Source organism: Plectropomus leopardus, chromosome 11, assembly GCF_008729295.1.
Source record: "Plectropomus leopardus isolate mb chromosome 11, YSFRI_Pleo_2.0, whole genome shotgun sequence".
Lineage (NCBI taxonomy): Eukaryota > Metazoa > Chordata > Actinopteri > Perciformes > Serranidae > Plectropomus > Plectropomus leopardus.
In genome coordinates, this window is record NC_056473.1 from 10,201,996 (window position 1) to 10,323,891 (window position 121,896).

Genomic DNA, 121,896 nt, shown 5'->3' on the forward strand with positions numbered 1-121,896 from the left:
TCACAATCAGACGGGAAGCAAAAACTGGACGCCCACATGAAAGTCCTGTCTGCCTTATAGCAGCCACTGTAATTCTTATATTATGCAGTTACTGGCAGCGTTACAAGCTGTCCTGCTGCGTTTCATGCAGAAGCAACAGGTTTCTTCTGGCCGCATTCTCAAGTTTCTAGCATGGTATTTTACTGAGCAACCAATCGCTGAAAAGATAATCTGCTTCCTGTTGTCAGTGGCATGCACATAACCAGTGTACCTGAATGGTCATGTGACTGATGTGTTTTCAGGCATTTTAGTATGGAGGGAAACTATTTCTGAAATAGTGCTAATATACTTATGTGGACGGAGATTGCTATCATTTTAGAATGCCATTTTAAAATGAAAACGTAAGTGTGGACACGGATAGATATTTTATCAAGACTAACCAACAAGAAGGAACTTACCCCCATGGACTACACTGACAATAACCATGAGATTAAAACATGCAGTCAGGGATCTACAAATCACTAACACATGCACAGTCTGTAGAATACACAGAAAACAGGCATATAAATATTCTTCCTCAGTATGAATACAATACATGCAAAGATGCTGCGCAGCAACTCAGAGATTTGAGCATTACTTGAGTGAATCGCAGGGTCAGCAAGTGCGTGTGAAATAAGGCTCTGTGTGGCGCCTTCAATGCTACATGCCAACACAGCAGAAATACCTTGTTTTAAAATAGCCAGTCTCATCCCAGAAGAGACTTCCAACACAGAACACCTCCCTTCTCTCCTTGGGCTTGATGGGGCCCAGTGAAGGAGCCCCCAGAATGCTGATAACTCCCCCCCCCCACCATTCACCGACACTCTGGTTCATATTTTTGTAGAGGTCCATTGACTTTCTCCTTTTCAGTCTCCCTTTAATCCCTGGGTCTGTGTCCTCAGTGGCTCTCTACAGAGGGGCTATTATTCAGGGCCTTATTACTGCGCCCCTCGCGGCTTATCTCCTTCCTGGTGACAGTCTTTTCAAGCCTCTCCCTAATGACCTGGGGAAGCTCACATGCTCAACTTCCCAGGGCTGCGGGGCCCCGCTGATGTCAGAGGGGGTGGCCCCCACGCAGGGGCTCCTGGTCCTGCCAAAGAAAAGGAGAGAGGCACGGAAAGGTCCTGCCACAGCCACCGACGCATCACACATTCACAGTTTCCATGCTTCTGCTGCCTCCTCCTTGTGCAGGTAGCAAAGCCAAGCCCAGCGTGCAGGAGAACCCCTCAGAGGGACTTGGCCCATTTTGATTGATTGATTTTCATTTTTGATTGATTGATTTTTTTTTGCCATACTGACAAAATAAAATCAGAGCTTGTGCTGCATCAAGGTGATGTCCCCAGAGTTTTTTAAGGTGTGAATCAGCAAACTTTACATCAAGTGAAAAAAATCTAGTGATGCAGTTTCATGATATTCCAAAGTGGTCTGCTGGCACACGCTGTTATACATTCAGTATTCTCAAGCCTTGATTATAAGTCTGCTACAGCCAACCAGTCATCTTTGTCAAGACAAGTGAGGGGATTGAACTCCATTTCTATGAAAGAAAGCTTTTCTTTCTACTTACATGGAATTTCTTGTCTCAGTAAATCAAAAGAATGGATCACCAGAAGGGTCCTCTGTTTCTATTCAATCATCCTAGATTGCCTCCAACATGTCCCAAACATTGCATTACAACAAATGCACAGAAAACTCCAGCTGCTTGCAGCCCAGCTTGCTCATTCACATGCAACTTTAAATCACATGAATGCTATAGCAATCACTGAGGAGGAATGAACTCTCTTTAAGGTGATTGTCAGTGAACACAGCATCCTACTGGTGCACTTTCTAATCACCATCCCCATGTCCCTGCTAAACCCTGCAGTGTCTTTGGAGAGGTTCAAAAAGGACATGGCTGTCCATTATACTTTCATCTCAGACTGCACCCCCAGGATACAATAAGCTGAGTACAATTCAGTCATCAGAGCAGGCATGCTGCTGTATACAGAGATCACGAGAAATGTGACACAGGTGTCTTCCTGCTTCTCCACATGGCATGCAGGCCTGTCGCCCTGAGGCTGGGGGGAAACGACAGTCCTTAGTGTTTGTGTCTCTGAATCATAAACTACTTAAGACTTTGAGAAAACATGTTGAGCTGGTCCAATTAAGAAAGTAATGACTTTAGTGAGGCTATATACAGCACAAAAGCCTGAGACATGCAGTGCCAGCCCTGGAGGAAGTAATGTAGCCTTCTGCTTTGCCTGCACTCGTTCGCCTCTCTCTTCCCTCATATATTACCATCTGGTCCATCTTTAGAGCTGAGAAAATCTATGAAAAGAATGTAGTATTAGACCTTTAATGTAAAGGAATAAAGGTAAATACTGGTTTCATTAACTTGGGTGCTGTTTGTTGTTTAACCATCGATTCAACAGGGCAAATCATGTAAAAAGTCCAATGATTAATTTAAAACGAATCCCTGGGTTTATCAAGAAAAGCTAAATATCAAGAGCCAAACTTTCTGTTGCAAACATCAAACAGTTTACGGTTTGACCTCCTGGTTCAACTTTGACCTATTTTACTTTCCTTAGCTGTTGCATGCACTTTTTCCAGTGTGATAATAGATTATCACTGACAATTTGGGGGCACTAAGGCTGCATTGGAATCGGGGAGACAGTAGAGGGAAACTCGGATATCATTTTAGTGGATGAGACATTAGTTTCTTTTCACCGTGCCATCCAGAGGGTGTTTTCCGTCTGCCATCTACCTTCTTCCTGATGCAATGTGAAAGCAGCATAACTCTCTTTTGTCACCAAATAAAGTGTTTTAAATAATTTCTGCAACGCTGGTATGTTTACAACCTGTCTGACTATTTGACTGATAATAACTTGACTTCAATGCAGCGATGTTGCCTTGTGCCCACATCTTAGCAGTTACTTTGAAACATAATCACAACCTGCAGAAATGATGGCCAAAATTACATAAATCACACCCAATCTGCAGTTAATAATTCATCATTATCTGCAAAATGCCCACCTTCTCACAAACTATCTTTTCACCCAATAAAAGGTTTCTATCGGCAGAACTTGTGGAATTAAAGCCTTTTGGATGCGGAGTCACTGATGCCCTTTAACCCTTTGCTTTGTGTTTTCATTGGTACTTTTAACCATGCCTAAACCAACTTTTAATTGCCCCCAAAACACTATCCCTCCTGCCTCAAGGTCACTCAGGGGACAGAAGAATGTGAAGGTAATGCAGCCAATGCACCAAGATCTGTTCAGTAAAAAAAAAAAACCAGCCCAGAAGTTAAAACCTAATCAACAACAGCTCAAACCAACCACACACCCAAAACAACAAAGCATCTCTGCAAAAGAGGGATTATGCTGAGTGCTAAACAGGCCATCAAATTTGGAGGAAATCCATTTACTGCTAAAGTCATTGCAGTCATGCACAAAAAAGTGTCCCATTTCTAAATGCTATTACTTCAGCTCTGTGAGTCAGGGATTGCATTAGTGAAATACACAACAAAGTGCAAAGTCAGTGACTTATTTCTCAGTTCCATTTTCCAGCATTTACAATGACAGTTACACTGTGACACAAATCCCCTACAAATAAAGTAAGGGTGCTGCAGGAATGAGTCCCAAATCCTGGAAGACTTAGCAGCATATGGTCAACACAAGCTTAAGAGACTTTTACATTTTGTTCAACAACATAAAATACGTTGTGCCCAAACTTTGAATTTTGATTGTTTGTGTATCTTTTAAAAGCCGGTTGCTAAAAAGTGGCTAATTGAGACTACTAAGCATCATCACACTGAACACAGCTTTACAGCACCGTTATGGTGGCGTTTATGTCATTCGACCATAGTGTAGTTTGTTAAGAGTCTAATGTTAATTTTTCACTTCTGATGTTTGCATTTATGATTCAAAGAAATCATAAAATCAGTCTATAGTTTTACAAAGAAAATAATCAAAGAGGCAGTCTAATTAAAGCATGTGCACATAAAGTGGCATTTGTCTTCTGCTTTGGTCCCATAACTTTATATTCACCCTTTCAACCCTTTTCCAGCTGGTAAACAGGTTTTTTGAGGGGGGTTTAAATACAAGTCAGCCTGCTAAGAATAGTTGATAGACTTCTGTTGTGGGATTTTTTAAAAATTTTTTTTGGTGTGTCACGTTCAACGTCACAGTCAGGCCAGAAAACAGGTTAGTACATTGTACAGAGCAGCATAGATAGAGGCCTGTGAAAACTTTACAGGGGTTACTTCTTTTTATATGTCTCTTACTTATTAGGTCTCTCTTTCAAACTTGGAGCAGTTATTTGAATCGATGTTTGAGCATTGCTTGCATGGAGATAATGGTATTTTGTGACTATGGGGATTTCATTTAAAGTAAGAAAACATCCTCAGCAAATATTTTTCAATTTATTTATAACTTGTTTTGTTAATATGAAAAGCCTGATCTGTTTTCTGTAAACAGACAGCACATCTTAAGACTGGTCATAAACGAAAGCTAGATATAGTACTGTGTTGTCTTAATCCTGACAAGTCCGCACAACATCCTGAGATCAGACAAACAGTCGTTCTGTCCTCTGGGACTCTTGTGGTTATAGATCCTGACAACTCAGTTGAGCTAAAAAAGACCCTGGGACTGTGTTCCTGCACGGTAACAACTGGCATCAAAGGAAAAAGGGGAGAGAAGCTCTGATAATAATGGAAAGTGTTTTGACATCCAGGTTTAAGTAATTATTGGATTTAGATAAGAGGGGAATTCCATCCGATGTGAGGTAAAATAAACAAAACAGGAGATTGCAAATTATTCCACCAACAGCAGAAGTCCCACTGTAGCCTTAGGGTGGGTGTAGTACACTGACATTACATCATGGATGTAATCACACATGGAACAATGGAAAAATGCATGTTGGTACAGTGCTGTAGAGCCTTGTTGCCTCCCTGCAGGGTCACCATCAGGGCAGAAGGATTTTCCTGCACAGGAAAAAGACTATAGTTCTTAATTTTTTAAAAAGAAATTAAGTGAAAAAGACTGAGTCCATAAAGTATTTTTTTAAAGTGAGTAAACTAATGTATTGTAACTGAATAAATATGTAGTAATAAAATGCTGTGTTCTTGACACCAAACCAACTGTGACTCAACTTGTTCCACATCCTCTGCATCGGTGTGTTCTCTAATTAGAAATGTTACAACAAAATGTAACATGTAATCATGGCCTGGAAGGCACTGGTCTTTTTTTCCAGATGCAGGTGGAGACAAATACAAATTCTATTAAAGTAACCACTGGGTTCAAACAAGCACATGCACAGACTGCATACAATAGCAGATTGTGCGAATAACTGCTGAGCTGCTGATATAAGATTGTCTGAACTGTGTGTGTTTGGCTTTACATGTAATCTGTCTGAGACCAAATACAGACCAATTAGTCCTTTACATGTTAACTTGATGGGATTCTTAAACAAGCTGTTTTCTGTTCTTTTCTGCTAATAATATCTAAACGTCTTTTTCCAGTCACTAATCTATCTTTCTTCTCCTCCAAAAGCATATCAGCCTGTTCCTCCAGTCTGTCACAGAGGGACACAAAGTGCACTCCCTGCCCTTTGACCTGGTGCTTATTGTCTCAAAGGACATTTGAGGTAATGACACCTCTTCAGACATCACAAGAAATAAATGCTCTGTTACCCACAGACATTAGTCCTCACATACCAAGCAGCCTTCAAACTCACCCCCCTGCTTTACCAAGAGAAACACTGTGTGTGCAAACGTGCAAACGCCCTCTCTCCATCACACTTAAAATATATGACCCATAAAAACCCTGGTGAGTATCTCCCTCCATCTTGAAACACCTCAATTTGTCTTCCTTGTCCCTGAGGACCTGTGTGGTAGTCATGTGTTTATGAAGATAATTTAGCTTTACAACTGACAGCGAGCATTCCCGGGACCAATGAAGTGTATCAGTCGATTTTCCAAATTTGTGGTGCGGCCGTTGCTGTTCTCCTGACAGGGCTGGAGATTCTGGTGAGATATTCTCTCTACAACAACACTTGTCTTAATTGACAGTTTGCTAAGCCCCTCTGTTGAAAAGCAATCAGAGCTTCGCAACCGGAGCTCGGCACGGCAAGACTGTCAAGCTTTGGATTTCAACACATGCTAAAGTGATGTGTGTGGGGCTGCAGTACAGGGGCCACTCTGCATCTAAAGACTGTGGAGGGTGCTTTCTTTTGTCATAGCTTGGTATGATGCATTCACTGTGTAGCATTCCCTCACTGCATAGGAGCAGGCCCAGGATGCTACTTTACATTTGCAATAGTATTAGTTAGTCTTTATCCTCAAAGCATTGAGCGCAAATCTGTGGTTGTTGCAAGTTAAGCTTCCAAATGGTTATAATCAATTATGATTTTGCATTTTTCTTATCATACTGCTCTATACACTCACTACACCTGATTCTACAAAGGCTAACTAGCTCTTATTTTACATTGCAATACAAGAATCATGCCGCTCCTTTTTTTTCACATCTTCTAAATGGATCAACAACTGGTGAGGATGTTGACTGTATTCCCTGAAATGTGTGGCTAGCACGTGCATATTTAAGACCTTTATTTCACTGGTGTCATTTTAAAGCGGAATAGGAAAACTCAGTGACTGAGCGGGGCGGGGCTTGAGAGACGTTCAGTTATCCAGGAGGTCTGCTAGAAAGAGGAGCTCAATCTGAGCTTCCTCTCTCTTTTGCTCCTCTTCCAGCTGTAGTAGCTGCAGAAAAAAGTACGTGCCCCACAGAGAGCAAACAGTGTTCTCCAGCCTCCTCCAGACCTGGCGGCATGCGCCCCTGATAGCATCAGTACTCTATCAATGACAGACAGGGTGCGGTACGGCACATTCAAGAGTTTAGGAGTTTGTGTATGTTGTGATGGATGTGAGGTAGTTTGTGGTGGAACGTAGGGGGGCCTGCTGGACAAATACTCAAGGTGATCTGTCAGGAATGAAATGGGCCCTAACCTGAGTTCACCTATACTTTTGTAAATGGTACCAGTGTCGACCAGTGTCCCTGTCTAATGTATACAAAGAAATTGCTAAACCCTCACACCATAACACTGCTTCAAAGAATTTTCAGTGTTAGACAAGCATTTAAGGACAATAACCTTTAACGTCTAGTGATAACACATAATAAAACATATACACTTTGTACAAATTGTACATATTCTATTGTAAATTATATTAGGTCTATTTTGTGGGTTTTCAAGAATTCCAATCAGGTTTGTAGAATTAAATAATTTTTTCTTTTGAACTTTTTTCTTTTATTTGGAGATGAAACAGATATCAAGGAGCACGTAGTCTCAATTCAAATTTTAGATAAAGAACAGCAGATTAAAGGGAACATTTGTAGAAAACATACAAAAAAGGATTAATATGAACTAGAATTACTGCAGTACATCTGTATATGTTGTGAAACAGCCAAGTTGCACCCACATTTCACATCCATGTCTGTGAAAACTCGGATGCTTCACACACATCAGCAGCAAAGAAGATCTCTACAATCAGAACAGTTTCAAGGTGAACACCCAAGATTAGTGCCACCAATGCAGTATCTGACCAATGTCTCTCCTTCTTGAGTTATGATGTTGTATAATGGCCAAGTGTTTTTGCAGAATATTATGATGCAAGTTGACCTTTGACCCTTTGGACATAAAATGCATCACTTCATCATTATGGCCTATTAAATACCTGTGTGTAGGGCTGCACTAATATATTTTTTAATAGATTAATCTATCGATTATTTTTTCAATTAATGGATTAATCTATCCATTATTATTTATTACACTAACTATTGTTTTTTTATTACTCGATTAATATAACAACAAATTTACTGAAAATAACATTTTAAAACTTGTCATACACTGCAGGGCATTACTCCCCAACAAAAAATAGCCCAGTCTTAACTGGTAATCTGTGTTTTACAGTCTGATATAAAGTCTCTCCAAAATATGATTAATGCAAGAGCTTGTTCCACTCAAGTAAAAGGAATGTAGAGCAATCTACATTTAGCAATCCAACAGCAAAATAAATAAAACAATGTAAAATTCAAGTCACTTCACAAAACAGTTACTCTTTGTTACAGTAACAAACCTCAAATCTAGCAGTCCAACAAAACATCTTACAGTAAAATTAGCGCAATTTGAATAACAGTTTAAATTTTCTACAACAGAAATAATTATAACTAGTGCATTCTTTCTGCATCAAAATAGTAATTTTTATATTTATAAGCACATATTACACTCATTTATGAAGTTATACAAGCTCCTGCACAGCTGACAACCCCCGTCCAATACATTTTTCAAAATAAAATGCATTGTATCAGCAACTTATGGCATTCTGTCCACAAAGACACAGTCAGAGGGCTTTTGTTTTGAAAGGGAAGCAAGGAAGTTGAGGTAAAACAAACATTTTTGTATTTCCTCACCTCTGTGACAGAGAGAGACTTTAAACTGCAGTGTAAAGTGGTATAGAGTCAACAAACGCAAGCGTCACGAGTAAAAAAAACGGCGAACCACCATTTCTCTAGATGTGCTGCAGCTAACATACAGCTCAGATGTGCCTGACAAGCGCTACTCGGGCGAGCAGTGTGTACGCTCTAACTTGATAACATGAGTGCCGAAAAAAACCCCAACACAATCAGCGCTGCTCACGCTCTCATGACACACGCTGTGTGAAACGGTGCGAAACGGTGTGACACGTCGACACACATTACGTGAATCGACATATTTACGTGATGGATTACGTCAATGCGTCACCCTAGCCCTACTTGTGTGGAAGTTTGTCCTAATTAACTTGTGAATTCTCATAATATTGCATCACAAGAATGAAAGGGAATGCAAGGTCACAGTGACCTTGACCTTTGACCTATGACCACCGACGTCAAATCAGTTCATAGTTAAATTCAAGTGGACGTTTGTGCCAACTTTATAGACATATATATTTATAGAATTTATAGAGGTGTTCTTGAGATATTTGTTCACAAGCGTTCACGAGAATGGGATGTACAGATGTGCGGACAAACTGAAAACATAATGCCTCCAGCCACAAACTTCTGCCAATAGTTCTTGCACTTACTTCAATAATAGATTATTAACTCTCATCTCAGTTGTCATGCAAATGTAATCACTACAGTATTACCAGCACACCCCATCCAACCTAATCATATAGTCAAACCTTTGTATTGTTAAAATCATTTCCAAATCAGTCTACTCTGGGTACGATTTGCTTCTCACCCAGCGACTGTCATAATGATAATCCCAGGCCTGTAATCTATAGGACTCAGTTTCCCAACAGTACCACAGTCTGTACTTGCAGCTCACTCCGTGTACTCTGACACTCGTCTCCAGCGAGCACTTCTGCCTCTGCTTTTGATCTACTCTTCAATTACACCATGTAGCAATCATCTCCACATCCCAAAGATGGTGATTGAAGTTAAAAGGATTCACACTGATAATTTACCAACACACTCTGCTATGTTAGGCAGCCCCATTTCAGAAAGCCGAGTTTTAAGGGAGTTTACAACTTTGTTATTTTCGATCCTTTAAGCTATAATTGTGGATATTTATTTTTTCCGGTTAATTTCCATGCCCTACAGTAGTACCTCTACTGGGCTACATACTGAAACATGCAGCGCTGAAGACAGCACTATGTGTTTGGGTTTTTGATGACACCCTCAGATTTACATGACAGCTAAGTGCTCGGAAATGGGGCCCCTGCTCTGAACATCCACAAGCCTTCCTTTACGTGACAGGTTTTTCCAAAGGTGCAAAAGGTGAAGCGTGAGTGACTTGAAATCTATTGGAAAAGTCAGGCCTGTTCTTGATGGAAACACTAGAGGGGTTAACATACAGACAACTGATAACAGGATTAGCACCCTTGTAGGTACTAGGAAAAAAGCTTTTTTCTTACAACATAGGTCTTAGTTTTGGTTTACAACAACAGTTTATTTAAAGCTTTATTGCTGAGATAGGTAGGTAGGTATAGATAGCGATTTTTTTGAAAACATTCAATGGGATCCACAGGACAGGCTTTCTACAGATCCAGTAAAACCAAATTATCTGAAGCAAATCCGGATCTGAAAACACAGTTGATCTTTAAAAAATGGCAACCCTACTGTCGTCTGTTAACATATTCTGCATCCCAGTTCGGGTTTACACTTTTCAAAGTCTGTGTTTCAAAACTGAATATGTCAAAATAAAATGCCAAAGGCTTTGAGAAATATGGCCTTCTTTTGACAGAGTACATTTATCCCTTGAATCTTTCAGTGTCACATAATCCATTGTGGGCTGTGCGTATCGTCATAGAGTGTTTCGTATAGCTTATGGATTAGTGTCCCTACTGGTTAGGTTAAGGAAAACAGTCATGGCTGAGTGTCACATACTCAACAAGACATGACTTTCATACGCAGCTTAAAATCACTCACCATTGACTTTTGGTTTTACACAAGACACAAACTCCTGCGTCAAAGAGCTATTTGTTTGATCGATCCTTACCACCTTCCTAAGTCGACTGTGTACCACGTCGCCTAACTTTCTCCTTTACTCCTGTCCCCAGATGAAGAACAGCATGCCGCCCATAAGTCACAGCATCTGGGCTAACCATTACGTGGGTCAAACACAAATTATAGTGCATTACTTTTAGTGAGTTTTAGGTAGAACATCGATCACAGGGCTAACACACAAAGAGACAGACAACCATTTACACACACGGGCAAGTCACGAGTCAACCTAACTTGCATGCCTTTGGATTGTGGGAGGAGGCCGGAGAACCAGGGAAAAACTCACGCTGACACTGGGGGGAAAGTGCAAACTCCACACAGAAGGGCTCCAGAAACATGAAAACGCTTGCTGTGAGGTAACAGTGCCAACCACTGCACCACCGTCACACCAGGAAATTTAATGTGACAACATTTTTACCAGATATTTCTCTGGTAAAAACATAACATGATCTGGACCAATTGAAAAGGAACTGCAGGGTGTACATAACAGAATCCATACTAATCCAGTGTACGTGTAGTACAGTTAGTGACTGAAGTTCATAACTTAGGTTGTGATGACATTGACAAAGAAGGCAATGAGATACTTACAACAAAGAAAATCTGAAAATCTAAAAGAATAAAAGAGCCATTTACTTCCTCACCTCTCACACACATGATCATCCTGTCCACCATTGTTGTGCTGTTTAATCCACAGACTAAGCCTGCGGTGGATGTGCTCAATCCTCCATATCATCCACAGCCACCATTATTGTGAGCTGTTCTTATTTATAGTCCACTTCATTCAGCCACCAACAGTTTTCACTGTGGAGAAATATAAATCCACAGGATTAGGATGACTCGGCATTATGAGTGTACTTTATAAGGGCTTGCTGGGTGTTAACCTCAAGTGTAATCAATGCACAAAACGGCCTTAGTTTTGGAGATTGAGAGGGATGAATCGCATAATAATCACTCACAATGTGTGTTGTAATGAATGGCATCTCAATGATTGTACTTCTGAGGGGTGATTATGAGATTTATTATTTGACCACAAAGAAAACACAGTCCTGAGCTGCCAAGGTGCTGTGACTTGGATACTAATATTTTCCTTTGTACATCTGTTGTTTATTATAATGGATTAAGCGAGTTTTAACATTGAGTGTAATTGAAAGGCAGCTTTGAGGGTGATTCCATGAACAACAACTGATTTAACTATTAAGAATAAACCTAAAAAGATCTAGATTTCTATGAAAGGAACTCTGTGTTTTTATGTATGTGCTGATAGCAAGTGGACCAAGTGCATTTCCATGTAAATCATTTAAGTATTGTATGCCTTATTTGTGTGACATATTATTCTAACTATTGAAGAGCAAACAGGCAAATCTTAGCAAAAAGGTTACAGTGTATGTCAGTGTGTTAACCCCTTTATTTCTCTTCTTTACTCTTTCCTTGGTGTAGCCCTTAACCTCATCCATCAACGTGTCGCAACAGGTTTTCAAGAAAAAGTGACGAACAAATAAGGTGGAGCATTGTTTTATAGTTTGAAGAATAAACCACCTGTGGCAGTCTTTTGTCATTTGTGCGCTGAGAATATTCTCAAGGCCTCAAAGCTGAGGTCTAGACCTGCTTTGAAGTCTCAGCGCAGCTTATTCATTGTGAGAGATGGGAACAACCACCCCAATCCACCTCAGGTTATTTATCCAACTAAAGACTGGTATTTTCTGGAGTATTACAGGATGACAATACAAGGGAAAAACCAAGAAAAGAGAGATCAGAAAACCTTCAACAAATTAGGAATTTGTAAACCATTAAAAAAAAACTGCTTTTGTGCACAGAGGCTCAGGCAGATTAGTGTCCCAGCCCACCTGGGATTGAAACTCTTCACATCTCAAAGAAAGTTCCTCTCGAGTGTTTTGGCATTTCTCATGGAAAATTGCATGGCACAAGTGAGAATGAAAAGGGGGAGAGACCAACTCAGATGTCACTGGCTTGACCCTTGACTCCTTGCTGGCCACAGCCAATCAGAGTCTGCCATTGTCAAAGAGGAAACCTATAATTTTTCCTTGCAGATTTAAAAGAAGAATGAACTAGCAACCCTATTTGTTCTCCTCCATTCATCTGTATATTAAAGGTCATACCTGGTTGTTAATGTCAGGGGAATGTTAGCAATTGCAACACGCAATTGTGTTGCTGGTCTCTTTGAGGCTGTGAAGATCTGGATTAGCACTGACGAGCGTTGGATTACAGGGTCCCTGCTGGGATGTCAAAGGGCCACGCTGGCTCCTTTCACCTCCGCCCTCAGTGGAGCAAAGCATCAGTGGCAGAGGTTACCTACCATCAATGATTTGCTTCAAGAAGATAAGAAGGCCTTTTCAGAATTCAGGGTCACTGCTGACCTGCAGCAGCCCCCCCATCACATGAATTACGCCCCAGTTATACCTTGGTGAGCCCGCACAAAAGGATCCCCCATAGAAATCTTGATCCAAACAATGGAGGTTATAGGCTCAATGAGAAGCACTGTGCAGTTAAGAGCTTTGACCACAGGGAAGTGAGGCATTGTGTACATACATAAACAAAGTGGCAGCTCTCATTAGAAAACAGGTACGTTTGTAGCAGAAAAACTAAAATGTATCAAAGACGTAAACTACAAAAAATAAAAATAATAATCGATAAAAGTAAACAAAAAAAAAAGATCTTGTTTGAAAGTGCTAAATTTGATTAAAAGCTACATAATGTGTGTGCTGAAAGGAAAACCACCAATTGATCAAAAGTCAGCGTTTGGATGGTTACTTTTAAATATATGCCATTGCAGATTACCCTAAAAATACATATACATACCCTAAAAAGTGTCATTTGTAATGTACTGTATTAGATTAACCAAACTAAGACACATATTCAAAATACTTTGGATTACTTTTAGAATACTCCAAAATAATCGTATTGAGCTCATTTGTACTAGTCATACAATTTCACAGCAAAAACACATAACAGAGTCCCAGCTCCAGTCCTCTCTGCCACTATCATGCAGAAGGGACACTGCATATACTTTTTTAGAAATCTGTTTATAGGGTTGCGGATCTCATACTAGTTTTTTTTTTATAATAATAGTAATTAATAGTAAGTGAGAATCATGCTCTCCAGGCTGAATATGTTAAAAATTCATCTCTATTGAATCATGTATGCAAAGCAGGTAAGCTACCTATCAGCTATGAAATTGATTGGAGACTTACTGATCACAACAAGGCAGATTGACAGCACACAAATGTAACATAAAGCTTCCATACTTTAAATGAAGAAATGGTTCCTCTGAAAGTAAACAGTACAAAAGCAAGTATGAATTGCCAACAAAATTAAAAAATATATGCCTGTGAACACACTTTTTAACAGTTGCATTAGTTTATTTGTATGTAAAGTTAGTAAGGCTAGACACTACAACTAGCACATCACTGCCTTTCCGCTTTAAGACTGAATTGGGCCTATAAATGAAAATTCTGTTTACTTGTCAAAACGTTCAAACTGACTGGGCAGATAGCAAATCATAATCAGAAACTCAGTGGGTTTGCATTCAGTTAAGACATGTTAGAGAAAATAAAACAAGAACAAATGAAGTAAACCCTTCAAGGAAATTTGTTTTAAAGACACTGTTTTGAGATTACCACCAATTTTAACTGTATCTGTAACAGCATACACTCACTGATATTTTGTCTTTTATATGCATAACAGCATTACTTGTATTCAGTTACTCCTTAATACAGTGAAATTTATTATAACATTCAGTTTGACTAATGACTAAGCAAGCATCAAGCCAGGACAGCTCCGTGGAAATCCAGACCAAAACGTTGAAAGATGACAAATTCAACATTAGAAATAGTTTAAATGAGAATGCTCAACAAGCTAATGCTAGCCACCTTAACGTGTGCATCCTAAAGATAGTTGGATCCTGCCAACACAGGATCATTTACAAAGTTTTACACCAACCCAGACGGTGCTGTGATACATCAAAGTGACCACACAATTCAACAGATGGAAACATAGCTTAATAAGATGAAAACCAGACTAATTAAATTGGAAACCACACCCACGACAACCGACAAAACCAAGCGCACAAACTTAAGTCCTCATACACAATGGCCATGCCAACTTTCATATTTTATATAAATCCAAACTTAGGTACATTGTCATTGCAAATTAATAGCGTCTGTTAATTTCAACAGCATATATGAAAGCAAAAACAAATTGCTCAAAGCCTTCAGCTGTGAATTTTGGGAAATGTTATATACATATTAAATGCTCATCCAAGTGCAACCCCTAGCTGTGGAATAGCTGTTTTAATTCGATTGTGTTTTGCACGTCTTTGTTAAGACCAGCATTTAGTATTTCAAATCAAATGTATACTTTCAACTCTATTTTCATCAACTCAGTTTTATTATCAAATATATGAAATCAAGACACACACTATATATATATACAGTATACATATCTAACAGTTTGTGATCATGTGTCTTGCTGTGTTAAATTCAGGTGCTTGCGTGCATGGCTTTGCATTGCATGACAAGTGGCTTTTTGCCAGATGTCCCAGAATACACCCAACTAACAAGTAGCTTTCGAGCCGCGGAGATGTCAGGGGAGGCTTTTTTTTCCCATGCTGGTGCGCTCGGCTGGACAGATAATTTTGGGATTGTGGCCAGAGATTTTTGAGGGAATATGAGAGGGCAACCTCCTGCAATCAGGCAGTGTCGGTGACCACTCGAGTGCAACGCAATGGCGAGCTGCCACTCAAGATGCCGCCAGATCATTCTTCAGAAGTAGACTCCTGATGAGCTGTTGATATGTGTGTGAGTTTGCATATGTGTGTGCGTGTGCGTGTGCGTGTGCGTGTGCATGTGTCACAGGTTCGGGGAAAGGGCTGGTTGAGCGAACAGCTGCTACAGATATTTTCTGAATGTGCTACAACCCACAGAAGAGAAATAGGGAGGCCATTACAACTTGCTGTTCATAAGTTTTACATTTAAACACCAAAATGACTTTAATTTGGTCAACTTGAGTCATGTTGCCTCACATCACACGAAACACAGTCATTTGAAAGCTCTGCACAGAATATCAATATTTCATTTTTTATGTGATTTCATGTTTGATCCATATCCTGTGTTCTGCATGTCTAAGCATGTGTTGTTGACCACATTGGTCAGTTATAAGGAGTTGTAAGCCACTACTGCCCTCTATGTGTTGCAAAGGTAACTACAGTCCCCTCATTTGGACAAAATCAGCAAATCAAACACATGGTAGGGCTCTTTCTGTAAACACAGCTATAAATGTTCTGATATCATAGCAATAACCCCCACCCCAAAAACAAAAGCTGATCAAATTCTTTACACTCGCAGAGATTTTCATACATTAAACTGGCTGAACAGTGTTCCGGTTTGAGAGGAGACTCCCTGTAGTGAACTCTGAATGTCCATCAGTGGCACACTGCTAAAAGCCTTGTATGGACAGGCAGTGGGCTTACAAACATACATTGAAGCTCCTCTATTCGAGCCTGATGCTGTGCCCATACCCCCTGTTGCTCCTCTCTGTCTCCCAAAGCGGGTCCTCCCATTCAATTGGCTCATTTGAATTCCAACATGGGAGACCTCTGATGAGCCGGGTGAACTGTTACACTACACGACAAGACTGCTAATTAATCACAGCGACTGTACACACTGCCTCTGCGGTGTTGACTTGTGAACATAAATCTGCCAGTTTCAGTCTAATGAGCTGGATGCACCTGTCTGAAGCCGGTAATTACTCAAAGCCACGCTTGTAGACATACATCAGAGGGCATTTTGCTATGCTGTCTTATTTTAGGTGTTAAACACTTAATTACTCAGTAGCCTTTGTGTTCAGCCTGAGAAGTGGTATGAGACAATAATAAACACAAACTGGGTTTATGCAAGGACAGCTGTGCTTTTGTATTATCACTGCAGTCGAGACAGAGCTAAGCATCTTTCGCATTATATCTTGCTTGATTAGTTTTACTATATTCTGATGTATTCTAATGTTCATTTCAGTGTCCTGTATTATTTTTTTAAGATCTTCATCTATTATTTCTAAGATCTTGAAGTAAAGGTTGCATTTTTCTATCGACAATTTTTCAAGAATCCAGTGAATTGTTCTACAATACTAATTACACTTTTTAAAAGGAACAGTGTTTAAGACATAAGTGGATTTAGTAGCATCTAGCGCTGACGATTTAAGATTGCAACCAGCGGAAACTTCTCTAGGATGGGATTCCTCAAGTCTACATTGTTCAAGAGGTTTTTAGCAGGAGCCAAACTATCTGCAGATCAGGTTTTTTAATACTTTCATGGCAGAGGGGGCCGCAATCTGGCCAACATGAAAACACGGCTTGGTTTGTCCATTCTGGGCTACTGTAGAAACATAGCAATGAAACAAAGTGGAAAAAAAATCATCTCACTCTAATAACAAAAACACAACAATTCTTATTTTCAGGTAATAATGCACTAAAGAAAACACACTTACTATACTATCTTCCATTTCTGCCAATACAACCCCCTAAATCACACACACTGGACCTTTAAGGTATTTCCAAAATCCTAAACAACTTGCAAAAAGATCAAAAAAGATTTTTAGCTTCAATTGTATGATGTACCAACAGTTAAACGGTTAAATATGAGGATTGTGCATTTAAATTTATGTTAATTTCCATTTTCACAGATTACATATTTATATTTTTTTTATTGTTGAAACTGGGTAAGATTTGTCACTTTTGGCAATCATTTTTGAATAAACATTGTAGTCTGAGCTTGAAAAAAGTGCACCAAACAGATTATTTGGGGGTCCATATAAGCAGGGTTAGCGGTTAACGGTAAGGAATTTAAGGATTCTGGTACGTTTTATACCCTATAACCTGGGTTTTAAAAAACTACCAGAAAAACAGACTGCTCTGTAACAAAGAGGTAATGATAACAGATGAGAGTCACAAATCTGGGACGCACAGCCTTCCTATCTCTCCTACTGCATCGAGTACAAGCTCTCATCTCATGTGTCCTCGTTTACCCTGGAGGTTTCCTTGACATCATATGACTTCCTCTGATCACTTCCTCCACCTGCTGATTCTCTCCCTGGTGATTTAAGCCACTCTGGCACTTCTCCCGCCTTTGCCCTTGTTCCCAAACTGCGGGAGACCTCCCTTTCTGCTCTCCCTCGTAACTTTCCTCCCTCTTTCACCCCTCTTTAGATCCTCTCATCCTCCTACTCTCCCCCTCTCTATTATAGTTATTGTGTAGCCTTTTTCTGTTAGCTTTCCCTTTTTACATTTTTCTGTTTTTGTTCCTTCACCTCGCTCACCGTTACACTCTTTTCCTCTCTTGCTTTTTTCCTTTACTCATACACTCCTCCCTCCCTCCACCACATCAGCTCACTCCATCTCCCAGCTCACCACAGGAGAGCCCAGAGTTTGGCCTTGCTCCCTGTCTCTGCGTGCGAACTGTGTGTGTGCAGTGTTGGGATCCTGCCACTAAGGTTAGAGGAGGCATGCAGGAGACGATTGGGTACTTCAAAGAAGCTCTTGTGCACAGGTGTGAGGGCTATCCCACACCGGCAGATGCAATGACACACACAGCATTCATCTGAGAGCTCAGCGGTTTGTGGTCTCATCAAACATGGGGCTCCTTTGAAGGTCGCTCAGGCACCCAGCAATAGCTTTACGTTACAAATATTACACCCAACTGCTCACCCCCTCTGGCTTGTGTTTACACCCCGATGTAAAACACACACAGACACACACACACAGACGGCAGGCACATAGAACAGAAGTGCCGATACACACAACTGCAGCCACATACATACACATACATAAAAAAATATGTTTCATGACAAACAACCACTGATGAACTCCCATTAAGCTCATAAATTCAAAATTACGTGTTTGTGAAAGCCTGCATCAAACATCAGGAATAAAGACGATACACACTCTTGGCCACCACAATGGCAGTAATGGCTCTCATTATGCTGCTCCATACAAAAATAACTTAATTGCAGTTTGTTTACACATGTGGTTTAGTCTGCTTTTCATGTAATTCAGACCATGTGCATCCATTGTCAGAAGATGTAAAAAGTCCATTAGGGAAAAAATGTAGTCTCTCTTAGTTTATGAGTAACAAGAAAGCTTTTACTATGAAGAGTGTCACGCTTGGTATCATCCACCTTGCCTAAAAACATGATAAACAGGCCTGCATGTGAGAGTGAACTGTTTTGATCATCATATTGTTTGCATGAGGATAAACTTAAATGCTGCTCAGCTGTTAAAAATCGCATAAAAGTCTCTTCTCGTCACTGGGACTCGTCAAGATTTTCCTAAAAATCAAACATGACATAAAAAGATTGATTTTGCGTGTGTTGTTGGTGACATCTGTTGCTGCTGCATCAAACGGACATATGCTTTGGGTCAGTGTTTCCACTAACTTCATACTGGTTTCCAAAGAGACAATCACACATACCAATATTATTAAAAATATCATGGGTTTTTAATTAAATTTTGAAATTCTGACTCTGTTTATCGCCACATAGTTTCCAGATGACTTGAGGTCATTTTTTGCGTTTTTCAGTATGCTTTTGTACATTTTTTCTTTAACATTTCCTTACACAAGGAAATTGCAATAATCGCATTCAACCTTCAGAGGAACAAGCGCTAGATTCCATAAAATACTGTATCTTCAAACAGTGTGAAGGTTAACCATTGTGACCCATTCATGACAATGAATATGACTGTATAGCATCCCAAATGTGTTGTATCATTTTTAGCCATGCTGGCAGTGTGAATCTATGGAGGACAATGATGGTCGCTCTACCGCTTTGACTAAAACATCTCAACAACTATTGGTGCATACATACATACACGTAGAAGTTATACTATGACGTTCTAGGCACCTCTCCTGCAATGGTTTTGGACGTTCAGGGATGGCATCTTAATTTACACTCATTACATACATTGTGTCTTTTCAAAATAAAGTCCCATTTTCACAAGGCTGCAACCTCCAAGACTTAAAAATAAAGCCAATGCAGAACTGCCAAAAACTGTAGTTCATTGCACGGTCTCCATAGCTAACTTCAACATTCAACTGAAACCTGTACAGGGGTACATTATTTTATAACTCACCCATATACATTTTATTTAGGCCTAAAGTTATGAATATTTAAGGGCAGGCAGCCAGAGTGACAGGCTTTCTCACTCATCATTTCTGACTCCAAAAAACTGCGATGACCAGACTGCCAAACTCAAAGCTTCAAAACAGTAATCCACAAACCAATCGGTGACATCATGGTAGCTACATCTATTATTTATACAGTCTGTGGTTTTCTTAGGAAATGTACAGTAAAAAATGTTTTCAGATTCACTTCCTTATGTTTAGGCAACAAAAGCATGTTGATTATTGATTATTATCAAAATAACTGCGTTCTTACTAACGTAATGTGACATCACGTGACATACATTAAATACATCATGTGACATGTCACTACTTTAGCATACCACACATACTAGCATAATACACAGTTATTAAATTAACTTTCACTGGTTTCACACAGGAAATGAACAGCATTCTTGGGGGTCAAAGTCCAGTTTGTTTGACCCATCCACCTTGCGCGGACTTTCTCACTCTTTACACTACGACAGCTGCTCAAAATGTCAAAAAATATCGCTGCTCAGTGCATCTCTTACCACAAGGGGGCCTCTGTGCCACGGCATGGTGTGATCAGTCATTACTTCACCTAAGTGTGGCTAAAATGAAGGACTTGATTTTTGATCCCATGGAGTCATCGTTTAGCCACACTTTAACTGTCATAAAAGGTTTTGATATAGAACTGGTGAACAGCTACAAATATTGTGGCACATCTGAAACATCTTAAGCTATCATCCGTTGTTTCTGCACTTCATAAATTATTGCCTCCCGCCTCACAATAGAACTGGTGGAAAGTTCTTTTAAACAGATCTGATTTGCATTGTTGTGTCGTTGTGGACTGCTTGGTTTATCACGGCTGCAGACAAAATAAAAATGAACCAACATTTCAGTTTAGTTCAGGAGCAAATACTTACAAAAGTATGAAATTTCCGTCAGTCTCAGCTGGAGTTAGTGTTTAGTGCTGATTGGCAAATGTTGGTATGCTAATACACCAAATTAAGATGGTGAAAATGGCAAAATTATACCTACTAACTTTCGCCATGTTAGCACTGTAACTGCACTGTCATGAGCATTTTAATATCCAAACATACCATTTTGCTGAAAAGCACAACTGCGCATAGACACAATCTCACAAGAGCTGCTAGCATGGCTGTAAATGTGTTTCATGCCTCTGCTTGCTTTAAGTGTTTGATTACAGTTGTGATTTCACTCAAATAAAACTGTTTCATATGCATGGTTTTAACATCTAATATTGCACACACCTCCCAAATCACTACCCCACCCATCCAGCTAGACAGCCAGGCCCTCTTGTCCACATGGAACTGATCACAATTCAGTGTAAATAGCAACTAACACACCATAAACAGATCAAGCATTGCTGCTACACATTGAAAAAAAGTTACTCAGAGCACTTCTGAGCAAATGTTTCCATTTGTTTGCCAATATGCCGATTGGTGTTTGACACAAGTTGGGTTTGATGAGGTTGTTTGTTTTGCACCGCATGAAGATTTGGCAGAGGAAAATAACTCTGAGAAGTTTTTCTCTTGTCATGTGTCTGGTGTTCCTTGCCAGAATGACAAGTAGTTTCAGCTGACCTGATCAGCAAGTACATGTACAGTTTTGCCCAGCCCAAGATCAATCCACTGCCGATCCTTTTGGGTTTACTCAGGTTCCAAAAGATGTCTCCAAAGATGCTAGATTAGGCTAGATGATGTTTGAGACCAGGCCCTGGCTGGGCCACTGCAGGACATCCAAAGAGTTGTCTCCAAACATTGGTGTGGTCTTGGCTGTGTGCTTAGAGTCATTGTCCTGTTGGTCTTGAGCGATCTGGATCAGGTTTTCATTGCTAATATCTTTGCTCCATTTATCCATCCCTCCATTCTGACCAGACCCTCACTCTCTGCTGCTGAAAACTCCCACAGCATGATGCTGCCACCATCACGCTTCTTCTTTGGGATGGTACTGCACAGCTGATGAGCGCTGCTTGGTTGCCTCTATGTACTATTGAAAACAGTTCGATCTCGGTTCAATCAAACCAGAGAATCATGTGGCTGAATGTCCTTTAGGTTTTCTTTTTTTTAAACTCTAAACTTTCGTGTGTCTTTCTCTGGGGAGATGCCTCCATCTGGTCACTCAAACTAAACCCAAACTGATAAGTCTGTCTGGTCACCTCACAAAAATATTTTTAGCCACATAAATAAATGCTAACCAGCCTTAGCATTGGAAACAGGCTAACAGTAGCTCCACACCAACATCACAGTAACACAAAATACAGCCTACAGTGCATTAATTCAAAACATAATTTGACTGTAAAGCAGAAATGAGGCTAACTCACCGTCGTTTGGAGTCCTTTCAGCTCCCATTAGCTGTCGCCACCTCGGAAAAGCAGCTCCGGTGTTCAGCATCCTTTTATCTCGGGCTCGGTTGAATTCTTTACTTTTAGCTCGCTTCCGCCTTCGGTTTCTTCTGCGACTCTGTCCTCGCCGCTGCTGACGCTGCTGTGAGTAGAGGAATAATCAGTGTTTTCATTGCTGGAGGTTGTTTTTCAGCCATTGCATCCGTAATTTCCTCCTGAGGCGCGCGCTGATGGTAGTGAGCTTAACCGAGCGTGCGCGAGGGAGGGACTGCGTAGCATGTGCGCGAGCTGTAATTGACGCTGCAGAGCCTCCCTGGCTCTGATTGGTTGAGCTCTGCCGGGCGTGGTGGATTTCTGCAAATTCCAATAATAGCACCAGGAGGAGTCAGAGGGACCTGTTTTGTTTTTTTCGTAGATCACCTGTCTCACTCCTATCTGAATATTTTGATAGTTTCAAAGAATATGAGGAAAAACTTATTTTGGCAAAAGTTACAAAGTACATCTTTAAGCTCAGATCAGTGGAGTGTTGCAGTGAAAGTCCTCCCTTCCAAAGTTTCTCCCCATCCTCACACATCTCTGCAACTCAGCCAGAGTGACCATCAGATTATTGCTCATCTCTCTTAACAAGGCCCTTCTTGGTAGCCAGCTCTAGAAGACTCCTGGTTGTTCCAAACCTCTTCAATTTAAGATTAACAGAGGCCAAAGTGCTTTTGGGAACCTTCAATGCAGAAAGTTTAGCCCTCTACCAATCTGTGCCTTGACACAATCCTGTCTCTGAGCTCTGCAGGAAGTTCCCTCCACCTCATGGCTTTGTTTTGGCTCTGATATGCATTACCAGCTGTGAGACCTTGTTAAGACAGGTGTCTGCCTTTCCAGATCATGTCCAATCAGTTTAAATTAACCACAGGTGCACTCCAATCAAGGCGTATAAATGTCTGACACAGACGGTCAAGTAAAATGCATGAGGCACCTGAGCTAAATTTTAGGTGACATATCAAAGGATCAGTACTCATGTTATTGTTATATATATATATATATATTGTTATTGATGCTGGGTTTTTCTGTACAAATTTGCAGAAATAAAAAAAGAAACACCAATAATAGTAATAATAATAATAACACTCATCATCATTATAAACATCATCATCATACGTCTTGTTTTCTCTTTGTTATTATAGGGTATTGGGTGTAGCTTGATGATAACAAACATGAAATTAAACAATAAGGCTACAACATAACAAGATATGAAAAAAGCGAAAGGGTCGGACTACTTTCTGAATTAACATTATCTAAATACAGGTTTAAAGTGGTCTTAAATAACTAAAATACATTTACTCTAGCAACAGACAGTTTTTAGATACTTTTGTATCTAATGTAGATACTACATTTATCTAACAGCTGTAGTTACTAGTTACACATCAAGATTTACACCCAAAAATTTGATTAGATTATAAAATACAACACATTGTTATAGAGTAATGCATCAATATTAATAATCCAGTCATGTAAAATACATAATAATATAATGCCCTCAATCGGGCCATTCTGCATACTGAGTGCAGTAACATTTCACATAATTTGTTGCTGTTTATCATTCTTGACAGACATCACTGCTTGTCATTTGTTTTTATGGACTCTTTCGTCATTTTATTGCAGTTGCTGTCATATATCCATCTAGCCCCAATGACTGGGAATTCAGGGTATTGCTATAAAAGAGCTTCTTTATTAAGCAGCCTTTTTAAAGAAGTGTTATCATTTTAATTTGCTGGAAGATCTGAATACTTCCCCCATCACTGCAGTTATGTTGAACAAAAAACACAAAATTTCACAGGTAGATAGTGTGGTTGCCCTCCTGTGATTTCTGTTCTCAAACAAAACGTTTCCCACTTATCTACTTCCTGCTCCTTCAGTAAACACAATATAGAAATTATTTCTATTCCAGACAATACCATTCTTGAATATCAAACATTTGTTATTCCAAATGCAACGTTTTTACTCACACACAGAAATTCTCAAAGTCACCTCCTATTTTTTTATCTTTTCTCCAAGGATTAGAGGATCTACTCAAATCACTCAGTTCATTAAAAGTGTCAAGTCTTTGGAAAATTTTGCATTTTTTCCTGTGAATCTCCTGACGGAACATTTTTTTTAAAAAATCTGTATGCATGTACTCCTGCTTATCTTTTTAAAATGTATTTACTTATGGTATGCACATATTAATTTTCTCAATAAAAAGAGAAGGGGAGGTAGTTTACATGAATCTCTGTGTGGTAGCCTGTACATTCTGTTTATTGTCCACCAGAGGTCACTGTCACACTACAAGCATGAAGGCAAGAACAACATCTCTGTCTGTCTTTTTGTTTCTCCTGAGTGTTTCTGTGATAGTTTCAAGCAAAATAAATAAATGAATAAATCAAAAATAAATAACAAAAAAATGAAAGCAGAACAAAACACACTACAGAGTGAACAAACGGGGCTTTTGACAGCATCCAGAGGGCTCACGCAGCACAGCACCGTTTATCCTGTCACTGCTTGTATTTCCGCATTGAAGGTGGAGACTTGAGAGTGGGACAGGCCTGCTGTGTTACGTTTAGGGAAGTTGCTCAACAACGGAAAGACACATTTTACTCCACTATGAGCTAAATGACAGCTTGCTAATGTTCTTCTTTAACGGGTGCACCCAATGGCGGATAATTTACACACGTCCTGTTAGCTGCTACGCCATGTCATTATAACGGTCAGTTAAAACATAACCTCTGGTTGTGTCGTAGAAAGAGAAACACGTAGATTTAGTTTAGTCGTAGAATGAATAATTCGGTAACTTCCGCTACTTACATCCGCCACCTTAGTTACAGTTTACTTCGTAAGTTGTCCGACTTTCTGGACCCTCAAGACAGGTGGAGGGATGTTATTGTCTCCATACGGAAGCCGGGAGGGGGGCTCAGGTACTCGCAGCAGCATGTCAGGTGGGTGGTATGCGGACACGCTCCTGTATGTACCGTTTTAATTTAGGTCGAGAATACTAATATGTATTTATCCACCTGTCTATCAACTGTGTGTGACTCAGGAGGTTTGAAGGGCTTGTTGCACAGGGTAAAAGTCCCACAGTGGAGCTGCTGGCTGACTGGGGGACCACCAACAGCACAGTGGGGGAACTGGTGGACATTTTGAAGAGTCACAAGTTACTGGCTGCTGCCAGTCTCCTGCTGCCTGGTATGACTGAAAAATACCTTTAACCCTATATACAGTCAATGGACACAATAACACCCACATCATCTTCATTTAAACAGTTTTACAATGTCCCATTTTTATATATTTTTTCATGTTGGTCAGAAAATTAGATACATTTGTCTGGTATGTTGAGCAAGAGAGCACAGTAACTCATTGAGCGTTTATGAAATATTAAGTTTTAGTACAAAAAAAGATTAATGTCATACAAAGGAAAGAGAAGCTTAGTTCATACCAGATTTTAACGTTTCACATCTGTGGTCTACTGGGAAGTAGACACATTCGCTGTTGTAGGCTTATATGTGCAGGCCAGGGTTAGGTACTAGCAGATTTCATTTAATTGGGATTATGTAATAGAATTTCAAAAAAATGAGAAATTATTATACATTTACATATACCATTATTATTACCCTTTTTATTGTAACTAATGTTCTATGGAGTCATGAATCATGCATATGATAGATAAGGTTTCTTTTACAATTGTCCTACTTTGTTGCTATTTTATGTCATTTATTTATTCAGAAGGTGTGATATTTCCGATGCTTGATTTTGGCTTAATCCTAAAGTAATCAGATTAGATTGATTTGTTTTTATAATTCAACGGATTGTATTACCCACCAACGAATTACAAAAATGTCATTGAATTTGTGTTCAATAATTTCAAATTAATCTGACCCATCCCTGAATATGGACCACACTACTTTAAAACTCGAGTGATCCCTGGGAAATGAGATGCAAAACTACAACAGCATGGGGTACTTAATACCAAATGGATTTGTCAAACTTTACTGGTACTAATTTTTGTAGCTTTAATAACTGACCGCAGAAAAACAGTGAAAAATTCTCAGATGCAGAACATCAACATTTACCAAAGGGAACAGACTTATTTTTGTGTCATGAAATTATCTGTTTTATATAGGACTATGATGGCATACGATGATACCACACAGAAAAAAAAAGACTTGCAGTAGTTGACAGTCAAGATTAAAACAAAAATCAAGTAATTTCCATACAACCCAAAAGAGGGAAAAATAAACTACTGCACATGTACACAGAAATCTACTGCATGCTTCCTATGAAACACATTATTTCTTTGTGTCTGTGCATTACAATCTGATAATGCACAAATGTCAAACTCAGAATCATATCATTATATTATAAAATAACTTAACTAGATATTTTTTCTTTGTTCCACTCACAGATGAAGAAGCTGTCTTACCAGAACCACAGCATGTCTCTGCAGCTGTTGAGACAAACAGCGCCCTTCCCACTAGACTACTGGAAGAGATGGAAACACGGCCGCCACCTGACAGTCCTGAGCTACAGCCACAGATTCTACTGGAGAGCAGTGAAACAAGCTACACAGGTGGTTTCACTTTCTTTTTCTTTTTTTTTTAAACTGAGTTAAACCACATTTTAATACGATTTTTTTATGAGTTCAGTTAACGCAGTAACCTGTAGAGAAGGTAGTATACTATGACTTTTATCATGCATATAGTCCTTTGTATTGATCTGTGTTAGAGAGGAAATTGTAAATCATAAGGCAATAAACAAAATGTTATTTTGAGCTGAAAACCTTAACTTTTGTTTTGATAACCGAATGTGCATGTTTGGACTACTACTGAAATATAAATAGTAGCTGTAAAAGAAATATAAAGAAGTTAAAAAAAATACAGTATTTCCCTCTGAATTGTTGTGAAGTAGAGCTATAAAGCAGAATAAACTGGAAATAATCAGAAGTACTCATAGATTTTAACTGTAAATGTATATTGTTAATGTAGACATTTCACCAGTATGAAGTACCTGGCATCTTGATTTCTGCTGAAGGAAAAAGGAAATAATGCTGCCTCTATGAAATGTTGTGATTTTACAAAATTGACCAGCAGATGGCAGCAAATGGGCCTTGACCACTCAAGTAAATATGATTTTTCTGTGTGACCCTCACTAGGTTTCTCCAGTTTCTTGTACAATGAGCTCATGAGGATAACAGGCAACTTCGATGACCGTCCCATATCAGACGGCGGCAGCAGAATCGGAGAGGGAGGCTTTGGCACTGTGTACAGAGGTCTCCTCAATGACAAAGCTGTTGCAGTGAAAAAGCTCACTCCTGTAAGTGAACACATTTTCATGCCAAGTCACATACTTTTGCAGATAAATCACAACGCGAAATATTGTCTCATTTAGATGGATGATGTCTCCCTGGACGAGCTGCAAGTTCAGTTCAACCAAGAGATCCAAACTCTGCAAGCGTATGTTCAGTCTTCTTTCTATGTCCTTCTTCATCGGGTTGGTTTTGAGTGACTCACAGGCATCTCATAATCTGCATGTATTATTAGCTAGAGTAGACAAGCTGTTTCTGAAGCAGACATCTTAATCAAAGTAATGGAACTTGAGAGAGCGAAAGCATTAAAGATGCAGTATGGATTTCTGGGGAAGGATTGATTGATATTCCCAGCTCGTCAAACATTGACGCTTTGGGATGGTAGTTGGACCGAACCACCAATTCAAAGCACGAATAATTATTAATGGGAATGAGAACGGTCATTATTTGATAACCTGCTAATGGGATTCAACAGTCGACCATCTTTGTCCAGAATTACATACTGCACCTTTAAACGTGTTTTTGGAAAAACTGCCTGTAGTAACCTGGGGATCAACAAATACCTTCAGATTTAATAGTTACTTTCACTCAGTAATTGTAATCTCTGATTGGAGGATGAATGTATTTGGTTGATGCAGATCTGGGTCAAACCATCAACGTAAATACTTCATTGTAACTTCTTCTTGTGCATTTGTTTCTGTCAGCAAGCAAGCAAACAAGGGTATTCCCCAGCATGTCAAAGAATTTCTTTAAGCCCAACATAGATTGATCTATTTGCAAATACAGGTCTGGTTTGATTTGACTGTTTGTTCCGCAGGTTGAAACATGAGAACCTGGTTGACATGGTTGGATTTTCCTGTGATGGACAGCACCCATGTTTGGTGTATGCCCTAATGGCCAATGGTTCTTTGCTTGATCGACTAGCTTGCTTGGTAAGCACCAACTATACTAAGGGGAAAAATGACTTAAGTATCAATAATAATAATAATAATGATAATAATAATGAAAAAACAAATAAATTAAATAAATAGAAAAATACAAGAAAAAATAAATGCAATATATAAAAATAGTGAAGCTGATATTGGATATTAATAAATATTTAACATGTATGTCTACATTGATGTACAATTACATTTCTACATCTCAGTTTTTATTTAAGAATACATTTATCTTTTTTGATATATATTTATTCATGTTTATTTTGTTACTGTTATTTATTTGATAATATTTAAGTCATTTTTCATCCTCCATACATATACACATCAACAGGTAGAGACAAAGTGTTTTGCCACTGTTAGCTGCTGTAGATAACATTTGCTGCAATGCGGTAGCACAAAATGGATTGGTTTTAAAACTGAAAAGTGATTTGGGAGACAACCCTGCGGCAGTAAAAGCTTGAAAACGTGGTTTAAAAATGTGACTCTGAATGCATTAAAGTGAGATTCATGATAGTGTGTTAAATGTGGTGAAATCCTGTCAAATGAGGCACCAGAGCCTTCAAAGCTCCGGAGAAACTAAAACACAAAGCGCACGGATGAATATTTCTGAAGAGAAAGGCACAGACTCAGGCACAACAGAAAGTTATCACAACATTAACAGCTGACAGTGGCATAACACATGTTTATTCTGAGTCTATTAATTCTCCTTTTTTGTCATGTTGTGTTTGTTTTTTCTTTATCATTTATTTGGGAAGGTGGTCATTGGCATTTTTTAACAATCAAAAGTGGGCCTTAATCTGTACAAGGTTGTGCTTTTACACAGATAATGTGATGAATGCTTTTTGTCCTTTCAGGGGGGAAGCCCCCCACTCTCTTGGCGACAGAGATGCTTGATAGCTGAGGGGACAGCAAAAGGTTTGGAATATCTGCACAGCAACCATCATGTCCACAGAGATGTTAAAAGGTACATAAAGAGCTGTCTTTCCTCATTATCAATGCCCTCAGAGTTATCTTTTTTTAAATAGGTTGTTCAACTTCTGAGGAAATACACTTGTTCATGTTTTTGCAGAGAGTTAGATGCGTTGACTAATAGCTCTTTTAGACCCCATTCTCACAGAATTAGTACTACCAGAGGACCTCTACTTGTGGAGGTCATCTCCAGTCTTAATCCTGTCCTATCTGTAATGTTTTAAGTTCAAATTCCAAATTACTTTGCATAACTCTTTGGTCGTGTGATATTAGTAGTCCTGTGTGAATCTGCATCTAGTTGATTAAGGGCCGTACTTAGATTTTTTTTTCTTTCTTTGCTTGTTGATGCCTCTCCCAATCAAAAATTACGGCGGCTGCGTTGACAATTATAAATGAAAGTCTGGCAAGCAATCAGGATGCAGGAGGCTCATGTTGCTACATAGCCTGGAGACACGTTCACATAAAAAGCAAGCTTAAATTTATTAGAAGAATAAAAAAAAAGATGGTGAGATGGATAGATAACCACTAACAGTGCTGTGTAGGGTTTCTGTGTTGCCTAGAGTGGAATTACAAATGCCTGTGCACATCTTGTGCTTGGGATGATATCCCAAGCACAAGTAAACAAATAACAAATGTAAACAAATAAGACCAAACATGATTTTTTTTCTATTAGAATGACACGGAATATAAAGGAAAAGATTTCCCCTTCAAATATGAGGTGAGCTTAGTAGTTTGCCTAATATTAATCAGCAGACCAGTGGATGTGGCGACATTTTGATCGTCAGTAAATTCTAGTAAAATACAAACTCTGCTTATTCCTTGTAAAACACACAAAACACAGACAGGTTATAGTAGTCCGATGTGAATTTACACTCAGTCTTCATGAGATGTACTTGATGAATAACAGTGCCCACTTCTCTTGTCTGTTGTTAGTGCAAATATCCTGTTGGATGAAAATTTTGTGACAAAGATCTCAGACTTTGGGCTGACAAGAGCATCGGCCAAGCGGACGTCTACAACCATGATGACGGAGAGGGTTGTGGGTACCCGTGCATACATGGCACCTGAGGCGCTGAGGGGAGAGATCACACCAAAATCGGATGTTTTCAGCTTTGGAGTGGTAGGCACGCACACACAGATGGGGATTTTATGTCAGGAAAGGAGAAACCGTTATGTAAAATATAAAACGCTACTCAGCAGTTGACTCGAGTGCACAGTTCTCCCACTCTCTCTGTACTGACACGTACATAATTGCAGGGCATAAACATTACAGTATACATTTCTTCCCATTTGTAAAAATAGAGCACTGTTTTATGTATCATCTGTCATTATTTCCTACTAAAAATACAGCATCAGTTAAGGGCCACAGCTGTACTGTATTAGTGGCTTCAAATGTCAAACATATTATCCTTTGTATGACATCAGTTGATTGATTTATTGGATCAGCAGTGTGTGAAACCGCCTGACCTTCCATATAGTGCAGTATATGCAGCTTATATTTCTTATTGGGACAGCTGTGGAAACACTACAGTGTCTGTAAAGCTACCTGGCACACGGAGGAGTAATAAAGGTTTTCTGTCGTCCAGAGCCATGTGATTAACCCCATCTCTCTGCCATCTACAGGTGTTGTTAGAAATATTGTCTGGACTCCGGCCAGCTGATGACAACCGCGAGCCTCAGTTCTTGGTGAGCAGCACAAAAGATGCTTTCACTGTCTATCCATCAGGCTACAGTTTACGATTACAGCTCATTAAAGACTTTGCATTTAATTAGTAAGGGCCTGTTATCCGTTAGAAGTCATTAAAGAAAGGAGAAGAAAAGATTTGAACCAGTTTCATCTGTGCTGATCATGTTCTGCAACTTCAACTGCTGTTAAAATACAGCATGATAAAGTCAGTAATACAAATATGACAACTAAGCAATATTTTCCTCAAATCATCACTGTCTTCAGTCACCTGTACTGTGATTTTTACCCCCGCTCAATCTCCCAGATGGAGGTGAGGTATGACATAGATGATGAAGACGAGGAGCTGACTCTTGAGGACTTCCTGGACAAAAAGATGACAGACTGGGAGCTGAGTCAGGTGGAGAGCATCTACTCTTTGGCCTGTAACTGCCTCCATGACAGGAAGAACAGACGACCGGTCATCAAGCAGGTACAGTTTAAGCCATTGTGGTTTTGCATTTGCATTACTCTCTGTGAGTCACCTTGAGCTGAATTATGACCTCCGGGAGCACTTATACATCAGGTGAAGGAAGTCCTTACAAATCCCAAGAACCAACCAAAACCATAATTGGATTCTGTGTTCCAATATTAATATTTTTTTGACTTCCCCAGCCTTTCTGTGGCTATCAGCCCCATGCTAGCAGAGTTATATTGCAATGGCTGGTAATATTTTCACCTCCTGAGTCTGTGTGTGTGTCATCATGCCTAAATGTAGTCCTGGTGACACCAATAGTATTGAAACTACCACAGAAGCTTTTTTGAGTATTTTAGTATGATAGCTGATATATCTGTCTGTCTGTGGACAGATTTTGTCACAACTGTGCAAGAGGCAGTCACAAGATCACAATTAAGGCTGAGTTTGAAGATTGGTGTGGTCTAAGCAGGAAGACGGGAAGTAGGGAAGGGACCATTGCCTCTTCACTTTACGACCCTGCCCTGCATACATTTTAAGATGCAGACAGCTGTTTCATGGCTGGAAAGATCCCACTTATGTGGGTATGTATAGCAAATCTATCAGCTGTAGATTTGCTATACATGTATGTATACATGTTCGCATGACTGTGTTTGATGGATCAATGTGAAATAAACTACAGTGACCTTGTTCATCGCGTAATATAAGAAAATGTAACCCAGAGTAACAATGTGGTTCATCCGTCTTAATCGTTTTTGGAAAACAATGGAGGAGTAATCCAGATCAGGCTTTGGAAACACAGAGTAAACCTGTTAGTGGGCTCAACATCTTTTCATGGGAGATGTTGATGAAAAATAGAACATCATCAGATTTAAGGGACTAAGCAACTGTATTTTTGAAGAAATACATACAGCTGCAGTCCTCCAGTCTCTTCAATAAGCGACAGAGCAAAAAATATTTTTTTCCATTGAATATCTCGCTATTGCTACCATTTAGCCTTAATTAAGCGAAGGTAGATTGTTAAGTAGGCTTCACTGACCGAGGTCAGGACACAAAGAATCCTAAAACTCTGATTTGAATCCAACTGTGAAGAATTGGAGGAAGACAAATTTTCTCAGATTTGAATTGTTCCTGGATCTGATGGAAAGTTTTAGTCTTTATGTGAAAATGCCAATAAGCAAAAGTTAATGTCATTTTCTCTTTAGACCGTGTATTATAGTTATTGACATTAATATCTGTTTTAATAGGTCCTGCTGGAGCTCAAAGGAGTTGTCAAAAGTATTTCACTGGCTGTTGAGGCACAGGAGTGAAATGTAGCATCCCGGGAAGGACACAAGATGTCGACACTTCCTCCAGCGACGGTGCACACACTGACAAATGCATACCCTTCTCAAGTTTTACAGAAATTAATGTTACTTGTTGGCTGTGTCTGGCAAAAAAAGTATATTTTTGTATTACATTTTTCCTGTAATGATAAACTGCAAATGTTTTTAATGGCATTGTAAAATATTCTTTATGTATAATTTTCAGATCCTGAAAAAATGCTATAGCTTATTTTTTCTACAGCATTCTGTGATATTTGAAAGCAATAGTTTTGGCCACAGTGTTTTTATCATGTTTTTTATTGTGAAGGAATAAAATGAATAAAAGAGAAAGTGTGATTTAAATATTTTATTTTTCTTCTTTAAAAGAAAGATTTGTAAGAAAACAAATAAGACCAAACATGATTTTTTTTTCTATTAGAATGACACGGAATATAAAGGAAAAGATTTCCCCTTCAAATATGAGGTGAGCTTAGTAGTTTGCCTAATATTAATCAGCAGACCAGTGGATGTGGCGACATTTTGATCAAGGTACTAATCATATTCCCTTTCCCATCCATAAGCTTGGCTGCCCTCTTGTATGGTAACCAGCAGAGTTTGAATAGCTTCCTCTTAGTGAAATCTGAGATGTATTGATGTAATATTTCTGGAAGCCCGTTCTTTCCACTGTGATCCTCACCGACACAGACAATCACCAGAACAGACCAATCATAGAGCATCACACAGCTACAATATGTACATTTACAGCACTTGCATAGAAAAATAAGTTTCTCAGCAGATGATTTTTCATGTAAACCACAGTTATATCAAAAAAGAAGTCAATTTTCCAATATAAAATGCACTGTTAAAATGAATCAATAGACACAAAGTGGGATAATTATATCGTTTCTGCTTTGGAGCACCTCATTGTGCAAACAGTAGGAGACAAATGTACAACACATTAGACACGGACACATTAATTGACACAGACTTAAGGAATGCAAGTTAAGAATTCGAGAATGTGAACTCAAAGTGGGGGGATTTTATCATATTGGCGCAAGTTCACATTAGTCACACTGGCATTTTTAAAGTCTCAGAGCTGGCAACAATGTAAAAAGCTTGACTTTATTTGGGCTTCTTTGAATCATTGTTAGTTAATTGTTGTGACTGTACTAACATATATGAAAATGCTTCCATTTGGCAAGCTACAAATGGAAATTCTGATGTGTGTCATTGCTCAGTTGTCCTTGGCGTGCATAGTTGGGTCTCTGGGGGAACTCGGGGGGGAATTTGAAGGTGTTGTCTTATTCTTTTAAATAAGCGTGTCAAATATGATTTCCCCCAAATGCAGGAATGTTCCACTGTGGAACGTGCTCGGGGTGGAGGTGGTGGTCGGGTGCTGAGGTCTGTTTAATCTTCCTCCTCTTCGTCTACGGGTCTGCGGGTGATGCGGCGGCCACCCCTATTCCCAGCAGGGCCTTTAGGTTTAGCGAAGGCCTGCTTGTGCGCATACTGCTTGGGATGCACCTCATCGTACAGGTAATCACTGGTCAAGTCATCCCCATTATCGATCTCCAGCTGGGAAACAGACAAAAAAAAATGAGCACATAAACTCTGCAGAATCAAAGAGCTGAGTGTAGAATTTAGTGGCATCTAGCTATAAGGACTAGACTGCAACCAGCTGAAATTCTCATGTGCCAAGCATGAACATCCAGATAATATTCCTTCAGTTTTCATTGTTCAGGAGGCTTTTACAGGGAGCCAAAATATCTGCAGCGGTCTCGTCTTCTTAAACCAGTAAGAACACTACTTAAAGCACTTTAACCAGTTTAACCTGGCTCTATATAATACCGATGTTTGGTATGTCCGTTCTGGGCTGTACAAAATGGCGATCTCCATGAACAAGGACCCGCTTCCTGTGTGAAAATAAATGACTCATTCTAAGATAATGAAAACATAACAATTCGCATTTTTAGGTAATTGTACATCATTTTGTGTTGCTTTGTAGTCATTTGGTTTCTCCTTGTTGTTATTTTGTATCTTTGTAGTTGTTTTGTGTCTCTTTGCAGTAACTTTGCTTGTCTTTGTGGTCCTTCAGTGTCTCTTTGAGGTCCTTTGGTGTTTCTTTCTAGTCAGTTCATCTGAGTAACAAATTAGGGCCAGTGCAGTAATCCATTCATGGCACTTAGTCCTGATGTAAATCTCTTAATAAATGATGAATTATGTTATTTCTGAATTTTAACTTGCCTATTTATTCATTAATATTCTATATTTTGGATAAATACATTTTAGGAATACGTTTTCAGGGGCTTAAAGGTTGTGACAAAAATGATCACGATTTCGTTTGCTGTTGACAGTCTTTTATCATGATAGATAGTTTCTCACCTTTTTCTCAATCAGGAAATTTTTTTCCACCATGTCGACAAAGTTATTTTTGCAGCTGGAATACATCATCCTGTCTCGGATGCTACAATTGTACCCGGGCATAGAATAAATGAAGACTGTAAATTTAAAAAAAGGACAATTAGAAGAGCAGACAAAAGCAGACAAAAGCAATATTCAGACCAGCATAAAAAAAACATAGCTGTATAGAAATAAGTGAGGTTTGTTAACTGTTCTATTCACCTGTGGACTCTAAGTAGTCGCCTTCGTGGGAATGTTTGTAGCGGAAAAGGTGGTAGCGTGGAGCATCTTTTGGGATTCTCATTGGCAAGTCTTTCACCTCTGTTGGCTCAGTGCTGCACAACCGGATTATCTCCTGATCAGAGTCTATTTCCTGTGGACATTGGAAATAAAGAAAAAAAAGGTTACTCTCAAGCTTAGAATTCCATCTCCCCTCCCTCTCAAAGGTGTCTGTAACATCTAATATCCCACTATTATTCCAAATACAGTATGAAAATATTACAAACTCTATACAGGTCACGTGAACGGCGTTTGCGTATTCCAACTTAGGTCTTATTCCAAATGTAGCATTTTCTGATTAAGACATGTATGTAATGAGGGATATGCTGATATTTCTTGGGTTTAATAGCATTCTATGGATATGTATAGAGTGCATTCCATATATGCGTCACAATTGGGGCTTTTACTGCAATTTGCAACAGTCTGTAAGAATGGAGCAGAAATGAATGCCCAAAAAAAGCCCACATTTCTGGATTTGATGCAAAGAAGCATAATGGCACAAGCATGATAAACAACATGTTTGGACAGCTGGAGCATGCACTGCTGCATGTAAACAGCTTAGCAGGAATATTTTCCTTTTTGGAATAAGGTTTATGTGCATGTAAATGTAGTCAGTTACTGGTGTTCTGCTCAGCAGTCAACCTTCACTGGATAAATAGAACAAAACATACTGGTGTCTTGAAAAGTTTTTAGGATAACAGACAAAAAGCCAAACTGAGACAAAGCAGCAAAAGTGATACAATTATTCCTTTGTACTTTGCACTGATGTGATCTTGTGACATGAACCCTTTGAATTTCAATGAGGGAAACAAAGGCTTTTTGGCATCAATGAGTAACTCATTGTTTCAGCCTGTAAACAACTCCTGACCAAAAAACATCTCTATCGCTCCTAACAAAGTAGAATGAAAGACCAAAAATTGATTTGCTTATTGGAATTATTGATCAAGTAAAGGTCACCTACTTACTAATGACTTGCTCTTAAGGACTCACCAGTTGTACATAGTGGAGTCTTTTGTCCCTATAACCTTCAAGTGCTGCAACAGCATCTTCGTGAATAGGGAAGTTCACTCCCTGCAGAGTCTGCAGCTTGGTGTCCACACTGATGTCTGTCTGCACCTAAACACAACACAAACACAGACACACAAAAACCAAAGGTACTTTAGCTTTCTATTATCCCATCATTGTCACTATGATGAGGTCATTCACAAGGCTGATAAAAAATGTTTCATTTGCCTTTACATAACACATGGGTGGTATTTATGCGAGTGCATTCAAAAAGGTTGGGAGTGAGTTACCGCCCCAAGTGAAGTATCTCAGGGTCTTGTATATGGAGCGCACGGTGTCAGCAGAGATGTGGGCGCTACGACAGACCGTTGAGGTGAAGAGGGAACTAAGCTGCAAGGCCGAGTTCTTGATCTTGATCCATCTACATTCAACCCTCACCTATGGTCATGAGCTTTGGGTAGAGACCAAAGAATGAGATCATGGATACAAGCGGCCAGCATGAGTTTCCTCTGTAGGGTGGCTGGGCTCAGCCTTAGAGACAGGGTGAGGAGCTCAGAGATTTGGAGGGAGCTCCTTCTCACCAAAAGGGGCTGGTTTTGGTGGTTCAGGCGTGTAATCAGGATGTCTCCTGAGGCTTCGTCTTCACATCCTCAATGTCCTACTGGTAGGGGACCCCAGGGTAGACCCAGAGCACGCTGGAGAGTTTATTTTTTAACTCATCTGGGCTTCTGAACCCCAAGAGGAGCTGGAAAACGTTGCTGGGGAGAGGGACATTTGGAATACCTTGCTTAGCCTGATGTCCCAACGAACTTCGGATAAGCAGATGAAAATGGATGGATGGGCTTTCAAAAATGTTTTTTTTAATTTATTTTTTATTAATAGTCATATTTTATACAGAAACATGCTCCAAACCATAATGTATTACTGAATTAATTAAGAGCACCTGTAGTACACAGTCAGTTTGTGGTTTCTAACGTGTTTGTGTTCACAAGAATGTGCCTACAAACATAAACACATGCATCCAGATGCCACATGGCCACATTATATCATCATGCCGGTGACATTATGTCATCATGCCGACTATCACAAGTTATGAGCGGTAAAAATATTCCTCCTGGAATCAGCTCGGGTCTTTAAATTCAATCATGAGAGGGGACAAATCAATGTTCTTTCAGGTTCCTACTCACGTTGATGACTTGTTGGAGTGAAATAACAAATATTCTTCATTTTAGTCACCGCAAAGTCAAAAGGTTTAAAAGAGCAACAAGCAGTTGGAGCGCTGGAGCATGATGATTACATGAGGTGCTTGTATCGGCAGTGACAAGGCGCCTCCACGAAATCACACAGAAAACTGGAAATGCTGGGGGGGATTACACTGATGGATTGCATCTATTTTTAGAGCCTTGTTCCCACAAAATGAAATGCCGTGCAAACATGATTGAGCCTCCGATGTAGCTACCTCGCATACCAAAAAGGATTGCGGGTCTTTTATCCATCTGCTTAGTAAAAGTCAGGCAGTCTCCAAGGCACAGCAATGATAAATATTTCAAAGCCTCTTTTTCATCTAGGCGGTACAGATTAATGGTATATTATCTTCCTTCAACAGCTGGTCAAGAGGGACGAGCACAAACCTCACTTCCTATTTGCTCTGCTGCTTTTAATTGACCATACTTTGAAGAGGGAGTGTGCGGCTCAAAGCACTCCCATATATGGTAAGAAAGACAGTTCTTGTTTATGTGGCAGGCTGGGAGAGCAGCAATTGGAATAGGTAGTTTCTCCAAAAAAGAAGAGCAGTTCATTTGGGTTCATTTACAGAAACGGTCCAACAAAGTCTTAAAAGTGAAACTTCAGAGGCTGTTTTTCGACTTTCTGTCTGCTGAAGTCCATCTGGAATAGCCCTAAAGCCCTTCACATCGGCAGAGTAAACACTGCTGGCGTCATTAGCAGCGAGCAGTGGATATCGTATTACGGTATTTCTTTATCTTATCACAAAGGCACAGCACAATGACACTGCTCACCTTTGCTTCTGCAGAATCACTGCAAAGTACTCACGAGCATCCACATTTGCATGTACCTCTCTTAACATGGAAATAATAGATGTGAACTCCCATAAAGAGCTCTTCTTTAACCACTTTGTTGCACAGGCTGAATCACGTTTATGACTGTAAACAGGATTTTTTTTGGAGCAATGTGCTGTGTGCTGTACAAGCCTAATAGATTCATCTCTGCCAACATCCTGCTGTTCTAATGCATCAGCATCTTTGCACTGTGTTGATACTGCCGGGCAAGCATATGCACACTTGCACTGCTGCTGACCTTGTGCTGTTTGGAAGGATGCATCGCTAGCCTTCATTGATACTCCACACTGTTTCTGGCGGGATTTACATCTCACACACACAGGAGATGTGATCAGGAGGAACACTCCTGTGGGCTGAGGTAAGCTATTTTTCCCCAGACTGAAGCCTCGAGTGTAAGGATGACGTAGTGTCATCCCATTTCAGAAGTGAAACAGAGAACAAGGCTAATCCACACCCAATTCAGAACAGATTCAAGCCATACAACTTGTCAACAGGCAGTGGACTCTGTGTACACAAGCACAGTGAAGTACATTATTTCCCCTTAGACGATCAAATGAAATCCAAAAGACTTGTCTGTGTTTGTGTGCTTGTGTGTGTGCTTGTGTGTGTGTGTGTGTGTGTGTGTGTGTGTGTGTGTGTGTGTGTGTGTGTCTGCACCTCATTTAGTTTGATCTGTCTCAGTTCCTGCTCTGCAACAGTGAGGGGCTGGGGAGCAGCCTGCGAGATGAGATATTTCTTGTATCCACTGAGACTCATTTCATCCTGAGGGGCAAAAATCAGCACATTCACACGTCACATATCAGTACAGACTGACTCACATCCCATAAACGTATAAGACTGATGCTTAACTTGTTCCAGTTAGGTTTCCAAAGGTTTGTGACTGAAGCTTGAAAGCATAAACAAGGTTTTCACATCACTTCAACTATTGGTGTTGTAAGACCAACCTTTATGGTGCCGAAAATCTCATCCTTGATGTGCCCGCCTCCAAACTCTTTTTTCAGTGTGGCTCTGGTAGCAGCATATAACATTTTATGTCGCACCTGTTGAGAATATGAGGAAACGTTTGTTAATCTTTATTATTTAGAAAACTTTAAAGGAGCAGTGTCACTATTTTGTCATTATGTTACATGATTTATTATAAAGATGGTCTTAAATCTGGCAGTTTCGGAGCGTTAAAGTCAATTTATTGATCTTTTCCTTTTAGTTCCGGTATGACTGTTTTATACTGTTTCAAGAACCACTGAATGACAACATGGGATGGAAAAAGAAGCATTCACGCTATGAAAATAATTGCAGTTGTGTTGGATGATGAATTTTATTTTTGTAAATAGAACTCATGATGAGTTCTGCCTGTGCTGCGTTCACTGACCCACAAAATATTTGAATTTAGCACAGAATGATCAAAAAAAAGGAAACACACACACAAGACAAGAAAAACTGGAAAACTCACAAAAAACATTGCTATACAGCACTACTAGTGGTCAAAAACTCCACAGACTACCTTTAAATGCACTTAAAAATATTTTAAACTTCAGGCTATATAAATAAATTTGAACTGACATCCCTATTCAAAAATTACAAATGAAGACACACTAGGCCATTTCAGTCAAGGTAGCAGCATGTCCTGGTTGTGAAAGTATTTTGCAACTTCCAGACAAGCCTCAACCTGAAGCACTGTGCTTTGAGCGAGACGGCAGGAATGTTAAGCTCAGTTATGGCTGTCAGAAAGTGAATTTCAGCTCAATTCCACCATGCAGTTAGAGAGCTACAAATATCCTGCATGGCACTTTATTTTGGCACTGGTGTCTCCCTGCAACATTCCTCTTCCCACTGCTACAGAAACAACATTTGTGTGCCTCTTTGTCATGGTTATTTTGAATTGCAGTGACTCTATCCCACAAGTGGATCATCAGGTTTTAATGGAACCAAATGTCAATGAAGTAGTTGACATTGTGTAACACGGGAACACTGCAAATGCAAAACACACATTTGCAGGACAAGGCAACAACACAGCAAGATAAGCCTTTGGCACCTAAAACCACTGAGGTTAATTTTAAGTCAGAGATGGGAGGTTTAGACGGAGCGCCATGTTATTTGGAAAGCACCATAATCTACCTGTGTTTACATTTCAAGGACTTTGTTAGGAAATAAATGTGGACACTATTGTCCACATTCATCCAGCTTTTCAACAAGCTTGCAAAGAATTGCTGCCTTGATGTGGTAACGCCACCCATCTGATACTCATAGCAGAAGAGGACAGATGCCGTCAAGCTCTTATTAAAGCCACTTGGTTTTCTTACAGAAGAGCTTTCTGGTGTCCAGGCCAGGAAGATCCACTCATAGCCCTGGTTGTTAGTGGAGTCCAGCCGGTACACAATATAGCAGGGCATGTCATCCTCGAGGAGAGGCTGCACTAAGGAATCATACTCCTGATCCCACTTCTTTGAAGCTTTCTTGGTGGCGCCCACGGTCAGCTGCTCTGGAAAGCAGATGTGTACAACAAACATTTCAGCGGTGCATGAATTTGTTCATCATGCTGACATTTCTCTGTCAGTAAAAACTTTGGGAAGAAGTGTAAGTGTTTTGTTGGCACGAGAAGCTGTAAACAATTTTCAGGACTCTGAGACGCCGCTTACCATCCTCAATGACGATCTTTATGACTCGATATTCGTCTCCACTCTTGGCACTAGCAAAGATATCCTTCACATCATTACCCGCTGAGAAAAGACAGAGAAGGGGTCAGTCTCCTACTTTTAAACACATGCTTGGTTGACAACAGCACCCTGGCTAACATGACCATTTTGAGCCCTGAAGAAGTTCCCACCTAAAAGCTTTTTATTCTCTCTAACCAATGAAAACAACCAGATGTAAGGCATCATATAAAAAATATATAACTGCCTTCTAATTTGGCTTTATTAACATTTATATTTCAAGTACCCCTTGTATTTTGCCTTTTAACAGACTTTTTGTTAAGCAGCAATGTTTAGAAACTCTTTGGTCCTATAACTGGACAACAAAAGATACCAAGTTTAAATACTGTATTTCTTTAGAATATGTTGTTGGGTTTTACTTAGTTGTAAACATGTGACTGAAGGCTGACCACCTTTGACCCCAAACTCAGGCACAATAAAACAGGTGGTGAATTCCCATTCAAACCAATGTATTGACTATTTTAGCCACAATGGCCGTGCAGTTTCCCTTTGTAAAAACTGTGCCAAAGCTGGGGAACAAGTCAAACTGAAAATACGAGGAAGGTAAGTGGTTAAATACCGTACCATAATACATTAGATAATCATTTTTTCACAGGGTTTTGTCCTTACAAGAATTGGGATTCACTTTGATTTTTCTCTACATGTATAATCTAGTCAGCTGTACAAGTTTATCTAAAAGGAAGTGGTTTTAATTAGCCTGGAGCTTTTATTAGACTTTGCACTAATGTTTACCCTCCCCAAGGCAACAAATATTTTTTCCTTTAGCCATACTGAGTGACTGGCAGAAAATGCATGACCCTCCGTCCAACATAACTTAGAAGTTAGATTTTGAAAACTTACCCTTGTATGTTTTGAAAGTGTTAAGTTGGAGACGAAATTCTGGAGTTTAAAAAAACCCTAGGTTCTTCACCCTTGCCGTGTATGCTGGTTAGGTTTATTTTGAGCCAAATTTTAAGTTAAGTTATGTGGAATAAAAATATTTTAATGAAATATCACTATTTTACACTCAGATTTGACTATGTGTTTTTTCTGTCTCAGTGTCCAGCTATAATGAATGGTGTGATTTTTCTGATAATAAAATAAATACAAAATATAACCATTTACATTTGTATGCTCCTCCTCAAAGTCAAAATAACAAAATTAGGTCCCTCTCCAGTGCTTAAAAATAGTTATGCCTCCACCTTTTGCACCACCACAACATAAATAACGAACAGTCCTTTACAGTTTTAAAGGACATACAAACTTTAGTCTGCTGTAGAGTAACTTGATTCATTTTGGGGGGGGGGTAAGAAATACAACCAATCGAATTAAAATCAAGATTATTATAGTTTATATATAGACAAATCGTTGGCATGGGGTTAGTAGAGACGTCCACACTCAGTTTATACCCTGCTGTCTTTTATAAACTCGCGTAATTTGCACGTTGTTTAACCTCAAAACAGACTGTAAACATTTCTGCGGTGCTGCCATATGTAACAGGACGTCACGCCCTAAAGTCAGTCTGTATAATAACACAGTACAGGTTTTGCCAGCGCTATTCATATGTTTATGGGAACACCGGCTACCAGGCCAGCAGTTCTGCTTAAATGAAGGCGTCGCCCATCCATTCAGAAGGCTAAACTAACGCAGGATTTAAGCTTTGTGCTGAGAGGCTAAGGCATGAATAGCTTTCACACTATTGTGCACAGAAATATAGAGCAGCCGTGACTTGTGTGGCTGAAAAACGGGTTAAATACTCAGGGATTATGTGTCATAGTCCTAAAAGTGCCTAAACAGGGCACCGCTGATCACACACATCACGGTAGCTCAGAGCTAGCTAGGAGTGGCTAGCTAACTTGACGCTAGCTTCTCGTTGCAATGAATTAATGCTTAAAGCTCGCCCAGGAATCACACACTCGCACGGCAAAACACATGACAACAGAGACACTAAAAGCAGAGAAAAGCATCTACCTTGAATGCCCGTTTGATGTGACATTGTGTCTTTCGTCGGATAAAGGGCTGATGCAGCTGTTCAGGCGAAACCAGGGCAGGGAAGCAGGAAATGGACTACATCAGGAAGCCCCGCCCCGAGTCTGTCGTCATCAACATAAAAATCACATGACACAGTAAAACATTTTTGGACACAATTTATTGTTTACATTTATTATATATATGTATATAATTAATTTGTCATCGTTTTTTGATATAACAGTAGTGATGATAACAATACCAGGTTTAGAGGAAGTTTTCATATCTTTTTAATTAGTAAAAATAGGCCAAGCATTACCACAGTGTAAATAACTTATAGGAAAATGTAAATCAATATAAACAACAGTAAAATAACTCATTATGCAGCAGAATTGCCCATCTCAGAGTTGTTTCATTATGTGTTATATTTTTTGGATTGTTGCGCATGAACATGTTGTAGCCCCTGGTTGATGAGGGGCTCCATGTATATGAGGGGCCAATAATAAATAATTCATACACTTTTGGGTGCATGAAGGTATCATATTTTATAAGCTCATCACTTATTTTGTATGCAAAATCATAATCTGCAAAGTAACTTCAGTATTCCTTACTGAAATGCAGTGGAGTAGAAGTTGAAAAAGAAATACTCAGTTAAGTACAAGTACTGCGAAACTGTACAGTACAATTGTACAAAAGTACAGTACTTCAGTAAATACCACCACTGAAATTTATTACAGTTACTAGTATCCTTGCAGTACTACCAAGTGGGCAAAGCAGGCAACTCCACTGCAGCTACGGATATCAGGGACACAAACAACCTTTATTTCACTGTGTTTCAACTGGTTGCACATAAGTGTATTTAATGGTAAATTAATTTAAGAATTTACACTACTTATATACCAACTATAGGGCGGGTCCTACCTTGTTACTAAATCCAGTTGCCCTGTCTTTTAACGTGGGCCTAGGTCAAAAACCCTTAAATCTTTATTTTAGTTAATATTTTGCTTACATGTGACACTTTAATCAATAAGTTGTGTTAAATCAAAATGACCAATTGATAAGCCCCGCCCTCAAACGCCACAAGCCAATTGCACATTTTGTGCAGCTAAACCATGCACTTGGACTGAGTTATAATAGATCCATGACTTGGACATCCTGGTGGTACACCTCCATAGAAAAGCATCAGAAAGTTTGATTTCCCTGCGGTTTTATTTAAATGTATGCAGTCATAACTTAAAAATGGTTAAAGGATAAACATGGGGTAAATGCAGCACTGGTACGAGATATCCTGAGAGGCTAGAGAATGGAGTTTGTTTTATCCTGAATATCCTGAAAAAGAAGATAAACGAGGATGTCTAAACTTGGTAAGGTAAGGCAACAGTGTTAGCAAAATTAACTGCAAAGTGACAAATATATATAACCTAATACATTATGTCAATGTCAACTTGCAGCAAACTTTGCTAGGTAACGTTAGCTTAACGTAGGTAACAGCCGCTAACATTATGGCTTACTTAAGCTTTGTAACGTTAGCTCATCATGTCATGTGTTCAACTCACTATTTCAGTTCTTTGACAATTTCACATCAGTGATAGCTGTAACAAAACGTTGTAGTTAAAGCCCACACAGCTGTAAAAATCATTAACATTTACTTAGCTGTAACGTTGCAAAGAAAGCAAAGGCGAGCTAACGCTAACACCATGGCATTGTGAAAACCCTTTTGACGGGTTCTGTGTGAAATAAGGAGGTTCTGTCCCCAAAAGTTCTGTATAGCATCTTTGGATGTGTCTAACAGCTGCCATTGTTAGCTTAAACAACGTGTTGATGGACCTTTTTCACAGCAGACATTTTGACTTGTTATAGTAGGAAAAGCACAGGTGACATTGATAACAATAAGGATGGCTTGGTCCCATTAGGTTTTCAAGTAAACTATTACAGTGAGCCAGCATGGACAATACCAAGGCCTCCTCCAAGCCTGATCTAAGTGGAATGCAGCTATCATTAATGTAATCAAACACACCTGTGCTTTTCCTGTGATGACATGTCAAAATGACTGCTGTGCAAAGGGTCTATTGTTTGTCCGAGTGAGCCTAAGGGGGCTGGAGATAGCGACAGGTCCATTGTCTTAAAGTAACTGACTGACAGAAAAGGCCAGGTTGTAGGCCTACAGCAGAGACATTTATCATATTAGTCCTGGTTGGTGTCCTGGTTTCTATGTGGCCTGATGAAAATGTAATGTGACAGGTGACAGGGGGGAATCAGTAGGGCCCAACAATTTTTTTGTTTTGTTTTTTGTTTTGGGTTTTTTTCCCAGGGACCTACTACTACTACATAATACCTGTGACAATATGTGCTGAAGAGATGCTGATAAAAATAAGTCAGCAATAAAGGCAGTTGTACTTTAACCATAGGACATTTGAAACAATATTATGAATATCTGTTTCTTTTGGACTCTTCTGTCTATAATATTTGTGTTTAATGTCATATGTTATAATGCATTATTTCTAGGGTTTCACTAGTATATATATTAAGCACAGTGGCATACTGAAATTATTAGATTGGTTATTATATATATATATATATCAACTGTAATAATAATTATTATCATTATTATTTTTCCGGTTTGACCGCGATTATAACAAGTTTTATTTTAATTTTTCCATTTTGATTTCGGTCTCTGATCTATGATAAGGGGAGATTTCCTCCTCTCATAGCAGCAAATCTTATTTGGCGTGAAATCCTGCAACATCTGGAAGCCACCGGGCTTCCTGTCTCTGTTCTCTGTCCCTCCTACTCCTCCTTAAATAAATATATAAACGAATGACTAGATTTTACAGCAGCAAAATCAGCCCGTCACCAGAGGGAATCTCAGCTCTGTATTACAGCAGCGGCAGCCACAGCCACCGACACACCGGAAACAATGTAAACCCGTCTTCAAAATAAGGGTGTGTGTTTTGTCACCCAGTAAGAAGACTATACTTTTTTCCCTTTCATGTTTTTTTTTAGCTTTATTGTTTTTTGACTTTGGGATATTTTCTCTTTTAATACTTCTTAAGGTCTGATGTTGTGGTTACAATTGGGGGAAAAAAAACACATAGTGACATAATTATATGCATTTTTACTTGTTTTGCTTTCACCAATAAAAATAGTTGTTTTACTTTAGTCTTTTCAGACAAATATTAGTTGTCATAAAAAAATATTATTTGAAGTATTTCAAAACTATTATCTAATATAACAAAAGGAAAATGTTGACATGGATGAAATTCATGAGTCATTGTGAGAATCCATGTATAAATATATAAATAAATAACTTTACTTCTTTAAAAAGAGCCATACAACATATCGTTAAAAGTCCTAACGTTGATGTCATTAAATGAAAAACAAAACAATAAATAAAGGTGTGTGGACCACTTTTTCAGAAAAGGGATTTTTATAGGTCAACATCATAGGGCACAGTACCTTCTACAGATATGATACAGGAAATAAATGAAACATCAGCGACAAGAAAAAAGTAAAAGTTAAAAAGTAAAAAGGGTATATCCCCCATAAAAGATTTACTAACAAAAACATAATCCTTTTTCCATTTTTTTTTTTATTTTGAAGTGTATCACAGGACGTTGATTATTTATACTGGCTCCCGCTTGACGCTGGTGAATCAATGTGTTGGCTACATTGCGTTGCACAGATGCTATGCGTGCTGTGTGGAGCCAGCTATCTCCATCCACACTACAGCATCAACGTCCCATTAACAGCCCGGAAACTGCACCGTCCGGCGGGAACCCGCTGACGAAGCACCGCCCGGCTGAGCTAGCCCGCCCGGCGCATGGACGCTCCAGCACAATGGCAGAGGATTTGGGGGTGCCTCTGTTGTATCCCGACAACAGGTCGCATGGATAATCCCCTCCACAACCCTCCCGTATCATCTCGTGTTTGGGACGATTAAAGCGCCGCTGTCGGCTTGATGTGGCAGGAGAGCCGTGCGGGAGCGGGGCTTCTCGTCCTCGCTGTCGATTGAGAGGAAAACGGCGTGGAGCAGGTGCGTTCATGACGCTGATTTACCGCACATGCACGTATACAAGACTGAGGTGCAGGCAGGTAGAGCTTGCACGAATTTCGGCCGTCCCAGATGTCGCTGGGTGCATCGACATTAAAGTTGTGTAATCATATAATTCCAGTCAAGCTTGTGTTATCTCCGAGATACGTGGGGTCGGCGAAGTGACATTTGGCGTCATCACTGTTGTGACATTAGAGGGGATGTGTGTGTGTGTGGTCACAGGCTTATGCTCTTAACACGGCAGTCCATTCAGGAATTGCCAGACCTGGCACGAATAATGGGGCCATTTCTTGTTGCACTTAGACTCTTTATATTGGCAGTCCAGATGTATTTTTTTATGATTTAGAGGGAAGCCGGGGAGTTTGGAGGATGTACATGAGTATAATGATGCTTATGATATCACAAATCTAACAAATTCATCTGTAGTCTTCATTGTATTTCCATGATTATCTAACTGGCACATGGTATTCTGTATATCACAGAATGATTAGTCATTTTTGTGGCGTGTTTGCATGTTTTCTAGCTTTCATGGGTGTCCTTTGAGTGCTGAGTCTCTCTCCATACATATGAGGGACTCTCCTGTCTGAAGGCACTAGGAGACAAGGGACCTCCCCAACACAGCCACTCTTTAATAATAATGATGATAATAATACCAATAATTTATTTATATACAACCCTTTGTACAAGAAATGCAACACAATGTGCAGGGCATCATGAACATAAAACAGGTCAGCAAGGCAAGCATAAAATGACATTTAAATCAGTTTAAAACAAAAATTAAGTGCTTAAAATCATAAGATAACACCATGAATCATAAAATCAAGTAAGATTCACCATTTTAAAAGAATTGCAGCAGTGTGAAATGAAAAAAAGAAGAGTTTTAGAGAGAGCTAGTTCAAGGCTAGAGTGAATATGCATCTTGGGCTTTCCTTTTTCTTGTCTTTCTTCATGGTTTCATGGGATTTTAGGCACAGAAAACAAATTTTGGTGGAATCACTTGCTTAGCATCATCCAAGGTGGCACATAATGACAAGACAAACATGATGCCGGTGAAATTTAATAGCCACATGGTCGTCTCACTGTGGCAGCTCTATTTATGAAGCTGTTACATCACCCCAATTTCCCACTGTAGGGTATTTTAGGAAACAGTGTCAAAGCAAGGGAACTGGTTTGGGAAGTTGAGTCCAGTAAAGTCACAACGGGGCTACAGTGAGGGACTTCAGAATGAAGTTCATGGGTGAGTGAATTTCTGGCTTTTAAAACACAGAGGGGTGGACTGTCGGGAAGTTACTCAAGCGCCGGCGCTGCTTGGCAGGTGTTCCCAAGCAAAGCATCGACGTAGTGCTGCCACAATTTTTTTACGGGGAGCACAGAGCAGGCGGGCTGAGAGGATAAGTCTTTCAAAAGCCAGCGCTTTACAGCTAAGCTCTTCAAGATTCAACCTCATCCAGGTATGACACTTACACCTCACCCTGTTTCACTGGCTGATGAAGAATCTAGTCTTAAAGCGTAAATGTCATGTTAAAATGTAAGATCAGTCAACACATTGACTTTTCATCAGTAGGACCTGTTTTCGTGCTGCTGATTATTTATGGTGTTGGCATCACCATCCAGACAGATCAAGCCCTCCTTGACATGTTTGTGTGATAATCCTGCTGTTGAAAGGAAAGCCGCTGAGAAATCTCCATGTAGGTGCATTATTGGCACTGGTGCTGAACTGTCAGAGTTGTCTGAATATAGCATAATCCCAATCTGTACCAAACCTCAGTTATAGTCCTACCACTAATCTCAGTTTGAGGGATGTTTTCACTCTAATCTGCCCTGCTGATTTGAGTGTAATGTAATCTGACTAAAAGAAGCACTTTCTGTCTCTCTCTCTGTATGTGACTCCCAGGTGTAGTGTGGCTGGGGGGCTCAGCAGGATGGAAATAGATGCCCGTTTTCGGTACTATTTCCAGCACCCGTGGTCGCGTCTCATCGTGGCCTACCTGGTCACCTTCTTTAATTTCCTCATCTTCGCCGAGGACCCCGTCTCTCACAGTCAGACGGAGGCTCATATGATTGTAGTGGGAAACTGCTTCTCCTTCCTGTTCAACAAGTACCCGGGCCTCGGATGGAACATCCTGAAAGTAATCTGCTGGATACTGGCCATCATCACTGGTCTGTTAGCCGGAAAGTTTATATTCCACCGCCAGCTCTTTGGTAAGTCATGCGCACAATAATGCAATGGAATGTGCAGAGTAATGGCTCTGTTGAGGGAGGCAACCTTCCTCCTGAGTTGTTTTTGTTGTGGCTGTTCACCAGGGAAAAGGGCCTCACACTCATACTTCACTTTTTGCAAATAGTCATATAATTGAAAGCAGTTCTCATGCCTTTGCAGTCTGCTCTCATCTCTGTATCTATGCCTCCGCACCCATCCTTTCTTGAACACTCTTGCCTGCCTTTCTTCTCACTTATCATCAGATCTGGGTCAAAAGATATTTGCAAATAGTTTCTGTTCTTTTTCAACTCTGGTTAAAGAAGGGTTGCATTAACAATTCTTTTCATTGTGCATTGATCTTATGATTATTTTCTTCATGAATCCATAAGTCTATAAATCTCAGAAACTGTAAACCGTGCACAATTTTAAAAATCCTAGTGTGATTTCGTCTAATTGCTTGTTTTGTGGGATCTACAATCCATTATCGAAACATAATCAGTCACAAAAGAAAATCTGAAACTAAAAGATGTTTATTTGTAGATTAGTAGATTGTAGATTGTAAAAGATGTAGATTTGTGAGGCTAGTGCAAAGTTTAGACAATTATAGGAAATGTTAAAGTCAATAGAGATTATGTGATCTGCTGCTGCTGAATGTATCATATGTGTCAATGCATTACGCATGTTTAAGTGCAAAAAGGATTTGTGTTTTGTTTTGGCATGCAGTAGAATAAGATTATTCTTGCTGCTTGTATCTGATCAGTTGTTCTCCACCTTTTTTGGCTCTTAACCCGTTATAAAGATGCACGACCTACTCACACCCACTCTCCCCTTGTGGGCTGCATTTGCAGAGTGAACAACAAAAACAAAACAAAAACTTTTTTTCAATCTGTTGTGTTTATTTAAGTGAGGAGAGGAGATATCATTTTTTGTCTTATTGAAATAATAAACAAAAATGAAAATTTAGAGTACTCTTTTAATTCCTTAATTTATTTCCTAATAAGTTGCTTTGTATAATGTATCCATAACTGATGACTGCATTGCGGTGGATGTCGATGGGGTTGTCCTTTTCTCCTTTTGTTTTTTTATTATTTGGTCATTGACCACTTTGTGTTAAAACTGACAATGATTAAAAAGATTTGACGTGTTGACATATGGTGCAGACACCACCATGTAACAAATCTTGCATTTTAGTAATTTTTGCTCCATGTCGGGTGCCTCGTATCCAAAGTGTTTCTGCACAACGGAATTTGTTCTGCCTAATTTTCTCACGAAATGCTGTTGCTCGTCTGTCATGGTGATACAACTTGCCGTGCTGGTAGTATCAGCTGTGAGTGTTGAGCTTAGGCTGAGGGAAGAAGGGGCAAAATGCGCATGCCCATGGCATTCAGGGCCCAAGACAAAATAAGGGTACGCTTGAAAAACGAAATGTGGAAAAATGATTGTTTTTTCTCGATTTCATTGTTGTTGTAATAGTTGGGAGCCGAAATTGAAAATGAAATCGAAATTTTGATGAATTGCACAGCTCTAGTTGTTAGCACTGCTGATAATGTCATCCCAACTGACAGTGAAGGGATGGTCTTGTTGCAGAAGCGTAATGCCCAGTGGCGTTGTTCAGGGTATACAGGGTATCCCCAACTCTTTTTCTGGCAGTTTAAAGTATGCCACCTGTAAGCCGAAAAGCCATTGCATTACATAGGAGAGTATACCACCTCTTCCTTGATAACCCACCCATCTACCTAGTAGGTCACCCCCCTAGTCAGCTACCACTACACTATTGGTAACGCCCATCCTTCGGTTACCTGGACTGGGGGCTAACCGTTGTTAGCACTGCTAGCTCTGTTTGTAATGTCTGGGGTGAGAGCAGTATGTAATTGTGGCCCAGACCATGAATGCCTTATGAGTGAAAAATAATTTGTCTATCCGCCCTGTGATCTGCTTCAAAATTTAACTGGGTTCTGTCTTGGGGCATGCTTCATTGTTCTTCAAAGTTTCACTAAAATTGGGCCAGTAGTTTTTCTATAATCCTGCTGACAAACTGATGGACGCACAAAACAGGCCTCATATTAAGAGATGAAAACATTACAAGAGAACTCCACACATTTAGCATAGGTTGAGAAAATGAAAATCAAGGCAGCAGATCCAGAGATAACATCTTGTTTTGTCCCAAGAATTTTTCTTCCTTGTCAAAACTTGACATCTATATTACCCACAGTGCAACTTGACCACTAACAGTTTGGACAGAGGTGTTCAGGTGTTATGCTAGTAGTGCCAAGACTCACTGAGGTTCACTTTTGAACTTCTTTATGCCCAGCAGACATTGACTCAGCTGACATGACATGAAGACATGTGAACAGACTTTCATATTAAATCAGTGGAGCTCCCCTTTGATAATAGCTTCATTCCATTTAGGTGTGTCAGTTTCAAGGTCCCAGTATTGTGCATGCTTGCTCATTGGTTCGCTTCCAGGGACACTGACATGGAACAGTGCCATAATTAACAATCCTAGTTCCACCTGTGCTTTTCCTCTTATGACAAGTCAAAATGTCTGCAGTGACAGCCTATTAGGACTCCTGACAAGAAAAGTACAGTCCATCAGTGATGGCTTTGTTCCATTTAAGTGCCCCAGTAAGACATGCCAGTGAGCAAGCATGCATTCAAGCAGGACTCTGATACACTTAAATGGAGTACAGCCATTGTTAATTAACATTTTGAATTACTTTTTCTGATTTGACAGGTTGAGAGCCTCTGCAACACAACAGCTATCGCCTCTTTGTGCCAAATATGTTAAAGTCAGTCCTCCTGTGGTTCACTTCCTCCACCTCTCACACCTACGTGATGCATTTCCTCTTGCCGTCCTTGTCACCTCCTCTGTCAACCCCAACCTTTTCTCTCTTCTCACTCTTGACAGCTTGACTTTTTATTTCACTCTCCTCTCATAAGGCTGTGACTCCAATATGATCAGCCCGTCATTTGTTTAAACTGTGCAGCATTTCTCAGTGCTTCCTATTCAACTCACACATTTCATTTCCCAGTCACTTCACAACTCACTTAGGCCCGGATATTATTGGCCACCCTGGCTCCTCTTGGTATGAACCATTAATGACTATAATTGGAGGGCATGGGGGAGGGGGGTACTCTGAGTGATCATCTTCTCTGAGCATAAATAGGAAGCCAGGAGTGCATGATGACATGATGCTTTCTGCAAATACAGAATCCTCACGAAAAGGGGAAATGGAAAATGGCTTTGAGGACTGTGGTTTTCCTGTACACAACGGACAGATAGTGGATCTGATAATACCAGCTGTTCTGGCTTCTCAAGTTGCAATCGTTTCATTGAATGTAGTGTTTCCTTACTTAGGAGCTTTCTCTTCCTTTGGGTCAGTACCTCAAATAGCGTTACTTGATGCTTTATACATACTGGGTCCTTGGAGAGTTCCAAGACTAAGATAGACAGGTTAATCTGATAAAGGCCTAAAAGAAATAGGTTACATATATTATATCATCTTTTTATATGCACGGTTTGGACCTGGACCATACAAAAGAATGTTGCATTGAATTTCACAAGAACCTAAATTGCTAGTACATGAGAATTTGGTGTCTGAAAATCACACTGATCTTTGGGGTTAGTCAATATGAACTGTAAAGGCTGGTTTACCCAATTTCTATGTATCGATGTAGATAGTTTGGTTCGGTTTGACATGTTGGGAAATCAGTTTTTCTCACAGAATTAGAATCTATGTGTGGTGGTAGCTGATGACGGTGGGAGGTTATTTTTTTCTAGCCTGTGTGTGTCATTTTGTGTGTGTCTGTGTTGCCTCTCTAAATTCACCGAAGCAGTTTGGGAAGTTTTGGGTCCCTTGTTGAATAATTAATCAGTTGATCCGTTTAAAATTGATTAGATCAGATCGATGGATGAGAGGAGCAGCTGAATGTGAGTGAAAGCAAACTTTCAGACCTAGTTCAATGAACAGTTCAGTTTCAATTTCACTGCGCCTTCTGTACTGCCGCTCTGTCTGTGCCCACAGTACGCTCTGCATGTGGTGCAATAAATGAACAAATGGTGTATGTATTTCAACAATACCCCTAATGAATGATCCACCTCCAAAAATAGAAAATCAAAACTTTGTAGCAGACGTTTAATAGTTTAACACCAGATATCAATGTGTGGGAATCAGGATATGATTACCGTAGCTTAGCATAAAGACAGGAAGTAAGGGTAAAAGCTAGCCTGCCTAATACCCTCTGCCTACCAGCACCTCACAGTTTTTCCAATAACACATTCTTTCCCGTTTGTTTTTCATTTGTACCTCAACACAAATGTAAAACTGAGAAGCAGTGATGTTATGGGGAGTTATTTGTAGTGACTTTGTGGAGTCACATAGCTTTGGATAATCCACTGAACATGTTGTGAACAATTTTTACTGGGACTACTTCATCTTTTGTTTTTGCTAGAACGGGTCATTGACCAATTGGAAGGTTGGCAGTGCGAGCCCTGGCTCCTCCAGTCTGCATGTCAAAGTATCCGTGGGCATGATACTGGGTCCAAACTTTCTCCTGATGGCTGTGCGTGTGTGTGTAATTGCAACAAGTTTTTCCTTTGTGTGAATTGGTGAATGTGATAAGAAGTGTAAAAGTGTTTTGAGTGGTCCGAATACTAGCAAGGTCCATTTAGTATCATAACAGGATATTGATATAATATCAGTATGTTGCTCAGCACTATTGTGAACTGACCCTTCTAAAGCTTTTTTACATTATGTATTTGTGCATAAATCTCACACTCAGCACAGAACACTTTTTTTCAGTCAATACTGTGCAAGCTGGAGACCCTTAACATATTACTTCGCCAGCATTTTCTAATGTGTATGACTCATAATAGTTAAGTAGGTGCTTCATCACATGAACTTTAGTTAGCTCTCTCTGAGATTTTACACCAAGGCCCAGTGTGTGTGGATCAGGGTAAGCTCACATTGGCTTGAGGGTATAGAGGACAGTGTAGAGCAGCTCATCCTGCAGCCAGGTACAGCTAATGTGCTTCAACAAGCCTCTGAACAGATGGTTTGTGTTTCTGCGTGTGGGTGTGTTTATAAGTGCGAGAGAGTGGTGATGTTTTTTGTGTGAATATATGACGTTATATGTGTGAGTGAACAGGTCCGTGTGTGTTTTTATACTGAGGACAGATGAAGTGAATCTGTGGTAGAGAGGAAAAGAGATAGTTGAGAGTTGGAGAGGAAAGATGTGTCCTGCATAACATTTCAGTTATGTAATCACAGGTAAGGCAGGAGAGCTGTGCTGTAGCACCAGGCCCACTGTAAAATCTATCATCTATTATAGATCTGTCACACAGGCCAACATGGCCCACCTACTGCACATCATGATGTCTCTAATAAAGCCCGGCAGATCTCTCCTGCTCTCTGATATGTAGGAAGGCAGTGGGAACACTTCTGTAGGAACATAGTAGGTTTGAGCACCTGAAAAATGCCCTTTGGTATCAGAATCTAGATGTGTTGAAGATCACTCACTCACTCACTCACTCACTCACTCACTCACTCACTCACTCACTCACTCACTCACTCACTCACTATTCTCTACATAGTGTGTATTAAATAGTTAACTATAAGGGGAAATAACTAAACAAGATTTCGAACACTGCGCTCGAATTTTCTTCCTCCGGAAATACATGACCGCATTGCATTGTGGCATATAGGAGTTAAATGAAGGGTACATCATATGTACACTCAAATTTGCTGTGCATTGTGGGTATTTTATATTGCACTTATTGCACTATATCATGAATGAAATTAGAATTCAAACACTACTACCGAATGACGAACACACTATATAGTGCACTATATATATACCATGATAGGGAACAGTTTCAAACACAGCTTCTGTGTTTTCTTCAGTCACTTTTTGAGAAGGTGTTTTCCTGCTACCATTCCACAAACATAGTACTTCACGTAACCAAAGTCATTTTCACACTCATTCTGTTTGCAGCTATGCTCAACTTCAAATCAATTTGTACCAACTTTGGGAAGAGACATTGTTTTTGGAAGCTGACAAATCATCTTCATCATTCGTTATTTATGATGGCCTAAAAAACATTTTGCAATGAATTACAACACCTCCTCCCTCTAGCAATTTAGTGTTCTTCCCATGTTTGGCACAATATAGGATTTACCCCCTCAGAAACCCACACAAATGTTAATCCAGTTGTCGCGTAACAGTTTCTTTGCAATCCTTAGATTCAGTTATGTTGTTCTGTCATGCTGCTATTTAGAGTAGGCAGAGGTGCACAGTATTGTGCTCTGTTGGAGAAAAAAAGAATAAACTCTCTGATGAATAGCTTGTGACAGATTATATGATTTAAGACTACATTTGAGGTTCAAGGAACAACCTATGCTGTTCCATTTGGCCTCTCAAGGCTATGTGTGCTCTCTAATGTAGTGGGCGGTAGCCAATGACTTCTGGTCATTCAGAGGGAGACTTGCTGTCATTATGAATTTGTATTAAATCTTTGGTCACGAGGTTTGTGAGATGTCTATTTCGGTTTGAATGTAGTTTGTTTGCATTCAGCCACAGATTAAGACACCTTTTTTTAAATTGTAAAACCGACTCCTTTGGCCTTATCATGGTCAAGGAGTAAGCTGTAGGTTGCAGTGATTTTTCACCCACAGAGGATGACTAAGAAAATGCATTTTACATTGTCACTTTTAGTGGAAGTGCGCTGTAGTAGACTAGTTATAAGGCTTAATTAGACCAAGCCAGTCAATAATTCACTAGTAAAAACACTCCCTCTCTATGTCTCTCAGTTTCACTCACTCACACACTTGCTCGTGAACATATGAAGATCACTCAAAGACTAAAAAATAGAATGGATTTTTGTGACAGATTTTTGAAAAGTCATTGATCAAAGCTGACAGATGTCAGTCTGCTCCTTAGTCCAGGGGAAGTGACAGCAGAGGATTCTTAAACCTTAACTGACAACATCCATGAGAACAAGAAAATAAAAGTGCCATAGGTCAAAATTATGTGGGAATGGAACATATGAAACCCACTGACAGTGTTAACATGCACAAAATATTCCCACTTTTCCCCATGTTTAGAAAAGGACAATATCTCTAAGCTTTTTCCATGGCTGAAGAAAACAAATATTCCACTAATATTCCTGTTTGCACACAGCTGTACATACTCCAATAAATGTGCCCTGACAACTGAGATATGTACAAACTTACACCCTCTCTCCATCTCTTCCTCTCTACCCTGCTCTTTCTTATCATAACATCAAAGATTCATGTTTCACATGAAAAATTAACATAGCTGACAAACTGTTTTCACCCATAGTGTGCGCAACTTACTTGAATGTGCTGCAGACTTTAGAAGAGGAGTTTTTTAGAAGCAGAGATATCAATGTTTTTCAGGAGGCACGTCAAGTACGTCATCATGTAACTAAAAGTGTGACAAGTTGTGGCCAGGGATTGTTGCTTAAAGCTGCCTCTTGTTTTTGGGTTTGCTCTGTCTTCATCACATCATGATGAAAAGACAGGTGCTGGTGCTTTTTTCTTCCAGCTGGAAACAGCTGAGGTGCTCCTCACACACTTTCTCCCATCTCTACCCGCATTTAGAGCAGACTAGTTGTAACAAAGGTATAATTAGCAAATGTAGTGAAGTAAAGAGTATATTACTGGCTCAAAAATATACTGTATGATATATGAGTAAAGAGTAGAAGTGCAGTTTTAAAAAAGAACATTGCAAGTACTCGTTCCTTAAAAAAATAAATATTTTTTTTCAACTTGTGACTCTACTTGTGATGTTACTACCCAATCATGCCCATATCAAATTCAGAATGTTGTCGCAAGAAAAATAGTGAATATTAGTATGCATGTAAACATAGTCAATAAAGACACCAAAGCTATGTCCAACCTACAAAGTTAAATTATAATTTTGATATTTTGGCAAATACACTCATCAAGAGTTAGATGCAAAGATCAATACCAGCATAAAGACTGGAAATATGAGGAAACAATAACTTTGCTCTATCAGGGGGAAGAAGTAGAGATCACCCTCGATGTTGTGAAGAAAGTGCATTCTAGGTTTGCATGGATTCATCAAACAAGCTATATTATGTTAAACTTTAGAGAGTCGGATCTAGAGGCAGACCTTTAGAAAGAGCCTTATGAGGGTTTTATTGATTGTTTTCATCTAGCTCGACACAAAAGCAGATTACTTTGTTCCCCCAAATGTCAAACTATTCCTTTGAAACATTGGATTGTTGAGAATCCATGAAATCTTTGTTTTTAATCTTAATTTGGTGACATCATTCAGACACGCAGACATTACTCTTTTTTCATTACTCGTTTTGTTGCAGTAGTTTCTCAGTAGGGTCCTAAAAATCGCTGTCTTTTTGCTTCTGTTTTCCATCTTTGCAATGTTATGGCGGGTGAAAAAGGCTTTTACCACTGAACTGATCAATAGATGGAGTGTTAATTTATGTAATATTTGTAACAACTACCTTACACATAACTAGTTTTTCTTTCTGCAGCAATGCAGCCCCACAGCACCAAAGCTTTCATGTGCTGACCCTCGCAGTTAATGACTATCTCACTGCCCATCTCCATAATTTGAAAAGTGAAACTGCTTTTCATTTATTCCTCGTGCTGCTTTACTCCTTAGATTACCATAATATATTCACCTATCTCTCTCCAAGGCTCTGCGACTTTTAAAAAGTAAAGTGAAGGGTAATTCTGAGTCATGTGTAGCGTTGCTAACTAGATTAAACCCTCCTTTGCATCTTATTACCGACACTTAAATTCAATCAATGGCTGACCGCTCATCTCCACCTGAAGGAGTCATTTAAACACTCTGAACAGCACAAGGGAAGGTGACATTGATGTAAAAACCTGTTTCTGTTAATTACAGAGCTGTTAACACTATCAGATGCTCAGCTGAGCTTCTGTGTGTGTGTGCGTGTGTGTGTGTGTGTTGGAGAACGTGAGACATGTCATTGGTTGCTGCGTTGTTGGAGTGCCTCTCGCCCTCTTTTCCTGATCTTGATGAGTGTGGCCTGCAGGATGCCATCTGGGTTCTGTCATATGTTATTACTGTGCCACGCAAAGGCTGAGATGGCTTCTGTACGGCACTGTGTGGCTGCGGGTCAAAGTGGAGTGTGTATAGGAGTGGATGGGTGGGTGGCAGGATAGAGGCTCTCTGCGTGCTTTGTGTGTGTGTGTGTGTGTATGTGTGTTGCTGCGGGGTATTTTATTGTCCATGAGTGTGTTACTATTTAGATTGAATTCATGTCCCTATGTTCATTCGTGTTAGTGTCAAAACAATTAGTCTTTTAATTTATCATCAGGAAATAATTCAACAACGATTATGATAATGGTTGAATCGTTTAAGCCTTTGATAAAGCAAAAACGTTTACCATTTACAGCTTCTCTCCTCTGTTGTATGTCACTTCAAATTTAAAATAAACCAGTACATTTTTAGCTGTTTTCTGGCATTTTGTAGACTAAATTAAACTGTCAATTGATAAAAAAAAAAAAAAAAAACTCCAAATGTACTGATGTTCAAAATTATTATAGTGGCAAGTGTATACCGTTGTAGACCTTTTGATTTGGGTGTTTGAGTGTGTTTTGTGTCCTCTGTGTGGAAAGGCAAAAACAAAAAACACTTCTCTTAGTTACATTACTACATTATTAATAGCAAAGATTTGCTGACAAAATAGTAAAATTAAAATGTAATAATATTAAATAAATGCTTTTTTAGATTTCCATAATACATAATAATGAAGATTATAATTCTTAATTCAATTCTTGATAATGAACTTTAATAATTTCAAGTCTCTAATTGCATAACATACATATTTCCAGTAATTAAATATACCATAAGTTTGCAAGTTCGTGACATAAGGAAGGCTCTTACTACTGAATATTTTCATTACTAACTGATCTATCAATGTTTTCTTGAGCGATACTTGAGAAGATATTTTTTGGGCTTTTTTGGCCTTCATCAGATAGGACAGAGAGTAAGTGTGAAAGGGGAAGAGAGAGGGGACGACATGCAGCAAAGGGCTCAGGCTGTTGTCCAGCTTGCGACTGCTGCAGCAAGGACTCTCTGTACATGGGGCGCCTGCTCTATCCACTGAGCCGCCGACGCCCCATCAATGGTTTTTAATCAATTAATTAATCGGTCCATAAAAATCAGAAAACTGTGAAAAATACCACACAATGTCATAATGCCTCAGAAATGTTTTGTGATGTCTTCAGACTGTTGTTTTAATCTAACTAAAACCCAAAAGTTACTGAATATAATAATACTAACAGAAAAAAGCAGCAAATTGTCACTTTTAAAGGAAAACTTCACACACACAAAATGACTATTTGTAAATCATGCGATCAGGCATGTAGTTGTGCCATTTTACCTTGAATTACTGAAGAAAACTGCTTTTCCCGCATTTATATTGATTTATTTATAGATTTAGAATCATGTTTAACAACAGCAAAACTATATAAAAACATCTGTTTACAAACTCTCACACAACTCCGACTGTATATTCCAAGTCTCATGTTTCCAGTTATCCAGCCCTGTGTTATTAGACTGTGGAAGATGAATGTGGGTGAACATTAAAGATTTAAAAGTCCTTAATGTCTTTAAAAAGAATGTGTTCAAAAGATGTTTAAAAAATCGAGATGATGTTGATGATGATTTTTTAAAGTGATGTTTATGAATGTTTAAAAAAGGAAAAAGATGTTAAAAATATCTAACATAAAGATGTTAACATTTATTGTTGGAACCCGTTTTTATGGCTTAGTGGAAGTTGGGTGGGGGGATACTAAATTGAGTGATATTTTTGATTCTGTGTATAATTTGGCTTTAATACTATTGGCACTATTGTGGCATCTACACAGTCTCTCTGCATAGGGTATTGCCAAGAAATCTGCAAAAACCAAAGTGACCCTGGCTGATCTATACGGCTGATCTGCAATTATCTGCATAATTATCAGCCCATATTATTATTTTTCCATATTTAAATAACACATATGCACTATGCCCTAATTTCAGTGGAAAAAAGGGTAACAGTTAGCAACTAGCTTGTGAGCGTAAATAGTGGGCATAGTGAGCATTTACCAACTAAAAACACTAAAAAGACATTATTTCATCAGGATTTGGTGGAGACTAAAAGTTAGCTCAAAAAGACATAATATTGGACTTAAATGGATAAGATGTCTACAAACAAGACTCACAAAAGTTTGCTAATACATTTACCCTATCAATTTTAAAAGATGATAATATGTCAGTATTATGTTTACAGCACATTGTGTGTTCATGTTGATGTGCAGTTTGGTTCTTATCTTCTGCAGTTCAACAAAAGTCATTAGAATGAGATACAAGTACAAAATGGAAACCAATGACATTTACCACCCCCAAAATGCATTGACCATTTTATATACCTACAGATAATTTTTCATCATTACAGAGACATTATTAATGTGTTGCACTTGTATCATTAGTTCATTTCCATGTGCCTGCAGTAAAGGACAAAACACAAAGGTGTTTGCACAGCGGACAGGGAGACAAAGACACGGAGCAATAATGACGAGAGCTACCAAACAAAGGAAACAAGCCAAAAGGAAATTGCTTATTTACCTGAAATGTATGACTCCTTTGGTCTGGAGCCAAGCCCTAAATAACAAAATGAACTGATCTAACAGGCCCCTTCCAGGAACAGGTGCAGTGGTACAGTGGTACAGTGGCCCAGTAGCCAGCTCTCTGTGCCTCAGATCTACTTGCTGCAGTCTCCCTGCAGAGGGAGTTCTGTTGTCACTTCCAGCTCTGATTTATTATCCAGACACTTACGTTACAAAGGAGTTCAGCTCTGGGGAAACCAGTGGCCATAGTCATTGCCTATTCCCAAATGATGCTGCGGCCCAGCAAATGTGAGATAAATGGGGATGCAAGTACATGCTAAGATCCAGACAGTGCTAAGGCTCTCTGCAATCTGGGTTTTTGTTTGAGGGGTGTTTATTAGGATCCCTAAGGAGGGCAGGAGTGTTGTTCTGATGCTTCAAAACAAAACAGGATACAGTCGAGCTGCGTTCTGAAACCTAAAATAGATGAAAGCACACGCTCAAATTGAGTGGAGCTGCCCTTGACTTAAACACAGAGAGCATTGATTGAGATGGAAAGACTGTGCTATCAATAGTTCAGGAATCAATATGGATATGATGGGTATCACTTACTGTGTGCCCGAACATGAGCCATGTTTTGGTTTGTCGAGGCCTGGTGTTGACTTCTTTCATTGTTAATTTTGATCACATTTTCCATGTGTGATTTGCAGTTGACTGCACTGCTGTCAAAATATTTGAACAGGAGGTGTTGGTGGGTGTTTTTGCAGAGATGTTTTGATTAGACTATAACAAGAGTTGGTCTCACCATCACTGTAAACAAATAATAGGATGATGTATTCATTCAACTGTGCATCCTGTTAAGATACAAGTGCACATAGAAATAAGGATAAATGTAGGGAAACTATAGGTTTTTGGCCTTTTGCCCTGTATGGAAGCATCTGCATTTGTCAAGTTTCTGCACCCATTTATTCAAGGTTTCCTCCCCAGGTTGGCAGGCATCTTGCCCAGGTGTCACACCCTCCACCATCACCTCCACATCCCATAGGCAAAGTCAGCTCATACTAAGTCATTTTATAAACAGTATGATGGAACGTATGATTTTAACCTATTCATGGTTGGCAGACACCTATAGCGCTGGCCTCTATGTTGCTATTAATTGATCAACAGAAATTACTGTGCAGCTATTTTTTTCAATCTGGTAATCATTTCATAAATCAAGCCAAAATGACAAACATTTGCTGATGCCAGTTTCTCTTAAAAAACTTGATTTGGTGCTTTCCTCTGTTATTTATCTTTATAGATTTAATTATTTTGGTTTTTGATTTTTAGACGGATAAAAGAAGCAATATGAATATGTCTACTAGGGTTGTAAGAATGAAGGGCATTTGTTACAGTTTTCTGACATGATATTAATAAACCAATTAATCAAGAAAACAATCAGCAGAATAAGTGATAAAAAATAGTCATTGGTTGCAGCACTACAGTTGTTAATGTTTTTCTTTTTACAATATCTATCAGTCAAACTACCATATGTACAGGATTTACGTGGTAAAGCTGCAAAGCACAAATGAGGACGACCACTGCTGATTTACATTTCTGCTTGGCAACAAAACATTCATGACAGCAAGTCAACAAGTCTTAAATTTTGATAAAATGTTGTTGCAATGCAAAACATGCAATAATGAGGTTTAACCTTGATTTTGCACTGATAGAAATTTAGCAGCCTCATAAGTTTCTTTTCTCATTCCAGTTCCAGCAAATTTACCAGCCCACTTTAGGCCATGATAATTGCACCATTAACATTAACACTGGCATTTGTGTAACATTGATGCAGTCAAGGTAACTTGACAGAGAAGTCATCCTTTGGATCAGCTTGGTCACCCAATGACCCCAACTCTCCTGTTGGCTCTGCAGCACAGCCTCCTGTATTGGCGTCTTTTCAAGGCCAGCAGCTTTCTCTGGAACTGCTCACTAGCCACAATATACAGCACTGGGTCCAGGCAGCTGCTTACGCTGCACATGGCCTCAAAGAACTCGTAGGTGGCGTAGAGAACGTTGGTGTTAGATGGTGTCACCTGGTTATGGATCCTCATGAACACCAAGGTGATGATCATGACGTGGTATGGCACAAAGGAAACCACAAAGACGAGTATGGCGGCAGTGATGAGACGCAGAGGCTTCCCTCCTGTCCTCTGGGCTCTTCCTTGCCCCCTATCCCTTGGGAGACGCCACAAAACACGAACTGTCATCATGTAAAAAGCCAGCATAACCCCAAATGGTAGCAGGAAGCCTATTGTTGTTCGGATAATGGTGATTATCTTGACGTAGATGAAAGGGCCCTGGATGTGGTCCATGCACACTGTGGCGTTTTCTGGTCGCTGAATAGCAAAAGTCACAAATAAGTCAGGAATAGAACTCAGGACCAACGCCACCCATGTGCAGGCTGAGCACAGCTTGGCTTTACCCACATCCCACCAGCGGAGAGAGCTGATTGGATGCACCGTCCCAACGTAGCGATCGAAACTGATAAAAGTGAGGAAGAGGATGCTGCCGTATATGTTAATGTTGAAGGAGATCCTCTTGAACTGACAGAAGATCTGTACGTCTTTGAGGTGCGGCCTCTGGAAGGTAAAGTAGAGGGTGAAGGGGAGGGTGAGGATCCAGGCAGAGTCGCACAGGGCCAAGTTCAAGAGGAAAAGATTGCTGGTGCTTGTGGTTCTCCTGAGGCAGGAGAAGTTGATAAGAGCTGCTAAGTTTCCCAGGATCCCCACAGGAAGGGCAAAAGAGAAGAGGACCAGCAGGATGTAGCAATACCAGTGGCCATTCTTAAACTGGCCGCAGAATACTGTTGACTGGTTCAGGAACTCCAGAAGCACCTCTGGGATTTGAAAACAGGAGAAAGAGTCAGTTCTGCTACTGTATTATTCTGCTAAAGATCTGAGAATAAAGAGAGGCTTCTGCCAGTGGATGGCTAACTTTTGGTTTAGCGCTCTGCTAGCTTGAATGGGGATAAAAATGATTTAATCCTGCGGCTTTTCTAGACTTTCAAAAACCAAAATCATCAAATCACCAAAGTGAGACATTTTGTGGGGGTTGTGATGCTCCTAAAATGTATCCACTGATTTACAGATGTCTCTTTCATAATGTGATTCTATGGAAAAAAGTATGTTTTGGGCCCTAGCATAACATTATGGACATGCTCGATGTAATTCCACATTTGGCCACTATGTGACAGTGGCTTCAGAGCTTGCGTTGTTCCTTGGGGCTTGTTCACAGTGAGATTTTTTAAAAACATTGGCACTTGACTTCAGAAAGAAAACATTGGTGTTGGACTTAATCCGAGGCTCTTATTTGGCAGTGTGTTTTGAAAAAGAACAGTCAAAATAAAGAGACGGGTAAATGCAAGCCTTTCAGACATTCATGTCTGTAACACATGCTTTCTGTTAAAATGTTTCTTGAGTAATTTTCCTGTCAAAGCTCCTGCAGAGCCACTGTAAACATTATATAACTGTCATTATTGACTGCGTAGTACTTGCTGTGACCAGTAAATTGACCTTGATAGGTAAAAATAAGTGGAGTTCCCCTTTATCACCCCACAAATCAAGTCAAACAACACTGCCAAAGTGTTCCTGTTATTTTCTTTATTTTGCTTGAACTGTCAAGTAGGGATAGTTTAAAGCAAACAGCGATTAAGATCTGCCAGGTCAGGTGTCAGTCACAGAAAATTGCACCAAACTGACTCAGTGAACCTTTGGGCGTTACATGTATTATGCTATTGAATAAGAGACAGAGTAAATACCCATAAAGAAATTGTTTTATAACCCAGTTCTCCACCACTTAAAGGCTCTAATGCTAAAGGTGTGTAAATCACAATGTTTTATAGGGTTAAAAAACAGTGGATATTCATTCTGTATTACATGGCGTCATTATTTTTAGTTGGTTTCTTTTTCAAGATTTTAATAACCCAGAATAATGTAGGCACAGTCTGTTTTATTGACTCTGATGGTAAGCCCTGCTATCAGAGAGTACTTTAAGGGAGATGTGTTCACCCACTCTCTCCAGGGCCCTTTTATATTTACAGTAGCTGTCTCCATAGTCTCTGAACATCACCAGCATGTTCAGGAAGTGAATGCATGACTGTGCTGCGAACAATGAAACCTGGGGACTGTTGATCTATTGCCTCCAATGTGTCGGCCTCTGTTTGCATTTAATCACAGATAATACATCCATTTTGCTCAGGTGAGCAGATCTTAACGATTAACCTGTAGCACATTTCAACCTAGATCATGTCTCCCTGTCTCCTCGTCAGTGCCTACTGATTGAGAGATTTATTTATTTATTTAAAGTTTTATGCACTTTTTATGATGATAAACTTTAATATATAAGTGCTAAAACACACAGGAATGTTTATTATACTGCCACACCGCAAGTGATAATGTAATGAAGACAGTATTGGCATTATTTAAGCAACAGTCCTTGAGGGAAATTAGAGTAACTTAAAAAAAACCGATACTAGTATGTTATTGTATCTTAAATTATTTAAAAGTTTAATGACTTTGATTTAGATTATTAAGTGTTTAGTCCTAAAAACATTTAAAAATCTTTGTCAGGTTTAGATTGCACTCACCTTCTTCAGCTGTGTCAGACTTGTAGTCGGTGGAGAACGATACCATGATGAATGGAGCCGGTGATCACATCTCAGGTCGCCTTCACTCCTCCTCCACCAGCTGTGTGTGCTTCTCATCTGTCAGGAGCTGTCGCTGCGCTGCCTTACCCGTGAGACGTGTGTGTCCGTTGTGTGTGTGTGTGTGTGTGTGTGTGTGTGTGTGTGTGTGTGTGTGTGTGTGTGTGTAATACAGGAAATGGAGGATTAAACCAATCCACTGTTGAAACATATAAGATACATTCAGTAATTGCTCGTCTGTGTGCACCAGTGCAGGTGTAACTGATGTTTACGTTTGTGTTTCTGGCTCCAGGGCTTCTGTATATCCTGTGAGTGGATTACTCCTATAAATCCAGTGACTTTATAACCTGAGCACTTCCCAGAATTATTGCATGTGATCTCATTATCACACAGATAACCGTAATGTCAGCAGTTTTAATCCCCTAATTGCCTGAAACAGGCTGGACTGAGTGCAATCTGAAAAAAACAACCCTTTATTATGCACTTAAGAATTACTGTGGTATGATCCTCGGCTTGGGTACCTTGCTTTATGATGGCTGTATGGTGGGACGATGTTGGACACTGGTGATTATTAGCTGAAGGAGCAAATTCTTTTTTTTAAAGATATTTTTATTTTTTAGATTTCTGTTAGTCTAATTTTATTTCATTTTTCATCGTCTTGTGTATGGTGGGATATCAATATAGTTTGTCTTGGAAATCTATTGAAGTATTACAGAAAAAAAGGATTAGTGTGTTACAGTATGTTTAAAATCGCAGTATTTTTTTTCTTACTCTTAATTAGATTCAGTTAGGTGTCAGTTAGGTAAAGGCTACCAAATAAAATAATTAATGGTTTCCATTCATTGATCATTTCATTGCTGATTTGGAGATATTGTGGAAGTTGTTTTACCAGTGTACTAAAATGGCAGCATTGTGCTCAGTGTGGTCATCAGTTTTAACAGTATGGGCTGTTAGAGTAGATATTTACATAATTGAAAATAATCCTTAAAACTGAATTTGTTTTCAGAAAAATGTACATAATCAAGACAGCTTGCCCTGAATGTCCACTGTAGTCACAATACCGGAATGAATGTTGACACAACACCTTAAAAAATATCAATACTTGATGCCATTTTCGGAAAATTGATTAAAAGATAAATACAGCAAGTATAACATACCAAGGACGTCTTACCTTAATAATAAGAGAGAGCAAATGAAGGTATGAGTTTAAAGAGTTGGTTTCATCAATGCTCGTAATGTTTGTATGAGTTATATACCAATCAGAGACCAGTTCACTCTGACATCTTAGAAATGTCAGTGTTTATTGTCCATAATACTGGTGTAAAATCACGAAAGAAAGAAGAGAAAGTAAAAACTGGTGCCGGTGTGTCATTGCTATTGAAAATTAGTATTGAAACAGTTTCAAATATTCAATATCATTATGTATTGATAAATTAATAGTTTTGACACTATTTTTAGATACAGATGTGGCATTCGAATGACAAGACAGCACAGTCCATCAGATAGTCTAATACTCTAGGACTCTAAGACTAGGATTGTTTTGGACACCATCCCCCTGAAAATAGGACACAGTATGTTTTCTAAAAAACACTGGTTGTTTTTAAGATAACCACAATGTCACAAATTGTTAGCTGGCTGTGTGGATACAGGATACAAATCTGATTTTACTCCTGTGGGACATTGTTATAGATTGCTGTCCGAACTGCATTGCAGCAGTTTTTTAAACTAAGGTCAGACTTGAATAAACCAGGCAGTGGTGGACAGTAAAAAAGTACATTTACTTACTGATGTGCTTATGTATATTTTTTAAATATTTGTACTTTACTTTAGTATTATTATTTTATTTTACTTTGATCCCACTACATTTCTAGGAAGGTTCTCATAATTCATTACATTTGCTTTGAAGTTAGCGGAAGATTTTTTTTTCCTTTTATGTAAAATACAAAAGTACATAAACTGTGATCATCCATGTCTGCATGTGGTTTGTTTTCCTGTACCTCTACCCTGTGCATGCGCTGCTCAGATTGGGTATTTGGTCAGGACAAGTAGAGCTCATCAGCAGGCAGTTGTATTTGGTTATGCAGTGTTAGTAACGGCAGTTGGTGGAGATGAAGATTCCCACCAGATCATTAATGGCCATATCTCAAGTCCATGTTTGAAGTTTTTGAGGTGAAGAATGATTTTTATCATTTTTAATGTTTGCTCAGTTTAACAAAGTTCATCACAGCCTCATTTAAATGTTTAAATATATTGTGACATTATACAACAATGCACTGAGATTTGTTTTTTGTTTTTTTTTAAAAAAAAATCATTTTGAATACTCAAGTTTTTTTTAAAAGCAGGTACTCCAGAACTTCAACTCAAGTAATAATTTGACTCAGCAACTGTTACTTGTATTGAAGTAATATTTGACCAGGAGTATCTATATTTTAACTCAACTAACAGAGTTTGTCCACCACTGATGCCAGCATCTTTATGTACCTACATAATATACAGTATATTTCACCCTGGTGTTTATCTGCATACCAGCTAGTCAACTCCCTGGTGTGTGTGTGTCCGATTCTCACCACTAGATGGAGACACAGCTACATGTTTGATTTTCACTTGGAAACACCTTGATGAGAGAAGGATATGATCTCATCCCAAACACAACACTATAAATAGCACAAGAGGAGCGATACTGTCAATACTGTAAATTAGTATTCAGACCGTAAGTGCATCTTTTTCAGTAATGTATCATCTCAGCCCACGTGAGTGAGTGTCTTTGTAATTTTAGTGAAAGTAGGCAAAAGTAAGTCCCTCTCAGTTTTGTTTTTTTTTCTCTTTTGGTGCCCGTGTTTGTGTGTGGCTGCCTGTCCATGTGTGTTGTTATTGTTGTCTCCTGCCGGGCTGAGCCTGGCAGTAGGCAGTGCTCATGAATCACACCTTATCGGGGTCCTCTGCTGTCGGGAGGTGCAGTGACTCAACTGACTTGGCTGAATAGTTCTTGAATCACCCCCTAGTTAAATCCTGCCCATATAGGCTGTGAGAGGGCGGCCGTGCTCGCTGGCGCGGCATGCTGCTTTAAAAGTCAGATCTGCCGATACACACTGTGCTCCTACATCTAAGCCAGGGCTCATTGGCACTGGAGGCAATTAAGTTCACCCATGCAAGTCAATTCAATTATGCATCTGTGATGAGCCCTGAAATACCACAGAGCAAGACGTATGGTGTGGCCTCACACTTCGCCACTTTGCTTTTGCTAACCCTCCAAAAAATGTAAGGTTCATTATTGTTATTAAGGGAACATTAAAATTGATATTATCTGCTGTAAAGCTCACAATAATAGATAACCAAAGTTACAGATCTGTTGTTTACTAAGATGTTAAAGACGTTTTTTGCATAATACATTTGAACCTACAACAGGAGGTTCATTCATTATTACTGTGCTTTAACTCAACAAAGATCTTCATCTCCGTAGGAATCTCAACATCTTTATTTTTATGTGTGCAGCGGAGAAAAAAAAACTAAAAGTGAGCAAGCTGAGATTGAACAGCATGTAAAACTATTGGAGAGTGAACCAGCCAGGCTGTAATGGGAAAATAAATGGAGCATTCTGCTTTGCTGTCTTTCTGGCTCTGTGTGTGTGTGTGTATGTGTGTGTGTGAGTGTGGACACAAACACAATGAGTTCTCTGAGGAGCTGTAACTCAAAGGGATGCTGACTGAGCTGGAGGAGAGAAAAACAAAGAGTTGTTTCCTGGGAAGATGGCCGCTTCTGGCACCGGATCACAGCTCGGAGAGACGAAGCAGAGGAAAAGAGTGTGCGTGTGTGTTAGCAATATTTAAAGTAGTAAAAATAGAGGTGTATACCCAAGCTTGTAGTCATAGAGAATTTCATAAAAGTCATTTGAATAACCTTGAAGCAGTTGATGGCTGGGGTCACCACATCAGGATTGTTCATATTATCATATTAGTATCAAGTTTTTTTTTGGACCTGGTCGTCATTGGTGTCCTTATATCGGGTATTTGTTGATGCAGATTCTGATCTGATACTAATATTTACCTAAATGCTGCTTAAACGTTAGGGCTGCACATTATGAGGAAAACATGCAGTAACACCATCATTGCAATAAATGGATATTATGTGTCCTCAGTTCTGACTTTGTGCCCATTTCAATGTACTGCTAAAATTACTTTTTGAATTAAAAAAATTAAAGGAATTTATTTCTAACATTCTTTTACTGAAAAAATCAACAATTGAACCAAACACAAAAGACACTAATAAACGGTCAAAGATCAGTTTATTGCGCAACTTCAGTCAAATATGTACCACATATGTAAATATGTATTGCACATTGAAATAACAGCTGTAGTCTCCCAAATTTGACACACTTGTCCTTTTTAAATAAATTTGATCATCTTTCATTAATAATTATGATATGGATGAAAGTTTAACTGGGAGAATGACTCCTGAAACTGACGTGACACAGTCTGCTAGAGAGAAGATTAACCGGGCTGTACAGTGATGTTACAGTGATGCTTCTTTTACCTCATAAACGATCTTTGGCCGAGTGAGCAGTTAGCACACAAACTACACAACAGACACTTTTTTTTTGTTTTGTCATCAAGTCACCTACTTTATATTGTGTCAGAAATTTGTAATACTGTTTTTTGTGAATCATTATTGAATTTAAAGGGGCTCTCTACCCATTTTTACACGTTTGTCAGTTTCCTCATCATAAGGAGTTGTATTCAGACTCTAAAATGTGTAAGAAATGTCTTCTTTGGCTCTGAACTGAGCCTTTTTATGTCTGAGAAAATGACCCAGATGATGTCATAGTGATGTCATCAGGGTCTTCTTGAGTGTGTTTATTTTTTACCTGTGATACAAACTGAGCGCATGGAGTTTGAAACACATGAGCATTTACTGGGCAGAGATTGTTTGAAAATGTGTTTTTCCACAGTTTTTTTAATTGAAAAGATGGTACAATGGACACATTTCAGAATTGATTATGTAAAATCTTGTTTGCTGTTTACTAACCACAGTGGCACTGAGATGTGTCCTCTTTATTATACGATATTACTCCTGACCTTCTAAACAGAACTGCTCGAAGTCTTTAACTGCAGCAGACCCAAAAATTTAAGGCAAATTCTGTGAGAGTAGAGCTGTAACGGAGTATGTCTATCAGATGCAGTGGTGATGGGGGGCATCTCAATTTTTTTCTATTAATTTCCTATGGATAGCAAGAGAAGCAATCGCATAGTGCACGGTGGGAGTGTTGCTGAGACTTTTGATGAGGAATTATGGTGCATTCGCTGGTCTGTATTTCAATAACATAGACTACATTGAACTTCAGTCCAGCACGATGGGTCTGGCTCAGGAAACATGGACCAAGCAGTCAAATTAGGCGTTGAATGTTTTCAGAAACTCAAGTATAAATTACAGAAGACACAGTAAAAGAAAGTGTATGAGCAGAGCAGGTGCCCATTTCGTTAGCTGTTTGAAATGGCGAGCAGAGCACCAGGGGCTGCCCAGCTCGCAGTGCGTTCATTAATCACGTGAATTCCATTATTGGGTAGGTCACCAGTGGGAAGTTCATCAAGCGACCAGGAGAGTGTGTCTCCTCGCATCCTCGTAGATTCTAGTGGAAATTTATTATTTAAAATCTGATTAAGTAGTTTGGTTTTTTTTTTGCATGTTTATTAATCATGGATAATGTAATACTTTGCAGGAAGGTAAGCTTGTTACACCTTGTTCTCTCATGAACAATTTTTTTTCCCAAATCACGATTTGTCAAAATTTAGCATAAGTGAAAGAATAAAGAAATGTGGCAGGTTTATAAAAATCAAACTTTACTGTGTTTTTCTCTTTGCATTCAAGGCCAGCTGAGCTCTTTTCCACTGTTCGAGTAGAGACGATAGCATTATTACCTTTCCAGGTTGTAGCCAGGGTCAAACAAAATGCTATTTGTTGCGTTATGGGAGATGTGGGATCCAGTGTTTTTTAAACTTGACCAACACAAATGACCAAACATTTGGGTATCTCTAAATCTGTGGTTTGAATTTGAACTTTGTTTTATGTATTTTATTTGTAAATCCTATTTGACCCAGGTCTGCATGACACAATGTGAAAAGCAGAATGCTTTTTTTACACGAGCAGTGTGGGAGGTAGATCAAGGACTATTACATTATGCAATTACATTATGTGCACCTAATTGCATCCACATGTTGATGTCAGTTATTTATACTGAACTTATGTAAGGTTTTTTTGTAATGATACTCTTACCAGAAAAAAAGCAAGCCTTTGAATTAAAGGTATAATTTTTTTTTCTTTGTGTTATTAGAATCAGCTAAAATACAAAACACATTGTCATTATATTTATAGCTAGCCACAGAGGAGCTAGAAGCACAAACTGCAGTCTTTTCAAGGCACAAAAACAAGCTTTTAGTCGTATAATGAACCTTGTTGTCTCCATGAGGTCTGCTGAGCGCCGCCACCAGAGGACAAGCTCCTGTGATTATGTGTTCTGTGCAGATGCCTGCATATCTAAACTAATGTCATGCTCTGCCAGAGAGATATTTCTCCATAATTTGATTCCAAGCCAGGATTGTATTAAAAAAAGACACCACAGGTCACAAATGTCTGAATAATTTCTCTAATCATGCACATCATAAAACACAAGCGAGCATCAATCCACTGACAGCAGGTCTAACAGATGCATGACATCATGTGCGTGGAATATTTTCTGTTTGGCTTGATGATGAAATGGTGACAGTTAAAATTGGTCAGGATAAGACAATTACTTGAAGGCCGTGAAAGTGACACCTCAAAGTGGCTCTTTAATCTTCATTTCATTGCCTAAAGGGCACGTGTCTGACAGAGTAGGACGTTATTGATCTATGTGACTAATTTATTTACTTTCATCTCCATTTTCGTGGCCATACATGTTAGCAGCTTTGACATGCTGTTTGAACCTCCACTGACAGCAGTGTCCTTGTCATGCTCCCTTTAGGTCGATACCTGCGCCTGAAAATGTTCCGCGAGGATCATGGCTCCTGGATGACCATGTTCTTCAGCACCATCCTCTTCCTCTTCATCTTCTCACACATCTACAACCTTTTCCTGCTGATGGCTGGGAGCATGGAGTAAGCCATTCAATCTCTCTCTCTCTCTGCCCCTTTTCCCTCATTCTCTGCTTCCCATTTGTAAGAGCGACTGTGCGCTCCCCTTTGGCTGGCATGATTGATCGAAACGTCTCGCCTGAACAGAGACTCGATAGCAGTCTGATTAATCAACCCCGACTTTAAATCACAGGTAGGAGCAGGCAAGGGGAGGGTGGTTAATCCTGAAAGATCACCTTCAGCACCCCACGCTTATTCTCCCATGATCCTGACTTATTTTTTGACACCTCTCTGGCCAAAAACCAAGATGTTTGCCATTCCTCTCCCAGTTAACACTTTGGTTTTTTGGCTCCTGTTGCCCCAGCGCACCTGCTGAGAAACCGCTGTGCACTGCAGAGCTTGACACCCACACATCAAGCCGGTGACAGGAATCCGTTTATGCATTTGCAATGTGTCCGTCTAGAGGAAGGAAAACATGCCCTTGAAGCCAGTCAGCCAGACACGAGGTCGCCGTGAGGTGATTTACCATTTTGTGTGTTTGGGGCTGTAAAAAAAAAAAGACCGTGTGGCAGGTGTCTATTCAGGTGCAAGCTGTCAAGAGGGAGGCCAGGGCTTTAATGGGATCTGTCCTTACAGTGCTGCTTTTCCATATTAACAACAGGCGTCAACTACCCATAAGGTGCAGGCAGATGAAGGCTATTAGCTTGCAGGCAAGGTGTTGTGTTTTTCTACGGCCAGAGGGATGAGTTTGTATAATCAGCCCATCTGTCACTCCGGCCAGCGCCGGTGACATGGGCATCCATCTTGTCCGTCCTCTCTGGTTGGCCAAGAAAAAAGAAGCGAGCGGCTGAGCGGGAGAGGGGGCAGGCCCACTGAGACGATGAATGTTGCTTGCTCAGGGAAAAAAAGTTACATTTGCAGTCACGCTGAGTGCATCTGTCACAAAGAGGATTCCTTTTTACTGCCTCTCATTTCCGCCTTGAAATGTCAAGAAAATGGGATCTTTTTCTGTCATTTTTTTACTGTCAGGAGTGTTTCACCAGATGACATCTGGATGATGCAGAGGGAAAAATAATGAGTCACTCAGACATTTTTGAGAGACGTTATGTATAATTTATAAAATGAAACATAATTTACATCCATCTAACAAGTCACTCCGCCCATATTAGCCGCTTCAGTTATCCAGACATAAAAAGTCGCAACCATTAGAAAATTAAACTGGCTGACACAACATCAAAACCCGTGATTATTTGGATGTGTGTTCAGCGGTGACATCAGTTATTCAACATTGTAAAGCTCTCCTCACAAAGACAGATGGTGCTGTTGTAAAGCGAGTGAACCCCGCTGCCTCCAAGACACCTGCACTCCCCTTCTTGTCCCTGTTTCCCTGCTTTTTTTTCTGCTCCAGCAATGTGTCCACTGAGGACCCGGGCCCTGCCAAAAACCATTAGTGTTCACATCTCTGTTCAAGACCGACATGTAAGAGCAATGTTCACACTCTGCCAGGATGCCCCTCGGTAGACGGGTCTCCGGGCCGCGAAAGCATGGATGCAGCAGAGTGAGGAAAAAGGTGGCTGAGAGAGAGGATGGGGAGTCAGGGGGAAGTGCTCCAGCCCTGATGATGCAGTGAAACTTAAGTCTTTTGATCTATGTCCAAACCCCATTTGCATCGCTCCCTACCCCTCACTAGTCCAACCCTCGCCCCGCAGCGAGGCTGTTGTAGTTTTTTCTTTTACCAAGGCACAAAGGAAAAGTACAATATCCCTTTGTGACTGCAGCTGCCCCTCTGTGGGAGTGAATGGTGTTTTTCCTTTTCATTTATGCTGAAAGAACAAGCCGCTGTGAGGTATTATTACTGCCAAGGGTTTTTAAAGGGTAGGTATTTTGGCATGGGTTAGCTGGCTTTGACATCTAGCCATGCTGGTGCACTGCAGGGGATGCTCTTGTGGTGGCTAGACAGGGCGTCCCACACACACAACTGCATATTGTTCACGTCTAGCACCTCGCTCAAGTTAGCTGGGACATGTTTGTGGGCGAGAAAGTGTGCGTATGAGTTTGTGTGGCGAGGCAGGATGAGGGGGGTGTTGGCATCTCTCTCCCTGCTGTCTCCCTGACCTGATGCTGTATGCTGCCCGTGCCCTTCGCTCATTAATATGCTTTAATTTTCTTTGACCTTTCAGTCGGTCTTGGGCTTGATTTAATTAAAACCAGCGATACATCCACAAGGAAAGAAGATAAACGGCACCACCAGCACTGTAAACAATCACCGATAAGAGATTGTATATCTTCGTGGATGACAAGTATTTATTCATGATGATTAGTCATGTAAAATGAATTCATCAAAGCCATTATCTCTGAGCTCAAAGAGATTTCCAGACTGCGCAATCTTACACGTCCCAACAGTGCCAATATTTAAACAACCACTTCCAGGTCAACAGCTATCAGCCTGTTACCTGACTTATATCATATCGGAGGGGGGGCCGGTGCGGGGCTACAAGCCCATCCATTGTGGCGCCCTGGGAGCTGTAAGCCACACTTGTTACCAAACCCTCACATCTGGGCTATTTGCATTTTAATGTAACTGTCAGATTAGGAAGGGGCTGTTTGTATGAAACCAAGGGAGTGTGACCGCCCAGGGAGTTTGACGGACTTCATGAATGTTTTGTCACGCCACACAATCCCATTCCACCATCTTATGGCGCCATTACCAGCCGAAATCAGCCCCTAATTAGATGGTGTTATTTAATTAAGACGGCCCAATGCGTGGCGTACACATTAATCACGACTAATTCAGAGTAAGGGGGTGGTAAAGTAAGTGGAGGTGGAGGGAAAGAGGGAGGGAGTTTGTGGAGATATAAGAGGGAGCTGGAGTTGGACAGTAAAGCTGTGAAATGACTTTTATACTTCATCTGTTTGTTACTCAGTAATCGGATAGACGGATGGATGTCAGGGGTTAAGCTGAGCAATGAGAGAGCGGAGCCAGGGTCAGAGGGAGTGTTGCAGCTGGTGGATATCTTTGACGAGGAGCAGGGAGGGATGGATGTGGCATTTGACTAAAGTGATACCCTGAGTGGGATTAGACCCCATCGTATGAGGGTATTTGTCTTTGTTTACGATGAGCCTTTGTGCTGCGTGCATGCTAGTCCCCCTCGTATGTCTGTTTGCTTGTCTGGCACTAAGCTGGGGTAATACCATGGACAAATGGATTTAGAAGGCTGAATAAATAGCATGTTGTGGTATGTAGATGCCTCCTGTTGCATGCATTCACACATGGGACTTACTGCTGCCGACAGTACAGCAGCATATTTCTTACAATGGGTTCTGTGATCTGGCCTCTACTTAACGGGCACATTTGGTATTTTTCAATCCAGGCCCTATTTTCCCATTTTGTCTGTCTCTAAGTGACTAATGGACACAACAATTCTGAAAATTGGTCCAGTATTGAGCGAGAGTGCTGCAGCTGTCGGTGGCAAAACAGGCTGCAATGTAACTACTCAGGGCATTTGTGCACCATCCATCTACATATACTAAATGTGTTTGTTTTTGCAGCTGGCAAGCTCAGATTTTTATTTGAAGTTCCTGACAACATTATGAAGGGTCCCTGCAGAGATAGACCATTTTGTTAAAGACTAATTTGGTTTCTGTTGACTTTTTATTTGAATGGAGTCTGGTGAGTTTGGTGATAGCGATTTTGGGGCTATTTTTTGTTGAACAAAAAGGATCTTACTCTTTAACAAATCTCTGTAGGGTTACTTGTCATAATATTGTCAAACACTTATATTAAATCTTTGCCTGTCAGTGGAAAAAAACAAGCACTTTTAGTTGACATAAATTGGCGGTGCATATATGCCCCCAGAAGTTACATTGTAGCCTGTTTTGTCAATATCATCTGCAGCGCTCTGGCTCAATACTCTCTACAGTTTCAACAGTTATCGTCTCCATTAGTCACTTAGACAAAAAAAATGGAAAATGGGGTCCAGGTTGAAAAATACAGATATTATGCTTTAAAGCTGAAATTTACGACAAAAAAGCTTTTTCTGTTCTGTCTTAAGTTAGATATGAATATAGATAGTCATAGATGGCATTGGGCAGTAATGCATTACTTATCAGTTAATTTCGGTTAGGTCTCTTGAGTGTTCAGTGAACAGACTTGCCCATGTTGTGTTGTCTCGGGGCAGGAGTTTGAGGTGTGACCACACAAACCAATCAACAGTTCTCTGTAGCAGAGTTTTGTGAGCTTCTCAGAACACAGTTCAGCTGATGGTTTGTGGGTTTTGCAATACTAAAATAAACAATAGATACTAGATTTATTATTACTGTATTATGAAATTGAAAGTTGGGTTTTATTCAATAAATTGTAATTAGTTAATCTTTCAAACAAAAATACCCCAAATTCTCTGGTTCATGTTTTTTGTTACATGGTAGAATATTGAAGGTTTTTGGCTATTGGATGCTCAGATGAAACATTTAATTGATTGTGCTTTTGGTCTACAAAATGGAAGAAAATTACTATTCTTTGTCGGAAATCACTCTTTTCATTTGCAAAAAGTTTAATAATTGAATCGAGAAAATAATTTCAATTTGATCTAGAATAAAAACATTTTTTATGCAGCCGTAAAAGAAATAATCCTTGTGAATTTCTGTGTTTTGACCTGACTTGTTTGCGTTAGTATATATACAACACCAAATATGGTAGATATTTTCAGAAACAGCTTTATCATTTAGCCTTGTTATAGAAACCTGTTGCTGTTTGTAAATTGCAGTAAACATCTCGCAGTTTGGATTCATTGATCTTTCTTTGCCTTCCTCACGCTGCTACTCTCATACTTTCACACACCCACAGCTAATTTCTAAGCTTATCTCCAGCTGTCTTTCACACTCCTACACATGCACATTACGTTGGTATCTCGAAAATGACTCATTACGTATTTAACAAGCGTTTAGTTAGCGTAAAGCTTTCCCTCCAAAGTCAGTTTTTCTCCTCTAAGAATCCCTCAGACACAGACTATGGGCCATATGAAGTGGTGCAGTCGGTCACTTCCTCTCTGATTATATTATCCTGCTGTTTTCTGGGACAGAGGGGAGGAGCGTCGGCGGTGGCTGCAGCCGCCTGCCTCCACCTCATACTTCACTGTCACATATAGAGAAACAGCCACATAGTAAACAATAAACATCATAACCTTGACGGCGGTGTGCGTACACAGGGAATACTATATGTATCATATTATAGATGAGTGTAAGTGTGTTTGTGTGTGTATGTGTGAATGGAAGGTGGGGAGGGGTGTTTTAGCAGAACAGATGGATTGCCCCGGCATGTGCGCATGTTTGTGTGTAATACCACGCAGACACACTTAGTCATTTCTACCTCATGTTTCATAACTACTCTGTCTGATAATATCTCAATTCCATTGTTTTAAAGCCCAGCAGTTTGCATGTTGTGTGGCCAATTTTTCAATATAGACTAAATCATAAAGAAGAAGTCGTGACGCTTGAACATACCACACGGCAAACAAGAGCAAGTATTTATTTTACCAGTTGCTAATGTGTGTGAGAATGCATACTGTGGGGATGCTGCTGTCCAGTGCAAACCATGTGTTTCCAAATTTGGTGATTCTGAACTTTATTTGATAGGACAGCTTCAAAGTGAGGGGGAGAGAGAGGGGTTGACATGCAGCAAAGGGCCGCGGGTTGGAATCAAACCTGTGGCTCCTGTGACAAGGACATAGCCTTTGTTCATGGGGCATCTGCTCTTCCAAGTCAGCTACTGGGCACCGCAGTGATTTTGTGTTAATAGAAAGGATAAATTGGTAGGAAAAAGAAAATACTTCTACTTGTCAGACTAAGAAAATACAGTATAAAATCATGGGTTTTCTGAAAAATAGCATTGTAACGTGAAAACAGTATGTGTGACAATATGTGTAAAAATTAAAATATTCAAGGTACCTTTTAAACAAGTACTTTCACATGATCATATTCAGGAATGGATGTTTACATTACAGATAGATAAACCTTTTCCTCCTAATCAACATATTTTTACAAACTGCTAATTTACATACTGCAATCTGCACCTGCAAACACGGCACTGATTGGAGTTCTCCGGGTAGAATATTCAGATTTCTGAAAGCAGAATATCGTGTTTCTATGTGCTAAAATACCTCTAGAATACTTAAATGAAAAACTAAATTAAAAGTGATTGACTCTTGTCTGTAGCGAAGTAGGAAGTCAGGACATTTTGATGGAGTAACAGCTTTCACGGCAGAGTAAGAGGAGAGGAGTTATTTTTTTAAGAAGAAATGATGAACAGTCGTTCAAATTATAAGACAAAATATGTCGCTTTGGAACGAAACGTATCTTTGTTTTCTGATCTGACACCCCTATCAGGATGACATCATCAGTCTGTGCCTATTACAAATTATTGGTGAAAAATAAATCAGTTAAATCAGCAATTAAAGTCTGGTTTACGCACAAAAAAAGACTTGGTTATGTTGAGCGAATCATCATGGTTTGGTTTAAAATTACCACTTAAGGTTAGGGGACCAGTAGTAACCACCTCGTGGTCATGGTTAAAAGAAATCAACGTCGCATTTTCACAGAGCCCAAAATGAAGTCTTCATATTGCGTCTTGCCCAATCAACAGTCCAAAACCCAAAGATTCTTCATTTACTATCATTAATGACAAAAAAACTAATGTTCATGTAAATCAGTGTTAGGGTATGAAGACCTGTGGTGCGTTCCGAATCCCATACTTTTTCTTTTTACTTGTAGTAGGTACTATGGCTGCCCTTGCAAAGTATGTACTGTTGTATGCAGTATGCACGCAATCAGACAATATAATCATTATAATCATCATATATTGCTAATATTACCATGTGACTGGTCATCAGTCACTTGATTGCACCAGCTGTCAAGATGTGATGAATCTGCAGCTTTGCAAAGGATTGTGGGTAAGAATAACCAGAAAAGCATGCTGGCTTGCATACTGCAAAATGCGGCTGGATGTAGTAGGACATCCTGGTATTTTTGGCATACTGCATTTTACATACACTTTTTCTGGCATACTAAATAGTATAGTATTATGGATATTGGAACTAAGGGCTAGTTTTGGACTCTGCTATCCTACTGCAGAGATCATGGGGGGAATAGTGGACCTGATACAGGGCTGTCCGGGATATTGCCTGATGGTATTCACTCCCTCTCCTGAGCCAGGGGAATGATAAGGACGAAAGGACTCAATCTCCAGCGAGTTTAATACAATACGTGGGCTGATTCTGTGCTGAGTGATGAATTGAGATTGAAGTTTTAAGTTGCCTTGGGAGATGCTTTAGTGATAGTGAAGAGAGTGTGTGTTGACAGCTTTATGCTCCCTGGTAACTACTGCTGCTCAGCGTTGTATACTGTAAATACGACGTTAGGTACTGTTGTGCACGGAGACGGGACAAGCAATGCATTTCAATGTTGGACCAGTCAAGGTCGCAATTTAATGTTCTGAATGAGTCCAGCCTTTACAGGGCAGCAGAGGTCACTCCGTTACCACGGGCACTAAATCACTGGCTGTCTGACAGGGAAAACAAGTTTATGAAGCCCGGCATGAAGGTGCATAAGTCTAAGTGGACAGTGAAAAAAAATAATGGAAATCAGAGTATTGATGAGTCAGAGTGGTGAAAGCTCGCTCAGCAGCTGTTTTATAAGCTTAATCATCAAGGCTCTCATGGGCGTTGGAAATCCTTGAGTCGGAACTTTGATAAAAAATAAATAAAAAAATTAAACCATTAAGTTTTTCCTTTAAGTTGATGAATATATGGAAGAGTGCGTGGTTTATAGCAAAGCATGACATTGCAAAAGAGTTCTGGCACCAAGCTGCTGTGTGGGTTGTGGATGAAATGGGAAAATCAAAACTGTTAAACTGGGAATATGCTTGAATAGTTTTATGCTGATAAAACCTCTTAACAGCCCTACTCCATTACAATGAGTGGCTAAACTGCTGTATTTTCTTACAATAAAATATGTAATATTTATAAACTGAAAATGAAGCACAAACAATTTTGATAGTGATAGAGAGCCTTGCCAGGCCTAGAGGTGGTACCCCTACCACAGACCGTCTATTAGGATTAGATCTTTAGATCAGTTTTTCCCTTATGTTTGATTTTTTTTTTTTGTGTGTGCAATTTTGGTAGCCTATGTAACCTACAGAGACCTCCACCACTGTTCTATATTGTATATTTAATTAGTGCACAGAACAATAATTCAGTTAATTAGTTAGTCAATTGACAGATTAATGGACAATTATTTTGATAATTAATCAACAATTTTAGTCACCCTTTCATCAAAAACTGCAAAACTAAATGTGGAAAATGTTGGGATTAGCAGGTCTTTCTTTGCCATATGTTGTGTTTATTGGGTTTTGGAATGTTAGTCGGACAAAAACGCTAAACGACGAAACGCTATTTCAATGCACAATGACCTCCCTTTAAAGTAAATAAACTGCAGATTAGTCAGTGTTTAGACTGGTGATTTTAAGACATCACCATGGGCCTTGGGTATTTTGAAGTGTTTTTTTTTTTTTTAGTATTTTCTAATTAATCATTAGATTAATCAATGCTCAAAAAAAATCATTACTTACCCCTACTATTTCTGCACCGTAATACAAAGCTCTGAAAGTAACTGTGTGCTCCAATACAATGATAACGAATTACCGCCTGGTCTGTCACAACTTAATATACAACAGTATTCAGCTAATTATAAAAAACAATCTTGTGCACAGTAGGTGATCCACTGTATGATGAAAACAGCTATAGTTCGACTGGAGTGAATATAGATGGAAGAATTATGATGTGAACATAAGCAGTAATGGCTGAACAAAGAAGAGTGGAGAACCATCAGGAACTCAAGCTTTGTCAAATTTAAATACAATGAGGAAATGTCTCGGTACACAATTTTAGCCAAGCAATCTCAAAGGCATCACAGTGAAGATATTAAAGCAAACCAAATAATGTCACAATCCTGCAGATGCAACCCAAATGCCAGAAAAAGAGTTTGCATTGAATACTTGTACATTGTCTTTTAACTACTGCTTGTAACTTTAGCTACGTTAAAACTATGTATCTCAACTATGCTGTGGTGAAGGCATGGTTTGGTTGTGGCTTGGAAAAGATCACGTCTTGGCTTAAAAAACCCACATTTGGTGACACATAAGCTGCTAGAAACGCAGGGACGGGTTAGTCCCCACACCCAGGTTCTGTGGCTCAAACGCTGCTGGGAAACATCTCAATGTCTTGTTTAAAAACAGCCAATTTCATTTCAACAAACAACGCCACAAAAAGTCACCATAAGACAAGTGTTGTTGTTTGTTTGTTTGTGCTCTGCAGTCCATATATTATGTTACTGTAGGGATGTTTATATGATATGCATGAAACATGAAAATGTGAAACACTGCAAAAGCTAATACCCACTGAGAATTTTTTTTTTTAAAAGTAGCAACAGTTCACTAATTTTATTAATTTAAATCATGTTTTATCTTAATTAAAGTGAACACAAATTCATATATTTGGATGTATATATGTATATGTCAGTACAAGTTAATTAAAGTTGGTAACGCAACTAAATAACCTCAACTTACTTATGTTAAGTATATCCACTCAATTTCTCAAATTTAAGACAAAACAATTTTCTTTATTTTTTTGTTTTAAATTAAGTCTCATTAGGTTTTACATGTAGAAATTATGTTGAGGGAATGAATAAGTTGAAAGCGTGCAGATGACAAATGGTCAGGTGAAGGAAGCTAATTTAATTATTTTAATAAATCTAAATCTAAATGCTTAAGATATAATAAAGAATATTGACTAGGATGTATTTTTAGTCTTTTTGATTTTTGGGAAAGTAAAAACAATGAAAATAAATAGTTACACATTTATATTAAACATTTTTACTTGATAATTACGTCTCCAAACTTAGAGACCATAGCATGGATTTTTGCAGTGCATATTCGTGGTTTTCAGAAATGTACATTGCCAACACTTCCTCTGGCGTCTGGGCTGGCAGATGACCATTTTAATGCAACAGTTAGAATGGCCTTTTTCTCTGGTTAATGTCACACTGGGGTAACGTCCAAACTCCGAACTCTATAACTCTGTGCCCTCTGTAGCGCAAAATTGTAATTTCTTGCATGCGATGGAACAAGACTTTGAAAGGCATTGAAATGTCCTTGAATATTTTGTCTGAACAAGTGTGGGAAACCTGATAACATTCCACAGAGGGTCAAAGCTGGCTGAGCCGGCCGCGCTGGCACTGACACTGCCACTGGCTCTGCGATTAAGCTACGGGAGCCATTTTGGGGCTGATTATTCATGGTGCTACTGTACTGATGTTCCACTACACTGAATTCTCTCATTAGGTCATCCGGCTCTAAAGGCCATTAAATTTTCAGTCAGCATGAATAAGTCAGAGAGTTCTGCCTCTGATCATGCAGTGCGAGGAGTCCCCAAACTCATCATAGGTGCTCTGCGGAAAAAAATAAAATAAAAAATAAAACCCTCTCTTTCAGCACAGGGGTAACATTTGCTCCATTAAATATGTGAGAAGGGCAGGGGTTGGCGGCGGGGTAGTTTTTTTAGATTTAAAGGCTTGCATGTGGTGCCAGACAGCGTTTCCAGAAGTATCGATCAGAATTTTGCTGCGGGTAAATGACTCCCAATGGGATCTCCTTGGTAACTGGAGCAGTGCCAGGCCACTGAATGTCTAACTGACTTAATGCAGATATAAATCGCCATTCCAATCAAGGCCGTTTTATTTGCGGGCTTGAGCGAGGCAATACGTCACCTGCGGTACTGCACGTTTTCGTCAATAAAATCCTGTCAAATCTGTTAAATGCATGCTGCATTGACGACATATGATTTACAATGTTTCCTTTCCTAGGGAAGAGTATTTCTCACACAATCGCAGTAAACAGGTAGTTGGCATTTTGTGTTACTGGCTCGCCACAACTACTCATCATTGTTCTGTATCGCCTGTGAGCATTTATTATGCTTTTCAGATCTGGATGTGTAATGTAAAAAGGCACGAGCAATTAGCATCAATTAAAAATGAACACCTTTTAAAGCTGCTACATTAGCTAATAGCTTAAAAGGATTACTCTCTATTGCTTTTCAAGAGAGTGTTTAGACTTGTATGACAGCGACTCATTTGGAAAGTGAACCGTGCGCTAAATAGAACTCTTAATGCAATCAGCGAAGATTAATTAAAATAAACCATTGAGGGGAAACACATGTATAGAGAGAGGAAATGAACTGAACACCAGTGGGGTAGTAGGTGAGATTTTCCAGAGCCCTCTGTACAACAGAAACATTTTTATTGGTGTTTGCTGGCGGCCAGAAAATGACCGGAGGAAAACAAAGACGAATGGAGCCATTGACTTCAAGCACGACCCCTTGAAAGCACAGCCAGAGCCCTATCCATCGCCATCTATTATATTCATGAATGTGACCTGTGGGGGGTGAGCTGGAGCTTAAGGGGGAGGTGATGGGTGCCCACCTGCTCCACTCAGCCTCTAAGACACTGGCTGCCAGGAGATCAAACAGGCCTCCTCGCTCCCCTCTGTTCTCCTCTCCTCTCCCCGGCATAGGTCCCATATAGGAGGCGACTGACCCACTTTTCCTCCCTCCCTGTGTTATTACCTGGAGAAAACAGAGTGATGTTGTGTGTGTGTGTGTGTGTGTGTGTTGCGTGGGTTTGTGGGGCTGCACAAAAGCTTCTCATCTTCACTTACTGTACAGAGATGAAGGCGTAACTAGGACTCCAAAGAAAGCATGTCATTTCTTATCAGATACTACTGCATGTGAGATTGTTTCTCTAATGGCGTGCCTTGACCCGGTCTGTGTTTCGCTTCTGTGCTGCTGCGGTTGATGTTAACTGCACGTTAACAGGAGGGATCTCTTCGGGATGGTAGCGTTGATTTGAAATCAACTCGACACGAGACAAATTTGCCAAGCAAATGGATAAAGTGGCCAAACACTGCAGGGCCAAATGAAAGCGGTGATGCTGCATAAATTCCATCGCGCTGATGTAAATTGTTTATAATCCTCAGGGCTTTATGGAAGGTGAAGCCATCGCTCATTGTTTTCACAGCATCAGATTGATATTGATTCACTCTGACAGCTAGCATCATGATACTTAGCAGCAGTGACCATTTTCTCTTTCGCCCTCTCTTTCTGGCTCTTTCCCCATTGGCTTTTTTGTCAGCCTTCCTTTTCTCCCCCCTTTTTACTACCCTCATAACACATACTGCATTTTTTATGTCCTTTTCACTTGGTCTTTTTTCCTCGCAGGCCTCACATGGTGACAGAGTACATGGGCATCAGGAATGAGAGCTTTATGAAGATTGCTGCGGTGGGGACATGGATGGGAGACTTTGTCACTGCTTGGATGGTGAGATTTTGACTCTTATTTATCCTTAACATTAGATAAGTTAGCATTTACAAAGAGGAAGATTTCATTTTGAATTTAAATCCTGCATTATTAAAAACATTGACATGAATTTATTTTTTTAGCCATGCTAGCAGTGTGTTTTGGTAATTCTGTAATTTAAATCCCCAAACTTATCAGTTCTAACAGGTCAGCATTAATTTGTTCAGAAGTTAATTTCATCAAATGTTTATTTAATAACCATTTTCAAAAACCAAATTAAACCAAATTAAATGGCATTTTTCTTTTTTCTTTTTTTTTTTGCAGAGGACCAATGTCATTTCAATGATTGTGAGAATAAATAAATACATCCTAAGTCTTAAATTTGTTGGACTTAATATGCTCTGCTTCTGTTTCACAGGGCTGTATCAGGTTATTAGGAGTACTTTGTAGTTCTATAATAATTATAATAATTTTTCTATAAAAATTGTTGCAAGCTGTGTAACATCACAAAAAGTGCTTTCTTGCAACACAGAGCAGGTGAATTTTATTATCAGTCTCATGCACTACTGTCAGGATATAGTGAAGTTTTAGGAAATATGAGAAAAACTATTTATCATGCAAGTTACCAACTACAGCTTCATAATATGAAAGTGCCTGAAAAGGCAAAAACAGTTTTTCAAGTGAATGAAACCCAAATGGATAATGCATATGGTGCTGTATTGTCTATGCACATAATTTAGCCCTCACACATTCAACTTCGCAGCCATGCAATCATCCCGAGTTGTCATATGAGATGATGCACACATGTCATAAACATGAAAGTCTTTCCCAACCCCTACAATCCATCCCACATGACATGTTCATGGCACTTTACTGTCTGACAATGCAGCGCCAAGTCTGGGAGGTTAAATTGGAGATACACTTTTAGGGCCAAAGTTTAATGGATACACCCTTTTGAATGAGCTAATTAGCAACAATGACAGTCCTATGGCATCAGCTGCTCCGGCCAAACTTCATATTATTTGCTCCACCGGAGGTAAACAAGCAAGGAATAGCATTTATTCATCCATCTTTTCTGGAATGCAATGAGCATTACAGCCAGGCAGGGTTAAAAGCATGGATACTTTTAGCAGTGTTTTCAGATCACAATTTATTCAGTTGGTATATTAAAATCATACAGATACACGGTGTAGCTGTTCTTCAAACTCTCATCTGATTTCTAGGTCAGGTGTATTCTCTCAGCAGTTGTAAGGCACACACTTGAGGCCCTCTGTGCCGATCCAGTTCAATCTGTTACCAAATCCTCAGAGTAACATGCAGTTTGATCTAAGAAGGGTCAGAGGAAACAATGAATGCACAGGGAGGGACAGAGTGTTGGAGGAGAAACCTACCTCTGTTCATTTGTCAACATAAAGAGAGGAGGAGAGCTCCAGCGGGAGTGGACTACCTGTGGTGGGAGGAGTGGGGCTGAGACAACTTGACAAGCTCCCTCACCGGTCACATTAGTATTCCACAGTACATACTACAGAGAAAGAGAGCGGGTGGAAGGAGAGACAGGAGGGGAGAGAGGAGGAGGGAGGTAAGGAGTAAGAAACAGAGGTGAAGGGGAAAGGGAAATGTAGAAGTCTGGTCAGAAGGGAGACGGAGGAAGCAGCGAGTAAGAAGGTGAATCAGGTGTGTGTGTGTGTGTGTGTGTGTGTGTGTGTGAGAGAGAGAGAGAGGGAGAGAGAGAGAGAAAGTTGGGCCAAGGCAAAGTGCTGATTCCAGAAATTACTCACAAGGTTTTTTTTTTACATTCGATTAATTCAACAAGACACTTTTGAAGATGACCTCTGTGTCTCCTTCGCCTTGCAGATTTACATTGTGTCTTCACCAGATGAGCCAACAGGAAGTGTCTGTTTTTGCAACGGTATAACGGCAGAAACGTGTCAGACATTGCCTGATTCAAATCCATTTTTCAGCACAAACCACAGTATCTGCAGTGAGGCGTTTTATTGACGGACTGACCTTGCCCCTGCAGTGGCTCTACTCAAAGAATATAGAGGGCATGCTTATACTTATGTATAAAATGCTCTCTGATACAACTCTGCATCCATGTGAGAAAACCTATGTATTGAAAGCAATGACAATTAGATTGACATTATGAAAACATCATAAAGATGATACTGATAAAGACGGAAAGACAGGTGCAACCGCACACATTAATAATGAATCAAGTCAATATTATTGAAGGTAATCACAGGCTCATTAGTGTTTAATCACAGATAAAGGGTTATTCAATATAAATTATTCAATGTTTGGATATGAATATCCATATAGTCACGTTTCTCTTGTGTATATAACCTTTGTTGTTTAGGATAATACATTATTTAGCATATGTATAATTAAATTGTGTATAATCACAATTGGAGACCTGAAGGGGTATTAATGAATTCCAGTCGGTGTGCACTGACATGGTTATTATATGATTTTTACATGATGTACAAAAGTACAGGGCCACCCACTTAACACCCCTCAGTGATTGTTAATTCCAAAATCCCAACCAGTACTAAAATATCATTCTGACAGACTTTAAGATTTTGTATTTTACCTTGTGTTGTGCAGGGGCATTGCCATGTTAAAACCCGAAATACCATTTACCTAAATTTTGGCCTCGACACTGTGAGCATGCTATTTTGCGATATGTCAGTATATACTATAGTTTTAACAATTTCCTTGAAGGCATATTAAAGCTACAGTTGCTAACTTTGATTAAAAAAATGTTTTGTCATATTTGCTGAAACTGTGAGTCTCTAACTCATCCGTCAGTCATGTCAGTCACTGCTCGTGACCTGCGGTCAAACCATTAAACCAGGCAGTGCTCCTCAATCACCATCACAAATCACAATTCTGCATTTCCTATTTCTTGCCTCAGATGTCTTCGGAGTCATATTTTTCTGGGTTCCCATGTTCGTGGAAAACCTAGAAATATCATGAAATTCTAGTTTTCCAGGCCTGGAAAAGTCATGGAATTAGTAAAAATCATTGAAAGGAATTTTGTTGTGTGTAATGAAATTGTTACAGTAATCTTCAGTGGAATTTATTCTCTGTAGCTGTTGAAGTAACGAAGCTCAAATATGTTCCCATGTGTGAAGTTACGTTTACCATCTTGTAGGTTTCTCCATTTTCTACTGCATTCTGTCTCTCCCTTCATGTATGCCAGCTAGCTAAAATTATGTTTGAATAGAGTTTTATTATGATATTTTTGAAAAATGCAAGGCAAGTAGATGAGATGAGATTCGGTTCGATTTGATTTGATTCCACTTTGTCAGAAATCATTCTTAAAAAATCATTGAAAATTTTTTGTCCGTAAAATGTGTGGGAACGCTGATTTTAGTGTACTTTTTAGCTCTAAAACGAGAATGTTTACTTCGACCAGATGGTGCTGCTTTGTTTTAGCATGGCCATTGCTTTTTTTTTTGGTTTTTTTAAACATGCTGGCTGGGTAGAAAAACAGCGAAACAGTCATGAACACTTATCAAATATAACAAAAACATGTTATTATAAAACTCACAAACTTTTTAAGAAAAATATGATTTTTTTTTCTTTCTTGCAAAGATTGAGATGACAAGACTAATACCACTCTCATGTCTGTTCATTAAATACAAAGTTGCGTCAAGAAGATGGTTAGCTTCATTTAGCATTAAGACTAAAAGCAGGGGGAAACCGATAACCTTCATCTCCCCAAAAGACAACTCTAACAACACCCTGAAGATCACTTATTAACACGTTTAATCTAGTTTGTTTACTTTGTGTAAAAACCAAATTGTGAAAAGAACACCAATTAACACGTTTAATCTAGTTTGTTTAATTTGTGTAAAAAACAAATTGTGAAAAGAAGTCGCCACACGCTGCCAGGAAATATGTCACTGTGACCACTTTTTGTCTTTGTACTTTGCTTTTTGCGCCAGATATAAGATATAAGGTGCTGATTAGTGAGCTTTACAGGTGCTGCTCGGCGTGTGTTGTTACCTGTGGACACAACCAGACTACATGCTTGTCAGTCTAGCTAAGCTAAACTGTCTTGTTCTCCTCCTCAGAAGTAATCAAGTCATTTTTTATGCTCTCTCCTTCATGCAGGTGACAGATATGATGCTCCAGGATCAGCACTACCCAGACTGGGGCAAAGCAGCCAGAAGGTTCTGGAAACAAGGCAACAACAGGATTGTCCTCTTCTGGTATGTTGAGATAAACTGTCTGTGGGAGCATGTGTGTCTTTGTCTGCACATGATAAGATTCTTATCAATTTATCTCTACCTACTAGCTCACTAAATGCATTATATATTCCTACAAGGCTCTGTAGAGGTGTGATTGTGTGTGTGTGTGTGTGTGCACACGTGTGTGTTTTACGGTCTCTCCCGCCCGTTGCAGGGTTACACACAGTCAATAGCCGTGTTAATCTTCCCTCACTCAGTGTCAGCACCTTTAATTAGAAGAACAGGGTGAAAATCAATGGACACAGCAAGGTCACAGGGCAAACCATAGCCCTGCCTTTTACTTCTCGTACCACAAGCTGTGACCCTTAAATAACTGCTAAACAAATGCTGCAAACCATGTCTGATATGCCCATTACTTGACGGCCGTGCAGAAGTGTTTGAGTGTCTTACACCACCAGTGCACGGTCCCCACGGTGTTCATTCACCAAAGCGGCTCAGTGCTGTCAGTCAAACACGACATGCAAACGCCTCTCCGCTGGTTCATTTTAGGGTCATAGTGTGAAGCGAAAGGACATGCAAACAACAGGATACTGTTGAAACTGTTTGACATCCATTTGATATGTACACAGAGAGGTCCGAACGTAGACATCTAAAACTTCAAAGACAGTTTGGCTGCAGTGTTTAACATTTCCTTTCGCAGAATTGATTCACCTGCGATTAGAATGCAAGTAGTCGAATTGTTCTGTGACTTTTTCTGCAGCCCTTCATTTTATTGACGGATGCCCCGACTCGCACTGTCACAATCAATGCCGGGTTTGACGAGCTATTGTTTGAAATTCAGAGCCTGAAATATGATTGATAAATGCATCGCTGGGTGTATCTTTGCCAATATACGATGAAGGATCGTGTCAAATTGCAAAGGACAGTGCGAAAAATCGGCCATGGCTGAGGAGAAGAATCCCACTGTGGAATAATAAAATCCCCTCAAAATGTATCTCCCTAACATGTGAGATGGGATATGAGCTGGCAATCTCTATCTGCAATGCAGCCAGCCGATGTGTGGAGTGAGAATGCACACAACAGCACAGCAATCACTGGGTGACATTGAGACATAATGCACAGAGGAGAATAATACTAGCCATTGTGCTTCTCCTCAGATGGCTGAAAAAAATTTTCTCAGTGCAGAATTACAGCAATGTCATGTGACATAAACAAATTCAGAGAGTAAAATATCGAAGAGGGAAAAAACACACACAGTAATCGCAGCATGCAGGTAACTGAAATATTTTGGTTCGTGTTAAATATGTTAATACATGGAAATATGAATGCAGTAGGTTTTTTTGAATTGCGTTGTCTCTGCATCCACAAACAGACACAGTTCTGTGCACATTCATCTTCCTGGAAGCTGCATCTGCTGCCATTTTTCAAATCTAGCTAAAATTGTTGTTCAATACATTATTGAGTCCGTGAAAGGAGGAACTGAATTTATCTGATTTATCTTTTCTTGCGTTTGATGTGGGTGAGGAAGAGGAGCTGTTTGTCTTTCAAGATATACAATATTAAATGTGCACATCATCCACTCTGAAATGGTATCTAAAGGCATTTTCAAGGTCTTGTTCTTTTTTAATGCGTATCGTTCATTGATTTATCCCTCCTCCACGCCTTCATTTTCCTTTCTCTCCTTGTCCCTTTCCCCACTTTCTTTCCTTCCCTTTCCCCATCCCCCCAGTCTTAGGGATACTTGGTCCTTCAATATTGTTCATCTTCACTCCTCCCCTCTCCTCCCCTGGGCTCACTTGTCTTTGCTGTACTTCCTTTCCTTTCCTCTCATCTGTTTGCCTCTCCTTTCTTTCCTTACCTTCTTCTTTTTCTTTGTTTTCTTTCATTTCTTTATCTTTTCTCTTTACATACCCTTCTCTCCCTGTGCCCCTTTCCCTCTTCTTCCCTCTCCTTTTCCCACTTTCCTCTGTTCCTTTTCTCCATTTACTTGTTTCTCTTTCTCCTCTCCTCTCCTCTCCTCTCTGTAGGACAGTGCTCATCTCTCTGACGTCAGTGGTGGTTCTGGTCATCAGCACCGACTGGATCAGCTGGGACAACCTGAATCGAGGCTTCCTGCCCAGCGACGAGGTCTCCAGAGCCTTCCTGGCCTCCTTCATCTTGGTCTTCGACCTTCTCATTGTCATGCAGGTAGCCCACTCCCCTGTGGCCAATTAAAAGAAGGGAGCTGGGATGTCTCTTGGCTTAGTCCGCTACCCATCTTGCCAGTTCCCCCTCCCTCCCCTGCTATTCATCAATGGGGCACTGCGGCACAAAGCAGCGAGGGGGGCGTTTGATCACACTCAGTTGGCACGGACACAAACGCATGCACGCACACATACAAACACCCACAAATATATAGATATACAAACTGTTGTTTACTCCTTTGCATCTCCTCTCTTTCAGTCCCTCCATCCCTCTCCCAGACCTCAGCAATGAACTCACCCTTTCCTCTCCTTACTCCCCTGTGAGCCGGGTTTATTTTCTTTAATGATGACTCACAAGATTGGAGTTTTTCTCACTTTCTCTTTCCCTCCTCTCTTTTTTTCCCACCCGATGTCCTCCCTCCCACAGGAGTGTGTACATCAATAAAGCCTGTGTCAGTGGCTCATGAATATGCAAATGTGTTTGTCTGGGCAAAAAACCACATATCTGTGTATTGAGGAGAAAAAGAGTGGGAGAAGGCGTTTTTTTTTTTTTTTTTTTACGCAGCTAGCCAGGAGCCAGAACCGCAGGCCAATCATGTATGTGCTTTGACTACGAGCCTAATTCAACACAGCTCCTCCAAATGCTTAATGAACATATTTCACAGGGCCTTGTTGGTGGGTATTAGAGGACACGTTGCAAGACTAATATTTGAGATCCCCTAAATATACGTTTCTACTCTGTTGATTATGCTAATTACTGAGAGCCTGCAATTGCATTGGAGAACATCTTGTAGTGTGTAACAAATACACCACTCCACAGAAAACCTGGCAAGGACACCACTATAATTCCCATGGTAGTATGTATTAGAACAACTGCACCATTAAAAGTGATTTCTAGACTTATTTATTGAAACAATTCATTATTTTAAGGAGCGTTTCTGGCTGCTATGGCCAGTAATTACTTCACACAGTGGTGTTTTTCTCATTCATTTACCCAATTATTGTGATTATGCAGATATATAGAAACAGCTCAGCCAACAGAAGTGTTTCCTCACAAAGCTGCCGGTGTCTTGCTGAGGCCAGCTTTCTGAAAATGCCACAGACTTGATGTGGCATGAAGGGCACACTCCCTATTTTGACATCTCCCTTTTGACTCCCAGAGATGTTCTGAACCCGTCACTCCCTCTCCCTGTGATATATATATCTCTCCCTGCTTGCATGGATTTGTTTACGACGGGTTCTTCTCATTTTCTGCCAGTGTACGGCAAGCACATTTACTACAGTTATTTATGAGTTAGCCTGCGCTGTTACACGGCCCAAGCTTTGGCGGCTGTTGCTACGTTCTATCAGTCAGTAAAAATTAATCCGCCACAGCACCTCCCAACAGCTTCATTCTCCTCCATCTTGGAGCATGGGGTGTCATAGTTAATCTCTCACCTCCATGAGAAAAGATCGGCGTTGTTGTTCTCAAACTAATTAATACCCCTGTCTGGATTTGCCTCCAAGCTGGATTTCTTTTTTCATTGTTTTGTGTATAATTGTGCTGTTCCTTTGCATTTCCCATCTAAATTTCAGATTTCTATGTCCTATGTGTATAAACATTTACATAGGCTGATGATATGCTGATATACCATACCAGTTTACTTTTCCTATGTATGTCTTAGAGACTCATTGTTTATTGGGAGGGAGGCACAAGGCTTAAATGCCATGCCTGTTAGTGCTATAGCAACAGATACTGCAGATATGGAAGAGGAGTGGAGGACTTAATTAATATCCAGGGGGCCATCACCAAGCTGTTAGGCTGTTCATAGATATTGGCATGGGAGACTCTGGATCACACGAGGATACAGTGAATGCAGACATGTGGTAATGTGATGCGGCAAGACGCTCTGTGCAAATAACAGGAACCGAGGGGGAAGTGTAGCTAATCTAAAAATGAAAAAGGCTGAAAATACGTGTGCCTTGTTTTGTTTTGTTTTTAATAGAGATGATAAAGCTAATTTGTGAGAGGATTATGTCAGCTCAGTTAAGAAATGTTTCAAAAACATTTTAATATTATTTGCCATCAGTCTATATGTCATTTTCATTAGTTTCATCTGTGTTTGCCTTTATAATCACATGCTTTCATGATGCAAGGTAACGAAATACAGTTACATTAGTTAATGCAGATATTTGAAAACATATATATATATGTGTGTGTGTTTGTGTGTGTGTGTGTGTGTGTGTAGAACACTTCTTACAGTAGCAATTTATTGATTATAAAATAAAGCAATTATGGCATTTATGTCCAATAATAGAAATTTAATTTCTAACCATCTCCAACATCAAAGTCAGTTGCAGGCCTTTAAGAAGAAGTCAGTATTTGGGGAAACAGAAGACAGCGCATAAATTATTCATTTTCTCAACAAACACAGAAGCAAAAACATTTTATCACATTTCAGTCAAAACCATGTGTCTCCAAATGCTGGTGATAATTCAGAACAGTTGAAGGGGTTAAATGTAGAGTTCTTCTACCTCTTAAAGGGAAAGTTAAAAAAATACATATTTTTCCTCCTGTAGTGCTATTAATCAATCTCGATTGTATTGGTGTGAGTTGTAGAGTGCTGGAGATGTCGGCTGTATAGGGATGTCTGCCTGGTTTTGCCTGGCTCAAAGCACCAAAAAACTACATTTGAAAAACTCAAGAGCCCTGTCTCCTGCTAGAAATTATGACCTGGTTACTCAAGATAGTCCAATGAGCAGTTTCATGTAGGAACTTTTTTTTCTTCTACAGAACTACACCTGCCAACCACGCCACCACGCAGAGGAAGGCATGCATCTACTAATGGGCAAGAGGCTAGTGCTCCTGACAGTGAGATGTAGACATTATTAACGGCGTCCTCCTCGGCTGAGCTGTAATGTTAAATAGCTCAGTGGTGCTAGCAGAAGATGCATGCTTTATTATGCGTGGTGAAATGGCTGGTAAGGCAGTCATCTGTACGGTTGGTATCTCCAACACTCAGCAACTCACACCAAAACAATCTAGATCAATAAATAGCAATACAGGTAAGAGGAAAAATATGTATTTTTTAATTTTGGGGTGAACTGTCTCCTTAAGCAAAATAAACTATACCACACATTTATTTATTGTCAGAAGGATGATCACAGTATTGTTTTCTTAGCCCATGAAAAGTTGATATTTTGGATATTTTGGTTTTCACAAGAAATAGACCTTTTGACATAGATATGCTCTCTATATCTATATCTATAGATATGCTTTTTTAATTGATTTAATAGATTTGTGCGTATGGACATATCAAGAGTTTTGACTGCTGCTAACCACCAACTATAACCACACAGCTAAAAGAGCTAAGTGACACCACAGGGCATGGGCAGCCTCTAAATGTCAGTTTGGGGTGCCCGTTGATGTGTTTTGACATGTTTAAATCCCAGTGCACATTAGTACACTGCACAAGCCTGTAAACACACAGTGTAGCAGTCTCCAGTCTACAGCAGCTGGCACCATGTTTGACCTCCAGTCAGTGCCTAAAGAGACTCCACAGAGACTTTGTGTCAACGAGTATGAGAGAGTTCAGTGTTCATCACCCAATAAAGTGCCATACATGGCTGACATTTGTCACACCAACTTGGTTATTTAAATGTGTTCCGTTATCTACAGCTGAGGGTACATTATCATAAGATCCATTCATAGGCCTGTGTCTCTGTGTGTGTGTGTGTGTGTGTGTGTGTGTGTGTGTGTGTGTGTGTGTGCGTGCTTGTGCGTGTGTGATTCAGGACTGGGAGTTCCCTCACTTCATGGGTGACCTGGATATGAATCTACCAGGAATGTCAACAACGCACGTGAAGGTCAAGCTTCCTGTCTGCAAGAGCATCTTTAAAGAGGAGTACCACATTCATATCACAGGTACAGACCGACACGTGCACGGCTGCTGCATACAAAGAACGGGGTCGTGTCTGTTTCATGAGGAGTATGGCAAGCCCTTTTAACATTTGATTTGTTATAACCATTGTAGAAATCAACAAATACTTTTTGACTAGTAAAATTCCAAGCCAACATATCTGTAATGTAATTTTCACCAACAGCAATTCTAAATAAAGATAACTACAGTTCATTTTATACTAATAACAAAAAGGACAATTCATGATATCTGCAATAAATTTCTTACTAGAAAAAATGTTAATTATAGATATCTGTAACTCAAGTACAACAAGTCAGTGTTTACCATTGATGTCCATCAATTACAGATACCTAACATGAACATTTAATGGTGTTATATTTACAGGTCGACATATCCATTAATATTATATTTTTTTTACTAGCTGCAAAATGTATTAATGATATCTATGATATAAGTGATGTCATTAAATTAATGACATGTCAGCTGGAATTTTAACTAATAAGAATGTCATTTCAGATATTTGAAATACAATTGTATCCAGTGAATTTATATTTGTACCTGTAACACTTTTTTTTTAATCTACAAAGTACAATTGCTTTTATACAGGGTTCCCATCTCATTTTCCAGGCCTGAAGAAGTCATGGAATCAGTAAAAATCATCAAGAGTTTTTGGAAAAGTAATGAAATTTTGTTTTAATTATCACGGTAATCTTCTGTAGATAACTTTCCACGTCCACTTCCATGGCTTAAAAAAGCGCATGCCTACATTCTTGTGTTGTGGCATTATCTTTCAGACTTGTTTCTATAAATGAATGTATAAACAAATGCATGAAGAAAACACTGAAATTATAATCATTTCTGTTTTCCCTCATGCCTAAATGCTAGTGCCAGACTGATGTACTGTAAGTATTTGAAGTGAATACGAACATTAGTAACTATTAGAGATTGGAAAAGGATGCTGTTAAATTTTCAAACAGTAATTAGCATTTGGAGTAACATACTATACAGTTCTGTTCGTGTTATATGTTGTGAGTGGTCTCGGAAATTTTATTATGGGTCTTATAGAAAAGTTTCAAAATTTTGTCCTTAAAAATGTGTGGGAGCCCTGTATGTAACTGGTCACAATTTAGTTATAAAAAAAAAACAGGAATTTCCTCTAGTCAAAATGTAATTGCAGATATCTTCAAATTCTTCATTTTGACTGGTCAAGTTGTAGTTCTATTTGTGAAAACATATTTGAAACATGTCAAAATTATTTTACATTCATTAATTTATTCATTCATTAGCTGTAACCACTTATCTTCTTAAGGTTTGCGGGGGGCTGGAGCCTACCTCAGCTGACATTGGGTGAAAGGGGGGTACGCCCTGTAAAGGCTGCCAGGATATGGGCAGGGCTGACACAGAGAGGCAGACACCCATTTACACTCACATTAACACCTCCGGACACACGCAAACTCCACATGGATGCCCTCCTCCACACCCAAGTTCAGAACCTCACCCCAGCTCGGGTTTGAACCTGGGACCCTCTTGCTGCGAGGCGACAGCGCGTGTATTTTACAGAAATCCTAAATTAACATTTTAACTGGTAAAATATAACATTGACATGTAAAAATAATTTTCACTAAACCACTAATTGTCAGCCCTACTGATTAATTGTTCAAAGCACTTGCCAAATGAAGAGTGTCTCTGGCTTTACTAAATAGTTTTTGACAAAGTCAGTTAACACTCATATTCAGAAACTGATTAAATAGTAGAAAGAAATCAAAATGTCCATGAGCAAGACAAACTTTGGCCTATTTCTGAATTAGTGATTAATACCAAGCATGCTCGCCCTGCCCCAGTTTTCTATTTTTTCCTCCATGTGGTAAACAGTTTGACGGTTAAACCACAGCAACCATTTATTATGCATGTGTAGCTGATGTGACACACAGGTGGCTCCATGGCTGCGACTGTGTTTGCCGTTCCTCACGTACCTCCCTGCCTCGCAAGATGCATCTCTCATCCTCCCTCATATCTCTGTGTCTTAATGTTAACGGCAAGCAAGTGTATTTCCCCATTCGAAACTGTCCCTCCCGGTTTCTCCATTTTGTTCCGCCGCGTGCACACGCCGACTCATAAAGAGAAGGCAAAACCAATGTTCCCGTGCTAAATGTTAAGCTGTTCAAACGCTCAGTGATTCGCGAAAGGTTGTTAACCCTAATGCATTGCATATCCATTAAGCATTATGGAAATGGCTCCGGCACGACGTGATTGGTTTAACTAAAAGCTTATTAACAGCATATCTCTGTGAGAGGAAGGGAGAGGTGTCACGTATACCCGGGGAGACATCTGCCTGCTATCAGTCAACTGGGGAGATGGCTGTCTCATGGTAATGTAGTGATCTCGTTAGAAGATACTGTAGTGGAAGTAGCACCTACAAATGGATCTGTGTCTGTGTGCATGAGCTATATGCAGAGAGAGAGGGATCCCTGATAAATGAAGGTGACGGCGTATCTATCTGTCTGCCCTCTAAATCTTGTTTGGAGTAGTCTTGTGCTGTACATCAATTCACCTGTCTGTTAAATTGTCTGTACAGTCCATGCGTGTTTATTCCTTGCTTATCTGTCAAAGGTTGTAATCTAACAGAGGTCACGCATCTCGTTACAGGTAAGTGGTTCAACTACGGTATCATCTTCCTTGTGCTAATTTTGGACCTGAACATGTGGAAAAACCAGATCTTCTACAAGCCATACGAGTACGGTCAGTATGTCGGGCCCGGTGAGAAGATCTTCACAGTAGAGGAGCCAGAAACGCTCAGCTTCTTCAACCACAGCACCCTCACCTACGAGTGGCGCTCCACCAACATCGATCCCAACAGCAATGTCACCTACGTGGAGCGAGACATGTTTCTCCACAGCCGCTACACCGGAGCCAGCCTTGATGTCAAGTGCCTGGCATTCATCCCGAGCCTGGCAGCATTTGTCCTCTTCGGGTTCTTCATCTGGTTGTTCGGGCGATTTCAGGACAGCGAGACTTTCACGGAAAACCAGGATAAGACGTATGAGAGGATAAAGAGGAAGTCCCCATCGGAGTACAGCAAGGAGATGGGTGTGACACCAGAGGAGGTGCATGTGACCATAAGTGACAGTCTAAAACGATCAGGGACGCCCATGCTTCTCTCAGTGGACGGGCCACACTTTGGAGCAACGCCCTCAACGAACTCAACTATTTCCATGGAAACCCAAGAGACACATCCAAGCATTGTGATTGACAGTGCAGAGCCAGAGGAACCAGCAGTCTCTTTTGATGTCCACAAGCTTTCTCCATGACCTTATGAACTCCTGAAACTTTGAAGTATATAACTGCAGGACGGGTTGAAAACGGGCTCCAGATGCAGTTCGTCAAGCTCTTAAATCGTCTCTTTTCTTTGGATAAGACCAAGTTGCTCGACCACAACTGTTCTTGAGATCCAGCGGGACAAAGTGATGTTACATGATCACCAAAAGCCAGTCCTGACGGCTTCTGCAGTTGCATTTGTTTGAATATATTTTTGTACAACGATCTTTTTAAAAGCCTCTAAAATGGCACCAATTCTGGTAAAAAAAAAAAAAAAAAAAAAAACCATCTTTAAAACAAAATGCAAACTTTTAATTGACATGGTGCTCGCTCGAATTTTGCATTTTCATAATTCAATTTTGTCACAGGAAACTATTTTGGTGCCTATATCAGAGGAGTATTTGTTCAGTCGTGACACTGCAGTCAGGTGGATTTAAATGCATCACACCAGTGTTACAACTACACTAGTGCCTTGAAATGTCATATCTTAACATACAGACAGAAACATATTCAGTTTATGCTACAATAGGCATCAACATGGAAGATGTCCTAGTTACAGTTAGCGATATTACAGGGTCAGTTCACACCTAAATCAAATATACATATTTTTCCTGTTACCTGTAGTGCTATTTATCAGTCTAGATTGCTATGGTGTGAGATACAGAGTGTTGGAGATATCTGCTGTAGTGTCTGGCCTCTCTTGACTATAATGGAGCTAGATGGCACTCAGCATATGGCATATAACAGTTTTCATCCAAATCTAAAAAGCCATGTCAAATTATACTATAGTCGTGTTAAAGCCGCACATATCTGGACATCCATTTCAGCTTTAAGTTATGGGTCCCTTAGCTGAATCTGAGGCCCCTGCTTCCTGACGATAGTTCTGTTTAACTTAAGAGGCCCACTTATCACAAATTTTATGCAGCTAGGCAGAATGAAGTCCCAGCTTTTGAGAATTATATGAATTCCTATTTCATAATAGTTTCCATTGTCATCAAAATGATAACTTTATTCACTTAATCTTCATTTTTCAAATGTACCTTCTGCACATTGATACTGTTGGTGGGTGTAGTTTGATAGACAGAAAATAGTTCCTATATGAAACTGCTCACGTTCTCAAGTTCTGTGGTATATCTTGAGTAACCGGGTCTTGATTTCTGCTGAGTTTCTGTTGAGTTTTTCAAATGTTATCTTTTGGTGTTTTGAGCACCACAAGCTGAGCGCAATCTAGTTCCACTATATTTAAGATATCAACTAATCTTCTACAGCTGATATCTTCAACACTTGATAACTCACACCAAAACAATTGAGAGTGATAAATAGCACTGTATTAAAGAGGAAAAATATGGATATTTGATTTGGGGGTGGACTTTCCCTTTAATGTCTTATATATGCTTTCATATCATACAAGAATGGTTACCTCATTTGATCCTAAGACTTTATCATTTTTATTTATTCTCATGTGATGTCACTGTTAAACTCACTTGTTGAAATGACATGATGATGAACATCAATGTACTTAAATAACCTATTCATATCCCCCTCACTTGATATTAGTTGCAGAGATAATAAATGCAATCAGCTAAGATCAAATATCTAACCAACAAGCCACCTCATGATTGCTTATGTGGCTGTTGCACCTGGACTGAATACCAACTCAGTCAGAGAGGTGGTTTTGCCCTTGGCATAAACACGCTATTGAAGTGCAGCAGAGGCTTCTGCTCCAAAGCTCAGGGCTTCTTTATGTCTAGATAAACCTTAAAAGTTTTAAAAGCAGGTTTGCAGTCATGGTAAAAGCATGAAAAATTATTTATTTATTTGAAACATTATCCAAGTTTTAAAAAAAAAAAAAAGATGTTTAAAGGCACCTGAAACCTACAGCATTTATCTTTACACTGGCTTTGAAAGTATTCACTGCCTTTTACATATTTTCCTATGCTACGAGGTTTTTGAAATACATATATTTGGTCCAAAACAGTATGCCCTTCAGTTTTTTCTGTAAAGTGCAAATACTATCTAAATTATTCTAACATTACTAAATGTATTGCTTGATATAAGTTTGACACATTTCAGTAAGTACTTTGCATAGAATTTTAACCAAATATACCAAAAAAACATCAGTATTTTGAATACTACTGCTGCATAATTGGTTATGCAAATCTAATTGATATATTCACAATAGACAGAGTGGAATGATATTACTTGCTTTTGCATCACTCTGCATTATGATGGGCTGTAATATACTATAATGTCCTGAAAACTAATTTTCCAAAAAGACAGAACTTTTGAAAATAACCACATCTTTTGCTCTCTAATAACCCAGCCATGACAGTGTTTTGTTCAACATTATTATAAGTAATGTAGCCCAGAGTGTGCCACCAGAATAGTTAAAGACTTCTTAAGTGATTGATTTTAACCATTTAATAAAGTGTCGAAAAGGCTATGAAATCATTTAATTAAATTTTCTGGCATTTTTATACTTATATACTAAAGTAACAAAAATAACGGTTTAACAATTCACGATTCACATTCCTTACTGTGTGCTGAAGTGATAAATATCACAAAGTTCATTTTAACAAGTTCTTTAAAATTTACTGTTTTGTATTCAATTTGAATATTTGTCTCCCTATTATAATATGCATCTCAATTAATTTTTGTGCTGCTTTAACTTTTACAATTCATTTCAGACTTGCTTGAATGTAAAGGAGCAGTGTGTAGGATTTAGAAGCATCTAGTGGTGAGGACTGCAGATTGCAACCAGCTGAAACTTCTCTCGTGTGTCAATCGTGAACTCCCGGTAAGTATTCCTCGAGTGTTCATTGTTCAGGAGGTTTGTCATGGTAGCCCAAATAATCAGAAGAGGTCTCACCTCTCCAAAACAAACAGACCCAGTGATTAGAACTGGTAAAAACAAATGAAGCAGTTACATATATAAATCAGTGTTTCTCTGCCACTGTTCAGCTTGTCTATGATGAGCTGTTAGCACCTGCAAATGTGTGCTCACCTTTTTCTCTGACACGTACCCAGTGATTTACATCGGTCAAAACACTTTAGAAAGGAATTAAACATTTAAATAAACTGTGTTTTTCAGACCCTCTTGTCTTGACAGAGAGCCAGTGTTAAATTTGTGAAAAAGGACCCACTCCCTCTGTAGATATAAACTGCTCATTCTGCTCATTCTACAGTAGTAGATATGGAACAATTCGAATTTTCAGGTGATAAGAGAGTCAAGGAAATATATTTTCTTATATAATATAACATTTCTGATAATATATCCACCTAAATCCTACACATTGAACCTTAAAGACATTGCCCTAACTTTAACTTAAAATGGACTCAAAAGCAGCATTAGCAGCGGACAAAGCTTTGGTGTGTATTGACAAGATTTGGGCCAATCAGAGTTTCTTCTGCTGCTTGTTGAGTTGTATTTCATTTAGTCTTTAGGGGGCATGCCCCCTACATGTCTTTAAATAGTAAAGAAATATGCCATTTCAATGTTCCTTTGATTAATCTATGTATTAATTTAATGATTGATAATATACATCACTGTAAGGCCTAATTATTATTCTGATGGCACACTCTAGAATCAGGAATTCCCTTTGTGTGTGTGCGCGGGTGTGTGCGTGCGCACATTGTGGCAGCAGAGGTGTCTCTTTGTGTCTGTAAAGGATGTTTTATACTTAATACTGCATGTTGCGTGTGTCTGAGAGTGTGCGCGCTGAAGGCTTGTGAAGTGCGTAGGTGTTTGCTACTACACTTGTTTTTGACAAAGGCCATTCTGTGAAGAGGTCAATTTATTTAGCATAATTGGTTTGCAGCTCTTAGTTCTGTAATTGTCCTTTTATACATTACAGCTCTATGAGGACATTAGATATTAGTGTCTCACCAAAGGGCAGAACCTCTCTGGACTTAAACGAGGTCTAATCTGTGTGTAATGTATTGTGTGTAGGTTTAAAGTGAGGGTTTGCCTCTTTGTTGTGAATACTATTTTCAATTAATTGTGTTGCAAAATTGACACTTCCTTCAGTTCCTGTGTGTGTGTGTGTGTGTGTGTGTGCGCGTTTCTTTTAAAGCAGAGAAAATCTCCTTTCGGTGTTTTGCTTAGTGTACTGTTCGTCTGTTGAACCTTGTGTTACCAATAAATTAATACATTTGTTATACACTTTTTTTTGACTGCTTTGTGAGACTCAATAGTATCAGAATATTTTTAACAAGGTTACTGATCTGATTATGTAATTCCCAGCGAGAAAAGTTCTATCTTACGTTTTTTCCATATGCTTTGGAAATCGTTGCCAAGCAACAGCACAGGTCAAGCTTCTTGCAGCTGCTGACCCAATTAATATGGGCGATATGAGAAATAATGATACTATCTTCACAAGGACACTTGAATATGTAGCCTGCATACACATGACACCCGGCTCAGATTAGTGTGAGTCTTGCTCTGGACCTGTCCGCTGTTTGATTTATGCCAGTGGGAAACAATTTGCTATGTGTTTTGTTCCCTGGCAGGATTTGCTTACAGACGTTGTATACGTGTAAGGACGAAAAGTGAACAAACAAAACTGGTTTAAGGCAGTGGTTCTCAAACAAGAGTTGGAACCTCTCCAAGGGGTCATGAGATAAATCTGAGGGGTCATGAGATGATTAATAAGATAAATGAGGGAAAATTTGCTCTGCTACAGAAAATGCAAGAGGCGTGGCTCTGGAGATAGAAAAAGTTCATTGGTGTCCTAACAGCTAGTCTATTAAAGATATTCCCATTCCCTTAAATCCGCTGACTTTTACTCAAGCACCACCTTGAGTTTGGCATTTGTATTTTTGCGTAAATGAAGTACCACATGTATGTTTTTGAGCTGTTCTTACATAAATTAGCTAGCTTAATCTGACAGTTTTATTGGACAGCACAAGCCCAACCATCCCTACAATGTATTTAGTGCTTATCAGCAAATGTGAGCATGCTTTCCCGCTAACTAAGACGTTAAGGCCCCCTGTAAAACATTTTACCTGCTAAACTTGCTAAGCTATTCATGGTAGCACTGGTATTTCAAACACATTATCATGCTATAGTTAGCATTTAGCTCAAAGCACTATGTTTAGAACAATAATGTATAAAGAGAACTCAATCATTTGTTTGTTGCTCAACGTTGCATAAAACCACAAAAGTTTAACTTCCCAGGTACAAAATTGCCAGGATCTTCCACATTGTTAGGCCCACAGAGGAAACACCCTTTGCCAGTCAAGCAGCTAACTTCTGGTTTAGCGCTCTGCAAACTTGAATGGAGATAAAATAATTTAAACATGTGGCTTTGCTAGACTTTCCAAATAGGGTCAAATTGTTCAAAATCTGATAGTACGAGTCGATTTTGCAGCCATTGTGATGCTCACAAAAATCAGAATCAGAATCAGAATCACGTTTATTGGCCAAGTTCAACAAATGAGGAACAAGGAATTTTTTCCGGGTTGGCAATGCTCACAGTACAGGGGAGGGAAATAAGTTAGGGATAAGAAAAATAGAAAAAAAGACAGACATAGACATGTAATTGTATTTACAAAAGGAAGAGATAGGGAATATATACAAAATGTACAGTATGTAATTCAAAAATATACAGTTAGTGCAAAAACCACTGTGCAAAAACCACTGTTGAATGTATACAGATGTTGCTTTCCCAGTGTTAGGCAAAAGCGAAAAGTCTTTCTGGTACTAATGACATCATGTGACAGACCCAGAAGTTGTTGTTACACTGTTTGGCCACTATTTGAAATTTGCCTCAAAGTCCAGTGCACTTCCTGGGGCTCTGATATAGCCCATAATTTAGCCTCAAAGAGTTGCTAGCATGGCTTTAGCCTCTTGCTTCTGGTGAAAAAGAAATGGCAGATTTACCATTTTAGGCCTCTTACAATGAATCAAATGAAACAGTCTGACATTTGAAGAGAAAATTACTTTTTGTTGTAACTCACTTGTCAAAGCTATATGTATGACATTTATGACAAGGGGCTGCAAGTAGTTTATCTGTCTCATTTTGGAAGTAATGGTTATTATTTCCTTTTTAATGGTTGAAAACTAGTTATTGTAGGGAATGCAGAGGAATGAGCCATGGAAGATTTTTAATAGAGCAGCAGTGAATAAGACTAACCCCTGACCACGATACCAAAGGTTAAATCTCTGCAGCAGTCCGTCATCAGTAGGTTCATACAGTGTGTATCCTGTGAAGTGTTGTGGCATCCAGAACATTGAGTCCTGCCTCACCACTCACTGTAAATTATCCCTAATAACAACAGCAAAGTGGTCTTGATGTTATAATATAAAAAATAAAAAAAAATCCTACTGTATGAAACCAAGGAGCTGTCTGAGCACCTTAGGTCTTACTGATGCTTGTTGTTTGTCTGGGAAAATATATTTCATTGTCAGAGGGTATTGGCTGTTTGACTGGGGTCTCTTCCAAGCCTGCCACCGGGCTGAGAGATGAGATATTGATTTTTGGAGGACCATGCAATAATAGAGAGAACACATGAAAACCAGAGTTTCAAAAATGTTTGTGGGGTGTTGAAGCCTGATGCCCTATGTTGTGTTAACAGTGTATTGACCTCCTCCTCAGTGCAGTGGATGCATTTGTGTTGGCAGCATTTGTGATCGATTGCATTTGGCTTTTAATCAAATTTTCAAGAAGCTTCTCTCATGTCTTTGGCTGTTTCTGGGGGGCATTTACGAAACATTTCGCATTATTTACCAGTTGTTCTTTTCACATATCTACTAGCACCAAATCAAAGAAGACACAAAAACTGGTTTTCAAAAAAATAAAAAATAAAAAATCCAACTGCTTGTGTTATATATGCAGCTAAATATAAACCAGAAAAAAATCCCCCAGAGGAGTCGAGCCATAGCTACAGATCAACTGGAATCTCGTCTACTGTCTTTGAGCTATCCTCCAATTAGATCAGTGTATCATGTCCTGGCATGGCCCATCACTCTGTGCTGACAGCTCCGTGACTCTGAGAGACCCTGTGAAATTTATCAGTGCAGTCAGTCCCAGCCAGCTAGCAGGTTTCCCCTTCAGTCCTTTCACCAAGCCAGGGATGCTTTCTGTCCCCAGTGGCCACAAGGGAAACAGAATTCATCTCTCATTCCTTCTGCAGGTTTCTGATAACTTACAGAGGAACATGAGGCTTAGATATATTTTTCAACACATCCAACTACTCACTTGGAGAACTGACTCCCCAGACATGGGTTTGTTATAATGATGTCTGCCTTAGTATTCCACTGTGGGGGAAAAGGGGATTTGGTTTTATTCTAATTGTTCTTAAGTCAAATCAAGTGAAGAATTTAGTGATGAATATTTAGACTAACTGTTGCACTGCTGAAAGGCTCTGTCGCAGTCAGTGACATAATCCACTGTTGAAAAATCCAGCTGTGTTTGCTGTTAAATCCTGTATTTATTGCATTTGAATTATGGAGGAGCATGGCACACAATAATAGAGTGACTATGTGTTGAACTAACAAAAATATCTGGTGTACAATTATAAAGATATCTTACTGTTCAACACATTCATTTCTTCAAAATGAAAGTTTATTTGTAACCTTAACTCAGTGTCCAGTTACTAGGTTTTATCTGCATCTCCAACCCTATTGCAAATAGAATTGCTGACATTGTACATTTCTAGAAAACCATGAACATGTTACATGTGTCATATGTAGCAGATATGTTGAAACTTCATGCTTCAATTTTTAATGTTGGTGGTCAACGTGGTTAGGTTTAGACACAAAAATGCCTTAGAAGACACTGACTGACATGACTGAAGACACTCATTAAACAGTCCCTGCTTTTGCTGCAAACACAGCTGAAAATGTCCCAAACTCTCATCAAAAAATACCTACTTTTTTATTGCTTCTCTGTACCAGCAGTGTACCTGTGTTGAAGAAATGGTGCTAATTAAAAATTGATCACAAACACAAAAAACAAATACTTTTGTTGCTACAAATTTGGCAGAATATGTCCCAAACTTGTTAAAAAATACTTCTTTTGATGGCCTCAAACTGCAGTCTGCTGCTGTCCACCTTAGTGTCACAGCATCCACTTCCTTCCCTCCCTTCCTGAGAAACTCAGCTCATATACATCTAATCATATACATCATATGTAATGTATTTGTGGTTTGCAGAAACTCACAATACATTATTCTGGACTCTTGACAAATTACTTTTTTTTTCTTTTATATGTGCATTGTTCAGATAATATGGCATTGGTTAATTGTGGTCTTTCATAACCTCAGTTTCTTCTACTAAAGATAATAATTTGAAAATCTCTCTTTTTAAATTATGATATAAAGGGAAACAAGACTAAGAGTCAGGGTGTGCTTTCACACTACTTGTAAGAGATGGCCTCTGACATTTGGTAATTAACACTAAACACTATTCACCTAAGGCTGATGGGAATGTCATTAATTTTGTAGGTATTTTTTTCTTGATGGTGCTAAATGAAAAGTCACAGGGTCAAGTTATTGCAGTTCATCCTGAGAGAGGCATAAATGTGTGAACAAATGTCATGGCAATCCATCCAATAGTTGTTGAGATATTTCACCAAAAACCAAATATGTCAACCTCATGGTGGCACTACAGGAGAAGTCAACAAAGTCAGGAGGATTTATCATCTTGGAGCCAAGAATGAAACAGTGTAATGTAATGAATGTAATAGTTGTTGGAGAGAAATAATAATAATAAAAAAAAAGCTCAATTTGTGAAAATGAAGCATCATGAATCAGTTCTTGGTGAAATGGTGGCTTTCCTGATCATTTCAGCTTCAGCTGCAGGCAAAGTTAAACCCGGAAAACAAAGCCATAGGCACTGTGGGAGTGTAGAGCATTTGTACTTGTTTGCGTGTTTGCTTTCATACAGACAAACATGGCAACTTAAAGTGACTTCTCTTGTTCTGGCAGAGGCTCTATATGTTTGTGCATCCAGTCAGTCCTGCACAGCTCTGGAATCTGTGACAAACAAAAAGCGCAGTGTTTACACTGCAGGGATATGAGGAAAATACTATGAGCTTTAAACTACGCTACTCATGCAATTTTCCTATACTTACAGCATAGATGATAATTGCCAATTCAAAGCATAGGCATAAGAATAATTTTGAGTGACTGCATGCTCCTGTTCTCTCTTTTTCTCCACAGAGATCTCTTTAATAGCTCAGTGAATTTTACAGACCAATTAGAGCCATTCAGAGAATAGAAGATCACTGAAACGTAATAAAAAAACTGTCATAAAGCACAATCAATTTAAACTCTGAAGTAAAACTGACTTTTCTGTGTTGCCTTGCTTCACCAGCCACAATCACAATGATATGTGTGGTCATTAACGGTGAATATAGGACAGAGAGTGAAGTGGACTCCCTGTGGGTCCCGGCATCTGTTGCAGAGGGTTCAGCACTGCCATGGAAAATTGGACATTTAGGAGCCAGCTGGAGGACCAGTGTGCCCCGCTGTGCCACCACTACTCAGGTGCCCACTGGCTCTGTGCCACCACCAGCTAGAAGCCACTGGACCAAAGCAGGCCAGATGGTGCCCTTGCCAACCTATGAGCAGACGCTGCGAACTGCCCACTGTCCACTGCTCATGTCCCCTGCCCTATCATTCAACTCAGGAATGAGTTTGGAGTCAGGATAACCTGAAGTGAAAAGTTCTTTTGGCGGGGGGAAGAGAGAAGCAGAAAAAGTTCAAGTGAGTGGAGAGTGCGTTGGAATATAAATGGGCCCTGTAACGTTTTGTGTTTGTTAATGTAAGCAGCTCCAAGGTAGAGTCGGGGAATCAGTTGGTAGGGGAGAGGCTGCTCCACAGAGAAATAAAGCCATCTCCAGGCTGAACTCATTTGTCCGTGGCTGTGAACTGATAGATAATTATATTAGGAGCTTTAAGTGCTCTTCTACGATACAAGTAGGCTATTACTAGCATCTCCAGAGGCACAGGACAAAGTAGGGAGGAGAGGAATCTGTGTGCTACAACTCGGATAGTCCTTCCTTTGCATCCAAATACGTGGATGTTGAAGTGTATTCAACACAAGCAGCCTCATTTAAAATCCAAATCATGGCGTAACCCTATTAGTATTGGATCCGTGAAAGCCACAAATTTGATTTTACATATTCGATGTACGGAATCAGTCAAACCCTCCAATATTGTTCAGTTAGTGTCTGATTGTGGGAGGCAAAATCTCTAGGTTCAGCAGGTAGTAATAAATATTGATAAATCTGTTAAAAAAACCCACTTTTAATCTAGTATGAGATTATCAGCGGTACATGTAAAACAGATTCACTGTAACCTATTTACATGTGCATTTTGGGTTCGGGGGGGGGGGGGGGGGGTTCTTTTACTGTGGGCTTTGTTTGGGGGTTTTCTGTTTTCTAGTTTCTAGATACTGATGTTCTGTTTCCTGTTGTATTTTTAATCCTTGTATGTCACCTGTGCTTTTTTCTCTCTCTCTCCTCTCTCTCTCTCTGTGTGTGTCTCTGTGTCTCTATGTCTCTCTCCCTGTCTCTGTGTTTCCCATATTGTGTCTCGCTGTCTCTGTTTCCCTGATTTGTTTCACCTGTGTTATCAGTCTTGTCTGTCCTTCCCTGTCAGTCTCCCCTGCACACCTGTTTTCTGTTCAAGTCTCGCTTGCTCCAGCGTAGTGTTCCCACTCACACCTTCTTTAGTTAACCAGCCCCTGTGCAAATCCCCCCCCCCCCACCCCCCCCCCCCCACACACCCCCCCGCTCCTGTGTCTACCTACCCAGCTGTGTGTCATTGTCTCAATAAGTTCCTTTCTGTTTATTTCCCTTTGTCCTTTGTCAGTTCATCTGTTTTTTCCCTGAGCGTGTTCCTGTTGTCCCTGTCGTGTTTCTGCCCTGTTCTTCCCCTGAGTTCTTTTCATCAATCTGGCTGGTTTCAGTCTAGTTTTTGTTCATGTTTTATTTGTACTTTGTATTTTTACTCACCTGTTGTTGTTGGGTTTTTTTTTTTTTTTTTGGTGGATAATCTTCAGCATTAAAGCTCGCTTTTAGTTTGTACTTCTGGCTCCCATTTTGATTGTTCTGTATTTTGGGTCCTCATTCTGAATCTCCGCACCTGACGATTTTAGCCCACTGATTCATTCAAAGATTGTATTTAGGTTGTGAGACCAACCAGTGACTAATTTTAATACATACTTTGCACTGAGTATATGCATATAGTGTTAGGGGTGTAGCAATAACAGTTATTGAGAATAACTGTGATACTGATATTGTTTTAATAATACATATATGATACTATTGTGTTAATAATAAAACATCTCATTTCAGTTTCTTTCCGTTCTCAAATTGTCTATCTCTACGCACTCGTATTTGCAGCACACTTAATTTACCAAAGTAGAGACATAACACACAACTATGATTTTTTGATGCTATTATGAATGATGCACTATAGCATGACTTTTTCATGCTATTGTTGACAACATACTATACTATGCATTTTTTTTTGTGCTGTTATGGAAGACAAACATAAGAATGATGTTATTTAGAGAGACATACTTTACTACAAGTTTTGTATAGATATTTTTTTTGGACAAGATACAATAGTATGACATTTTACTCTTATGGATGACATACTATATTATGATTTTTTAAAGCTATTTTAAACGTAATATAGAATTATTTCTTTTTTTTTACTTTATTATAAATGCTTTTTTTTTTTTTTTTTTTACAACATACTATACCATGAATTTTCAATGCAATTTTGAAAAACAAACTGTAGTGTGACTTTTGTTTTTGTTATTTTGTATAGCATACTATACATGTCGGTAACAACATACTATACTATGACTTTTTTTGCTATTTTGACAAACATATTACACTGAGACTTGATGCTATTTTGAAAGACATACTTTTGTATGACTTTTATGCTGCTTTTGACAATATACTTTAATATGGCATTTTTTTAATTTTTTTTGGTAACATATTTAAGCATGTTTTTATATATACTATACTATACAGAACTAGGATTTTTCTATGCTATGTTGAACAACATACTATACTTTGATTTATTCATGCTATTTTGATGACATACTATAGGATGACTTTTTTATGCTATCTTGGCTAACATATAAAAGTATGATGTTTTTTTTATGCTATTTTGGACAGCATACTATACAATGAAATTCTTTTTGGGTAACGTGGCTAACACACTGTAGTATGACTATATTAATACATTTTGACAACATACTGTGTTGTCAAAATTTTTTTTTTTGCTGTTTTGATAAACAAACGATAGTATGACCTCTTATATGACACTATTTTTAACAGCAGACTATCCGATGAATTTTGGATGCTATTTTGAACAACATGCTATAGTATGAGTTTTTTGTTCTATTTTGGATGACATACTATAGTATGACTTTTTTTATGTGTTTTTTTTTTTTGTGCTATTTTGGAAGACATAATTAACTATGACTTTTTTATGCCATTTTGTACAACATTTACTGTACAAATTTTTAGTGATATACGTGGAAAAAGTAAATTATCAAAAAGTCATTAAAAACATCAAAGTATAGTATGTCACTCAAAATCTTGAGAAAACATCATTAAATTGTTTTTTCACTCAAAAACTTATGCTCAAAAATTGCATTGTAAACACTATGTTATCAGTGGATGATAAACATGTCATAGGATACTATGCTCAAAAAGTCAAAACATTGTCACACAAATAGTATGTCACTCAGAGAATCACACAAATGTCATAGTATAGTATAACACTCAAAAATTCAGGTAAGATAAGTCAGTTCACCTCTCAAAAAATGATAAAAACCTCATAGTAAGTATATCGCTCAAGAAGTCAAAACATCATGTCACACAAATAGTATGTCTCTCCACAAAATCATAAAAAACATTATTGTAAAGTATTTCCATCAAAAAAAAAATTATTTTAAAAAAAGCCATAGGAAAGAATATTGCTCAAAAAGTCAGAATAATGTTATTGAATAACCTGATGAGCAAAACAGTCACAAAAAAGTCATAGTATTTAATGTTTCTGAAAAACTAAAAAAAACTGATAAAGTATAATGTGTCACTCAAAAAGCTGAAGCATCATACTACAGCATTTCGCTCAAAAACTCATAAAAACGTCATACTATACATCATACTATACATCATTGTATATCAATGACGTAGTATAGTAAGTTGCTCAAAAAAATCACAAAAGTCATGTCCCTCAAAATAATCATTAAAAAGGAATAGTATATTAGGTTCCTCAAAAATTCCCCAAAACCTCATTGTATAATTTGTTGATGAAAATTGTTGAAATTAAAAAAAAAACATAATAGTATAGTATGTTTTCCCAAAAATCATGAAAACATCATATGATAGTATTGGCTCAAAAACTGATTAAAACATCATAGTATAGTATGTTTTTTGAAAATTGCTAACATAATTTAGCATCTTGTTCAAAAAATGATATGATGATGATATAGTATGTCATTCAACAACTGATTAAAATGTTTTGTTATAGTGTGTTGTTCAAGAATTGATGAACATCATAGTATAGTGTGTCGTTCAAAAAATGATGAAAACTTCATAGTATACTATGAATAATAATAGTATAATAACGTAATATCATACGTACATGCTATAACGTAGTATAGTACGTTGAAAAAATGATTAAAAGGGTTATAATTATAGTGTTTTGTTCAAAGATTTGACAAATATCTCATTGTATATTGTGTTGGTCAAAAAAGTTTTATACTATAAATTTCTGTCTTTTTTTAATGCTATATCATGATGTTTCAGGACTTTTTTCTACATTCTGCAATATCACGTGTCTCGACATGCCATTTTGTGTGGTTTTCAGCTGTTTTGTAGACATGTCACATTTTAAAATTTTTCGACATGCTATAGTATGATGTTTTAGGTCTATTTGTTGACATGCTACATTCAGATTTTTTTGGCCATTGCTTCAACATTCTATACTATGACATGTCTTGCCAATGCTATTTTCAGTGGTTTTCAGCTGTTCTTTGGATATGTCATATTTTGGTATTTTATGCCATACTATAGCATAATGGTTTTAGTTATTTTTTCGACATGCAATATTATGATGTTTTGGCAAAAATGTCAAATGTGACATGTTAAAAGCTAAAAACCACAGAAAAACACATAAAAAGCATACAGACACATCATGTCATAGAGTGTTGCAAAAACACCACAATAGAGGATGTTGAAAAAAAACCCAATGATACCAGAGTATGGTAAAAATTTCAACTTGTGACATGTCCAAAAACCTGCTGAAAACCACATTAAACGACATCTAAAAGCATGCCTAGACACGCCATACCATAGGATATTGCAAAAAGTCCAAAATAACCATGAAATACCATGCTGAATAAACAGCAAAAAATGCCATCAAGAAAATGGCAAAACTGTCAAAATATAACATGTCCAAAAACCAACTGAAAACCACATTGAACCACATTAAATAGCACACCAAAACACGCCATTGCATAGAATATAACAAAAATATACTACTGTATGGCAAAAATGTCAAAACATGACATATCCAAAAATAAGCATGAAACCACATTAAACCAAATAAAATACCATGCTGAGATGTGCTATAGCATTGAATGTTGAAAACGGCCAAAAACCACCATAATATATCAAGTGGAAAAAATGACTCAAAAAACAAGGCTATAGTATGTCAAAAATGTCAAAATTTGACATGTCCCAAAAATAGCCAAAAAGTGTTGAAAACCACTTTAAATAACGTGCTGAGACACGCCATAGCATAGAAAGTTGCAAAAATACCAAAATATAGCAGGTCAAAAAAATGACCAAAAAAGCAAGGCTATAGTAAGGCAAAATGTCAAAATATGACACCTCCCAAAAATAGCTGAAAACACTTGAAAAGCACTTTAAATAGCGTGCTGAGACACGCCATGCATAGCAAGTTGCAAAAATGGAAGAAAACACCATTATATAGCAAATCAAAAAAATGACCCAAAAAGCAAGGCTATAGTATGGCAAAAATGTCAAAATATGACACCTCCCAAAAATAGCAAAAACAGTTGAAAACCACTTTAAATATGTGCTGAGACACGCCATAGCATAGAAGGTTGCAAAAATGGAAAAAATACCATAATATAGCATTTCAAAAAAATGACCCAAAAAGCAAAACTATAGTATGGCAAAACTGTAAAATATGACATGTCCCAAAAATAGCCAAAACAGTGTTGAAAAACCACTTTAAATAGCGTGCTGAGACACGCCATAGCAGAGAAAGTTGCAAAAATGGAAAAAAACACCATTATATAGCAGATATAAAAAAATGGACCAAAAAAAGCAAGGCTATAGTATGGCAAAAATGTCAAAATATGACACTTCCCAAAAATAGCTGAAAACAGTTGAAAAGCACTTTAAATAGCGTGCTGAGACACGCCATAGCAGAGAAAGTTGCAAAAATGAAAAAAATACCTTAATATAGCATGTCAAAAAAAATGACCCAAAATGCAAGGACTATAGTATGGCAAAAATGTCAAAATATGACATTCCCAAAAATAGCCAAAAAGTGTTGAAAACCACTTTAAATAACGTGCTGAGACACACCATAGCATAGCAAGTTGCAAAAATGGAAAAAACTACCATTATATAGCAGATCAAAAAAAATGACCCAAAAAGCAAGGCTATAGTATGGCAAAAATGTTCAAAATATGACCTGTCCCAAAAATAGCCAAAAAGTGTTGAAAACCACTTTAAATAGCGTGCTGAGACACGCCATAGCAGAGAAAGTTGCAAAAATGGCCAAAAATACCAAAATATAGCAGATCAAAAAATGACCAAAAAAGCAAGGCTATAGTATGGCAAAAATGTCAAAATATGACACCTCCCAAAAATAGCTGAAAAGAGTTGAAAACCACTTTAAATAGTGTTCCGAGACACGCCATTGCCATAGCAAGAAAGTTGCAAAAATGGAAGAAAACACCATTATATAGCATGTCAAAAAAATGACCAAAAAAGCAAGTATGGCAAAGTATGTCAAAAAATGAAATATGACACCTCCCAAAAATAGCTGAAAACAGTTGAAAACCACTTTAAATATGTGCCGAGACACGCCATAGCAGAGAAAGTTGCAAAAATGGAAGAAAACACCATTATATAGCATGTCAAAAAAATGACCAAAAAAGCAAGGCTATAGTATGGCAAAAATGTCAAAATATGACACCTCCCAAAAATAGCCAAAAGTGTTGAAAACCACTTTAAATAAGGTGCTGAGACACGCCATAGCATAGAAAGTTGCAAAAATGGAAAAAACACCAAAATATAGCAGATCAAAAAAATGACCAAAAAAAGCAAGGCTATAGTATGGCAAAAAAATGTCAAAATATGACACCTCAAAAAAAAAATAGCTGAAAACATTTGAAAAGCACTTTAAATAGCGTGCTGAGACACGCCATAGCAGAGAAAGTTGCAAAAATGGAAGAAAATACCTTAATATAGCATGTCGAAAAAATGACCCAAAATGCAAGACTATAGTATGGCAAAAACTGTCAAAATATGAAATGTCCCAAAAATAGCCAAAACGTGTTGAAAACCACTTTAAATAACGTGCTGAGACACGCCATAGCATAGAAAGTTGAAAAAATGGAAAAATACCAAAATATATAGCAGTCAAAAAAATGACCCAAAAAGCAAGGCTATAGTATGGCAAAAATGTCAAAATATGACACCTCCCAAAAAATAGCTGAAAACAGTTGAAAAGCACTTTAAATAGCGTGCTGAGACACGCCATTGCATAGCAAGTTGAAAAAAATGGAAGAAAACACCATTATATAGCATGTCAAAAAAATGACCCAAAAAGCAAGGCTATAGTATGGCAAAAATGTCAAAATATGACATGTCCCAAAAATAGCCAAAAAGAGTTGAAAACCACTTTAAAATGACATGCTGAGACACGCCATAGCATAGCAAAATTGCAAAAATGGCCAAAAATACCAAAATATAGCAGATCAAAAAATGACCAAAAAAGCAAGGCTATAGTATGGCAAAAATGTCAAAATAGACACCTCCCAAAAATAGCTGAAAACAGTGTTGAAAACCACTTTAAATAGCGTGCTGAGACACGCCATTGCATAGCAAGTTGCAAAAATGGAAGAAAACACCATTATATAGCATGTCAAAAAAAATGACCAAAAAAGCAAGGCTATAGTATGGCAAAAATGTCAAAATATGACATGTCCCAAAAATAGCCAAAAAGTGTTGAAAACCACTTTAAATAAGGTGCTGAGACACGCCATAGCATAGAAAGTTGCAAAAATGGCCAAAAATACCAAAATATAGCAGATCAAAAAAATGACCAAAAAAAGCAAGGCTATAGTATGGCAAAAATGTCAAAATATGACACTCTCAAAAAAATAGTTGAAAACAGTTGAAAAGCACTTTAAATAGCGTGCTGAGACACGCCATAGCAGAGAAAGTTGCAAAAAATGGACGAAAATACCATTAATATAGCATGTCGAAAAAAATGACCAAAAAGCAAGACTATAGTATGGCAAAAATGTCAAAATATGACATGTCCCAAAAATAGCCAAAACGTGTTGAAAACCACTTTAAATAACGTGCTGAGACACGCCATAGCATAGAAAGTTGCAAAAATGGCCAAAAATACCAAAATATAGCAGATCAAAAAAATGACCAAAAAGCAAGGCTATAGTATGGCAAAAATGTTAAAATATGACACCTCCCAAAAATAGCTGAAAACAGTTGAAAAGCACTTTAAATAGTGTGCTGAGACACGCCATAGCAGAGAAAGTTGCAAAAATGGACGAAAATACCAACATATAGCATGTAAAAAAATGACCCAAAAAGCAAGGCTATAGTATGGCAAAAAATGTCAAAATATGACACCTCCCAAAAATAGCCAAAAACAGTTGAAAAGCACTTTAAATAGCGTGCTGAGACACGCCATGCATAGAAAGTTGAAAAAATGGGAAAACACCAAAATATAGCATGTCAAAAAAATGACCAAAAAAGCAAGGCTATAGTATGGCAAAAAATGTCAAAATATGACATGTCCCAAAAAAAATAGCTGAAAAAGTGTTGAAAACCACTTTAAATGACATGCTGAGACACGCCATAGCATAGAAAGTTGCAAAAATGGAAAAAATACCAAAATATAGCAGATCAAAAAAATGACCAAAAAAGCAAGGCTATAGTATGGCAAAAATGTCAAAATATGACACCTCCCAAAAAAATAGCCAAAAAGTTGAAAACCACTTTAAATATGTGCATGCGAGACACGCCATAGCATAGAAAGTTGCAAAAATGGAAGAAAACACCATTATATAGCATGTCAAAAAAATGACCAAAAAAGCAAGGCTATAGTATGGCAAAAATGTCAAAATATGACACCTCCCAAAAATAGCTGAAAAAAGTTGAAAAGCAGTTTAAATAGCGTGCTGAGACACGCCATAGCAGAGAAAGTTGCAAAAATGGAAAAAAAACACCATTAAATAGCATGTCAAAAAAATGACCCAAAAAAGCAGGCTATAGTATGGCAAAAATGTCAAAATATGACACCTCCCAAAAAAATAGCTGAAAACAGTTGAAAACCACTTTAAATAGCGTGCTGAGACACGCCATTGCATAGCAAGTTGCAAAAATGGAAGAAAATACCATAATATAGCATGTCAAAAAAATGACCCAAAAAGCAAGGCTATAGTATGGCAAAAATGTCAAAATATGACATGTCCAAAAAATAGCCAAAAAGCATTGAAAACCACTTTAAAATAACGTGCCGAGACACGCCATAGCAGAGAAAGTTGCAAAAATGGCCAAAAATACCAAAATATAGCATGTAAAAAAAATGACCAAAAAAGCAAGGCTATAGTATGGCAAAAATGTCAAAATATGACACCTCCCAAAAATAGCCAAACAGCTGAAAACCACTTTAAATAGCGTGCTGAGACACGCCATAGCAGAGAAAGTTGCAAAAATGGCCAAAAATACCAAAATATAGCAGATCAAAAAAATGACCAAAAAAAGCAAGGCTATAGTATGGCAAAAATGTCAAAATATGACACCTCCCAAAAATAGCTGAAAAAGTTTTGAAAACCACTTTAAATAACATGCTGAGACACGCCATTGCATAGAAAGTTGAAAAAATGGCCAAAAATACCAAAATATAGCATGTTAAAAAAATGACCCAAAAAGCAAGGCTATAGTATGGCAAAAATGTCAAAATATGACATGTCCCAAAAATAGCAGAAAAAAGTGTTGAAAACCACTTTAAATAACGTGCTGAGACACGCCATTGCATAGCAAGTTGCAAAAATGGCCAAAAAAATACCAAAATATAGCAGTCAAAAAAATGACCAAAAAGCAAGGCTATAGTATGGCAAAAATGTCAAAATATGACACCCCCAAAAAAATAGCTGAAAACAGTTGAAAAGCACTTTAAATAGCGTGCCGAGACACGCCATAGCATAGAAAGTTGTAAAAATGGACGAAAATACCATAATATAGCATGTCGAAAAAAATGACCAAAAATGCAAGACTATAGTATGGCAAAAATGTCAAAATATGACATGTCCCAAAAATAGCCAAAAAGTGTTGAAAACCACTTTAAATAACGTACTGAGACACGCCATAGCATAGAAAGTTGCAAAAATGGCCAAAAATACCAAAATATAGCAGATCAAAAAAATGACCAAAAAAAGCAAGGCTATAGTATGGCAAAAATGTCAAAATATGACACCTCCCAAAAATAGCTGAAAAGTGTTGAAAAGCACTTTAAATAGCGTGCTGAGACACGCCATAGCAGAGAAAGTTGCAAAAATGGCCAGAAAATACAAAATATAGCATGTCAAAAAAATGACCAAAAAAGCAAGACTATAGTATGGCAAAAATGTCAAAATATGACATGTCCCAAAAATAGCCAAAAAGTTTTGAAAACCACTTTAAATAACATGCTGAGACACGCCATAGCATAGAAAGTTGCAAAAAATGGAAAAAATACCAAAATATAGCATGTCAATAAAAAAAATGATCCAAAAAAGCAAGGCTATAGTATGGCAAAAATGTCAAAATATGACATGTCCCAAAAATAGCCAAAAAGTGTTGAAAACCACTTTAAATAACGTGCTGAGACACGCCATTGCATAGAAAGTTGCAAAAATGGCCAAAAATACCAAAATATAGCATGTCAAAAAAATGACCAAAAAGCAAGGCTATAGTATGGCAAAAAATGTCAAAATATCACACCTCCAAAAAAAAAAAATAGCTGAAAACAGTTGAAAAGCACTTTAAATAGCGTGCCGAGACACGCCATAGCATAGAAAGTTGCAAAAATGGACGAAAATACCACCATAATATAGCATGTCAAAAAAATGATCCAAAAAGCAAGGCTATAGTATGGCAAAAATGTCAAAATATGACATGTCCCAAAAATAGCCAAAAAGTGTTGAAAACCACTTTAAATACATGCTGAGACACGCCATAGCATAGCAAGTTGCAAAAATGGAAAAAATACCATTAATATAGCATGTCAAAAAAATGACCAAAAAAAGCAAGGCTATAGTATGGCAAAAATGTCAAAATATGACACCTCCCAAAAAAATAGCTGAAAAAAGTTGAAAAGCACTTTAAATAGCGTGCTGAGACACGCCATAGCAGAGAAAGTTGCAAAAATGGAAGAAAAATACCATAATATAGCATGTCAAAAAAAAATGACCAAAAAAGCAAGGCTATAGTATGGCAAAAATGTCAAAATATGACAACTCCCAAAAAATAGCCAAAAAGTGTTGAAAACCACTTTAAATAAGGTGCTGAGACACGCCATAGCATAGAAAGTTGCAAAAATGGCCAAAAATACCTTAATATAGCATGTCAAAAAAAATGACCCAAAATGCAAGGCTATAGTATGGCAAAAATGTCAAAAAATATTACATGTCCCAAAAATAGCCAAAAAGCATTGAAAACCACTTTAAATAAATAGCTGAGACACGCCATAGCATAAAAAGTTGCAAAAATGGCCAAAAATACCATAAATATAGCATGTTAAAAAAAATGACCCAAAAAGCAAGGCTATAGTATGGCAAAAAATGTCAAAATATGACACCTCCAAAAAAATAGTTGAAAACAGTTGAAAAAGTTGCAAGCACTTGAAATAGCGCGCCGAGACACGCCATAGCAGAGAAAGTTGCAAAAATGGACGAAAATACCATAATATAGCATGTCGAAAAAAATGACCCAAAATGCAAGACTATAGTATGGCAAAAATGTCAAAATATGACATGTCTCAAAAATAGCCAAAAAGCATTGAAAACCACTTTAAATAACGTACTGAGACACGCCATATAGCAGAGAAAGTTGCAAAAATGGCCAAAAATACCAAAATATAGCATGTAAAAAAAATGACCCAAAAGCAAGGCTATAGTATGGCAAAAATGTCAAAATATGACATGTCCCAAAAATAGCCAAAAAGTGTTGAAAACCACTTTAAATAACATGCTGAGACACGCCATTGCATAGAAGTTGCAAAAATGGCCAAAAATACCAAAATATAGCATGATCAAAAAAATGACCAAAAAAGCAAGGCTATAGTATGGCAAAAATGTCAAAATATGACACCTCCCAAAAAATAGCTGAAAACAGTTGAAAAGCACTTTAAATAGCGTGCTGAGACACGCCATTGCAGAGAAAGTTGCAAAAATGGAGGAAAATACCATAATATAGCATGTCGTAAAAAAAATGACCCAAAATGCAAGGCTAATAGTATGGCAAAAATGTCAAAATATGACATGTCCCAAAAATAGCCAAAAAGTGTTGAAAACCACTTTAAATAACATGCTGAGACACGCCATTGCATAGAAGGTTGCAAAAATGGCCAAAAATACCAAAATATAGCAGATCAAAAAAATGACCAAAAAAAGCAAGGCTATAGTATGGCAAAAATGTCAAAATATCACACCTCCAAAAAATAGCTGAAAACAATTGAAAAGCACTTTAAATAGCGTGCTGAGGCACGCTATAGCAGAGAAAGTTGCAAAAATGGAAGAAAATCCCATAATATAGCATGTCGAAAAAATGACCCAAAATGCAAGGCTATAGTATGGCAAAACTGTCAAAATATGACATGTCCCAAAAATAGCCAAAAAGTATTGAAAACCACTTTAAATAACGTACTGAGACACACCATAGCATAGAAAGTTGCAAAAATGGCCAAAAACAGCATTACATAAAATGTTGAAAAAATGACCCAAAATGCAAGGCTATACTATGGCAAAAATGTCAAAATATGTACTGTCCCAAAAATAGCTGAAAACAGTTTAAATTTAAACAAAACTTTAAATAGCGTGCTTAGACACGCCATAGCATAGAAAGTTGCAAAGACAGCCAATAACACCATAATATAGCATGTCGAAAAAATGACCAGAAATGCAAGACTGTGGTATGACAAGAATGTCAAAATATGACACAAAAACAGCTGAAAATAGCCGAAAACCACCTAAAATAGCATACTGACACAAGCCATAGCATAGGAAGTTTCAGAAATGGCAAAAAATACCAAAATATAGCAGATCAAAAGTGACCAAAAAAAGCAAGGCTATAGTATGGCAAAATTGTCAAAGTATGACACCTCCCAAAAAAACCTGGAAACATGTTGAAAATGTTGGCATGCTGACACACTCCATTGCATAGAAAGTTTCAAAAACAGAAGAAAATACCATAATATAGCATGTTGTAAAAATGACCCAAAATGCAAGGCTATAGTATGAAAAAATATCAAAATACGACACCTCCCAAAAACAGCTGAAAAATGTTGAAAACCACCTAAAAAAGCTTGTTGAGACACACTATAGCATGGAAAGTTGCACAGATGGCCAAAACCACCATAATATAGCAAGTCAAAAAAATGACTCAAAAAGCAAGGCTATAGCATGGCAAAAATGTCAAAATATGACATGTCCCAAATACAGTTGAAAACAGTTGAAAACCTTCTAAAATATCGTGATGAGACACAGTATAGCATAGAAAATTGCAAAAATGGCCAAAAACACCATAATATAGCATGTCGAAGAAATGATCCAAAATGCAAGTCTATAGTATGG

General features: G+C 38.9%; 3 protein-coding genes across 4 annotated transcripts; 2 read left to right on the forward strand and 1 right to left on the reverse strand.

The window, feature by feature from the left end:
• Positions 1–24,660: 24,660 nt before the first annotated feature.
• irak4 (interleukin-1 receptor-associated kinase 4) lies at positions 24,661–33,057 on the forward strand. The gene is made up of 11 exons (XM_042495611.1): positions 24,661–25,012; positions 25,114–25,259; positions 26,476–26,640; positions 27,223–27,383; positions 27,459–27,523; positions 28,193–28,307; positions 29,168–29,277; positions 30,216–30,402; positions 30,906–30,968; positions 31,274–31,438; positions 32,668–33,057. The coding sequence occupies exons 1-11, from the start codon at positions 24,852–24,854 to the stop codon at positions 32,728–32,730; spliced, it is 1,401 nt and encodes a 466-aa protein (XP_042351545.1). The 5' UTR covers positions 24,661–24,851; the 3' UTR covers positions 32,731–33,057.
• A 58-nt stretch (positions 33,058–33,115) lies between these two features.
• On the reverse strand, positions 33,116–43,233 carry LOC121949827 (twinfilin-1-like). The gene is made up of 9 exons (XM_042495612.1): positions 43,148–43,233; positions 41,123–41,203; positions 40,787–40,965; positions 39,431–39,526; positions 39,144–39,248; positions 36,394–36,519; positions 35,347–35,497; positions 35,107–35,222; positions 33,116–34,299 (listed from the first exon to the last, which is right to left on the reverse strand). The coding sequence occupies exons 1-9, from the start codon at positions 43,170–43,172 to the stop codon at positions 34,132–34,134; spliced, it is 1,047 nt and encodes a 348-aa protein (XP_042351546.1). The 5' UTR covers positions 43,173–43,233; the 3' UTR covers positions 33,116–34,131.
• Positions 43,234–47,084: 3,851 nt separating this feature from the next.
• Positions 47,085–100,091, forward strand: tmem117 (transmembrane protein 117). Of its 2 annotated transcripts, none has more exons than XM_042495454.1 (8): positions 47,085–47,177; positions 49,090–49,397; positions 72,701–72,833; positions 85,130–85,229; positions 89,328–89,425; positions 91,432–91,591; positions 95,362–95,491; positions 98,133–100,091. In XM_042495454.1, exons 2-8 carry the CDS (start codon positions 49,118–49,120, stop codon positions 98,792–98,794), a joined length of 1,563 nt encoding a protein of 520 aa, XP_042351388.1. In that variant the 5' UTR covers positions 47,085–47,177; positions 49,090–49,117; the 3' UTR covers positions 98,795–100,091. The 2 variants fall into 2 exon arrangements, with proteins under 2 accessions (XP_042351388.1, XP_042351389.1); XM_042495455.1 differs by lacking the exon at positions 47,085–47,177 and adding an exon at positions 48,587–48,646.
• The last annotated feature ends 21,805 nt before the right edge of the window (positions 100,092–121,896 follow it).

Excerpts from the sequence above, each read along its gene's own strand:
- tmem117 (XM_042495454.1), top strand. The coding sequence starts at position 49,118 with ATGGAAATAGATGCCCGTTTTCGGTACTATTTCCAGCACCCGTGGTCG. Across the intron at positions 91,592-95,361 it reads ACCTTCTCATTGTCATGCAG|GACTGGGAGTTCCCTCACTT; the intron begins GTAGCCCACTCC and ends TGTGTGATTCAG. Across the intron at positions 95,492-98,132 it reads GTACCACATTCATATCACAG|GTAAGTGGTTCAACTACGGT; the intron begins GTACAGACCGAC and ends ATCTCGTTACAG.
- LOC121949827 (XM_042495612.1), bottom strand. The coding sequence starts at position 43,172 with ATGTCACATCAAACGGGCATTCAAG. Across the intron at positions 40,966-41,122 it reads AAAGATCGTCATTGAGGATG|AGCAGCTGACCGTGGGCGCC; the intron begins GTAAGCGGCGTC and ends TCTGCTTTCCAG. Across the intron at positions 34,300-35,106 it reads ATTTCCTGATTGAGAAAAAG|CTGGAGATCGATAATGGGGA; the intron begins GTGAGAAACTAT and ends TCTGTTTCCCAG.
- irak4 (XM_042495611.1), top strand. The coding sequence starts at position 24,852 with ATGAATAATTCGGTAACTTCCGCTACTTACATCCGCCACCTTAGTTAC. Across the intron at positions 25,013-25,113 it reads TACTCGCAGCAGCATGTCAG|GAGGTTTGAAGGGCTTGTTG; the intron begins GTGGGTGGTATG and ends TGTGTGACTCAG. Across the intron at positions 30,403-30,905 it reads ATGTTTTCAGCTTTGGAGTG|GTGTTGTTAGAAATATTGTC; the intron begins GTAGGCACGCAC and ends TGCCATCTACAG.